A 113,418-nucleotide genomic window follows, 5' to 3' on the forward strand; every position below is an offset into this window, starting at 1 on the left:
ACACCGCGCGGTGACCCGTGTTTTCTGTGCGCTCGCTCATCCATTCAGATGATGTCCTGCGAGGACAGCGATTGGCTCTTGTCTCAGACCTTCCCCGAGGTGATTGGACGAGTGACGAGCACTCAGTATGTAACCTCTACAGTGAGCTTCCTTCCGCTCTGAGTCATGACGTAGAATGCGAGACGCTTTATAAGCTCGCTACTGGACAATACTTTACATAGATGGTGAGTCATTTAGGTAATAGGAAGTAAAACATTTATGAAACGTAAAGTTATAAAACATTCCAGTTACTCATTTTCCCAGATAACTGTAATTTAGTTTGTTATAATATAGTACACGAAACTCGGTAGAACGTTCAAGGTGGTGTTTATGTAAATTGCTTCGCAGTGATTGGGTAGTTGAGGCATGACGTATCCTTAGACCTTTTTCATATATATTTTTGGAATGTAAAAAGTACTACATAATGTAATTGTGTATTTTATCAGGAAAATAACATTTACACAAACCAGATTTCTTACATTTTACATATTTAAGATTATTCATAAACCTTTTGGAACCATTACATTAAACATATGTAATGTAATTCATGTAATGTTTTAAAAGCATTAAAATAAACGCAACTGATTTTTTTTTTTTTTTTCAGGCTGCAATTGTAAATAATTTGACTGCTGTAATAGCTCTTGTTCTCGTGGCACTGAATAAAAACATTATTGGATAAGGGAAGTTGTATATTTAAAATTTCGCAATTTTTGCCTTTGCTAGTCTTTATTTTAAATTGCTGCATGCTTAATTTAAGAATGAAATGCTGTTTAAAATAGTTTTGCATGGAGTATACCAAGATACAACACTAGAAATGTCAACTTCTCAAAAATATTTAATGAGAATTTTCATATATGTGCAATTTTGGATAGTCAAGGTACCTAAACTTTCCACTATCAGTTCCACAAAGTTTTACTTTTGTGCTGTATCTCAACATAATTCATCTTGAGGTTAACAAGTTTTTATTATTACTATTGGTTGTATTTTTAGTTTTATAGGAAGCAGTAACATGATAAATTCCTTAGTGAACCTAAGATTAAAAAGCTGGTCTATGTGAATTGTGTCCATACACAGATTTTTTTGTTGATGCGCTTTTGTTCCAATGGTAGTTTTTGAAGAAAAATATGTAAATGTTCCATCTAGAGGACGACCTTATGGATCAGACAGATCAAATATAGCCACATAAAGTCATGAGAGACATAACATCTGCTATTATCATCTAATGATGGAATATACTCAGAGATACCACAGCTGGACTCAAAACATTTCATGTAGACATTTATTTACAAATGCAGTGCTCATTTTGTACACACAGACAAATTTAACTTGCTCTTACGAGGGACAGACAATCAAAAGAAAGTTAAACCATTGTTTCTCTCAGAGTATCTACATTAAATCAAATTATTTAAATGCATTTGTCATTTTTGTACAAGCAAGCTTTATTTTGTATATGCATAATTCAATTCAAAAAATGTATCTTATAACTGCACTAGTATGCATAAAAGAATCTCTTCATGTCTCTTCTCTGTTTCAACTGATCACTAAGATCCAACAATTTCTTTTATAGCAGAAGTAAGATCTGGGTATTGAAACTCAAAGCCTGATTCAAGAGTTCTCTTGGGCACTACTTTCTGGCCTTGTGTGAGGATAACAGCTCTTTCAGAACCGAGGACGACATCCAAGAAAAAGCCAGGCACAGGGAAGATGGTAGGTCTTTTTAGAGCACTGCCCAACTCTTTAGTGAATTCAGAATTTGTATTCAATGCAGGCGCAACTCCGTTAAATACATCTGGCTCTGTGGATGGTGGTCCTTCATGGGGCTCCAAGGTATGGGCAATGATGCCAGCCAGGTCTGAAACATGGATCCAAGGGAAGGGCTGACGTCCCGAGCCAAGAGTCCCACCAAGGCCAAGCCAAAAGGGAATCATCATCTGTTTCATGGCGCCACCGTCACGCCCTAACACTGCACCTGAAAGTGAGTGGAAGAAACAACATAATTACACTACCATTCAGAAGTTAAGATTCAGAAAGACTTGTTTTTGATGCTTGCCAAGGCTGCATTTATTTCAGCAAAAATACTGTCAAAACAGTAATATTGTAAAAAATATTACTATTAAAAACAACTGTGCTCTATTTTGACACATTTTCAAATGTATGATGGTGAAGCTGAATTTTACTCCAGTCTTCAGTGTCACATGACCCTTCAGAAATCATTCTAATATGCTGATTTGCTGAAAACAGTCGAGCTGCTTAATATTTTTGTGGAAACCATGATATATTCAGAATTATTTAATGGATAGAAACTTCAAAAGAACTGCATTTATTTTAAATAGAAAACTTTTTATGTTATGAATGTCTTTACATTCACTTTTAATAAATCTAATGCATCCTTGTTGCATAAAGGTATTTGTAATGAATGAGACATTTGTTTAGATTCACCTGGTCTGATGATCACTTGTCTTGTTTTCTTAGCACAGTTTTCAGGAAGTTGTCCTGCCCCCTCCCACTCTTTCACCAGGCGAGACAGGAAGTCAAATGGTGTCCAGTTGCTCTCTTCAGTGTACTGGGTTTGAAGACTAGGTTTATAACACGCTGAAGACAAAATCAGAGAAAAACTGCAAAAAAAGTCTACTTTATAAAATTACAATTCATTCACAATTAAAAATAACTATAGAAAACAACAACAACATTATTCTGACTTTTTATCCTTTAAATGATCAAATCAGTATAAGAATATAGATGAACAGAGAAGTGAATGAGATTATTCTGTATAATTTGATTAAAAAAAGTAATATTTTTGTCTAAAAAATCTATGTCTATTTTTGTCTTGCTAAAACACCACCACTTATTTACCTACTCCTGTAACAAGCACCCATGAATGTGGTGGAGTAGGTGATGCAGCAATAGCTTGGGCAAGAATTCTGGTTGTGTTTATTCGGCTGGAGAACAGATCCTTTTTGTAATGTTCATTCCACCTAGAGTGTAAAAACAAAATATTAAAAATAATATTAACAAAACCACATTAAAGGGAAGATGATTATTTATATACAGTGAGGGGGAAAAAAGTCCTCACCATCTCATAGGGTTCATAATATTCTCCCCTGCTAGATTCACAGCGCCCTCACATGGCGGGAGGCCCCCTGATTCTACATCAGCCTGTGATAAGTAAACATAGGTCAGGGACTCAGGGGTCCAAAACTCATTTCCTGGAGGGCCACAGACATGCAGTGTTTAGTTCCATCCCTGCTCCAACACACATACCTGAAGTTTTCAAATAATCCTGAAGGACTTGATTAGCTGGATCAGTTGCATTTAATTAGGGTTGAAGCTAAACTCTGCAGGGCTGTGGCCCTTCAGTAACTGAGTTTTGCACCCCTGACATAGGTAAAAGTGGCCTCATCATCAACATTTACATTTAAGAGGTATTTACGCATCACAAATTTAATGAAAAACTCTGAACTGAGCCAGGCCTTACAAGGAAATTCATTATTATTTCTATGATACTAAATAATATAGCATGTCTGGTATTACTTTGGCTTGTAAATATATATATATTCACCACTGACATATTTACAGATACCAAAAATCATAAGTAAAGGTGGACTTTGATGCATATCAATATAGTCTTTAATGTAAGTTACATCATACCCATGTTATTTTTCCTGGACCAGGCTGCCTGGATATGATTGTGATTTCATGGCCTTTGGTTTTAAGCAAACGTATCAGCTCACGACCCACAAACCCTGAGCCTCCGCCTGATGAGAGTGGAAAAAAGTGAGAAAACTAAAGCTTTATACATTTTACAATCAAATAGAGAATATAAGGTACAACCATTTATCCGTATGAAATAAGATTTTATATATATATATATATATATATATATATATATATATATATATATATATATATATATATATATATATATAGCATTTGACATTTGCAGCCCAATAATAATAATAGCCATCTCGCGCACGTGTACACGCGCATGCGCTGTTACAGCACTTACGAAACACATCACCTTACGAAAAATCAACTCTCATTTTATCCAGTGACTGATAAATGAACCTAGCCATATCATAATAACACAATCACATACAATCAAAGAAGGTTCCAGGATATTTTAATACATGAATAAGTTTTAATGTTTCTATCAAAAATAGCTCTCAGTGTTACAAATCAGCACACACAATGAGCTATTTTTGTTACGCTATCATGCACGGATAACGAAAAAAATGATAAATGTGATATACCTATTACAACTCTCATTATGCTTGTAAAGTAGGTCCGTTTATCCTGTCAACTTGCAGAAATCCACTTCTTTCACATCTTTCTGCCTGCTACTGCTGTGCCTAAATGCCTACGAAGGTCGTATGTACCACGTGATCCACACGAATTGGAGCGTAACTGCAGCCATGTTGATAAGGACGGATTACCTTCCTTTAACTGAAAACTGTCAACATTGTACTTAACTATGCAACAATGATATTCCATACCAATATGTAATATGATATTTAAAATATGTTATTATAAATAATAATAATAATAATAATAATAATAATTCCCTTTTAGTAAAACTAATCTTTGGAATTATCGTGCATTTTCAATGATGCCCACAACTTCTGTTTTAAATGCATCATACTATGTCTGCTGATAATTCCTATAACATAAAAATTAATCAACGCTTTTCAATACATAAGTCACATCATGTTGGGCCGCCTGAATTTAATGATATTACTCTGATATTAATATTAATCCAGTTTATAATTAATGGAGGTGGGGTGTCGACCGCAACCGGAAGCGCTTTTTTTTCTGTAAACACGTGGTTGGTTAGGAGATAAATTCGGCCTCATGCCATAGTAACATCCTTTCTGCTTGTAATTCTCAATGGTGTTGTAACGATTGTGTGCAGTCATCGAAATATTTGTTTTGAATTCCATTTTAGTTGTATTAATACCTTAGCACCAGTTTTGTTGCTGTTTATGTTGTTGTTTTTTTATATATGACATATATATTTTATTTATTTTTAGCTTTAGACGAAAAGTGGATAGTTCTCGGTCTACATGCTCTTACCGTTTTAGAAAATATACGTAACTACAGGTCAAAAGGATGCGTTTTCATAACCATACCGGTGTAATGGATCCATTGGAGCGTATTCTGTGAGTTTATCCTTTGATTCATATTTTAGAGCAATGCTGAAAGCCGATAAGTCACGTGTTTTCAATGACAAGTTTTGTTGGTTGCTGAATTAGCAGGTGCATCTGCTTTAACTACATACAGACGCCGCATGTTAAACCCGGCTGTAACGTTTTTTTTGCCTGAACCAAGTGCGCAGCTTCTCAACCTAGACATGATGATTTTGCAGTCCGTGTTTCACCTGAATCTAATGATTACAAACCTACTGCACTGACTGGTTAAAGCTGCGGAATAAAGCTATGAGATGTTATGGTTTCCCTCAGAATACAAATTCTAATGTGCGATCACTTGTTTATTTTACAGGGACCCTCCTTTATGGAAATGGTGAGTGCAAATCTCATGTTTCTCATGCTAATGTGTTGCACAAAGTTGATGAACTGCATGCGTCCGTGTTTATGAAATTCAGTGATTTTATTGACATGCTCTGAAAAAGTGCTCCTTGGTGAAAACGAATCTCACTTTAGTCTGAATGCTCTAACATCATACCTAATATTCTGCAGGAACCTCAACTTCTAAAAATGTAAGGAGGGAGGTGTTCAAAAAGGTAGGTTTTTCTTTCATTCTGACATTTGAGTAAATGCATCTTTAAAGATCATTCTGAGATGTCAATATAGTCTTCAATGTGAGTTGCATAATATTCATGCCATGTTTTTTTCTGGACCTGTGTCTGGATATGATTGTGATTTTCTTTGCCTTTGCTTTTCAGCGAACGTTTCAGCTCGCGACCCACAAACCCTGAGCCCCTGCCTGAGGAAAAAAGTGAGAAATTTTAAATTTTACAATCAAACAGAATAAGAAAAATCTACATAATTGGGGGTGGGGATATTTATCCGTATGAAAGTAGATATAGTATGACATTCACATGTTTGCAGCCAATTAATAACAATAGCCATCCTGCACACGTGTACGCTCATGCGCTGTTACGGCACTTACAAAACAATCACCAAGAAAAATCTAAATTTTTCCAGTGATTGGTAAATTAACCCAGCCGTGTCATAACACGGTCACATACAAAGGTTTCAAGATATTTTAGGACATGAGTTTAATGTAGCAGAGCCATGTTTCTATCCAAAGATGCTCTGTGTTGCAAACAAAATGTGCAATTTTTGTTTCGCTATCATGCAGTGATAATGCAAAAATTGATATAGGTGACTTCTCTATTACAACTCTCATGCTTGCGGAGCCAGTTTATTCTGACAACTTGCAGAAATCCACTTTCCTATCTTTCGCCTACGAAGGCTGTATGTCGTTTACCACGTGATCCACAAATTTGGTGCGTAACTGCAGCCATGTTAAGGGTGGCAAGTTACCTTTTAACTGAACTATCAGCATTGTGCAGTACTGAACCATGTAACAATATTTCATGCCAATTAGTAATGATATTATTAATAAGTAAAATACAATTATAGCACACCATAACAATTCCCTTTTATGCCTACAACTATGGTTTTAAATGCGTCATACTATGTCTGCTGGCAATTCATACAACATAAATTAATCAAAGGTATTTTATACAAGTCACATGTCGGACTGCCTGAATTTGAGTTTTCTCTGGGGAATTTACAGTCAAAGAACCAAGGATTAGATATAATGAATGAAGACCCGGAGTCAGAAGTGCAGTCAATTGAAGAATTTTACTGAAGAATAGTTTGCAGTGTTATCAGCAGAAGTCCGCTTCTACGCTCACAAGGACTTTGTAGGCCACTCTCCCATACATTCACATTTTCACAACAATAATACCTTATACAAGTCTCTAAACTACGTCATTACTGCAGGTTGAATGGTTCTGATTGGCTAAGAAATGGATAAACTTAGGAAATAGCCGTCTAATTGGAGATGTGCTTCTGCCTATCAGTCCATGTGTGGATGATACCAGGACCCTGGTTTTAGGTACTAGGTGACCTTCCTAGGTTTTCTAGGTGCCAGTTTGTCAAGAACCAGTCATATCTCCCCAGGGTGCCAGTTGTTCACCTCACCAATACTGATCTGTAACAAAGAATACCTACACGGATACATCGCTGAAATTGGTTGAGCCCTGGCTCTAACAGGATACTTACCCAAAACATACTAATGACATGTTCTTCTCACAGTTAGAGGTACAAACACTCTAGTGATTGAATATAGAAAAGGAAATGCTTTAAGAATTGGTCATGTAAGTGACGGGAAGAAGTTACCTCGGATGTTTTGGCCAGCTAGAAGATTAAATTGTTTAAAACGTATGCCTCTCTCCAAAATATGGAGAGGGCACAATCCAGTAAACAAACAGGTAATTATATGACTAAGTATAATCTCATAAGCTTGAAACCGACATATTAAAATCAGTTTATATGTAGAAGGATAAATATTGATTTAATACCTTACTTTTAAATCACTCATTCGATATACATTGTAGCGGCAGTGGCTTCGGAGTCCAATCCTTCAACTAGGAACAAGTTCATAATTTGTGGGGGTGCCACAACCAAAAGCTTTTTTTTTTTCTCTCTCTCTCTGTAGAAACTTGGTTGGAAACTCTCTCTCGCTCTAAAAAATGTTTGTTTTTTTGTTTTTTGCCTGAACCAAGTGCGCAGCTTCTCAAACTAGACATGATGATCTTGCAGTCCGTGTTTCACCTGAATCTAATGATTACAAACCTACTGCACTGACTGGTTAAAGCTGCGGAATAAAGCTGTGAGATGTCATGGTTTCCCTCAGAATACATTCTAATGTGCGATCATTTGTTTATTTTACAGGGACCCGCCTTTATGGAAACGGTGAGTCCAAATCTCATGTTTCTCATGCTAATGTGTTGCACAAAGTTGATGAACTGCATGCGTCCGTGTTTATGAAATTCAGTGATTTATTGACATGCTCTGAAAAAGTGCTCCTTGGAGAAAACAAATCTAAGTCTGAATGCTCTAACATCATACCTAATATTCTGCAGGAACCTCAACTTATAGTGTAAGCAGGGAGGTGTTCAATAAGGTAGGTTTTTCTTTCATTCTGACATTAAGTGCATCCTTAAAGAACAGTGAGATCTTTTTATTTTAAGTCTGTATTTTGTTTTTTCTTTGTTTAGGTATTTACTTCATGTGACCTGGCTTTCTACTATGGAGTTGATTGAGGTTTAATTTCTCTTTACATAGGCCTGCTAGAGACAAAAACAATTCTATGCTACCTAACATAAGAATATTTAATTGTGACTTGTAGATTTGTTCTTTTATTTGAGTTACATGCTGTCTTGTTATTTTTAAAGGTGACCGTAATATATAATGTCAGTGATGTAAAGACTTGAAACCGCTTCAATAAATTCTCATTTATATCTGGCTTAATTCATGGTGTGAATTTAATGCATGAAATTGGGTTTCAAACTATTTGTCTTAGATATTTGACCATTCAAAACAAGTCCTGAAGAGTTTGCTTTCTGCAGTTGAGTTCACTACCGACATGTGAAAGCACAAAGTATAATTCTAAAGTGCATGTTCTCATGCTCATGTTATTTCATAATCCCACTCCTGTAAACGTACACACTGGTGTGAGGTATAAGTACTCTTTATGCGACTTAATTATTTGCATGGGAATACAAGTTTTTTTTTTTTAACTTCTACAAAACCACTCCAGATTTACCAGGATTGTTCCCGTGTATAACAGCATTGCAACAATGTAAACTGCTTGCAAACTTGAAAGGTAATTTAATATGAAGGTGAATTAGCTCATTTATATCAATGGAAAAATATACATTTTAAAAGGCTGCTTTATGAATTTTGTCCTGGTGATTACTCCCTACAGTATCAATAAAATGTACTGTCCTAGAATCTTTTATATGGTTCTCCACTCCATGAGGTTTAAAGTCTGGTAACCTCTTTGGCCTGGCTTCTACGGGCACCATAGTCCAGGACTGTGCCCTCAAAGAGTCGGGCCATGAATGCCAGGCCATCAGCTTTGATGTAGGAGCGTCCAGCAAAGGCGTAGAGGATAGGATTGGCACAACTACTGATAAAAGCCAGAGCTGATGTAACCGCACGGCTGTCCTGCCAGATTTTATCCAATCTGGGGATAGACAGAGAAGGTGGTGGTTGACTTTTGATGAAATATCTGTACTTTAAAATCTTTAGTACACCACTTACGTTTTTTTGGTTCCTCCCTTTGGTATAAGTGCTGCCACCACCTGAGCAGAAGACAAATGATAATTCATTCATACACTTTTTACAATATAATTCCTAGGATTTGAGAAGATTAACAGATTTAAATAAAATACTTACTTGCACTATATTAATAATGTGGTAAGGAAGCCAAAAAATGCAGAATGTCACAATGATGGCTTGAATAAGATTTTCACATTGTATCCTTCTCTTGAACTTGGTCTGTCTGAGGCGGCGAAGGATACACACATAACTGCTGACTATGATCACATATGGTACCAGGAAGCCCACCACCGTCTCAAGTGTGTACTGGAATACCACCTGTTCATAATGACATTTATGGATTACATCTTGTAAGGATAATGCACAGTCTGCAGATCATTATCGAAAAATAAACATGGATCACCCGGAGTAGTTTATATTATATTAATTCTACCGTATATAGTACAGTAATATTAAATACTGAAGTTTTCTGAGGTAAGTTTCAATATGATTGATAACTTAAATAAAAGATTGCACCAGTTGTATTTATATCGGTGGATCTCAACCTTTTTGACTGGAAGGCCCCCAATTGTCCAACAAAATGTTCAAAGGCTCATCATAAATTACAATCATTTCTCTGGTATACATTTATGATAAACCAGCTTGTTTTCAAATATATGTAAATATATTCAGAAGTTTCTAGAACTGTATATTCTTTAATAAAACAAAAGTTCTTAACAATAATAATAAAATTTCACAATGAAATAAGAAATTTTATTATTATTTTAATTCAGTTTAATTTAACTTTATTTAAATATTATGAATTAATCCTAGAGCCCTGTTAGAAGTTAGAAGCCCTGGGCCCATTGGTTGAGAATCACTGGTTTATATGAAACGAGAGCGAGTCTGCAGCGTGATATGAAAGATATGAAATACAATACTAAGCAGTTTGATAGGCTATATACAGCATTGCAATGGACGATGGATAGACCAATCATAATCAAGTATTCAAGCATCAGTGGAGCAAAGAGAAACCACTCACATATTGTGTATTATTTTGGTGATGAGTTGCACATATTATGCGTTTCTTTCCATGGTCATTCTTTGTTGTTTCTTCTCTGAATATTAAAGCAGGAAGTGCCAAAAGAAATACAACAATCCACAGGCCCCCGAGCGCAAGTAATACCATCCGTCTACGAGAACAAGCAGACAAGTATTTGGGCCACACCACTGCCACTAGTCTGTGTAGACTCATCAGCGTAATGATCATAATAGAAGCGTACATGTTTGTATTGCACAAGTAGAAAAGCAGCTTGCACATGGCACCTCCAAATATCCACTTCTGCTTGGCTAGGTAAATTATAAAGAAAAGCGTCAGACACATCAGACAACCGTCTGCACACGCCAGGTTGAGGATGAACAGGGTAGTGACGGAGTGTTTGCGGGAACGTGCCAGGATGCTCCAGATAATGAAGAGGTTTCCAGGAACACCCAGGAGGAAGACGATGCTGAGGATGAGGGCCCCAAAGGTAACAGAAATATCGTTACCCACAATGCTCTCACCCTCAGGATCGTTTGTTGTTGTGTTATCCATGGAGGTGTTCCCATTTTCTGATCCCATGAGGAAGGCGTCAGAAGAACTGATGGAATCAGAAAGCAATGTTATAATTTGAAGCTGAAAATTGTTTCATAACCATATAACCCTGCTAAAATGTTTTTTAAAATTGTTTAAAATCCCTGTAAAACCAGTCAACGGACTATCCTGACAACAGGTAAGCAAACTATATCTATTATTTATTTATGTATGATTTGTCAGCTGTTATAATTTTTTATAATGGTGTAGGATTTACTTTCAAAATACTTTCAATTTGCTTGTAAATTTCACAAATAATTAATAAGAAATGACAAGCAACTCAAGCATGGCATTTTGATAGCCTATTGTAACGTACTTCACTTATCTCGAAAAATATTTGAAAAAAATACTAAACTTAACATTGTACATTTATTTTCTAGACTAACCTGAAATTATTATTAGCACGTGATCAGGTGGGGTTAAAAACAATTATATTTGACCATGTTATCTAATTCAGATTACGAATTATTGAGGATTCTTTTCTTTAATAATGTTTGCTTCAGCGGGCAAATAAAGTATGAGACAGCATCAAGGATGGGCTCTCAGCAACCATGTAATTATTGAAATTCAGCCAGTAATCTGCCAGCAATGAAAAAAACATGCATGGAAACAACGTGCTAAAACTTGCTGTGATCTCGCGCTCAACTAAAACCACTCATGCTGTATTATCTGATCAGAGGATCACGTCCTCACCCTCATCCCAGAAGTTCTCTTCTACTATCTAAAAGTACTAATTTCATTTTTTTTTTTTTTTTACAGCAATTGTCAAGAAAAGAATACCTCATTTAAAGTCAAGTTAAAAGAACACAGGTAAAGCAAGGCATTTAAAGAAATAGCATAGGGAGGATATTCACAAATTGAACTGTGGTGAACCTATTCAGTATTGTAATCCCTACAGTGTAAGAAGATACGATTGTCCAGTCGGCAATGTCATCAGTCGGTTCTGATTACGCACGTTGTTGACCTCAGAACGGCAAAGATGAGTGAAATTGAGAAATTGGACAGAGTTGCGTCAACAGAAAGTGGCCTGAAAGGACAAAGATGGAGATGGAAAAATACAGGCAGATTATGAGTAATAAGACTAATGTATTTCCACTTTGAAAATCAAATAGGGTTTCTTGTAACTCACCAATACACTTGATTAGATCCGAATGGCTGAAATGTATTTTCCCTGAAGTGACCAGATGGACCTGGTTAGGTTGTGTGGTCTCCGAGTTGGTCTCTCTATTTCTTTCCCCTGTCTCTCAGATAAACTTTCACATATTATTCTAAATTTCTTAGGTTTATATTGTTTTTCAGTGATCTCACTCTATCAAATTTTAAATAAGCTATTTAATAATCAAGCACACTTATACTTATTAATGCCCTACTGCTTCTTTCAGTTACTAAACTGCCAGTCTTCTGACATATCGTGTTCAAATTTACTCCTCCCCACCATCCCCTTTCTCCTCCCTATGTTTCAACACACCAATTTCCATGTCTTTTTTTTTTTTTTTTTTTTTTTTAAATGAAAGTACAAAGTTCTAACCTGCAGGCTACAGCATTCCAGAAGAATGTGGAAAGGAGTGAATGAGGTGTATCACACACTTACATGCATTGGCATGTTTCTTCTACCTGCTCTAACCTGCTTTGACTTTTCTAGTAATTTACCACTTTTTTCCTGACACATAAATATCTTGATTTAAAATCCACAACCCACCCAATATTCACCAAATATGAATATTGGCATCAAGTACTCACCGTCATGTTTCACACTGTCTTTCTTTCTTCTGTGGAACACAAAAGGAGACATTTTGAAGAATGGCCACTCATTCTAATGAAAATCACTAGAGAAAGGTGATGTTGAGCTCCGAAAAAAAGAAGACGAAGAAGCATAAAAGTATCATAAAAGTGGTTCATACAACTCATCTTCTATATTCAAATGTCTTTTGAAGCCATACTTATTAGCAAGGTATTATTACTCAGAAGAGTATTAAATAGAAGAGCAGAGAAGAACTCAAGAAAATGTGTGCCATAGCACTTTTAGCACTTGGTAAAAACTGGCAACTCTCTACACCCTTAAAAATAAAAGTTTTGGCATTATAGTTCAATGAAGAACATTCTTTACACTTTTAAAGTCAACATAAAACAGAAGTTACAACTTCAATATTGTGAAAAAAGTGAAACAGTTTCTCGAACAAGAATTTTTTTTGGCCAGGACTTGATTTTGTCCATCAGGAAATTGGATTGGATGGTTGGATGATTTGCTATCTTTGGGGAACCCAAAATGATTTTTTTTACGAGAAAAAGGATGTCAGTGAATAGGGAATTGGTTTTTCACACACACTCACTGCATGAGGTATTCAGTGACTGTTATTGAAAATATGGCACTGCATTCCCCAAACGGGAAACTACTAATACGTGTGAGAAATGTGTGTGTGTGTGTAAGAGAGAGAGAGAGAGAGAGAGAGAGAGAGAGAGAGAGAGAGAGAGAAGGGGGGAGGGGGGGGGCTTAGCGAGAAAATACACTTCCTTATTTCTGACCTCTGGGTTATTATTCAGTGACCTGTTTCCCATGAGTAACATAAGCTTCTCCAAACTCTCATGGGTTCAATGGAGCACCGAAGTGAGCAGCTTAATCATTGCTTTGCATGAAGTTTACAGTTACTCAAATTTGCATATATGTCATTGTGACGTGATTGGAGGCTGTGTGGGAACTAAACATAATAGCTATCTTTGTTGTCCACATGATGGCAACATTCTCCCATAAAAATGCTTTTGGTCTAGTGGTGGATGGTATATATAGTTGAAGCCAGCACAGATTGCTGCTGATGAGAAGCTCATGCATAACTCTGATATTTATATAACTAGATGAAATGGGGCACCTCACAATCAAGCCCTGTGCTTAAGACCATAGGATCCCATTTCAAAAAAGGCTTTATATGCTCTATTCTCTCCCAGAATTATGGTTGTTCCCATCACTAAATTAATGGGAATGTAATTCCAGTACTGATGAATCCCAGCCAGATGCCTCTGTACATCAACTTATCAAGCAACAGATGCCATGGAAAGCTCACTTCTAAGCATCAAACTTGAGACAAGATTTAAAATAAGACAAAAGATAATTATTGTGAGAATTGTCAGAAAGCAGAAAGAGAGAGAGAGAGAACATGTTTATTTAAGTTTTTCATCTCCCGTCTCAGACAGAGTGCAGACTACAGAGGATAATGAGAAACAGATCTTACAGGGGGAGGGAAAGGAGGGAGAACTGGGATAAAGAGTTGGGGAAAAGGAAGGGGAGGGACATTGAAGGGGGAAAGTATGATGGGGGAGAGAGAGAGAGAGAGAGAGAGAGAGAGAGAGAGAGAGAGAGAGAGAGAGAGAGAGAGAGAGAGAGAGAGAGAGAGAATGGCTGTAGTTATGGCGTCATAGATGGACAAACTTTCAGCATCAGGATCTTGTCTAAAACAAAAATAGCCACTATGTTTAAGCATGTGGAAAAGGAATATGAAATATGTTTCTCTCAGAACCTGTTTGCCAGAAGACTTTCGCTGGTGTCTGTCCAGGGAATTCTCTATTAGGCAGAAGAGAATGTGTTTCTGCTTTTAAAAATGTGTGTTGGAATAGATTCTTGTGAGTATCATAAAGTTATACTTCATAGTTCACCATAAAATATGTAGTTGTACTCACTGACCAATCAACACACTATGCAGCAAAAGCGGGCATGTAAAGTTAAGGTCTGTTGATTGACAGGTCAAATAGCCAATTGGGAGAGAGTAACGGTACCGAAGAACCCGCCCAATGGCAATTAAGGGTAAAGAACGAAAAAGAACTACATATAACTTTTTTGTTCTATGCTGGTGGAGGAGTGATGGTATGAATGTAAATTCTTCGAATATTTGTTATTGAACGTGAACGTATGTGGGACTTGAGGCTGTGAATATGGACTGTTCTGGACGATGGAAGTTCGTGAGATGAAGTTATAATAACCGACTGTCACGGAAATCGCAAGCGAATCTAACTTACAGGGAAGAAAAAGTTAGATAAAGAGATGTGCAACTGTTAAACAGCAAGAGCGATGCGGAAATAAGAAAATGGTCAATGCAAATGTGATACTTCAACTTGAGGATAACTTTTAATTCTTTAATGTAGCCTAATACAAGGAAGGCGCACGAAGGAGAAAGTGGATCGCGCGCAGTGACTTTCTGGAAAAGCTGTATGGCTCCCATTAGTTTTAGACGGAGCCGATATTGAGAAGTGAGAGAGGGTCAGTGATTTCTCTGTCGCCGGTCTCGGTCGTACTTTTCTCGGAGTCAGAGATGGGGGCCGCGCCGGGCTCGGGATGGGAGGAGGGAGAGTTCGAGTTCAAGCTCGTGTTCGAGGAGGATCCGCCGCGCCAGAGCCGCTGCGGCCCAGAGGACACCGAGAGCGGCCAGACGCATCATGAGCCAGCCGGTATGTGTGAAAGATGGAAGGGTGGCGAACCAATAGGTAGCCTATTGGGATGGTGCATATGAGTGGTTATAGATCTGGGCTGGTAACCGATGTTTTAGGTACAAAAACCATAAATCATAATCTATATTAAATGATAACTGTTGTCCCCTTGAGCAGTCAATACATTTACAATAGGTTGCTTTAAGTGGGGCGTATTTGGATAAATTATTACTGTTTCAGTCATTATATCAGAATCATACAAAATATATATATATATATTGTGCATATTCTGTAGGATATGTTCTGTACAATATTCTGTAGAATATGCACAATATATATTCTGTAGGATTCTGATAATGACTGAAACATACAGTATACACATTCATGGCCGGGCACAGACTTTTTCACTTGTGTCTGTGTGTGTAGGTCTAAATGAGTCGATGAGGTGACGCTATGTTACTCAAAGCACATACAAATTCAATTCAAACAAATACATACATTTTCTATTGGCCTAATGAACATATTTTCATTTTCTGAATTAAAAGTATTTCTGTTATAGTTGTCAAAAATGTCTAGGTGTTGTAACTGCCCGAACAACTCATAATAAATGAGTTCATAAAAAAACATCCACCCATAAAAAAAATTGGCACATGTAGTTTTACTCATTAATATTATTATTATTTAAATGTGCTGTGAAACAATTTTGCATTAACATATTCTGAACATTTTGAAGAAGAAAAAAAAGTTTATCTGACAATTCATTTTGTTGTCACATGACAAGAAAATCATAAACAGTGAAGACCTTCATGGTTGTGTCCAAACCAATTTTTCACCTTTTATGAAAGGGAACACTTTGTTCTGGTCATAATATAAAATCAAGGCTCAAACATTTATATGCATACAATATTTTTTTGCACTGACATGTTTAAAACGTTTTTAAAAATAACGAGAAGTTGTGGACACTAGTTAATTATAGGTGGAAGGAAAATATATATTTTTTTACATGATGATAGTTAGACCAGTTGACCTTTTTATATATAGTCATTACTTCAATATGTTTTGTGGAAAAATGTGTAATATTTTTTAAAACACATGAACTTGATTCTTATTTGTCATTGACCCATTGGCAGTACACTTTTTGTGCATATTTTAGGAGACTTTTTGAATGTCTTTACTTTAAAAAAAAGGCACAAAACATGGAAACATTTCTCTCAAGAATTCTTATATGTTCATGTAGTCTGACTCACTGCCCATGTAACTAAGTTTTATCCGCTGAAGTGTGCGTGTGTTTATGGGTAAGTGTGGAGCACAGCGCAATGTGTTTTTAATCAGCTGTGCGTGTGAGCAGAGTTAACAGCTGCCATCTGGACCCGAACCCTCAATCTCTGTTTACTGAGCATGCATTTAGATACCTCCCTCCAATATTCCCTCCTTTTCTCTGCCCTGTTTCCCCCTCCTGGCACACATTCTGTTGTACACCCATCCTCCGCCTTCATATTGGCATGAAGTCGTAGAAACATGCACCTCAGGTTTCCGTCCGCACACACCGCATCACTTTGCTGCCTTTTACCGCAAGTGCTTTCTTCAGATGTTTACTATGTTCTTAAGCGTTGCCATATATAATTATTTATTTACTTGTGCCCTACATCATATTAACAGCTTTAAGGATTAGAACTTGCTGAGTAGGTTCTAAATTTTGTACTTTAGAATTGCCCCTACAAACATTTAATTTGTTAAACATAGTTTACCACAACAATAGAGCAGTGACTGCAAATGAGGGCTTTTACCAGTGCGATAAGTTGATTTTAAAGTAGCTTTTATAATATCTGAAACATTCTATCAGACAAATGTGTTTTATTGTGTTAATTTGTTAATTTAAGCTAAATTAACCTAAATTATTAAGCTGAATTGTTGTGAAGCACAAGGGTGGGAACAAAACTGGCATTTTTGTGTAACCTGTCATTGCTATGCTAATGATTTGGTGTGGCAGATTGTAGTTTTGAGAGTTGAGAGATTTCAGAAATCACCCCATTTGGAAAACCTTAATGCATGTGTTCTGAGGTAAACAAGTCTGTGTGTACTTGTGGAAATAATAAATGACGTTTCCACAAAGGCTTCCCTGTGTTTGTTATGATTTTCTATTGAGTGGCCTTGTGTCTCATGTTTCAGCAATTGTTTATCCCATATGCACATACTTGCAGCTCAAAAAGCATGTGATTTGCTATGTACAATAATCTTTTTTTTGCCACCAGATACCCACTTGACTTCCACACAGGCTGGCCAGCCCATGGGTATCCCCTTGCCTCCACAGTCAGCCGGCCGCAGAGCTGGGATGCATTCGCCACCCCCCAGGAGGGCATTAGTCAGGGAGTTCAGTGGCACTTACGAGAGTCTACCAGCAAGATCAATACAGGTGGGAAGCACATTTGCCTGAATTGTAGATTTCTAGAACATCCTGATACTCGTATAATGTTACACATTGTGATTAATTATGGCAAAATAAATCCAGATGTCTGGTTTTAATTTCAGGAGTTCATTTTTGTTGCCCAGTAATGTTTATTGTGAACAGATTCGGTTGCCAGGACCTGACCTGCATTTTTTTTATTTTGGCACATAAGGTCTGTAGATAAATGTCAGAGTTCAAATAAAATTTGAGTGTCCTTTAGCATTTAAAATCAACACAAAACCAGAATCGACCCTATTTATTTAATACATGTTTCTGGCCATATTGTATGTCATTCATCTGCAAATTATTATCCAAAACAAAACATGTTTGTCTTTGTAATCTTGTTCTGATGGATAAAATCAAGACCTTTTTCATTGAAACTCAAAAACATGTAATAAACAGGGTTGCAAATAGGATGTAGAATCAAAGAAAATCTGGTTCCGCTTCTGATTTCTCATAACAATTCTGGTTCCTTAATAGTTCCATTAATAACTCTTTTAGTACTTTTTCTGGAAAAATGCAATTCCATTGTCAAGTTATGAGAAAAGTCATAAATGCAGTTCCATATTAGCCTTTTACTATACAACAATATTAAACAAACAATCAGGTAACGCATTTTATTCAATAATATTTCATTTAAAAATTATAAACTTCATAATGGCTGAAAATCTTATATAACACATTATCATATGAACATTGTTGTTATTGTTAACTAAAACTTTAACTAATTAAAATAAAGCTGAAAGAAAACAAAATATAAATATTAGATGAAAAGTTTAAACTTAAAAAAAAATGCGTTTTAGAGACTGTTTGGTTCACTGCAGTTTTAAGGAGAAAATACTCAGCAACGGTGTTGACTTATGAATTTACACATGGTTTGTCTTAAAACATTAAAAACACCACGTAGACATATAAACAATATTAAAAGCTCGATAAACGTTAATAGAATTTTTTTTTTTAATGAATAGAAAGGACAACACAGTTATTCAAATTTAAACTAAAAACTAAAAAAAAATAGTTCCAAATAATAATAAATGCTATAACAGTATATAAATAATACAAAATAACACTGCATAGTTATTAACTACACTGATTTAAAACTAGGTAGTTGTGAACTGTTTGATTTACTAAGAAGTAACATGCATAGGTCACATAGTTCGGGAATCCGAACACTGATTGTGCTGTATGTGTTTGATTCACTAAAAAGAACTGCATTCATTCATAAAAAGGACAACATTGCTGTCTGTTTTGGTCATGCTATAGATTCATCAGTTGTGTTGCAGCGCTGTTGTGGTAGTTCAATAATATCACACTTATTTTAGGTATCAGATTCTAGAGTGCTTGAGTGCCCTAGTATCCAGATCACCACTATCTCCCCTGAAGATGACTCAGGCCCAGCGGGGGGAAGTTACTGGGACAGTGGGGGTGGCTGGGACAGGGAGCGTCTATACCTGCCCCTGCTGGATTCCTACCGTGATGTCATGACAGGAGCAGGTTCCCTCAGCCCCAGCCCCAGCCCTGCTTCCAGTTCCTCATCTCGTGGATGGCTGAGTCCAGCTTCCAGCTGTGACTCTCTCCTGGTGGAGGAGGAGGAGCTGAGTGAAGCTGCTGCCCACTTCTGCCTATCGCCCTCCTCGCGCCCTACGTCTCCTGGGGGCAAAAAGCGCAGGAACTCCCCAATGGCCTCCCCCAGCACCTCCCGCAGAAGCAGCTACTCTGAGGATCTCTCTTCCTTCCCAGATGCGGGAGAAACCTCGGCTCAGTCTCAGGCTCCAGCGAGCTGTGAGCTCAACATCCCACAGAAGACCAGGAAAACCTCCCTGGAACAGGTGATCCTCTTGAAATCCTTAAACTCACTGATGGTCCATTCTTGGTAATCAAACAAAGAAATGAGTGTGTTATTTGAAGAATTATCTCTGTCACATGACCATCTTGGTGTGTTTCTGGTGTGCCAATCCAGGTGTCATCAAGAGATATCGAACCAGAGCTGACCCCCATTCAGAACTCTACCTGCCCCCTCCCAGAGGTCGCTCAGCTGAGAAGGGATGCCCCCACACTAGGGATGGACTACCTGTCTGTGCCTCCTGCTCTGGGCTGGGGCAGAACCAGGGCTTGCGCTCACAGTCCTCTCTTTAGGTTAGCACACATCTCTTATGTTTCATTTTCCACTTTTATGTTAAGGAGTTGTTTAGAATAGAATACTGCCTAATATTTAAAATAGTATTTGAAACAGTATGCAAACATTTCAACTGCATTGATATGATATCACATGACCTCATCAGGTTGTATTTTTAAATTAAAGTTTAAAGATAAGGCAGGGTAGGCAATTTTTGGTAACACTTTACAATAAGGTTTCATTTGTTTACATTAGTTAATGTATTAACTAACATGATCTAACCATGAGCAATAGATTTGTTACTGTATTTGTTCATCTTAGTTAATGTTAGTTAATAAAATTCCAGCTGTTCATTGTTTGTTCATGTTATTTCACAGTGCATTAACTGTTAACAAATACAACTTTTGATTTAATAATGATTAATACATTCTGTAGAAGTGCAGTTCATTATTAGTTCATGTTAACTAATGTAGTTAACTAATGAAACCTTATTGTAAAGTGTTAAACAATAATTTTTCTACAAACACTTTTTGTTATACTGGTTGAAACTCTCTTCACATCATGATAGCAATCAATAACATATTTATCTATCTATCTATCTATCTATCTATCTATCTATCTATCTATCTATCTATCTATCTATCTATCTATCTATCTATCTATCTATCATCTATCTATCATCTATAAATTGATTATAAAAAAAAATAAAAAAAATTAGGATTCCATGCAATAAGCTCTTTTGTATACTGAGCATTCTGCCAAATGTAGTAGGTCATTCGGGTATTCAGTGAATACAGAATTGTATGCACAGTATACATATTGTATACTGCAGAAATGCTAAAAGTAAAAAAAAAAAAGTACATTGGAATACTGTAGAATATTGTATCCTACAATGTAATGCACACAATTTGACATTTCATTTCCAGTGTGATGGATAAAATAGAAGCAATATCAATGATGTTATGATCAGTGAGTCATGATCCACTTTCTTAACTGATTATTTAATCAGTTATGAAATTTTTACACAAAATTGCCAAGATTATAAAGTTACACAATTTTCTGAATTAAACATGCAACATGATGAGGTTATGTGACAACATACTGAGGTCATGTGATAAAAATGTAGCATACTAAACCTACTGTTTTGGTCACTACTTTAGATTTACATTCTGATAGAAATCAGAATAATGTCTTAGATAATCAACTCTGCTTCCTTAATACTTCCACAGATCTAATGCACTGCCGCCACTTGACTGGCCACTGCCTTCACAGTTTGACCAGTATGAACTGCGCATAGAGGTACAACCCAGACCACACCATCGCGCTCATTATGAAACTGAAGGAAGTCGAGGAGCAGTAAAGGCATCACCTGGAGGCCATCCAGTGGTGAAGGTTAGTAACGCTCATAAGCTATAATTAATGTACAATCCTGTACAGTATGTACCGTTACTTCATAGGTGTGTGACTTGCTTTGTAAGTGTGTGGCATTTTACCATTTCAGAAAGAAAAACTATTGAATTTCAGTGTTATTACAGTTTTTATCAGTCGCTTTGGTGCATTTCTCACATCACTATTTACATTTGCACAACAGTTAGTTCAACCTCCACAACATTTAGTCATTTGTGCACATCATAGTAGCAGTTTCTCATTCCTTCCAACAAATTGCAAATGCTTTTGGACATGCATCAAATGCTTTCATACAACTCTCTGCTGTTTTATAACATTATCATTTGCTTATGTCATGTCAGTCAAAATTAACTATACTTGTGAATGCTGAATAGTCATTCCATATAAAACTAATAGTCCTCATTTCGTTGCTTGAGTCATTACATACAAAAATGTTGAACTAGTTGTCAAAATCTGTCAAGCAAATTTTACACATTTTTTAAAATCTTTTTTTTCCTGAAAATGTCTCCTAAATTTAACTATTTCTCTCAGGTGAATCTCAGCTTTCACTGATGAGGAACGTCTGGGTGTGTATGAATGATTACAGTACTATGTATGTTGTATGTTCAGTTCCAATATGTACTGCAATATTGTTCACAGTTGTGCACAGCTCTACCCAAAGGAAGTTTATGTTTGTTGTAAATAAGGGTGTATTTTTTCTTTTGCACAATGCTGTGAACAAATTAGAATTGCAAAGAGCATATGCAGTAAAAATGTGAAACATACATATTCAGTGTCTTGTACTCAGTTACCTCACTAAATACAGTAATGAGTAACTACTGTATTTTTCAAATGGCTGTGCAAATAGTATATAGTGCTGTCTTGAGCATTTTCAGGTAGTGTCACCAAGATCTGACTTTTTTGCATTGGAAAACATTTACAGAGTAAACTGTCATAATGAAAACATGACAAAGCCATTTGACTATCTTGTTCATAAACAATGGTGTCAGGACTCTTCATCTTGATGACACTGACACTTTCATTGACATGAATACTTGCTTTTGAGGAATGAGCTATCCATTTTGAGCAAGTGACACGCTTTTGCAGGTTATCAACTAGGTTTTGCAGTTTGTACTAATTGTTTTGAGAACTGCATTAACTGTTGTGCAAATGTAAATAGTGATGTGAGAAATGCACCAAAGCGACTGAGAAAAACTGTAACAAAGTGTTATTGTGTGTGTATATATATGTGTGTATTTTCTGTTGTATTACTGTATTTAGATAATAGATAATTAGATATAGACTATAGATAGTTTATTCGAAATAATTGAATTTATATACATTTTTTGCTCTTTTCTCTCTGGCATCCAGCTCGTAGGTTACACTGAGAGACAGCCGCTCTCCTTACAGGTGTTTGTAGGAACTGCCGATGACAGGTCAATACGTCCTCATCCTTTTTATCAAATACATAGGTAAAACTCTATGATATTTCACAGTATTGAACAAAAATGTTTTTGGTTGATCCATGGCTTGACACGTGATATACTTGTCTCTCACACAGAGTAACAGGGAAGATGGTAGGCACCGCTAGTCAGGAGAGCGTCCAGGCTGGCACCAAACTCCTGGACATCCCTCTCAACCCGGAGAACAACATGACTGCCCTGTGAGAAAGAGACATTTGACCTCTGATTAAATGTCATAAACACCTCAGTAAGTGCTCATACATGAATTCCTGTGATTGCCTCTCAGCATTGACTGTGCAGGTATTCTAAAGCTGAGGAACTCCGACATTGAACTCCGGAAAGGAGAGACGGATGTAGGAAGAAAGAACACTCGAGTGCGCTTGGTGTTCCGCACACACCTCCCGCTGTCTACGCCCATCGTCCCCCCAGGACGAGTCTTAGCCCTTCAGGTCGCCTCTTTACCCATTGAGTGCTGTGAGTGAAGCAAATCACAATTATGCATGTTTAACTGCGACTCCTATTGTGTAAGTTACCACTTTCACTTTTTAATTTCATCCTATACACTTTTTAAAAGTGCATTTTGATGAGCATACATAATACTGTTTCAAACATCAAGTCAATTAAATGCTTTTTATCTTTTTCTTTTTTTTTATTAAACGTATTTTTATAAATTAAGCACAATTTTCTCTAAATACCAGCATCATTTAGTCACTCTTTGTACACATTGAACAATCTTCATTTGATGTTCACTCAAATTTAAGCTTAAATGTATGCTTGTTCCTGCCTGCAGCACAGCGCTCTGCACAGGAGCTTCCTGTAGTGGAGTCTGTCAGTCTTACTTCCTGTTCAACAGAGGGAGGGGAGGAACTGCTTCTTGGTGGGACTAACTTTCTACCCACCTCCAGAGTCTTCTTTATGGAGAGAGGATCAGGTATTCGAGTAGGCCTACAATAATGTACATTTTCAAGCAGAAAAAAAATTAAAGCTGTTTTTCTTTACACCTACTACACCTTTTTAAACTAAAACTGGAATATTTTTCAATTACACGACAACAGCGTTTTGGGGGATGAAAACGCAAACTTTTGAAAACGAGTTTGAAAACAATACTGTTTTTGTCATCATGAGCCTCGTTTCCACCGCAGGTATTTCTCCCAGGAACTAGGAACTTTTGGGTGGTACTCGGTGTGTTTACACCGCAGGAACCAGGGTCTAAATGAATTTCTGGGTAAATATTTCCCCCTCCGAAAGTCCCTGCTCGCGAGGTAGTACTTTTTCAAAGTTCAGGAACTTTCAGGGGTGGGACTTGGGTGCTGAACATGCTGATTGGTTGAGTTCATGCCGCATTTTGATTGGTTGACTCCACGCAGCATTTTATTCAACCACCAGTCTGTTGCGGTGCGTGCAGTAACAGTCGTCTGCTATTCAAATCAACAATGGAGTTTAAAAACTACGACCGATGGACCGATGACGAGGTTCAGGTTTTTTTAAGCTTAAAATCAGAGGATGAAATCCAGTGGGAGCTGTTTGCCTAATCTTCACGGTACTTTAGACCGCGGTGGAAACACGGCTAGCAACAGGTCTACGGTTCTAAGTCTAGGAAAAAAGTTCCTGGTAAAAAAGTTCCTGGGACAAATTGTTCCGAGTAATTTCGGTGCAAACGCAGCTATGTAAACTACAAAAACGAGAATTTGTGAAATGGTGACGTCATGTGCATGCGTATTACGTGTTCAGTCAATGTGACATCGCCAACTACTGGCCTGGCATGCATAATACAGCGTTTGTGTTCGTTTTCGCGGATCCGTGTGAACGCGGATCATTTTGACAACTTTGTCTTCTGTAGTCTGTTTTTTTGTAATCCGGTTTTACTACATTGTCGTTTAAATGTACCCTAATACTTTTTTTAGCCAGGATGTATTAAATTTAAAAGTGACACTTAAGACTTTTACATTGTTACAAATTTTTTTATTTCAAATAGATGCTGTTCTTTTGAACTTTCCATTCTCAAAAGAAAAATCTTGAATACATATATTATGGTTTCCACAAAATTAAGCAGTGCAACTAAATAATAATACATTTTTTGAGCACCAAATCATCATATTAGAATGATTTCTGAAGGATCAAGTGACACTAAAGACTGGAGTAAATGTATATTTTTCATCACAGGAATAAATTACTTTACATTTTAAAATGTATTAAAATAGAAAAGAGAAAAAAAGAGAACATTAATTAGCATAAGAGACCCCAAACTTTTGAACGATAGTGTATATTATAGCTAACATGAGCACATAAGGAAGAAAACACCATAATATCACAAAATCAATGATGTTGTATTTATTTTTATTATTTATTTCTAGATGGCAAAGTCCAGTGGGAGGAGGAGGCACATGTGGACAGGGACAAAAGCAATGAGGTACATCGACCATATACTTAACTATGACTCTGTGAGTTAGACTCTGTGTAGAACTTGAAAGGAAATGGACTAATTCTGTCTATATTTACTTATGGTCCAGAATTTGCTGTGTGTACGAGTGCCAGCCTATAATGATCTTTCACTGAACCACCCAGTATCTGTCTGCCTGTACGTGTCCAATGGGAAGAGGAAGAGGAGCAGCACACACTGCTTTAAATATCTGCCCAGTGAGTGTTACACAGGCAGCAGTTAGCTGTGTTTTTACATGGTAGAATCCCTCTGCGCATGGTATTGATCGGTGCTGTTGACAAGAAATGCAAAATATGTCTTTTGCATGCCATGTGTAATAAAGAACCTGTTCTCTTTCATAATCTAAATGTGTGTTCAACTCAAGTGCTGCTTTGACCTCCAATAAAGTGTTCCAGATAGCATCACAGAAGAGCAATATTAATGTCTTTCTCTTATTTTTTTAAGAAATTAATATTTCAAATAATATTTTTTTTTCAGTAAGGATGCATTAAATTGATCAAAAGTGATAGTAAAACATTTCTAATGTTACAGAAGGTTTCAGATGTTCTAAAATACACTTTGTTCATTAAAGAATCCTGAAAAAATTGTATCACAAAAATCGACAAAAATATTAAGCAGCACAACTGTTTTTAGCATTGATAATAAGTGTTTCCTCAGCACCACATCAGCATATTAGAATGATTTCTGAAGGATCATGTGACACTAAAGACTGGAGTTATGATGGTGAAAACTCAGCTTTGCCATCACAGGAATAAATTACATTATTTAATATTACATATCAAATTTTCTGAATGTCATGGTACATCTTTAATGTTGTGTTATACAACTCTATGTAAATAGATAAACAAAATATATTTTCTAATGCACAACCAGCTGAACCAATGTTGTGAATTCGGGGGAGGGGAAATCTGTTTGACTGACCAATGGTAGATGGGGGAGTGCACAGGAAAGTCACTAAATGTCATAATATGTCCATCTTGACTTGTGTGTTTTCCTCATTTTCTAGTCATGTTTAAAGAGGAGGATCCACTCCTATCCCGTCCCTCCATCTTGCCCCTGGAAGGGGTGACGCTTTGCCCTATGGAGAGCGGCAGTTCTGTCGACATGAGGTCAGACCTATCCGTAGATGACAGAAGCATGTCTTTCCACCTCCCTCCATATCCCAGTGAGTACTCGTACTCCTTGCACGGCTATCAGGAGGACTACTGCCGGAAACCAGAGGTTATCGAGGATGGTGGAGGTCGCGGTGCCCTGACCGAAAGACATCCTAGCTTTGAGAGCCTGGAGCTGGGTTTCACAGAGCTTCTTCCTCCTATGTACCCAAGAGCCTCACAACCTCTTTCCCCCTCCCCGTCTCCGTGGCTCGACTCTCCCTATCTATCCTCTTCACCTTCTCCCTCACACTCTTGTTCTCTGAGCCCGTTCCCTGCCAGCAGTCCGATCTCCACCTCGCCTCTTCCTCCGCTCTCTCACTCCCCATATCCACACTGTCCTTGCCCCCAAGAGATGTGCTCCTCGCCTCCGTCAAATACTAGCCACTATCAGGACCTGTGTCCACCTCCATACGGCCAATACGAGAGCTGGGAGCACCAGATGCGCCCCGCTGAAAGAGACACCGCTTCTAGCCTGAAGTTGGAGGGACCCCCGGACTTTACGGGCCCTTCACCGATGCAACATATCACATTAGAGGAAGGTGGGTATGATTGATTTTATGTGTGATGCTAGGGATGCACTTATATTAAAATTCAGACTGATACCGATTAGCCAATAATTATTTTCATGTTATGGTCAATAACCAGTAAATGGCTCATATTAAAATTCTATACTAGATTTTTTCTCAGTCGCTTTGGTGCATTTCTCACATCACTATTACATTTGCACAACAGTTAATGCAGTTTTCAAAACAATTAAAACCTAGTTGATAACCTTAAAGTGTGTCACTTGCTCAAAATGGATAGCTCATTCCTCAAAAGCAAGTATTCATGTCAATAAAAGTGTCAGTGTCCTCAAGATGAAAAGTCCTGACACCATTTTTTATGAACAAGATAGTCAAATGGCTTTGTCATGTTTTCATTATGACAGTTTACTCTGTAAATGTTTTCCAATGCAAAAAAGTCAGATCTTGGTGACACTACCTGAAAATGCTCAAGACAGCACTATATACTATTTGCACAGCCATTTGAAAAATACAGTAAAGTTACACATTACTGTATTTAGTGAGGTAACTGAGTACAAGACACTGAATATGTATGTTTCACATTTTTACTGCATATGCTCTTTGCAATTCTAATTTGTTCACAGCATTGTGCAAAAGAAAAAATACACCCTTATTTACAACAAACATAAACTTCCTTTGGGTAGAGCTGTGCACAACTGTGAACAATATTGCAGTACATATTGGAACTGAACATACAACATACATAGTACTGTAATCATTCATACACACCCAGACGTTCCTCATCATCAGTGAAAGCTGAGATTCACCTGAGAGAAATAGTTAAATTTAGGAGACATTTTCAGAAAAAAAAAAAAAGATTTAAAAAAATGTGTAAAATTTACTTGACAGATTTTGACAACTAGTTCAACATTTTTGTATGTAATGACTCAAGCAACGAAATGAGGACTATTAGTTTTATATGGAATGACTATTCAGCATTCACAAGTATAGTTAATTTGGACTGACATGACATAAGCAAATGATAATGTCATAAAACAGCAGAGAGTTGTATGAAAGCATTTGATGCATGTCCAAAAGCATTTGCAATTTGTTGGAAGGAATGAGAAACTGCTACTATGATGTGCACAAATGACTAAATGTTGTGGAGATTGAACTAACTGTTGTGCAAATGTAAATGGTGAAGTGAGAAATGCACCAAAGCGACTGAGAAAAACTGTAATATTTTTGTCTAAAAAATTAAAAGATGCTTCTTCGCAAACATCATTTGCTGCTCTGACCTCTAATAAAGTGTTGCAGATAGTATCACAGAAGAGTTTTTTCTCTTATTTCTTTAAAGAAATATTTTTTTTATTCTGCAAGAACGCATACATTCAAATAAATGCTGTTCTTTTGAACTTTTTAAACAAATCTTGATTACCTCTTTCAAATCTAAATGACCCCAAACTTTTGAATGCTAGTGTAATCATATAAAATAATAATTTATTATTATATAATTATGTAGATAATGGTAAATTACAATGTATTAAATATTATTGAATGTAAAACATTATATTATTATAATATTTAATGATACTGAATGTCATGATATAGATACCTATAAGCTAATATTTTTATTTCATGTTATGACCAATAATTAATAAAAGGCTTATACTAAAATTCTATGCTATTTTGTCAGTTTTTTAAATAAAGCACTAAAAACTAAATTCAGTCATTTTAAATGCTACAAGTGAATTTAGGCATCACAACATTATTATTTACAGTTTGAAAATGGATAATCATAATGAGATTTGCTAAGTAGAACCAGAGTCTCATGATAGATCTGTATCAATCAATTAAATGATTTCTACCATAATTTCTCATCCCTGCAGTGACTGAATTCATCGGAGAGGATATCAGATCCTTTCAGATGGAGTCACACATGGACAGTCGACCTGGATGACAACATCCTCTCAGCTGTAGTTCAGTGATAATCAGTGTATAGATAATATCATATCAACATTTTCTGTATAATTTTTTTTATGGTATATTGCTAAAATACGGCAATAATAATAAAGACTGCGTTACTTCAGTGGGGAATCTGTGGTAAAACAGAAGGCAGGCATACAGTTGTAAGTATGTAACTTACTGCTTCCTGACTGCATATTTGAATGGAACTAATGTTTTTAATCTGTATGCAAAATAAATTATCATTATATTATTATGTTTTGATCCTCTAAAAGGTCCATTTATGGGGGTAATTAATTTAATGATGAGGTAATGTAAAATAAAACCTTAATATGTTCCCCATTCCTTTTTTATCTGGGAAACTGCCTTCATTTTTGCTGTCTATTTGTGGGATCACTGAACATGTCCTTTGTACACAGTGTCTTGATAGTTTAAATGTGACTTCTTCACCCCTGCCCCCACACAGGAAATATTACAACCCTCAAACATCTAAATATTTGTAAAGGGAGTATAATCATTGAATTCAAAGTCACTGAATTGTAAGAAGACAATGTGGATTTGTGACTAGTTTCTGTCATGGTTGACAGTGTAAATGAAGTGGAATATTTGGACGACAAGAGGGACTCTGCCCCCTAGTGGAAGTCAATGTCTATGTTTTCGCATAACATTTTTAAATTAATATTTTTGATTCATAAATGACAACAACAATACTTATTAGATGGTGCCTGTTCCATTTCAACTATTCAAAAAAAGTATCCTACCGTGGAAGCACAGTGAACATGATTTCTCGTGCAACATCTTCCTGATTCCTTACCACCAGGGTTAGGTTAGGGCTTAATCTATTTGCCTGATTTTAGGGATAACTTATGGGTAGGGTTAGGTTTACGGGTAGGGATTGGGTTAGGACTACATTTTCGGACAGGAACGTTGTTCCAGGATCAAAAAAATGTGTTGATCCAGGTCAGGAACATGTCTTACTTGGCAAGATCACGGTGACCGTGGAAGCACCATGATACAATGACTGAGGGGGTAAGTACAAGAATGTTCTCGAAATTTAACATATGATTGGCATATTGAGGCCCAGGACATCTTATTACGCAATTTAGATGTTAAACAGTGTCCCATTTTAGTTTGAATGTTTCAGTAATAGATGGCAATGGGTGAAAGGATAAAGCAGGAACACTAGAAATTTCTGTAGTTCTGAAGACCATGGCGTTCATTCAGCTTCAGAGCTTCAGTAATACGAGCTTCGTACAGTCCAGATGACAGAGATAAACAAAGGATTTAGCAAAAATAAGGCATTTAATGCAATATGACCTTTAACAATTGTGGATTTAATATAACCTCAGGTTGTAGAGCTGATAAGCAAATAGTTTAATCTCAGTTGTAAATCAGTATAATTAATCTGAATCACCTCAGTAAATATGTGAAAATCTGTCTTGTGGGAATGTTGTGTTGTTCCAAAATAAGCAGGGCTGCATCTTGGTGGACTGCCAAATAGCAGCATATTTTCAGCCCGAAACTGGCGCTGGTAAACTATCATGGTCTGAAACCACATTGAGGTTGTGAATGGACCCTGATCTGTTCCTCAGTCCCTGTATATTCCAAACATCATTCAGTCAGTCTGTCAGTGCACTCACATGAGCTGAGATAAACTAGTAGGTTACATGTTCATTGTAAATAATTTATTACCAAAGCACGTATTATCATTATCAACCCGCAACTTTTGATTTCCAAAGTAGACTTAACCCTCATCCAGACTTCTATCAAGTCTATCTCTGAGAAATGTTGCCTTCATGTTCTTGGCACTCTAACGCAAAATGATAGTGAATGTATTATAGTCATTTTAAAACAGTTTATAGGTCACAAATTATTTTTTGAATCATCTGATACTAAAATATGTTTTTCTCCAGTAGTTTTTCAGGTGCTTTTCCTCTGAAGGCCTGGTTTTAACCCATTTGGCCACCAGATGTCGTTGTTTCTGTTGTTTTGTCTATAAAGCTTTGGTTGCTGTTCAAGTGTGCTCCAATGGCAAGCCGTTTTTACATTTAATCCTTAAAGGGTTAGTTCACCCAAAAATGAAAATTCTGTCAGTAATTACTCACCCTCATGTTGTTCCAACCATGTAAGTCTTTCGTTCATCTTCGGAACACAAATTAAGATATTTTTGATGAAATCTGACAGAATTCTGACTCTTCCATAGGCTTCCAGTGTGACCGAAACTCACCGGCCCAGAATAGTTATTAAAAACATCGTTAAAATAGTCCAAGTGACTCCAGTGGCTCAATCTTAAGTATATCAAGCGACGAGAATACTTTTTGTGCGCAAAAACAAACAAAAATACCGACTTTATTCCACTATTCAATTCCTTCTCTCTGGGCCTCGTAGTGTTTATGCGTAGCGCGTCTGTGTTGCACGTCACCACGTAGGCTCACAATTGGCCAAAGAAGGTCATGTGTGTGATGCGTGATGACGTGCAACACAGACGCGCTACGCAAAAACACTACGAGGCCCAGAGAGAAGGAATTGAATAGTGGAATAAAGTCGGTATTTTTGTTTGTTTTTGCGCACAAAAAGTATTCTCGTCGCTTGATATACTTAAGATTGAGCCACTGGAGTCACTTGGACTATTTTAACAATGTTTTTAATAACTATTCTGGGCCGGTGAGTTTCGGTCACACTGGAAGCCTATGGAAGAGTCAGAATTCTGTCAGATTTCATCAAAAATATCTTAATTTGTGTTCCGAAGATGAACGAAAGACTTACATGGTTGGAACAACATGAGGGTGAGTAATTACTGACAGAATTTTCATTTTTGGGTGAACTAACCCTTTAATACGTACCAGTATCTATTTTCATGCTACTTATTTTTTAGCTACTAGTATCTATTTCATTAAGTAAGTACTTATTCATTAGCCACTAGTGCTTATTCTTATTCATTAGATACTAGCCTGTTACATTGGTACTAGTAGCATACTTATTTATTAGATACTAGTAGCCTACTTATTCCAATAGCGACTAGTAACTATTCTATTGTTACTAGAAACACATTTTACATTTTTGCCATTGACTTCTATTGGAATCTGTCATTCAGATATCAACTATTCAGTTTTGACTACAGTATGTATTCTAATTGTAGTACATATTTTTTATATACTAGTAGTTGTTCATTAGGTAGTATTTTTTAGATACTAGTATTATTAGATACTAGTCATTAGATACTATTTATTACATATTAGTATTTATTCATTAGATCATTAGATATGGGCCTAGTTCTTATTTATTAGATAGCCTACTACATCTTATTCATTAGATACTCGTATATTAAATATAGTACTTATTCATTAGATACTTATTCATTAGCTAATATTACTTATTCAATAGATACAAGCACATTTATTAGATACTATTATTTATTCCAAATGTTACTACTAAGATTTTTTTTTATTTCACTATTAAGATTTTTAATTGAACTCTACAGTGGCCATTCTGACTAGTCCTATAACATAAGATGAGTAAAACAGCAATTGTGACTAGTGGGGCGCAAATGGAAGAAAACAAAACTAGAGTTTTTTCCGTATTTCATGGAAAGAGAGCACGATTGCGTACAGAGAGGCCTTAAAAGCAGCTAGATCTGCTTATTTTTCAACCCTATTAGAAGAAAATAAACAAAACCTTAGGTATTTATTTGAAACAGTGGCTAAATTAACGAAAAATAAAGCTTCAACCCTAGACGTTTCCAAGCAGCACAGCAGTAATGACTTTAAGAACTTCTTTACTTACAAGATTGATAATTTCAGGAAAAAAATTATAACTATGCCAGTATCACATCAGGCAGTACATTGTAGTCTCCTTGAGGAAAAAATTATTAATTCATTGCTATAGGAGAGGAAGAATTTTCTAAAGTCGTTAAATCATCTAAATCGACAACCTGTATGTTAGACCCTATACTGACCAAGCTACTGAAAGAGATGCTTCCAGAGGATACGTACCAAAAACTTTTAAACTGGCTATTATTAAACTGCTTGTTAAAAAAACAACTTGGTCCTAGAATTAGTCAATTACAGGCTGATCTCGAATCTACCTTTTCTGTCAAACTATGTTCCTTTTTTAGAAAGAAATGATATCTGTGAGGATTTTCAGTCTGGATTTAGACTACCATATTACTGAGACAGCTCTCATTATGAGTCACAAATGATTTGCACTTATCATCCAATCGTGGTTGTATCTCTCTATTAGCTTTACTCGATCTTAGTGCTGTTTTTGATACTATTGACCACAACATTCTTTTAAATTATGTTGGCATTAGTGGAATTACATTAACATGGTTTAAATCATACTTATCTGACCGTTATCAGTTTGTAGCAGTAAATAAAGAGATGTCTTATCGATCACAAGTTCAGTATGGCGTACCACAAGGCTCAGTGCTAGGACTTTTACTGTTCACTCTGTACATGCTACCATTAGGAGATATCATTAGGAAGCATGGCATTAGTTTTCACTGTTATGCTGATGATAGTCAGCTCTCTTCGCGCTCTGACGAAGCGCACAAATTCACAAAATTAACGGAATGCATAACTGATATAAAAAAACTGGATGACTAGTAATTTCTTACTACTTAAATCTGAAAAAAACAAAGATTCTATTTATTGGACAAAAAACTTCCTCACGTAATAACCTAGAATACTGGCTGCTCTGTCAAGTCTTCACCGTCGGTTAGGAACCTGGGTGTGCTCTTTTATACCAATCTTTCATTTGAAAGTCACATGTCTAGTATCTGTAAAACTGCATTTTTCATTTTCGTCATATGCTCAGTCTCAATGACAAATGCGGAACAATTAGTTCATGCATTCATGACATCAAGGCTAGATTATTGTAATGATATTATGGGTGGTTACCCTGCACGCTTAATAAACAAACTACAGCTGGTCCAAAACGAAGCAGCTCGAGTTCTTACAAGAACCAGGAAGTATGACCATATCAGCCCGGTTCTGTCAACACTGCATTGGCTCCCTATTAAACATTGTATACATTTTTAAATATTGCTGATTACTTACAAAGCACTAAATGTTTTAGCTCCCCAGTACTAGTCCCTATTAAGTTAAAAAAAAAGTACTAGTTCTAATTTTTCTAAGCAAGTATAATGAAGTATAATTAAATACTAGACACTGTTGGAATAAGTACTTGTCTAATAAATAAGAACTTGAACCTAAAGAATAAGCACTAGTATCTGAAGAATAGGCACTAGTACCTAAAGAATAAGCACCAGTAGCTAATGGATAAGTACTAGTAGCATAAAAATAGAGACGGGTACTTATTAAGGATTAAATGTTTAAATGGCTTGCCATATAGTACACCATTTATTTGAGTGCTTGTACTGTTAAAACATACTAAATGCCATAAAATATCAAAGGAAAAAGACTCTGTGATGTGAAAAATGAGGTTGACTCTGAAAGGCAAAGCAAATATAATGATTAACATAATGTATTTTATTTGGATTGTTACAGACGTTTTTAATCAGAACTGACAGAGAATGAAAGCGTAAAGGCATTCAGACAATATTAACCTCAAGGGACATTCCATGGACAGAAATAACAGCAATTCACTGTGTGTATAGTTTAAATGGAAAGACATTATCATAGACATAAATGTGTCACAAGTGTTTGGCTGGAAAAAAAATATTTTGCATAATTTGTGATTAGGAGTATAGAATATATAAGTAGCCTATATATATATATATATATATATATATATATATATATATATATATATATATATATATATATATATATATATATACGTTTCTAATTATATTACCATTGACATCATTTAATGCTCACTTAAAGTTAATCTTTAAAAATGTAATTACTGTTAAAAGTAATCATACTGAATCCATTTTTGATGCCTAAATTCAAGTACAATAATATAATTTATATAATATTTATACAAAATATTACATTATTTTAATGTTAGCCGTTAGCTATCAGTTATTTACCATAACATGAAAATAATTATCGGCTTATGAGTCTCGGTCAAAAATATTGTGCATACTTAGTAATAATTTGTGTTGATATTTAATGTAAATCTATTTTATCTTTAATATTTTACCCATTCTTTCATTCAATGCCAAATTTGCCCTCACTCCAACTGACACAGCTTGATCGAGGCTCCACAGCTCATAAACTCAAAGCCAGGGTAGAGAGGTTGTGTGAATGTGGTCTGAACTCTGTGAAGGAGGGTCATTGAGTCATCAATGCTGTAAAAAGCTAGTGTCCCGGCCCTATGATCTAGATAAACACCTATCTTTGATGAGCCAGACCCTGAGATCTTACTGACAATCCTGTTGTGCCGGAAAGCATAACCTCTCCTGCAGCAGAACAAACTCCAGGATTTGTCATTGTGACCGAAGTGAGCTTCATTGCTTTCCCCTTTCCTGGCAATGTTTTTGTATGCGACGGCAATGTTTACTCCCATCCCACTCCATTCCACCTCCCAGTAGCTGCAGCCTGTCAGGCCCTCAGTGCCCAGCACCTGGCACCAGTAATCAAAGCGCTCCGGGTGGTCGGGACAGGATTGCTCTTGGCTCCGAACAGCCGCTTCTCTGTTCCCATTGGACAAACTGAGGTCCTTGTGGGCTGTCAAAGAATTTAGTTGCAGCGGGCAGGAATCTGAGAAATGGATAGAGCATAAGAGATCAAAAATGTTTATTCATGGTGTATTATATTCAAATCATCTATAAATACATATCAGATGAGAAGTTGAAGAACACTAACATCTACACTACCGTTTAAAAGTTTGGGGTCAGTGAGATGTTGTTCTTTTAAAGAAATGAATACTTTTATTCAGCAGGGATATATAAAATTAGACAGTAAAGCCTGTCTGCATTGTTACAAAACAATGTACAATATTCTATTTCTAATCATCAAGCATCCTGACAAAATATATAAGCAGCACATATATTTTCAGCATTGGTAATAATCAGAAATATTTCTTGAGCACCAAATCAGAATATCAGAATGATTTCTGAAGGATCATGTGACACTGAAGACTGGACTAATGATGCTGCTTTAAATTGTAATCATTTTACAATAGGCTATTACAGTGTTTTGAGCAAATAAATGCAGCCTTGGTGAGCATAAGACTGTCTTACGGTGCAGGAACTCTGATCTAATTCTGGGAACTGTGCAGTGAAGGATCTTCATTGATCTAGCTGGAGAGAAAATGGAAAGCATATGCACATCACAAGGAAACGAATTAACCAAAAGGGCTGAATTACATAACAATTTGCAAATCAGTTAAACAGGAACTGCTTAGGCAGAAACTTAGGGTGTTTCCCCCTCACCTGCTTGATAAATCCTGAGCCATTCCTTTTTAAAGACAACTTCAAGCTTCTTCTTTAGAGCAGATATTGCATAGTTCACCTTGCTAAAATCTGAGAGTGAAGCAACTGTGAAGGGTGGGTTAGGAAGGCCAGAAGAGAAGGAATGACAGTTCTGTAAAGTGACAGAGAGAGAGAAGTATTTGTCAGATTGTTTCTGAGCAATTTTGTTGTATATTTTTCAGTCAGCACTGGGTTCAAGGTTGCCTGAAGAACATGAACGTGATCTTCAGACTTCAGAAGCATCTCAAGCTCATGATCTCTCTGTTTGAGCTCAGTGATTTCTTGCTCCAGTGTTTGCAGCATGCTCTCCGCAGCTCTCTCTTGATCTCGGATCAGATCTCTGAATTTACACCTCTTCCTTTCAATGGACTGCAGCAACTCATTGAAGATCTGTTCACCGTTTTCCATAGCAGCTTGTGCAGAGCTCTTTTAGGGCACAAAAACATTTATCCAGTGATTTTTATTATTTTTTTAAAAAAATAATAATAATATATATTATTATATAGTATATATATTTATTTTAAAATAAACTATGATTATTATTATTATTATTAATAATACAAAGTAAATACTTAATTGATATGATGTGAGATTAATTCATTTTCAGATTAATTGTTTTTAATCTATTTTAATAAAGCAGTTCTGGAAATGTCTTACTTTCAGGGCATCCACAGCTTGTTTAAGCTCCAGCAGGTCCTTTTCTTTAGTGTGGATTTTGAGCTTGTATTTCTGTCGTGTCGTGCCCAATTCTTTCTGTGAAGAAACAAGTGTTTTTATTGTAATATTCATGCTTTTTAACTATAATCATGACTATAATTAGAATGGAGGAGTGATGTTACAGAATAGACAAACTGCATTATTTGGGAATTTGTTAACGTCACTTAAGTATAACTTTATATTATATTTGATCTTTTAATATGTGTTACTCTTATACTCATTTGTCACAAACAAAATAATATGTAAGGACATATATCTAGAACATTCAAAGTAGTTGACCAAGCCAACAGATCATAATCTCTGATTTGGTAACAGGAAGCTCTGCTAGGGATATGTTTGCATAGACGGTTGACATTTAAATGTGAAGCAGGAAGTTATTTTTGTTATATTATATAACCTTATAAAATTACACTTATTTGCAGGTACTTTATTGTTTTGGGCTGGAAACCTGAACTCAAGGGACAGCCTCAAAAACATCAGTTCTATGCCTCCTTTCTCTCACATTTTGTCCCTGTTACTCTGTTGCATGAACTTTTCTGTACAATGAAAGCTGTTCATATTGAGCTGGAGTGCACTTTGGAAAATGTGCATTGCCTCAGTGGAAAATGATTTTGGCTTCTAAAGACTTCTGAGTATACAGTAATTTACTGTGTCTAGAGTTAAGAACCATGAAAAAGTATCTTGTTAAATACTTACACACTCAAAGAAAAACAAGAAAGATGATTGTTTTTTTTGTTGTTTTTTTACCTGTTTCTTTGTGCTTTCCACAGCTGCTAGTACTGTATCATGACCTTTGTGGTCCTCCATCACACACAAAGGACATATGCACTGTTGATCAGTTCGACAGTATATCTCCAAATATTTGCCGTGATGAGGACAGATCTCCTGCTGGCTGAGGTTCACAGAGGCTTCAATCAGCTTGTGTTGCTTCAAGGCAGGAGATTTGTTGTGTGCTTCAAGGTGACTTTGGCAGTAAGATGCCAAACATACCAAACAAGACTTCACAGCCTTTTGTTTGAAACTTGTACAGAAATCACAGGTTACATCACCTTGCATGTAATTGCTACAAATCTCAGAGTTGCCTGGAAGTTCCAGTTTCTTCGGCTTGTCCACCATATCTGCCAGTATGGTATCGTTCAGAATAGGCCTGGGGCTAAATGTCTGTGCGCACTGGGGACAGCTGAAGACCCCCAAATTATCATTTTTGTTCCAAAAATCATTAATGCATTCTGTGCAGTACCTGTGCCCACATGGTATAGCCACTGGATCTTTCAGAACATCCAGGCATATCGAACAGCGAAACTCTTCTGTATCCCGGAGCTCTTCCATTTTGTTGTCTACTGCAGGGAAATGTTTGAAATGAAAAAGGGTCCGTCACTGAGAAGCAGTTTGCAGTTTTGCACGGATGTTCCTGGGCCACACCCATTAGTTCTTCCTATTTAGATGACAGATAGGTAAATGTGTGTGCCTATTGCACTGTAATTGTAATAAAAATGCTGCACGGTGTAAACTTTAAAGAAAAAATATAAAATAAAATAAAATAAAGATACTTGAAGCACCATTTACTGTAGGGTTCCTTAGATTGCCACACCTGAACAAAGTGTTTCTCCACCAGGGGGCCTCAAGAGGACTTAAAATGATTCAAAATATGACAAAACAAGCTTTCAAATAAGATAAGCCAAACGTCAAAATATCAAGATATTTCTTCTTTTAATTCACCCCCTTAACATTTTTCTTCTTTGCAAAACCAGGATTCATATGGCCTTGGAAAACTGGGATGTCTAGACCTGGAGAAGTAAATGAATAAAATATTTAAATGTTTTTTTTTTGTTTTTTTTTTCTAGTTATTCCAAGCTTTCAAATACCTACTGGGTATATATACAGATTCACATATATTTAAAAAAAAGTATTCAAGTAAAAAAAGTGTAATGGGTGAAGTGGCTGCAAAAAGCGCATGACAAAGGATTAGAGGAGAGTGGGGTGAGTTGTGCCAGTTTTTACTCAAAGTGACTTTAAAGTGAGGCCATGGCAGTAATGCCTTCAACTTAAGGATGTACATATATTTCAGGATGTGGTGCATCCCTGAGAACAATAACTTTGGATCTGAAATAAATTGTTTCAGAAATATAGCTCTTGGAAAAAAAGTGGTCTCATGGCACAACTTGCCCCTGGTGTGGGGGAAGTTGTGCCTTTGGGGGAATATATTGGGGGTAAATTGTGCCAGTGATTTCTTAAGTAAAACAGAACATTTTAATGTTATGAACCGTAATGCTATATGAAAGCAAGATAAATTCAATACAAAATTACTCATTTAAGGTTTATTTAGATATTGTCACCCTGGAATACCATAGCATGCGTTTTTCCTACTATGGTCAATTGCATATGGATTTTGTATTGAACATAACTCTGGATCACAGTGTCATAGAGACAAGGGGGCGGGCTCATTTTACTCAGACGACCAATCAGTCTCTCAGGATCATTGTGAAGCTATCAAGTTACGCCCTAGCAACCATTTAGAGCACCAAAGCAACACAATATATGATATTTGTGATTCATTTCAGGCAAAAAGGCTTTGGCAATAGATGCCTGTTGACATAGTGCTGTCTGTCAATTATGTAACATATAAGAATAAAGTGACTAGGCTAATTTCTAAGCATCCTATTGTGACATAGGCCACTTAAAAAATGGAATAAAACTTATCTTTAATAACATAGTGCAAACTCAAAACTGAAATCAGTGTTAGCTAAATTAAACAAATAACAGGCAGGCCCAAGTAAAACAATGATGAGGCATGCCCATCTCCTCACTTCTCAAGATTATCCCCTGCGAGAATGTAGGTCTAGGTGGTCTGGATCTGGCACAACTTAACCCAGGCCCTTTGGCACAAATCACCCCGGACCCACAAGTTTGAAAAACTAGCATGATCCAGCAGTTAAGAGCTAACATCATGCTAACTGTATAGACTCATTGTGTAGCCTACTAAAGCACTAAAACATGTGTGAAATGTTTTCAGACTTGTCTATAATTGTTCAGACACTACAATCAAAAAACCTTAATCATAGAAATTTTACTTTGAAAGGGAAAAAACAGTTTTTTGCACTAAAATATGCTTAACTCTCATGCCATGTGTCTCTCTTCTTTGGAGGACGAGTAAAAGTGATTGCTTTTCAAAATTATGTGGTCACATGACCAATTTCTTCTATGGTTTTCCAGAAACAAGGATGGAACTACTTCCCCCCCTGGCACAAATCACCCCACTCTCCCCTAAACAACAAAAACAGTCTTCAATAATAATCCAACTAGAACAAGCAGGAGATTTCAAGAGTAATAGTTTAACAACCACATGAAGACGTAAACGAGACCGAACAAAGAACTGAATGAAATGAAGGCTTAAAAACACAGACTGAGGAATCAATGGAAAACAGAACAGGTGCGTAAATTAGGAACTATGGAAACTAATCTACATTCACACTGTCAGTCCAAATCCGATTATTTGCGTATCGGTTTGGAATCTGATCTAAAATTATTGACGTCCACATTGTGTATAGCAACTGTTCAGATCCGATTTGTGTGTCTATGCCACTTTTTCGTTTTCTGAAATATTTGCATTGGTTTCTATGGCAACAATGTTGCGTTGGTAGGCATAAGCCAAACAACAACCACAACATGGAGGGTTTGCAATACAGATGTTTCTTATTTACAACATGATAATGTGTAGCCGCCTTTTGAGTCAGCGGCAGAAACATAGGAGGCTGGCATGAACGACTTTATTCTGTGCTGTCGTCTCCGCCAGTTTCAAAACATGTCTCCGTTATATTGTAATTTTCTGCTTTACAACAATACATCCTTGTTTCTGCAGAGACTTTCAGCATGTTTCCTAACAACGTCTGACGTTTATGTTTTATGTGGCGTGAGAAAGTCACATAAACCATGCAAAATCCGATCAGAGCAGACAGACTGAAATTGATTTCCAGAAATGTGATTTGAATAAGATTTCAAACCACATATGAATGTAGCTCGAAATGAGAAATGTGTGCATTTCATGTGATTTTTTGTTAAATTTCAATCAGATATGATTATGAACAAAAATCAGATTTGGACTGACAGTCTGAACGTAGCCTAATAAGCACAGGGAACTCAGGCAAACCATAACAGGGAAAACAGAACCAGAACACAATAAAACAAAACAGACATAGAACTACACGTTACAAAAATGTTGAGAAAACTAGATCTTTATTGCAGTGACTATGGTGCCAAGTGACTCATTGTAAGAGAGTCATTGAATCATTCATTGATTTGATTCATTCAGAATAGCTCATTTATTAACGAACAAAATAAGTCTTTATGAGTAAGTCAATGAATCATTTAGTCAACCGATTTGGTCCAAAAATTCACTGGAGACAGTTCATGTGTGTCTGTTTGTATTATCAAAATTCTCCCTTTCATGTTTTTACAGAGACCTATGAAATTGAATTCAGATCTAATACAGCAAATGAGATTCTTCAATCGAATATACTCTTTCTGTATATCAACAATTGTTTGATTTTTATTTCTCCTAATCTTAATTTTAGGAGAAACACATCTGGCAATGGTGATTCATACATTCAGCATAACTGAACAATCCAATCCAAGTCTCCTGAGCTGAGAAAAAGCGACCTCTGAGCAATTAAATGTTCCTCTGGGTGAATGCACTGTACGTGAATGTTCTAGAATGTGACTCATTAGCTCAGGGATGGTGAGTCAACAGATGTTCTGTATCTTTTCACACATGCATAACTTTAAACAAAGAATGAGTAAATGGTTGGTAAGTCTAAATCACTGTATACAATAGTAAATGAGGCAAGAGCGCAGATGCACAGAGATTACACTTGTTTCTTTATCATGGTTTTTATTCAGAGCTTGATTACACATTCACACAATGCTGCGGTGTGTGCTGTTCTCTCAGCACAGAGAGAGACACAGTGCTGCATGTGCTCTCTCACTTTTTTATAATACAATGAAAACATTCTCATTCAAGCATCGAGGACTGTGTAACAGTCTGTGACAGGCACATGCAGATCCCAGAGACTTACAGCACAGCAAACATTTCATTTTCCTTCATTATCGTGAGGTGTCTGTGTAACTGATACTGTCTGCTGGTGTACAAAAAAAAAAACAGCAATGGTTTCTATAGAGATTTGACAAGAAAAATATTTGTAGCATTTGCATACTTCGCAAATCCATATGCACATATATAGCAATAATATCCCGTAAATATGAATCCAGTACAACATGTATATAAGAATAACAATATATTCAAGATGTCTTCAAAGTTTAATGATATGTCCAAATATACATTTATATTTCCCTTCATCGTCAATGTGTCGAAGTTACATTTTAGGAATTCATTATGTACGGTTCATTACACCATATGGACTTGACACATATACAACAAAGAGCAGTGTAATGTACTGAAACATATCAAGTATTACATAACAGACATTAAGTGCAAACACAGTTTTTAACTGATGCTGATTAACCTGAACGAGCTGAAGGCTGTTATATTGTGGTGATTGGCGATTTGACATTCACTCATACAAACTCACAAAGCTATAGTAGCTAATAAAAGAATCCTTCATGCAAAGCAACTTAAAGCACAAAGAAACAAAAATAATAATAATAAAAATTAATGTAACATATATATATATATATATATATGTTACATTAAATTGTTTTATTAATTTATTTTTGTCAATGATTTATAATCATTCATTTATCCATTTCGTGAGCTTAGAATTATAAGGTTCTATCTCCACTTTTGGTCGAAATTGAGTTTTGGACAATCTGATCTGTTTATTAATGCCTGTGTGGTGTTATTTTTGTAAAAAAATATTTTGTTAGTAGTTATTAATAAAATAAAAAGGTTCCATCTCAGTTTTGCCAGCTGGGATGTAAAAACTTTGATGCTCAATATCTCAGAACTACCCGGAGATAGAACCTTACAATTCTAAGCTCACGATTTGTTACATTTTAAAAAATAATTTTAAAAAGTCCAACTTTTTTTGCCTACTGTACACATGATTGCTAAACAGGCATGACAAAGAATTTAGCTAACAGTGAATATAGTTTGACCTTTCATTTCAACATCATTACTCTCCAACCCACTTCCCTCTTTTTGCCTTTTAACTCTTTGCCGTCTTCTTGTATTATTTCTTGCTAAACCCCTTAAACATTAACAAAAACCAGCCTGGCTGAGTAGATGAGGTCAGCCAGATAAAGAATAAAGTTGAGAGCGCTGAGCACCGAGATGGCCAGCAGCTTGTCCCACGAGCACAGGCCGCTGCTGGAGCCACAGCTGCTGGGTCTGTGGCTTTGGCCTCCATGCTTATTGTCAAATTTATATATGGGCCAGATGATGGTGGCGGACAGATACAAGCCCACAGCCAGGAGGGCATATGAAGACAGGAAGCGGGCGAAGGAGAAGGGCAGGCAACCTGTGCACTCTCCTACGCACATCACGATGATGGCTGCCGAAAAGATGAAGCAGATGCAGTACACAGCCAGGCACCACTTGGTCGCCGCATTCTGGTCATACGATATCGGCTCGCTGATGAAGACGAATATAATGCAGGCGACGAAGGTCTCGCAGACCTTTAGCAGCCCTGGTGCTGTGGCCATGTAGCCAGCCACCTCTCCCGGACGAGCCTTACTGAGACTCACCTCGCTTAAGTACGCGATGGTGGCGAGGCAAGAGAATACGGTGGATGCAATGCGGCAGTTGGTCATCTCACTGCGACCGGCGAAGCCTTTCAGGAAGTAAAGGGGGAATATAATCGAAGCGGAGAGGCAGAGGAGGGAGGCGTAGCAGGCGAACGTGATCGGAAAGTTCTTCCATGAGACAGGGGCGCGGGTCTGGAGGCCAAACATTTCCACTAAGATTATCAGAAGAGTTCCAACGAAACTGAAACTCCAGCAGAACACGCACCAGTCACCCGTGCCGTGGGTTACACCCGCTCCATAAAGAGCTACACTGAATGCTACACAGGCGAAAACCATGGCAGCCACACGGGCCCACAGGAGAGGTGAGGAACGCAACACCACCGGCATGATGGGCTCACAAAAAGACGATTTACAGGCCAATTAATGTCAACTGTGAGTAACAGGAAACAGGATTCTGTCTCTTCTTGGTTGTCTAGGAGAAATGAAGAAAAAGTAATCAGTCAGTCGTAAGAAAAAAACACAATATGAACAAAACATCTAATAGATTTCTCACAGATTAAAGGGAACTCATGTTGTTGCAAACCTGCTCTTTCTTCTTTGGAACAGAAAAAATCGAAGATATTTTGACTAATTCTATCCAGTCGGAAGATATCAAACATATTTGATATGTTGAGCTGGTTCTTGAACATTAAGCATTTAGCAAAAATATTCCAAAACAAGCTCAAAATCGAAATATCAAATGTTTATTTTGAGACAATTTTAGAAAGCATATGAAGAGTTCAGATGCAAAAGCCTCTATGTGCCATCTGAAATTTTCTTCTAGAATGATCATTTTTATAAAGCTTTAAGTTAAGTAATTTCACTTAAATGAAAATTAATAGGTAATTTGCATTGCCATTTAAGTGAAGTCATTGAACTTAAATATACAAGCTTGATAAAAATGATCATTCTAGAAGAACATTTCAGATGGCACTTAGAGGCTTTTGCAACTGAACTCTTCATATTGTTTTTGTTTGTCATGCGTCTCCAATAGCAACCAAGCTCATATGTCTGTGTGGTTTTGTGTATGATGCCAAGTTTGATGCCAAGTGTTTTAAAATCGGTTCAGATTATAAAAATCATGTGTTGTGTTCCTTATTCGGGTTTGCAACAATATGAGTTGGAGTAAATGATGACTTGAATTTTTGGATAACTTGTTATTTTAATATCAAGGCTGAGTGAGGTTGTTTACTGAGGATATTCAGAAGTTAATCTGTGATTACAATCATTTCGTTTTGGTCACATGTTAAAATTCCCCACAATGTGAAACTTGTAAGCCATGTATTCATGCAAATTAAATGGTCACATACTGAATAAATTTGGTGCTCTACAACAAAACGTCTCTGAGACTCTTTCGGGATTCCAGACTGGGAGTCAGTGAAATTATCTCAGTAATGTATTCAAGCTATTTAGACAAACTCGGCACAAGCGAGACCTTTACTCAACCCTACAGTCCATCTGTCATCAACCTTGTGGGAGGAGCCAGATAGGCTAACAATCGGAGCATTGAGGCCCCTTCCCAGCCCTCCTACACAGTTCTGTAACAGCCAGGAATACCTCCTTCATCTTGTCGGAGAGGTTCAAGTAAACAATAGAGGCATGCGTGTTTACATTTTCAGGGTTAAGTGGACAGAGGAGAACATAGTTAGGAAATAAGGGACAAAAAGTGATAAAGATGTCGTAAAAAAAAGCATAAAGCCATGCAGATGCATTCAGAGCCACATATGGACAGACAGCCGATGGGTTTGAAAAAGCATGCCCTTTCACCTGACAACGACTTATATTTTAAACACAGGCGGGAATAGCTTAGCTGTGAGTCATTTATCCCTTGCTCCCTCCTTTTTTTCCCTCTCTGCCTCTCTTACACTCTTTCTCTGCCTAGTGTCAAATTTTCCAACTTGCTGATCAATTCCAGATCCTCTGCATCCCATCAAACGGCAAAATGCGAGGGAAGTGCCTAGTGTTTTCCACTCAATTCCCCCAACCTTCCAAACACACCCACCCTTCAGACCTTTTTTTATACTCCTTTCGTTCCCTTTCAGAATTGGTTACTACAGAAATAGAATAGTGAAAGGAGAGTTTCTCCTTGCTTTAAAACTTCTCCTTCTCCTCAAAACCCTCTCCTTTGTCATCCACTCATGGCTATTTAACATGATGAGATGGAATATGCTGCTGAATTCAACGCAATACATAATTATTCATGTTCTCCATCAGAAATTGCCTATAGATGTCAAGGAAAAAAAAATCTGTAAACAGATCCAAGGAAACACATATGAGAAAACAGGACATGACATGGCTTGGAGAGCTTGACACTAAATCAGTTTTCTCTCTTAATCTTACAGTGCTGTTATTTGTCTGTACAGAAAAAAAAAGCAAGCTCTCTACAGCCGTATTTTCCTACCTGCTGCAGAAAGAAGGAAAAAAAATTAGGCCTATGTGCCAGCTGTATTGACTGCCAAAATGTTTTTCAGTGGAAAAATTTACTTTTTTGTATTAGAAAACCGTTTGGTCTAATGTAAAAGACCAGAAGGACAAGTGTTAGACTAAGCTCAAATGGAAAACATAAAATTAAATGAATTTTATGTTGGCTACTATGAAAGCAGTAAATCAAAACAAATTGTATCAAATGAACGGATCGATTTAAAATGGCAAAAAGCGACAGGACGTGAAAATGACATTTAGCTAGAAATTAGATCACCATCCTGCCAGACACGACAAGTGGGCGCGCCTCCCCACGTGCCGCACCCATTCATACAGGATACATGAATTTTACTTTAAACTTTTAAACGTCAGAATGTCAAGTAAGCAAATATAGAAAAGTACATTTCTGTCTCCGTCATCACGATTTCCACATGCGAGCGCAACAAGTGACGGGTGCTCGAGGGAATATCCTAATGGATTTTACATTTTATTTAATTTTATCTGACCAATTGATCGCTACGGATGCACACTACACCACAATCAAAGTATGAAGGAATAAAATAATGTAGGCTATAATATAAAGCATTTTTATCGCCATCATCAGAATCCAGAACGCAAGTAAAACACTTTCTAATTATGTCAATAGCCAACACATAGCCTAAGTAAACATAACGGTGCTGGCTGCTCGAAACGTCTGCTTTTAAAAAGATGAAAGTAAACTATCCTCTGCCTCTTTCTTACCCTTGTCCCGTTATCGTTCTCTCGAAGTGCTCAGTCTGAAACAAGTAGGCGCGGTCTTGGATCTGACTTTTCAATCAGTGAGGACACTTTCAAACGTGTTTATGAGGGATACCCCTCCACCCACCCCCAATCCGCCCATTACATGCCTAATTAGGTAATATGTGCTCTCTTTCTCGCTCTCTATCACTCTCTTCTGCTCTTTCTTCAACCCTCAAATAAACTGCTAATGCTCCTCAAAAAATTTCTGAGCATCAGCAGATGATTTACTTTCTCATTCATGCAGTAACTCAACTGAATTCAGCCAAAGAAAAATACCGTATTCAGTATTTCCAGAGTATAGTCTTTTCTTGTTTTATTGACTAAACTTTACTGAACTAAACTTCACCACCATCTTTCATATTCTATCCCAGCAGCCTGGAGGATAACAAGAAATCTGACCTGTCTGCTTACAGTCATCTTGTCAGGAAAAACATGTAGGCTACTAACTCTATTACAGAGGTCTTCAACCCTGCTCCTGGAGACGCATTGTCCTTCAATGTTAATTTCCAACCAGCTTCCACACATCTATGACTTTTAAGCAAGCCTGAAGACCATGATTAGCTGGTTCAGGTCAGGTCTGGCCAGGTCTGCAGCATAGTGGGTCTCCAGCAGCTGGGATACAATGAATGTTGCCAATGCCATGCATACCTATCAGGATCTGCTGCCTCCGTGACTAGTATGCATGTAAGATCGGACTAACCCGCACCACAGAACATTAAAACCTAACATTAAAAGAATGTGTGTATATAGAGTGGATAAGGTGAATAAGAGTTAGGTCATTAAAGCATATTTACCTCACATAAATTAAACTGCAGTGCAAACTGACATAAAAAGCCAGTGAATAAACTCTAAATGGCCATATCCGGCCTCTTGGTTGCACTATTGTTATTCTACATCATCAAGCACTATACAAGTATCTTAAGTGGATGCTGGTCAGGAATGTTAGCTTTTTTTTTTTTTTTAGGTCCATACAAGCTGGATGTCAGTGTTGCAATGTCACTTTAAGGGGTAGTTCACCCAAAAATTAAAAGTCTTCCATTATTTACTCACCCTCAAGTTTTTTTAAACCTGAACCATGATGTTCTTTCTTGTGTTGAACACAAAAAAAGATATCTTGAAAAAAGTTGGCAACCAAACAGTTGCTGACATCTAAAGAATAGAAGGAGAAAAAAATACTATGGAGGTCAATGGGGACCAAAAACTGTTCGCTGATCAACATTCTTCAGAATATCTTCTTTTGTGTTCAGCACAAGAAAGAAACGAATATAGCTTTGGAACAACCAAACTCTTGAGAGTGAGTAAATGGTGACAGAATTTTCATATTTGGGTGAACTATTCCTTTATCTGCAAGTTATAGCCCCTGTATTTTATATTGTCTTTAATGCATGTCATTTGTCACCCATGTTAAAGAAAGATTTGTCAAGACAAATGTAATTTAGTGGGTTTATCCATGCATATTGAGGATAAATATCACATTCCAACAAATGCCATACAGCGATCTGTCACGACACATTAAAGAGCCACAAAATGGTATTTATTGTTTATATTTCTTTTAAAAAATGACCAAATTTGAAAGGTGAGACTTTGTTTAATGTTTAATATCAAACGTAACCGAAAAGTAACCTGGTCTGTCCTGTCTGTCAGCGTGTTGCAGGTCTCCTCTCTGCTCCGCGATGTATTTTTCACTGCGTGAGAACATGGTGTGGCGTGAGAACGGCGTATATGTATCATGTGGTGCATGTTTCCCGTTAATGATAATAGTTTTTAACCCTTTTTCAGTGTATAGCTTTACAAATTGCGTTTCAACTGTATTTTGACATTTCTTTTCAGATAAATGCTGAATTTAAGCGTATTACCACCATGTCCCTATAGTCCAGATTTTTGTCACAGATCGATTTGCTGTCTGACAAACTTCTAAAAGTCTTTCAAAAGCGAGGAGGGGAGATGGGAAGAAGACTGCAGACCATCATGGAACCCATGGTTCAAGTATGTCAGGATTTAGTTTGTGTATACACATTTTATTGGGGAAAACACTGATATATAATAGAGAACTGTTGCACCATCTGGATGCACACCCTGTTGTAAGACTAGGTTGGACGTAAAAAGCATATTAAAGGTTGTATCAGCGATTTCAGGCCCAAAAAAGGCCCAAACATAAATGATCACATCCCAGACAGGGATGCAGACCAATCCCAGACAGGGGGTGGGTGTTGTGAGGTTTTGCGCTCGTGTTCTCCGACTTCGCTTGCAGCCATGCACGAGCGCAAACCCTCACAACACCCTCCCCCTGTCTGGGATTGGTTAGAACACTATTTATTTTGGTTTTGAGTGGTTGGTGAAACCAACTGTTTTTGTGTGCAGATCTCAGAGCCTAGGCTGCCTACAGAGACGCGTTTTTTGTGACGGCCTGCTTATGGGGCGGGCAGCTAGCGGATCGTTAGGAAAGATTAGATGAATGTGATCAAATCATTTATATTTGGGCCTGAAATCACTGATACAACCTTTAAGTCAGTTAGGAATAGCAATATGGCCACTCGAACACTTCTGGTGGCTTAACCTCGTGCTGGGAGTTTAGGATTCCATGAGCAATCCAGTCATTTATAGGTCAGTGGGGGTAAAAATGTATTAAAAAAAACTCTGCTCTGCTTGTCACCCATGGCCAGGATGATGATGTCGATGTAGGCCGAGAGTGTATTATCAAGGGGCTCTGCGTTAACCTCAACGAGGACCCAAATTGTGACAACAATTTATCTTTTGTAAAAAATTTTTTTTTTTTTAAACTCATTAACCAACCTGCTAGTTAGATAATTGATCAGTTCCTTTTACAGGATTTTTTTCACAGTTTAAAATGACCGAATTTGCAGTGAAAATATACTACAGATAACACATTGTTATTACTTATCTGATCTCAAGAACTATTGCAAGTAGGGATGTTCCGATCAGGATTAATAAGTAATACTTAAGTGCTCTGTTGAATGTCAGTGTTTTTTTTTTTACCACGTTATTTACAGTAATGCTATAGATTGTGGTTTTAATCGAGAATCAAATAAATAAGCACTACAAATATTAATTTTACAATTTAATAGGCCTTTAAAAACAGGGCTTATGGAAAACACTATCCATATTAGGATACTCTCTGGCTTATTAAAGAGCCTACACGATTTATTGTCAAGCTGAACATAGTCACATATTGGACAATGTTTATTTACACCTTATTGGTTGTAATTGAGGACAAAAACAAATAGGAACACTGCAACTTCTAAGGCTGCTTTTACACTTGAAGGGGTTTGCATGGCATGCATGCTAAGGAGGGATAATCACTGGCATGTGATAATAGCTGAAGTGGTGTATGTATTTAATTTAAATAAAGTCCCTTGAACTTACATATTAGGGGTGTGAACTTACACTGGTCTCACAGTTCGGTTAGATTATGATTATCATGTCATCGATTCAGTTCAATTCGATATCCTGATGCACTGCATCCTCAATTTTCAATTTTACTTCACAAGTGATGTGTGTGTGTGCGTGTGTTCGCCTGTTCGGGAAGTCGCAGTGACAAACAGTTACATTCCAGTTTAAGTTTCAAGGGAGTAAAGCCTGTTTATGCCATTAAGAAATTAAATTTGGTCAAAAGAAATGTTCATTCAAAAGCAGTGCTCATTCATCAGTGTATTATGTTACCATTAGAGATGCGCACAAAGCTTGAATTTCCAGGTATGGCTCTTTGGCTAATGTATTTTCAAGATGGAGGCTCAACATGGCTTCCGCCATTCGAACGACTCACAATTGGATATCTTGGATCTAAACTTGTAGGACTACCATCCACAATCCTAGAACTGAGGTCTAACAGTAATCTCATTTTGTCTGTGCATTCTGCAGGATGGGGACGAAGCCTTCATTCAAAAATCCACAGAGGAGACCACAGTGGGAATCTACATTCTAAATTCCGTGACAGATCAGATGACATCGGGATTATCCTGGAAGGCCAGAACATCTTGCAAGGCTTAGACAACTTTGCATTAGCTACGGCAAAGCTTTTTGGTCTTATGTATGCCTTATATCTCAACTACCCACCTGAAATGAAAAGTACATTTGAGGTACTGCAGAAGATAGTCATGGAGCTGGAAGGCTCCACTCTATCCAAGAAAGCACAGGTTCTCAGAAACAGACTCTATGAGTGAGCTGTTTACATGGTACGGCTGTTTACATGGTACGACCATTTCCTTTTCATTACGTTGGTACGGCAGGATGGACACAAGGTAGTTTCCCACCTCTTGCAATAAGGACCATTTCCTTTTCATTTCACACACTTACAAAGAACTTGCTTTGTTAAAAAGTTGAATCTGTTTGATATGAGTAGGTTGGCCACTGTTTTTATTTTATTTTTATGGTTGTTTTAACATGTGCATAGTTTTTTGGTTAAACCTATTGGTTAAAAGGACACTGTGGTAAGAGTAAAGTGGTAAGAGAGTAAAGTGGTAAGAGAGTAAAGTGATAAGAGAGTAAAGTGACATGCTGTCATTGTTCATTGACATTTGTTCATGGATTTTAAGCTATTTTAACACACAGAGAACTACTTATATACTTCTGTAGCCCATACTCTGAAAAATTAGTTGTACTGTTAAAAGAAATACATCAATTTGACTTCGCTTATGCTTTGAAAATTGAAAACAAAAATGTCAAGGTATGCTTTGGAGTACTTGATACTCATACTGTTCACCTTTTCCTCTACACCTGTTTGACGGTGTCTTTGTCTTTTACTTAATGTTTGTTTTGTTGCAGTTTACTGTATCAGAATGGTCATTACTGTTCACCTTTTCCACAACATGCTTGGCTGTGCCTTGTCTTTTTCTTAAAGTGATATGAGTACAAATATGCTGTCATTGTTCATTGACATTTGTTCATGGAATCTAAGCTATTTTTAACTTCAAAAATCCACTCAGAAAGCTTACTTCTAATAGCACTTACTGTGTAAAAAATGTATTACTTTAAAAAAGAATACAGCAATTTGATTCAAGAAATGTGTTTGCTTGTCTTACTGCTTTTAAACTGTACAGTAATGTTGTGAATGTACTTAAAACTAGTGGATGTAAAAAATACATTTATTGATTAAAGTCAGCTTATAGTATTCTAAAACTTAATCAGGTTAGTTTTATTTATTGAAACCACAGCATATATGAATGGAAAAACATAAAAATCATGTTAGTTTAACAAGCACAAATGATGTATCTTGAACATATATAAATCATGTTTATTTAACAAACATCTCTAACATATACAAATCATGTTCGTTTAACAAGCACAAATTATGGATCTTGGACATATATAAATCATGTTTATTTAACAAAATTTAACAAACAAATTATGTATCTTTAACATATAAAAATCATTTTTGTTTAATAAGCACAAATTATGTAGCTTTAACATGTATAAATCATGTTGCGTAAACCTAACTTTATTATGTGCAACCGATGTACATGTTTTTTTTATGTTAATCCAACAGGTTTTTTTTTTTTTTTTTTTTTAGTGTATAAGGAGGGTGACAATAGTGAAAAGAAGTGGTGTATATCCATTTCTGCATATATTTCTACAAAACGACTGTACTGTACATTATAAGATTGGGATGGTATGTGGTAACTTTAACTCAAAATCCAAACCATCATCCACGACCTTTAAAACCACTAGAAATATGTGCTCTGGTAAAAAGTTCACACTAGAAGTTATCGTGCTATAGGCCCAACATCTACCTCTTGGTATTTATTTCTGTTGCTAGGACGCAGAGAGCTTGTTACTATGGAAACCAGATGTTTGTTTATGCTGTAATGTGGTTAGAGTGATGTGTGATTCGGAGCACATGTCCGCTCGCTGAGAACTGCTGCAAAAAGCGGAAACAGTGATTCCCCTCTCTCTTCTAACCACTCCCTTCCTCACAAGATGCTGTTCACACAGAAATAGAGATCGAGAAAATCTATACAGAGAGAGGACAAAAGATTATGAGAAAGGAAGAGTGCAGCTGAGTAATACGATAAAAATAAAATGCCCATTTCGCACTCTCTTCCGATTCAATAATCATATTTACTAATTAAAAACACTACATAAATGTATCAGCATGGGTTGTGATAAAGCACACAAAGATGAAGACAATCTTTAATAAACTCCAAAGTGAAATCCAAGAAAAGGTCATCAAAGAAAACAGAACCTTAACACAAAATGAGACATGAGAACTGAAAAGACTGCAACTTAAATACATGGTAAATAATGGTAAAATAACAAACACATATGCAGATCAAATTAATCACCATGACAACCGATAAGTGGCGGGAAAACTAGACAAAGAAACTCAGGAAATGAATGAAGACAAACTAAAAGTCCGTGAAAATGAAACTCAGACCAAAATAACTGAATGTCTGTGACAATATATTTTATTATATATTATTTTGTGTTTTTTAATTAAGAATTTTCTATAATAATTAAACATATAAAGTGGTTAAACAATATAAACATATATTGTGTTTTCAGAAATGTTCAGGATTAGAGTGTTTAATCAGAGTGAAAGATTTGTAATTTTCGAACAGACAAAAAATGAAACACAACTAGCATATGTGAAATAAAATAATTTATTGACGGGATAATTTTTTTGAGAAGTTATCAAAAAGTAATGAATTCATTCTTAATTATTTGAATTATTAATTAATTATTGCAAATAAATTAAACTGTAATGCCATTGTTGTTTACCAAATAAAATACAAAGTATAGTGTCATAAATATACATAATATATGTGTATATTAATAAATATATAATATATATATGAAGAGTTGAGGTGCCATCTGAAATTTTCTTCTAGAATGATAATTTTTAACAAGCTTGTATATTTAAGTTCAGTAATTTCACTTAAATGGCAATGCAAATTACTTATTAATTGTCATTTAAGTGAAATTACTGAACTTAAATATACAAGCTTGATAAAAAAATGATCATTCTAGAAGAAAATTTCAGATGGCACAGAGGCTTTTGCATCTCAACTCTTCATATATATATATATATATATATATATATATATATATATATATATATATATATATATATATATATATATATATATATATAAACGTTGCAGGATTTACGATGCTGGTGACTGTTAATATGTTAATACGCGTCATCACAGTCTGTGAAGAGGATCCATTGGCTAAAGGGAAGGGAATGGTGTTGTATGCTACCATCTACTGGTGAGAACCAAACACGCATGGTGAAGTACGGTAACTGACCCACCCATGCCGTTTTAAACACACACACACACACACACACACACACACACACACACACACACACACACACACACACACACACACACACACACACACACACACATAAAAGCTATATATTTTATTTTATTTTTCTTCTTGTTTTTTTTTTTTTCTTTACAGACATTTTTGAGAAGGGTACTGGATCTTGAATGGGAATGTGTTCAATTTGCAGGTGTACCTCAGGTCAGGTGTGTTCGCCTGCGTCCGCGCGTGACAGCTGCAATAGCAGTTTGAATGCAGGCGAGGGCGGCGTGTCATCATCACACACATCAACTGCAATTAAATCACACTGCGATGTCAGGAAGTAACAAGCCGCCAGTGTTGTTTCAGATTCTGGAGGCGAGATACCAGTCTTCCTTGTTTGTCGTTGAAGATTTCTCCGTGCCAGTCACGGTTGGTGTTAACAGACTCTTAATTGTTTTACCTGTGCCCTGTATGTCGGTTTATCGTGTCCGGTTACGCAGTAATGCAGATGGACGGCTTTTACCAGTAACTCAGTTTTGTCTGGAAAGCACGACAGGATTTTTTCCATGTTGGAAAGGACTCCGCTGTGGAACTAAACGAGTGTGTTTTGAAACAGGTACATTTATTGTTGTTATTTTGATATAGGCTACTTTCAAGTTTTTAATTGCCATTCTCTTAAAAGACAACTATAGTCAGATTGTCTTAGCTGTAAGTAGATAAAGGTTAAGATAGTTTACCTTTCTAGAGACGTTTGTCGATTATTGGATGCGTTTTTATTGCGCTGTTTAAAATATATTGAAATACCTTTGCTATGCCAGGATGGATTTTGTACATTTGTATTTTTCTTTAAAAATCAAAATAATAATAATTATAATAATGATAGGCCTATTACACAAAAATTATAATAACAAAACCTGTGCCTTTCTATGTTCCGAACATTTAGAAAATAATCAACCTAATAGACAGAGAAAAATAGTAAAGCATAGATATAAATATAAACAGCAGTACTCAAACTTTGAAAATATGAAAATTGAAAATATTTTGTTTATTATTAAATTAAAACTGTTTCATTTTGTTTGTGTCACAGTTTATGCTTATTTATAAACTGCTAACAGTTCCCACATTAGGCAAGTTTGTACACGTATGCTCTCTGGTGGTCTGACTGCTGTTTCTCGCTCAAACTTACATTCTTACTTCACCAGATCCTTATCATGCTGTACTGTGCACTGCGGTATGCTGATGCATGTTTGTGCGTTTAAACAATGAATGTCACCAACTGCAAGGGTACAAGCTGCCAGGATGAAACGGTCCACACTCTGCAAATTTACCCCAGGTTATCCATCAAACCTGGGCAAGGATGCATCCTCAGGGTCCCAAAAGAGGCAACAGTTGCCACTGTCATCAAGATGGCTCTCACCACACTTGGCTTGGACACATCCAAGCCTTACATCCTCGTGGAGGTCCAAGAGTACGGTGGAGAAGAGTGGGTCCTTCAAGCAAGCGATCTGCCTGTTCATAGAGTCCTGCTCTGGCCTAGAAAGGCCCAAGATAAGCACCCTCTAAGGGATGGATACTATTTCGCCCTTCAAGAGGGATGCAAGGATGGATCCATCCAGTATGACGTTATGACGTCTGTACGGCAAGAAAAAGTAGCTCAGGGACTTGTGACTCGGGGTTTCGTTGCACAGCAGCCTCAGGAATATGACGATTTATGTAACCTCCCCGAGCTGACAGAGGAGAGCATCTTGGGAACCCTACGACATCGCTTCCACAATCAGAAGATCTACACATTTGCGAGCAACATTCTTATCGCCGTCAACCCCTTCAAGTTTCTCACCATCTACAATCCCAGATATGTCAAGATGTATGAGAACCACACGCTGGGCAAGCTAGAACCTCACATCTTTGCTATTGCGGATGCAGCCTTCCACACAATGCTGAACAAACAAGTTAACCAATGCATCGTCATCTCTGGAGAGAGTGGTTCTGGTAAAACCCAAAGCACCAACTTCCTTATTCACTGCCTGACTGCCCTCAGTCAGAAGGGCTATACTAGTGGAGTGGAACGAACTATCCTGGGGGCAGGCCCTGTGCTTGAGGTGAGTTCTGTAGGTTTGAGGTTTATCACTGTTCATTTCCTACTTTGAAGTTAGCAATAGGAAACCAAGAAAGGATGTGAGATGGTAAGTTATTTTGAGACTCTGATGTAATTGCTGTTTTACGAGGATTATGTGCTTTGGATGAATGGTAGCCTTGTTCAGGGTTCAGCAATAAATGGTGTTTCTTCAACTATGGGCTATTTTACACTTCAAGAGACATTTCCACCACATTTCAAATGATGCACTGGGTTTTGCACAACTTTTTGGGCAATGTTGCCATAAACGGGCAAATAGGTGAGACACAGGGCCTACGACCGATCTAAAGTATCCAGATAGAAATTTGTTGGCTATTCTCAATTTGAAGTGCCCAAGCATCATTGCTCAAAAAAGTTCCCCCGTGTACAATAATAGAAGGTTGAGTCAAAATCTAGACAGAGTCTGAGTCCATGACAAGAACAGGAAATATCGTCTTGAACTCAGATTTGAGACGCTCCCCTTTGTCTCGCTAATGCTCATTTCACAGCTAGCATTTTTTGTCTCCTTTATACGCAATATTAAATAACATTTTCAGTGTCCAGGTTAGTTTTATTTTCAGTATTATTTATATACTTTTATAGTAGTATTATTAATATTTAGCCTTTATTTTTTAAATGTTCTGTTTACATTTGATTTTATTTACATTTTCTTTTTGTCATTTTATTCTTTATTTTTCTTTCATATTTTATTTTAAAAATATTTCTATATAGCTTTAATTTTTTTTTTTAAGCTTTAGTTATTAGTAATCAAACTTATTTATTTCAGGTATTTGCCAAGGCAATATTTCTAATTTCTAATACAATTTTTAATAAAAATCTACCCCAGGACAAAAAAGTGCCTGAAGTTGAAGAAACACCCGAACAAATGGGATAAGATCAACTACTTTAGTTTTTTTTTCTTTCTTTTTTTTTTTTCTTGTACACTCTGTATCTTGTCTGTAACTGTGATCTCATGATTTATTATTGGGTTGCTCGACTCATCTCTATATCTTGATACTGACAAAGAGTGTCTTTTGGGCGGAAATTATGACCTCTGTGCAGGAAATGGCTTGCCCTCTCGTATTTTGCACGATTTTAGATGTTCATGTTGATGACTGAAAGTTTGATACTCTCCTTAAATCAAATGCAACAAATTGTGAAAGAATGGTTTCCCCTTTCCTCCCTTAAGCATGGTCAAATAAGGATCTAGAAACCATTCGGCCACGCCACACGCAAGGGGACTTTCACATCACTTCCTCTGCATCTCCCAGGGAAAAGGGGACACCGAACAGACCTCTGTCTCCTTGAGCACTTTAAATAGACACTGTAGATCACGAAACACACTGAGTCGCAGTTTAAGGGTTTCAACACACTGATATTTTTAGGTGTTACCATTGTTAATACATAAACAATGAAGTAAATTCACAACACTCTCAGGAGTTTACGTTTTTCCACTGTTTATACAATGTGTTCATTACAAGTTTGGTATATTTCCGAACAGTCCACTTCCTACTTTTCCTGTTCAGAATTTAGTATGAAGTGTGCTGGTGCTAATGTGATAGTGAAGTTCTACTGAGTAAATAGCTCATAATTCATGGGTTTTCTTTACTGTGGCCTGAAGTCCCGCCCCCTTAAACTGAGCTGTCAGTCACCGTTTGTCATGCACTGACCAACTGGGATTCTCAATCTGATCTGAAACAGGTCAAACAAGTTCTCTGTTTTTTTCTTAAAAGCTTTCTTTTATCAACAAGTCCACGCCCCTCTCAGTTCTGCAGTTTTTGCTTACAAAGAAAGTAAATGGCTAAGAGGAACAAGCGACTTGTGTTATGCCTTGGAGGTTTAAAATAGATTTTCTTATGAAGAGATGTTTTTGTGTTTAGCTAAAGAAAGCAGGTTGAGACTGTTAAAAACGTATGGTAATATGTTGAAGTTGTGACCATTAATATTTGATGAGAATGATTATTTAAACAAATAGATTAGATGATAATTGGATCTCATAAATTATAAATAAAAGATCCACTTGAAATGAGTCATTGAAGTCCTGTTGTTCCCAGATTATGTACCTTTATACACAACCGTTCAAAAGATTGATACTTTTATTCAGCAAGGATGCATTAAACTGATCAAAAGTTACAGTAAAGACATTTGCAATGTTACAAAAATGTCCATTTTTAAATAAATGCTGTTCTTTTGAATTCTCTATTCATCAAAGAATCCTGAAAAAATGTATCACACTATCTACAAAAATATTAAGAAATACCATGATATTGAGCATAATGCTAGCAAAGCAAGTTACAGTTTCTGGGAATGCACATACTGTTATTAAAGGTATAGCCTAGTATAGTGAAAAGTCATGGTTTACTCACCCAAGTTGTTCCAAACCTGTGTGAGTTTCTCTCAAAATATCTTCTTTTGTGTTCAATACAAGAAAGCAACTCATACAGGTTTGGAACAACTTGAGGGTGAGCAAATGATGACAAAATTTTCATTTTTTGGTAAAATATCCCTTTAAGTCCATTTATTGTATATAAAAGGTCCTCCAGCTGAATAATCTATTATAAAGGTAAACATAAAATAAAAACTGTGGTAGTGCTATGATACTTTTTGGTACTTTTAAATATGGGTTGCTCGCTTCATGATGGGTTCTATGGTCTCTGCTTTTGGTTTTGTTGAGTCAAAAACACCTAACCTGTGCCTGTATTCCACTTAACTAATTCATAGAGACCTTTGTGTATTGCCTTCACGTGGTGTACCCCTCTGACAATATGCACATTGTTTGGCTGGCAGTGCTATTTACACTTGTACTACTGTTTAACTATTATGCATCAACGCTATAGACTCCACCTCCTTGGTAATTGTGTTTTATGTTTTGATTCAGACAGGTTAGCACTTAGTACAGATAATGGAATTGGATAGCTCAACTCCACTGTAGAGAGTTCATCATTAAAAATCCATTACCAGCGCATTTGTTCCATTTAGGCATTCATACTTATTCTAAAACTCTAAATGCTATGAAATTGACTTGGTAGTCCTGTTCTATCAGCCTGTTTGTAAGAAAATAAGAAGAGATATGTCTGAAATAGAGCCAGATATAGGCAATGTGGGTGGCATATATGTGGTGGCAAGGCAAGCCAATTTACCAAGCCAAAGCCAATTAATTTTTTTTTAAATATATATATATATATATATATATATATATATATATATATATATAGTTATTAGCATTAGAATGTATTCCCAATTATGTTTTAAACTTACTGCTGCAAGTTTGATGTACAGACATGAATTATGTCTCAAATCACGAGACTTATTGAGGAGAGATTTTTTTCAGACTCGAGTAAAGTATTAACCATGTAGAACACTCTAGCAACAACATTCTAAAAAAGACTTACCAACTGCATAGCAATGTGCTAGAAACCATGTGCAACTCTTTTGTGGGGACAAACTCCTATTACTTTTACTTAAAATGTAAAAAAAAAATTATATAGTGTTGGAAACGTACTGAACAGATGTTTGAGAAACAAAAATGGGTCACAAAAAACTGGGTCATCATATCTTGAGAGTAAAATTTGTTGCATTTGCACTGAACTTTTACTCTCACTTTCACTGAACTTTGACTGAGAGTCCTTTTTTTCAGTTTTCAGTTTCATTTGATAGTTGTAAGAGGTGCCAATGCTCTGTTATGACATCTGAGGAGTGCGGTTGTGACCTTTGTCCGTTTACTTCTCCAGTGTGAAAGGAATAAGAGAGAGCTCTGGGGGAAGAGAACACATAACAGCTGTTAAATATGTACAGCAGTGAATCTAGGCCTTGTTGTTGAGCTCTTAAAGAGATAGTTAAACAGTTGTCATCATTTACTCACTCTCATGTAATTCCAAACCCAGACTTTCGTTCATCTTTGAAACATTAAGGCATTTTTTATTGAAATCTGAGAGAGTTATGTCCCTCCATTGAAAGTCTATTCACCCAAAACTCTGACAAACGTTCATAACGAGATAAATAAATCCATCTGAATCGAGCTGTTTAATCCAAGTCTTTCAAAGAGACATGATCACTTTATAAACATTTTGAATCGTCAGAGTTTTAGTTGAATGGACTTTCAATTGAAAAACAGAAATCTCTCAGATTTCATTAAAAATATCTTCATTTGTTTTTCAAATATTAACGAAAGTTTTATGGGTTGTGAACAACATGAGGGTGAGAAATGATTACAGAGTTTTCATTTTTGGGTGACCAAACTTTTCTGTTTCATGTGTAGAAGCCCTGGGTGTTGGCTTTGTCAGAATACCAGAACGAGTCGGCGTACGTCAGCATGTCAAGACAGGCTCTGTCAGGCCATTGTATAAAAACGTATCATTTGAAGTAACATCTTTTTCTATTCTCTCTATTCTGGTGTTTTATGACCTTCTTTCCTCAGTATTTGAACATGGAAGTGGGACAAGGAAACTATTTGAATAAAAACATGTTTACTACAGGATAAAGTCCTGAATGATGGTAATGTCACAGATCGTGTTGAAAGTATGCACATATTGAGAATCAATAGAGAGCAGTGTGAAAACCTGTTGATACATGTTCACATGTCAAAGTCCTTCTAAAGAATGTTTAGTTTAAAAAACTGCAGTGTGTAATGTATTCCACCGTTAGCTGCACAAATAACATTATTAAATATGATTTCTCAAAAACTGCAACTTTCTGCAACAGTTCTGGAAAAAAGAGAGAAACCAAGATGTTCACTGAATAATGATTTTTCGTCTGTTATTCACACACAGCTATCATATAATTTCACAATAAGGAATTTTTATAAGTAATCTTGAGTGCTTTTAAGTTTTTGTTTTGGGGGGGTCGATTTTCAGAGGTTGGCAGCCCCTGGTCACAACATGTTTTCATTGTATCGAAAAGAGTGGTTAAGAGAGTCTTCAAACCATTTTATTTTGTGTTCCACTCATACATGTTTGTGGTTCCTGTGGGTGATATAAAAAAGAGTTCTGTGCTACCCACTAAATTTTTTTAGACAGATTATCTATGACAACGTACTTTGCAGTTGAGCAACTAATAATAATGATAATCTATTGTCAGTAATGGGTCAAAAGTTGTCTGTCAGCATTCATGAAGACCAGACATCAGTGGGGTTTTTTTTTTGTCTGAAATATTTGTCTGTTTCCTCTAAAACAATTTGCCTATCTGATGCCTTTATCTTTGGTCTCCTCAGGCCTTTGGCAATGCTAAAACAGCATACAACAACAACTCGAGCCGCTTTGGAAAGTTCATTCAAGTGAATTATCTGGAAAGTGGCATTGTGAGAGGGTGAGTCATCTGTGTACTTCTGCCTATCTTCTTCACACACCAGAACACCCACAGCTGAACATAATGACAAATGCATTTTACCTAATGAGGAAATGTTTATTTATTAATGTAAAATAAATGTTGAGCTGTGATGCTCATTCTGTTAATTCAGGTTAAGATCCACCATATTACATTTTATGATATCATTCCCCCTTTTCTCTACTCTCTTCAAAAAATTGACAAAGTCAATGCCAGAATTGAACTGAAATTTCTAATACTGTTTGCTCTATGTTTCAGAGCTGTGGTTGAGAAGTATTTACTAGAGAAATGCCGTCTAGTATCCAGAGGAAAAACTGAAAGGTAAAAAAAAAAAAGGAAAATCGTTATCTATATCCATTTTACATTTGAATTAAAAGTGTCGGAGATGTGAAAATCTATTGCAACAACATGAATTCCATGCCTGTTTGTTATCTAACCTGCAGGAATTACCATGTTTTTTACTATCTTTTGATTGGGGCCTCAGAAGAGGAGAGAGATGAGTTCAAGCTCCTGCGGCCTGAAGACTACCACTACCTCGAACAAGTAACTCAGAACAGCCATCACAAAGAATCAGTGTTTCTTAAAGGGGTCCTATTATGCCCTTTTACGAAGACTTGATTTTGTTTTTGGGGTGTACTAGAATATGTTTTCATGCTTGATTGTTCAAAAAATGAAGCCCCTCCTTCTGAAATACAAAATGTGCTGTGATTGGTTAGCTGGCCCAGTGTGTTGTGATTGGCACTGTGTAGTGCATGTTTGGGAAATGTCCCGCACTTCGACAACTGCGAGTTCTGCTCTAGTTTAAATATTAAGGATATGGTGTGAATTTCAAACCAATTCGAGCCTGATTTAGTTGTTTACGACAATGTTAACGAACAAGAGGATCGTGCAGAACGGATTTCCTTCACGTTAACAGGACGTTTCAGAGTGTTATGTTTTTTGTAATTTTCTTATACATTATAGATACACCATTTAATCGTGATATTTGTCGCAAAACTAAGGTAATACAAAGTGTAATCGGTAACAAAAAAAACATGGTTAATCTTCCTGATGGGGCGGTAAACCATCTTAAAAATGCAAGAGCATACAAAAGCTACAGAAAACAAGCTGTTCTCCATAAAATGTGCGGCGGCTAGATAAATGTTGGGGTTACAATGTTTAGGAGCACTGTTAAAAATACATTTTAGCCACTGTAATTTGTCTGTTTTAAGATGGCCAAAAGAGTGGGAAAATAAGCGTCTCTTCGACATAGCAGCAACACTGTTTATCTTCTCTAGCGCTGCTCAACCGGTCTGGCCCCCTTTTTTTGTGTATTCCGTGGGCGCGGATTATTTAAATGAGTAACATTGTGACTTCATAAGATCCGGAAAAATCGCGTTGTTGTCCAAACGAGCCGTTCATTGTAGTTCTTGAAAAGTGGATTCTTGCAGATATTTTTTATGCTCTAACAAGTTGAAAAAGTGGAAAAGCATAATAGGACCCCTTTAATGAAGCTGTTTCAGTTTTAATTTGCATTCACGATGCTCTCAATGGAGAGGAAATGGAGACCTCTTCTTGAGCGTGTCAGATTTTGTCCTGAGAAAAGGACCATTTCTTTTCCTGAGAATGATCATTCTTCCAGGACTAAATTTTCTGGGCTTTCCTGTCCATGTTAATTGTATTGCCGTTTATGCACAAACTGTATGTCAACAATTGTCTTATGTGGTTTTTTTTTTTTTTTTTTTTATTATTTGTTCACTCTTCTATGTTTACACCTCACAGGAAATACCGATTTTGGAGGGTCAAGCAGAAATGAAACATGAATTCAGGAGACTTCATCAGGCCATGGAGATGGTCGGTTTTCTGCCTCCGACCAAAAAACAGTAAGTGAAAAATGTTTTCAAGTACATAATAATGTTTATTAACACACATTTTATTTTTGGATTATATGTAATCTATAATGTTTATTTAGCCCTGCTAAAACCATTACATTTACAATGAGCTGTACTCCAATGATTATCTATAAATACAGAATACTTCCATGTGAATAAGATTTATGGTGTTTAATTAGGTTTGTCCTGGATGGATTGTCACACTGCTGAAAAATTACCATCTGTATGCATGACTAGCAAATGAAGAATTCTGCTCTGGAACAAGTCTGTGCTTGTCATGGAGAGGGAAAACACATCAAGACTTTCTGACTGATATGCACTCTGCTCTTTTGGCCATGACGTAGAGTGCAATCATGTCAGACCTGACACATTTAGATCATTATGACCTGTCTTCCAAGGTGTTGTTCTGGCAGATGTTCTGGCAACTAATAATTATTTACACAATGTTAGAAATGTAATTATTTGAACAAAATACTAACTTATTCAATTATATTTAAGATGCATTCCCACGTGCCATATGATTCACAATTACCTACAATTACCAAAACGTACCATGGTTATTTCATGTAGCTTAGAAATGTTTTATTTGATGTACCTTCCGAAGAAAATAAATATATTTTGGATTTAATGTGGTTCAACGGTTGATGCTCTTTTTCAGGATATTCTCTGTGCTCTCTGCCATTCTGTACCTGGGAAATGTGACGTATGAGCGAAAAGATGTTGGCGAGTGTCTTAAAGTTGGGCCAGATCATGTCCTTTCAGCTGTCTCTGACCTTCTCAAGGTACCACTGGCTACTTTAATGTTCAGTTTAAACTCTTCAAAGGAGGCTGAAATTCTGTCCCTCCTACTGGTTATTGTGGTAAACCACACAGAATTAGAAATACTTTAAATAGTTTAATGCTCTCCTCCCAATTCTTTGGAAATGTTGTGCAGTGACATCTGTTGATTTACTTGAACACCATCACTGCATGGTGAACAAATACATCATCATTCAACCAGTTGTATCATTACTTTTAGATGACTCTTAGTGGATCGGTCCATTTGGATTCTTTTGGATTATTACCATAATGTTTGTTTGGTTACACTTTATTTCGATGGTCCACTTTAGACACTCTACTAAGTAACTGCAACTACGACTTCTAGTAAGAGTTAGTTGACTTGTAGTTGCAAAGTTACTTATAGTTAGTAGATTGTCTAAAGTGGACCGTTGATATAAAGTTATCTTTTGATTTTATATAATTGCTCTTAAATTACAGGTTAAAGTGGAGCTGCTTGTGGAAGCATTGACTACAAGGAAAGCAATGACTGCTAATGACACACTAATTCTGCCTTACAGCCTCAGTGAGGTAACCTCATCTATAATGTGTTGGGTGGTGCAAATGATGACATTTTCTACTCTGTACCATTCATTCATTGACTAGTCATGTGTTAAGTGCATATCTATCATACCTTATGTGTGAAGTCAGCTGTTTGAAGAGGTCCCTTGTAGCTCCATCTTCTCCATTTGTCTTTCTTCATTTCTGTACTTTAAGAATCTGCTGACCTCATGTTCAAACATTGTCATGTCTTTAGGCCATCACTGCCAGAGACTCTATGGCCAAGTCTCTGTACAGTGCCCTGTTTGACTGGATTGTCCTGCGAATCAACCATTCTCTACTCAACAAGAGAGATTTGGAGGAGTCTGTCCCGGTATGAATTCTGTCAAAATAATTTATGTATTTGAATTTATAAAATTTATATTTGTTTCAAACACACACACACACACACACACACACACACACACACACACACACACACACACACACACACACACACACACACACACACACACACACACACACACACACACACACACACACACACACACACACACACACACACACACACACACACACACACACACACACAAAATTCAATATTATTCTTACTATTATTACTATACAAGATCAATGTTTGAATTAAAATTAATCTAATCTTTAAATTTATATTGTGATTATTCTATATAATATATAATTTTTTGGTGGAAATAAATAAAAGAAATCAATACTTTTATTCATCAAGGATGAATTAAATTGATCAAAAGTTACAGTAAAGACGTTTCTGATGTTACAAAAGATTCTATTTCAATAAATGATGTTCTTTTGAACTTTCTATTCATTAAAGAATCCTGAAAAAAAATTGTACATTGTTTTCAACATTGATGATGATAATAATTTTTTTGAGCATCAAATCTGTATATTAGAATGATTTCTGAAGGGTCATGTGACACTGAAGACTGTAGTAATGATGCTGAAAATGCAGCTTTGTTTAAATTGTCATAATATTTAACAATATTACTGTTTTTGTATTTTTAATCAAATAAATGCAGCTTTGGTGAGCAGAAGAGACTTCTTTTAAAAACTTAAAAATAGAATACAATTTACATATTTTGCTTTTTAATATATGTATTCAATATTATTAGCATTATTATAATAAAGTCTAATCAAAATACAAGTCTAAGTATCTGATTTAAATTGATCCAATCTTTCCTTTTTTATGTTTTTTGTGTTTTAGAAATACTTGACTTGATTCATGCAGCTAAAGTGGCAAACTGAAAGCATCTACTTTGACATTGTATTTTATTACTTTTATCATTATTTTCATTTTATTCTATTCCTCACAGTGCTTATCCATTGGTGTACTGGACATATTTGGGTTTGAGGATTTCAAGATAAACAGCTTTGAACAGTTCTGCATTAATTATGCTAATGAGCAACTACAGTATTACTGCAATCAGCGCATATTTACCCTCGAACAAGTGAGTTATGACATCTGAGTTGTACTTTGATGTCTCCTGTAATCTTGGTGGACAGGAATGTCTGTAGCTCAGTGTGCATCTGCTCATGCTTGCATTGTGTTTTAGGAGGAGTACATGGCAGAGGGAATCACATGGCACACTGTTGACTACCCTGACAACATTGGCTGCATCAGTCTCTTCAGCAAGAAGCCCACCGGGCTATTTTACCTGCTTGACGAGGAGAGCAAGTGAGTTCCATCCAATAAAGCAGTGTTTCTCAACTCTAGTCCTGGGGACCCACCTATGAGAATGTTTAGATGTCTCATCAATGCAAACTGATTCAACTCAGCAGCTTCTTGGGGCCAGATTTACTAAACAGGGCAAATTAGCATGAGAGCGAAATCTCATTAAAAACACAGACGCAGCCGGATCATTTCCATCATGACCAACGCAATCTATCAAGAGCAGCGCAAATTAGCGTCTGGCTTAAGACTTTTTTTTTGGACTGTAAATAATGGCGCAAATACCAGTAAACTGACTAGCGCAAACCTTAGTAAATCACCTTAAGTGATTCTTTTAAAACTCTCCTCCCATAAAGTTTGTGTCTGAAAGGGAAACCCTTACAAATGCAAATGATCAATAAGGTCAGCCACAAAAATAACCCTGTCCACGCCTGTTTTTTCACTGCATGTCTTTAGTAAGCAGGCTGGCGCAAACTGTTAGTAAATCTGGCCCTTAGTGTGTTAAATACAGAAGAATCTGACTCATTCTGGGAGGTGTGTCCCGAGGACTTGAATTGAGAAACACTGCCATAAAGCAATGCATATGCACTGTAATACTTATACATAAAATGTCATTTTCTTTAGTGGAAAGACAGTAGATTTTACTTTTTTTACTACTTATATTAAACATTTTCAATCTACTTTTCAGCAATGGCTTTGTTTAAAATCATGATTCCTCTTAATGGATAGAGATACATAAATATTGTATATTGTTAAAAGCATAGGCACACTGTTAAAATCCACCGGAAAAAAATAAATCATCTGCTGATCCACTACTTGAATTGGATCTAGCAAGCTATTTAGAATGTATAATACAGTATGTGAATTAGTATGCATCTAATCTCTAATGTGGTTTTTAGTAGTCCATTAGTTAATATTCAGTGTTATGGCCTCTCTAGTTTTCCTCAAGCCACAGATAGCACTCTTCTAGAGAAGTTTAAGCAGCAGCACCAGGACAACGCGTTCTTTGTGCAGACCCCAGTGCGGGAACCAGCCTTTGTCATTCGGCATTTTGCTGGCAAGGTCAAATACCAGATAAAGGTAAAGGAACAGACCCTGAAACTAAACTTTCCCTTTGCACAAACATTTGGAGTGTAGTTGTGTTACAAATGATGTGTCTATGGTGGGAAAACAATACTGAGAGGCATTTGTGATGTTTCTGCCCTATAGGACTTCAGAGAGAAGAACACAGACCACATGAGGCCAGATATTGTTGCGTTGCTTCGTAGTAGTGAGTGCAGTTACCTGCGCCAGCTGATCGGGGCTAATCCAGTGGCTGTGTTCAGATGGGGCATCCTCAGGGCCACGATACGCACACTGGCCGTGTTTAACGAGGCAGGACGCAGCTGGGCGGAAAAACATCCAGGTTACGATCTACTAATACCTTTTACTTACAGCTTCCAGAAGTAGATTATCATTGATTTAACATGTTGGTTTCCCTATCAGATCAGATCAAGCGCTATTCCAGACGTTCTCTTGGGGAAATGAGGAGACCCAGCACTCTGATAGGGAATCTACAGAGGTAAATGGACTGGATCGGTTCCTGTAGACTTATGACTAGTGTTGTTTTTGGCAGCCTGTTTTAATTTTAGTTTTAGTCTAGTCTTTGTGTCAGGCTTTCATTTTAGTAGGGCTGTTTTCGACTAAGGATTTTCATAGTCGAATCTGATTCGTTAGATTTTGCCGTAGTCGACTGATAGTCGAACCTTTTTTTTTCTTTTTCTTTTTTTTAGATAGCAGCTAGATTTTTTCCATTTCAAACAAAAGAGCTAAAAAACATATATATAACACATATATCATAACATTTCATAAACATGAGGAGCAATATGAGAGAGAAATTTGGTGATGGTTGTTTAGGTACATTAAACCACATAAAGCTTTTTCACGCCCATGAGAACCGCGTGGAGTCAACTCACAGCCGCTCCGCTGCCCTGCTGAAAATGTGAAGCAGAAACGCTTAGTATATCAGATAACGTCGATAATAATTGGACTCTGGGTTCGATTTTTTGACCATTTTCAGTGGTTATGAGGAGCAATATGAGAGGGAAATTTGGTAATCGTTGTTTAGGTACATTAAACAACGTAAAGCTTTTTAACGCACATGAGAACCGTGTGGAGTCAGCTTTTTAACGCACATGAGAACCGTGTGGAGTCAACTCACAGCCGCTCCGCAGCCCTGCTGAAAATGTGAAGCAGAAACGCTTAATATCAGATAACGTCCATAATAATTGGACTCTGGGTTCGATTTTTTTTTATCATTTTAAGTGGTTATGTGGAGCAACATGAGAGGGGAATTTGGTGATCATTGTTTAGGTACATTAAACCATGTAAAGCAGGGGTCGGCAAGTAACTTTGGCCGCGGGCCAATATTTTTTTTAGCCAGTAGATGGCGGGCCAGCTACACAGAGTAGGCCTATGGATACAAATTAAATACTCTTATATAGGCCTATAATTGCGGAATATGATGGGTCCGTCACCGTCCGTGGATCATTCATTCAATCGTTTTTTTTTTTTTTTCAAATTAAAACCAAAAATAAAAAGATGAAAAACGACTTGTTTTTCCATTATTTATTTCCTAAACTGAAATGAAAAAAAAAAATAAGGACGGGTTTTCTGATTTTCTGATTGTGCTCAGATCAAAAATAGAAAAAATGAATTACTGGATTAGACAAATTTAAATTTTGATTTTTAAGTTTTAATTTAACACCTTATGCATATATCAAGGAAACCATTTTAAACAGATCAAGTAGGCTACTATTGTGGTAACATATTACAGCCATTTTAATAAAGGTGTGAATAGCAATCATGCCTCATTCCGTACAGTCCGACTTTTGAACTTTATTCCTTTTTTATTATTATTATTTATTCGGGGACACACACATACACACCTAAGGTTTAAGGAGGTCTGCGTGGGACTGTTTTTTTTTCGTCCCGCTCCCACAAGGTTCTATTCAGCAACCGCTTAAAATACACTCGGTGTTCACCCGCTTTATTTCCCGACCTGACGGGTCCACAAAATTTAGATCTCGTTTCCATAATCTCACATTCAAATGTCTCTAATGGAAAGAAGGAGATTGGAGTAGCCTATAATAATTATAAATGCTATACAAAAATTGTGTTCGTGTCAGTATAAATATTAGGCTATTTTAACATTGTACTGTCAGCAGAGAAAAAAAATGTCACAGAAAAAAAATATGAAATATAAATAACATGAATTAAATAGGACAAAGCCTATCACTCAAGTTTCTAAGCAACATAAACGAAAAACATATTGCCCTACTGACGAAATGAAGTAGGCTATTTTCTGTCGAACTATTTCAAACATCCTTGCAAAAAAAGAATGTTGTTGACTGACAATGGTTTCAGTACCAAACAGCTCCTCAGAGATAGGTGTACAGGCGGTCAGAATTAAGTGCGGATACGCTGTCAAAAGATGTCGGGAGTTGGCTATTGTCAGTCAGACCGCACGCTCCGTCCAAAGTACACCAGAGTTCTGACCGCTACCGTCTTTTGACGCGCGAATGGACACAAAGTGGTCAAGCGTATAACTAGACGCGGCAGGCGCAAATTTGACGCGCTATTCGCGTCCGTTGTGAACGCACAGTTATACTTTAAAATGTAATCCTGCACCGCATGATTCCCTATGGGCGTTTCACACAGTATGCGGCGGTGAAATCGCCGCGCGACTACGGCTTTTCTCAAGTAGTGGAAGAGTTTTGTACAGCATTTAGGACTGCCAAAATAATCCGGCGGGCCAGAAAATATTGCTGACGGGCCAGTTTTGGCCCGCGGGCCGCCAGTTGCCGTTCCCTGATGTAAAGCTTTTTAACGCACATGAGAACCGTGTGGAGTCAACTCACAGCCGCTCCGCAGCCCTGCTGAAAATGTGAAGCAGATTTTTGAATACATTTTTATTTATTTACATTAGTAAGCTACAGGACATTGTCTTTCAAAACATGACCTGAAAAAATAAAATAAAAATGGTACCCAGCCCTTCTGAAAATGCGAATGCGTCTCTGTCCCCAGCACATTTCAAACCAAACTGACGCCCATGTATTCGACTATGAGGTTCATAGTCGAATCAGACCTCTCCGAATCGAATCGTCGAATCCTCGACTATTAGAAGTCAGCCCTACATTTTAGTTTTTATTAGTTTTAGTCACATTCATACTCTTTTTAGTCTAGTCTAGTTTTAGTCGACGAAAACTGATGACATTTTAGTCTAGTTTTAGTCAACGAAAACTGATGACATTTTAGTCTAGTTTTAGTCGACGAAAACTGATGTCATTTTAGTCTAGTTTTAGTCAATGAAAATTGTATTTTAGTCTCTTTTTAGTAATGTGATTCTATTTAACCCAGTCAATATAGAATTTCAAACAAGGCTATCTTATTATAGGCTATTTAGTAGGCCTATATTTAGGGCTGTGACGGTGGCAGGTTTTTTTTTTTTACCACCGCGGTAATGGACCAACTACCGGCGGTGGTTGGGGCCGCAGGAAAACACGAAGATATCGATCTCCATCGATCTCTTTATGATATCTTTGTGTTTTCTACTTGATGTAAATTGGTTTGAAGAGCGAATTTTATCCTCCACAAGGGCGAAATATTTAGGCTATGTTTGAGATTGCGCTGCCAGAGAAAGTGAAACTAAAAATCACCCGCGCGTGTGAAACGCGCTTTACAACACAACCTTCTCGCGCCCTATGTCTATATAACAAGCACAAACTGTGTTAAAAAGAATTTGACATGCAAGTACAAATGTAGGCCATCTGTCCTACAGCGTTTTTCTACTTTACCACAGTAAAGAATACGAATATAATAGGCCTAATTAAAAGCGAACCAAGAAACGTTTATAATACCTTTAGAAAATGGGTGAGACGTGAGTGAAGATTTGGGAAAAGAAACAAGAGATTCCATACAGGGATGAGTCACGATTTTTGGATATTCGATTAGTTTATTTAATTATAGAATATCGAATAGGTTGTGCGATTATTCTCTAAAATAAAATCTCCATGTTCTGGCGCTGATGCGGTGACGTGTTCATGTAACCAGAGACGCTGCCAATAACATGCAGCTGTCACAAAGAACCGGCAAAAGTAATGATTATGAATGTGTCAAATACATCAATGGGACATTTTAATAGAATAACTAATGGAGTAATATATTGTTAAATTCGCTGATAATCGGGTGACCAGATCGCAATCCAGAATTTAAAGCCGACAAAGCTATGGGTTCACGCACAACTCTCTCATTCGTCGTGACGTTATAACATTTCGTCTCGTCTCGTTTTGGTCAACGAAAATGAAGCGACATTTTAGCATAGTTTTTATTTTTTTAAACCACATTTAGTCTCGTTTTTATTCGTCAACGATATTGCATTATACATGTATTTTAGTCATCGTCACATGACCATGCATTTACGTCTAGTCTCGTCTCGTTTTCGTCAGGTGATAACGGTTCGTTGACGACAATATTTCGTCATAATTTTCGTTGACGAAAGCAACACTACTTATGACCTCTTGATGGAACAATGGATTTATGCCAAATGAACGTGTTTGTTTTAAGTTTGCTCCATACAAATGACAGTTCAACTGCTTATAATTGCACCTCAATCTCTACAGCCAGAAGTCTTTGATTGACTTTTCCTTTGATCGTTCTGAAGAGGGTCCACTTGAAGCATTTGAGGACATTTTTGCAACATTTGAAAATAAGAAGTAAGTTCACCATCACTCGAGGAACTTACTGAGCTTGGGTTCTTCTCTATTTGATGATGATTTCCTTCTGTGGATTAAGAATCTAACTGATGTTACTGCATGCATTTTCTGTGAAATGGGTGATTGAACTAACTAATTCAGCTGTTTACTCCCTATTGTTTTTATTTTATTGTGTTTTTAGTATTTATCTCCTTTCTAAACTTTTTCTGATTTGGGGTTGGGTTGAATCAGGGAATTGCATGCCAAAGTTCTCCACTCCCTAAAGCAGTTTGGTGGTGAAGTTCCTCACAAGCTGCGTCTGTCCACAATTTCTGTGAGGAAGTCTCGTCTCTTCTTTCAGTGAGTGGGACACATGTTCTGTGACCATCTGTCTGTGGCGGCACCACTGCTCTCTGTCTCAGCTTGTGCTTATTATGTGCAATTTAATTGGGACAAAATCAGATGGGATATTCTGCTCTGTTTTTTCCCCAAATCTTAATTGTAATCAAATCTTAATTAAATGTTACTACTTTCTAGGAGGAACAGGCCAAACAGACACAAGCAGCTAATTCCTAAGGTAAATTCATGAATCAGTCCTTGTTGTTGTGGTTTTTGCTAAGGCTGTTTTATAGTGTTTAATACTTGAATTCAGCAGAAATGCTTTTAAAGGCATAGTTCACGCAAATATGAAAATTCTGTCATCATTTACTCACCCTCAAGTTGTTCCAAAACTGTATGAATATCTGTCTTCTTCTGAACACAAAATATATTTTGAAGATTAGAAGATATTTTGGTAACCAAACAGTTGACGGTAGCCATTGACTTCCATAGTATTTTTTTTTTATACTATGGGAGTCAATGGGGCATTGTGCCTGTTTGGTTGCCCATATACTTCAAAATAACTACTTTTGTGTTCAACAGAAGAAAGAAACTCATACAGTGTTGGAACAACTTGGTGGTGAGTAAATGATGACAGAATTTTCATTTTTGGGTGATGTATCCCTTTAAATTTGATCAAAAGTGACTGTATACATTGTTACTAAACTTTCTATGTCAAATAAATGTAACTTGTGTATCATGGTTTCCACAAAAACTTTTCAATAATTGATCATGTTGTTAACGTAATAAGCATTGAAAATGTAATAATAAATGTTTCTTGAGCACCAAATCAGTATATTAGAATTATTACTGAAGGATTATGTGACACTGAAGACTGGAGGGATGGCTGCTGAAACTTCAGCTTTGTCATCACGGAAATAAATTACACTTTTAAAGTGTATTAAAATAGAAAACATTTGATCACAAGTTTTGTAGAATCGTAAGAAACAAATTAAATCAGGTATATCCAAAATTCGACTGGTAGTATTCATTACAAAGGCACCCAAAATGTGTTTAGTGAGAAGAATATCAAAGACTTGGTCCAATGAGTAACCAGCAAGCAATGCCCTAGCAACCACACAGCAACATGCTGGCAAACTAGGCAACTGCATAGCAACGCCCTGGCAACTACCCAGAAAACCCTAGCATCAAGGTGCCGAGTTGTACATGGTAAATGGAAAATGAAAAGAAATTAAAAATAAATTATTGTTCATTATATCTGTATTAGTTTACTTTATTATATTTTAAAATGTGAGTGATTGCATCAAATGTTATTCTTTTGTTTTACTATACAGAATCTCATAGATTCACAATCTCTGAAATTCATCATGGCCCTCACGCAGCACAACCGAGCAACCAGGTCCCTGCTCCATCTGCACACCAAGAAGAAACCTCCGAGCATCAGCGCTCAGTTCCAGGTTCAGTATTATTATTATCTAAGTGTGGAAAGCATACGCTCCTTCATCATAGGGCCCAGGATTGGTTTGTTCCATCTCTGTGTGAAAGCCTCTTTTGTTGTAGTTGTAAATTAGATAAAAGGTTCAGACCCCGAAGCCGTGGGGAGGTTTTGATATGATTTGCAGGGGTTTAATGGATGCTGATGGACAAATCAATGAGTCACATGATTTAATGTATTATACTGTCCAGGCATCTCTAAACAAGCTGTTGGAAACCCTGAGGAAAGCAGAACCGTTCTTTGTCCGCTGTATCAGATCAAATGGTGATAAGGTATGGTGGAGAGCTATTGTATGTTTAGTGATTAATCTGTTATATGTATTAATTAGGTGATGGATCATCCTTCTTTTATATGTTGTTGAATGTGTTTACAGAGGGAAATGCACTTTGATGATGCTCTAGTCCTTCAGCAGCTGAGGTACACAGGCATGCTACAAACGGTTCGGATTAGGAGATCTGGCTATGGAGCCAAATTCACCTTCAAGGTAGTGTAACATGACTTTTTTTAGTTAATATTTATTAATTAGGACTGCCAATTTAATGCAGATGCCCATGGGTAAATAATGAGGTAAATAACCCATTTAATCATACCCCCTGACCCATACATACATTTCCTAATAAGGAATTACATTTGATTAAATAACTATATTAAATAAATATATCAAATAAATAAATAAGAAAACATAGAGGAATCCAGGTAAGATTAACAGACTCTTACAAAATGGATTGCTGTGGACTGTTATACGCAGATATTGATTTTTTAAAATGTCTATATAATGCTTTACTGGTCTGCAAAAACAAGGCTCTTAATGTCATTCTCATTTGAAGACTTCTCAGCAGATGTTGATATTTTTAGAGATTAATTTGAATACTTAAGTAAATCATACTTAATTTGATGTTTTATTTGATTGATACCCTAGTGGAAAAAAAAACTATACCAAAATGTATTTAAAATACTTTTATTTCATACTAAGTATACTACAAATCCATTAATATATTTACTGACATATCGCTTGAGACTTACTGATATAATTATAATTAAACTTTATTTGGAGTACTTCTTTATTGCACATTTATTGATATTAGGCCTTAAGGATAAGGATAGTATGATCTCTGTATAATATCAGTCTTTAAATGCAAGATATTTAAAGTGTACCTAAAGAATACTTGTAATAGTTCCACTTTAGCACAATCAAATATACTTAAGTATATCTTTAGTTGGACCTCAGCACTATTTCTGGATAACTAAAGTGCATTAAGTACAAAATTAGTTGTTCCAGTTTAGCAGACTTTTAAGTATACCAATTTAGTATACCAAAAGTTCAATTGCAGGGTATTTGTAGTAAGTACATACAATTGTAAATGTATTTGTAGCATACTTGGCAGAAAATAAATGTATTTCAAATACATTTATTTTTCACTAGGATAGCCCTGCTATTAATATTAGGTAATATGAAAAAATACATTTGGTGGAAAATGAGTGCAAATGGATTTTATTATTTGCTTTATACAGACATGTCTAAAGGTTTCATCTTAAATTTTCACCGCAGGAGTTTACAGATCAGTTCAGAGTACTGCTGCCAAAAGAAATATCAACACCTCAGGAAGATATCACCAACCTGCTGATGAAAATGGGACTTCCCAGCTCCAGTTTTCAGATTGGCCGAACCAAGGTTTATTTCAGTTTCACTCTTCACTGAAGAAATATCCAAAACCTGCATTTTGTCATTCAGATAAGTTTCCAACTTTCCATAATTGTCCGCTCATCTGTGTGCACAGGTGTTTTTGAAAGAATCAGAGAGACAAATACTTCAGGAAACCCTTCATAAAGAAGTGATGCGGCGCATCATCATCCTGCAGAGATGGTTCCGTGCCTGTTTGATGAGGAAACAATACCTGCGTGAGAGGAAAGGAATTATAAAAATACAGGTACCATTCTTTTGGTTGGCTAGGGACTTTACATAACCTTGTCTGAAAACGATCAGATCAACAATGCGTCTCAACAATTTGACATATGCCTTTTTTTGTCAGCTGAAACCCTGTGACCTAGATATATTTACTTGCTTCCTTTCACAAGTTTCAATTAATGTTCAGATGTTTTTTTGTTGTTGTTTTTTAGATAAATGAATACTTTATTCAGGAAGGATGTTTAAATTAGTCAAAAATCTTACAAAATATCTCTTTCAAATAAATGCTGTTCTGTTGAACTTTCTATTAATGCAATTATTATATATTCTATTAATTCTATAAATGCCTCATGGTTTCCACAAAACTATTAAGGAGTTTTCAACATTGATAATAATAGTAAATGTTTTTTGAGCACAAAATCGGCATATTTAGGGCCTGAGCACCGATGGTGTGAGGACGCTCTTGGAATTGCTCCGTTTATTTCTATTGACTTCTGAAGGATCATGTGACATTAAAGACTAAAGTAATGGCTGCTGATTTATGGAGTAATCAGATTTGCCATCACCGGATTAAATTAAATTTTAAAATATATTGGAATCTAAACAGTATATTTTAAATTGTAATCTTATTTCACAATAATCCAGTTTTTAGTGTATTTTATTGGTGAGCATATGTCACTTTTTTCAAAACGTTTTTTAAATCTTACCCCGAGCCCGATCATTTTAACAGTAGTGTACGCATCTATTATGTATTAAATAGCAAGATGTAGTAATGTAGTTTTTTTCTTTTTTTTCCTTTTTCTTTCTCCCTTTCTTATTGGTTTGTGTGTGCATATGTTGTATGTATATGTTGTGTATTAATGCAGCTTTGAGTCCAAGACAAATTTCCTGAAAAAGGACAATAAAGTATACTAACTAATTTACTATACTTTACTATCCTTGTAAACAGACCAAAAATATTTAAGATGTATCCTGCACTATTACACAGATGTTCTAACAACATATTCTCATTTTATGTAATGCTATTATACATTGTGGCTTAATTTATTGTTATTGTGAACCATCCTGACCCACAAAGGGTTTGTGAACTTGGCTGTGAAACCCTGCAAAAAATGATAATGTACCTGAGTAGAGTTTTCCTTTTTCATCCCACAGCGATCGTGGCGTTTTTTGCGTGAGACATACAGAGGCAGAGCAGCTACTGTGATCCAGGCTACATGGCGAATGTCCAAGCAGAGAGCAGAGTTTTTGAAGCAGAGAGAAAAACTCAAAGCACAGACGTAAGTCCAAGCTACTTTTGGGTGTTTTTTACTTTAAGGTAAAACAATGTTAGTCATTTTGGATTGTTTTTTCAGATCTCAAACAGCACTGGGCGATTTGAACAAGCCAAGTCAGCCAAAGCCACAGCCTCCACTGCCTGACGAATCTCGCACCCCTGAACGAAGGAAAGCGGAGGATTCGAGCCTGCAGTTAAACATCGAGACCAAGTCTAAGGTTACAATTGAACCTACTCCTAGAATCACAAAACAACTCAGCATCAAGGAGGATCGACCTGCTCGAGGTGATAAAGGCAAGATTGGTAATAAAGAAAGACAACCATCTCCTTCAGGCCTCCCTCGGCCTGTGTCGCTTCAACTGAACATGAGCGAAAGTGGTTCTGATGAGACTCAAAATGCTGTACACCTACAACGCTGCAACAAGACATCCAGGTTGAAGGAGAAGCCTGATAAATGGAAGGAGAGGAGCAGTGAAGTAGCACATTTGGAGAACATCAGTGCTGAGATAGTACGACTTCAAACCCAGAGGAAAATGCGTTTATGGTAAGAGTTATATTTGGTCTTTTTTTTTTTTTTAAGTAAAGACTCATTTTATGTTGTTTTTCTTTATTACTCAACTCTCTGGAGTACTTAATTCTGATTGGTCAGTCTGTCTGTGGTCAAATCATTTTGTATAATGATCACTATATTGTATGTCTGACTGTTGTACCTGAAAAATCATAAATTTTTATGTCTGTTTATCTATTTTTAAAGCAGCCATGTTATACTTTTCAGGCAGTTAGTAAATTTTTTACCCTGCCTGAGTTTATTTTGCGTAATGCCTGGCTGGTAGTACATTATCCCTTATTTATTTGTTACTGTTTCTTAGGAAATCTGGCATTTCTATGTCCCTGGATAATGTGTCCAGAATGAGTTCTTCAGAGTCAGACAGCTCCTCCTCGCCATCCAAAAATGAGGTACTGTTTAAAACCTAGTAATGGTCTTTCTGTTAAATGTAAAATGATGCAAAAAAAAATCATATTTTTGCCCACCAAAACTGACATATAATATATACTGTATATGTGTGTGTGTGTGTGTGTGTGTGTGTGTGTGTGTGTGTGTGTGTATATGTATGGATATGGATATACTACCTTTCAAACGTTTGGGGTCAGTAAGATTTTTTTTTACTTAGAAATGGATACTTTTATTTAGTGAGGACACATTAAATTGATTAAAAGTGACAGTAAAGACATTCTATTCATCAAAGAATCCAGAAAAAAGTATAATGTTTTCCACATTAATAATAAGCAGCACAAAGTTTCCAACATTGATAATAATAAGAAATCTTTATTGAGCAGCAAATCAGCATATTAGAATGATTTCTGAAGGATCATCTGACACTAGAGTAATGATGCTGAAAATTCAGCTTCGCCATCATCGGAATAAATGAAAATATATTAAAATGGAAAACAGTTATTTAAAATTAATATAAAATTTCACAATATTACTATTTTTACCGTATTTTTAATTAAATAAATGCAGCCTTGGTGAGTTTAAGAGACGTTGAACATTTAAAATATCTTACAGATCCCAAACGTTTAAATCAAGAGAATTATCATAGATAATCAGAGATTATTTTACAGTGTTTATGGATAACTGGATTCCCACCTAAACCGGTTCACGTTGCATAGGTTATGGTTCAAAGCCGTAAGCACCTCAAACACAAGCGCCGACTAGCACGTCCCCGCAGTGGACTGAAGTTGGATGTTTCGGATCTAAGCGACATGGAGTACTGGAGTTTTCCCCTTCCTCCCATAAGCCCCTCCACTCCCAACCAGTCTGGTATCCGCATGGTACAAGAGACTGTGGTAAAGGTCTGACCCAGTTACAAAGGGACCATAAGAGCTGCTGTGGGCCTTGCTTTTGCACGCAACAGCTAACATAAGAATCAACATTAGATACTGTATATGGGAAGCGTTTCAGAGACTGATCCTACACTTGGATGTTTCTGACTGGAAGCTGGTTTCTGACCTTTTTTGTATCATTTGACACCGTTAACAAACACTGAGGCCATCGCTAGTTGTGCTTATAAGTGAATGTAGTAAATAGATAGAATTAAGAATTAAAGAATTAAGTTGTGGTTGTTAGGTTGCAGATATGTTTTAAATGTATCATTATATAAGGGATTTATATTTGGGTTTTCTATAATATTATATGCTAGAATGTACTTGTCATCATCACAATTTATTTTTGTTAACTTTTTTTGTAACATTTACTTCCTCAAAATTGTCTAACAGCCCCAGTATCCGGTTTTGTGAGGTTTTAGTTTCTTATTTACTTTTTTTATCACAGAGCATGATCTCACAATAGTGGATAATGTGGCTCTGAAGAGCTTTGCTAACTAATTTAACAATAATTGTCAGGTTTTATGCAGGTTATACTAGACATTTTTTGTTCAGCAATCTGAAATATATCTAAAATTCTATAATGCGTAGCAAAAAAGGTCAACATGGATTTTGGAATGCAGTGTGGGAGATTGAATGCTGGTGGTGGCCCAAATAGAAGGAAATAACCCCAATCAATCTGCATTATTAGTGAACATTATGATTACAAAACATTCTTCGCTAAATGGTTGTCAGCTAAACTTGTTTTGCATCCGCTTGAATGTGGTCTTGCTTTCTCATGTCTGTGGTTGTTTTGCTGAAAAGAATGCATGGTGGGACTATGGGTTACAAAGTGACATGCTGTAAAATCCCATCATTAGTATGTGTAGGTTTGATTAGAGTGATTATCAGAAGTTCAGGATTTGGCTGACTGAACTACCTCATTTTTTTTCTGCAGTTTCATGATAATCATTTTCAATCTCTAACATGTTTTGGTGTTTCAGATCCAGTCGCCTGTAGAAGCCGATGGGTGCTTGAGTCTCTCAAGGAGATCACCAAGTGAGGAAGCAATTGTAACGTCCAGCACACCAGAAAGGTGATTGGTCCTTTCCCATCAGCATGTTATCTTGCTGAACTGTACCGTTCTAGATTTTACCTGAAATATCATTAATGTGATTTGAGTTTTTATCAGTTTTTAAAATTTTATCATGCATAAAAGTGCTTTCATGTCAATTTAATGAAAATTTTCTGTTTATATCCTGTAGGCGGGGATTCCTAAAATATTTTAGGAAGCGTCTGACACCCCAGGATGGGAATACTACAATGGCAAAGACATTGGCAGAAAAAGAGGAGCTAGGTTGTATTATTCACCCAGTCCTACTTATTCTTTCATTCATTTATTGATTTATCTATTATTTATTTATGTTAATAAATTAATAAATAAAGCACAGATTGTTTAGATAAATATTTCAATTGTTTAAATAAATATATAAAATAAAAACAAGAAATGTTGAAAAAAGAAATGAGTACGTAGTAGACCAATTTTGAGTAAATGTTTCAGTTGCAGTAACTCGCCTCTTTTTCTCATTTACCTCTGGTCCGCCTACCTTTCTTCGGTCCAAAAGCCAGTGGCTCTCACTTGCATTCTTCACGTGTCAAGAACTCAGCCACTTATCCTGGACCCCGTCGCAACCCCACCATTAAAATTAGCCGAGCTACTCGTGTCCAGGAGCAGTGGAATGCTTCGCTGGACAGAGAAATCACTGATACTAATGAACTTCGCCACCTGGATGAGTTCTTGGGAAATCAGGTTTGTGTTGATGTTTATATTCATCCGCTTTTGTAAAGGCATTTTTTTTTTAAATCCTACATTTGGATTTTTTAGAAGTGCTTCCAGAAGTTCCTTTTTGTTTATAGTCATATCTTATCAACGTTGTGCTTTTAAATGCGTAATCTGTTGGTGTTATGTTGAATTCAGATGAACGATCTAAGCACCCGCACAAAGGAACTCTCAGAGACAGAAAAAATCTTCTTCTTAGCCACCACACAGTTCAGAGACACCATCAAAAGCATGTACTCCATCTCAGTAAGTTTATCTGTGTTCATATTTTACCTTCCCCTCATCATAGTTTCACAGATGCAGTAGATAATAAGCACTGAAAGTTTTTTTTTTTTAAAGCAATTGTTTGAAATGATCTGTTTCCTATTCCCAAAAGAATCCCAATATTGGCTATAAGGCCCTGATGTCAGGTTACCAAGCAAAGGTAGCCAATCTCGCAGGGCTGAAGAAAGTGTCTGAGGTGCCGCTGGTAATAAATCTTTTCCAATCGGTTCTGGATGGATTTATCAGGGGGGAGGTCAAACGACTGGAGGCAGAGCCTTGTAAGGTAACTTAAAAAGCTGTAAAGATTTCCACAGATGCTTAACTGTGCTCAAATATTTAAATATAAGGCAAGTCACCAGACCCTCGAGGAATCTGGGCCTGCAGAATTTCTAAGAAGACTGATTCCCATTGTTTGCAAAATATACCCAATTGCATTTAAAAGCGTTTACCCTATTAAAACCCATTTCACATAATTCTGCTAAGTTTCTAATGTTAAGGTTTCTAATGCTCACCAAGGCTACAATTATTGGATCTAAAATAGAATAAAAATGTATTTTATGTATCTATTTTAAAATGTTATTCCTCTGATAGCAAAGTTGAATTTTCAGTGGCTATTACTCCAGTCTTCAATAGTTGAACGGTAGTGTTATAAAATGTGGACCAAGCTGGCAGATTCCCAGTGGACCTAGTTATCAGTTATCCTTGAATTTATCCTAAATACATGCCCCTCTTTCTATTTTTCAGGTTAAGGAAAGGAACAGAAGAAAATCTAAAAGAGATGCACATGTAAGTTATTTTCATGATATAGAGACATTATATAGTTATATGGCTATACTTATAATGCATGATGTGAAAATACAAAACAACATTAATATTTTACTCTCTCTGTAAGCCTGACAGCCCACTGGGTCACTTATTTAGCACATACCAGGTGACCATTATGCAATCATGTGACCAGTGCAGCTCATACATATGGGGAATGGAAAAAGCCTTCATGTGCAGCTGTAAGTATCCACCATCCTTTTCCCTGACCAATGCAAATTGACAAGGATTTAGAGGTACTTTATGCTGCACTTTCTGTTTCAGCTTGTAAAATGGTGTGTCACAAGAAGTGTGTGAGCAAGATAACAATAAATTGCACAGGTCAATGTGTCAGGAAGGTGAGCAGTATTACTGTATCACATACTATATATTCACAGGGAAAATTCTGCCATCATCTACACAACCTCACTAACATATGTAATGATAGACATGTTGGATCAAATAATTACAGTTCTTTTTTCTTTTTTTCTTCAGAAAGAGGGTGAGCATACCCTCCACTTTGGTGCACCTATCTGCGCCTTGGCCCGCACAGCTGACTCTGTGCCCTTCGTCATGGAGAAGATGCTGGTACATGTTGAAATGAATGGACTGTACACAGAGGGCATCTACCGCAAGTCCGGCTCAGCCTGCCGGGCCAAAGAGCTTCACCACATACTAGAGAAAGGTAATAGTGTGATTTGATTGGTCTTTCTCCATTATCAGAGATTAGAGTGTGCTTTTTCAAAGTAAAAGTTTTGTGTACTTTACTGTTGACAAAACTATTTTCATTTAATATAACTGCTTGACTTTTTTGCGTTGAAGTTTTTTGTTTTTTCCCCTCAGATCCGCAGTCTGTCTGTCTTGACAATTACCCCATCCACACCATCACCGGCCTGGTCAAACAGTGGTTACGGGAACTACCCGACCCACTTATGACATACAGACTCTACAATGACTTCCTGTATGCTGCGGGTAGGTTTTTGACCACATGCAAGTTTGGGTGTAAAGGCTAAATATTTATGCCACATATGTTTAAAAAAAAAACGCTTGCTTTTTCACCCCTCCAGATTTGCCAGAATCATCCGAGCGGTTGCGTGCCATCTACCGAAAGTTAGATGAACTACCTCCCTCAAATTTCTCTACTCTCGAAAGGCTTATTTTTCATCTCGTGAAGTAAGGAATGATTGCATATGACTGGGATGAATAAAAGACATCCTGTGCATTGCTTCACCTCTTGCCGAATTTCTTTTTGTATTCAGAGTGGCAAAAGAGGAAGCTCACAATCGAATGTCAGCTAATTCTCTATCGATTGTGTTTGCGCCCTGCATTCTACGCTGCCCAGATTCTTCTGACCCTCTCCTGAGTATGAAGGATATAAACAAGACCACTCTGTGAGAATCATTTTGGTTTATTTGCCTTCCTTGTTTATGGTAAGCTTGCTTGTTTGACTTGATACTGGTGGCTGATGGTCAAGATAGAAGAAGGTATACTAAAAATACATAAATAATGTGATTTATCTAAGCATCTAAATCGTTAATTCTAGGCAAAAAAATTTCTTTGACTATATTCATCATATATGAACCCTATGGTTAACATTTATGTGCAGTTGTGTGGAGATTCTGATTAATGAGCAAACAAGGTGCTATAATCAGAAAATGGAAGAAATTCAGCAGTTGGAAAATGCAGAAGCTATCGCCATTAAACAGCTCAAGCTCAGGAGACAGAACACGGTAAGAGAAGCTTCACATGCTTTTGCAATATATTAAAAATGAATTAGTACTTTAATTAGCATGGACACATTAAATTGGACAAAACTGACCGTAAATGTTGTTACAAAAGATTTATTTTACAAATAAGTGCTGTTCTTTTCAACTTTCTATTCATCAAAGAATCCTGAAAACTGCATCATGGTTTCCACAAAATTATTTGTCAACATTGACAATAATAAGAAATGTTTCTTGAGCAACAAATCAGCATATTAGAATGATTTCTGAAGGATCATGTGACACTGAAGACTGGAGTAATGATGCTGAAAATTCAGCTTTGCCATCACAGGAATAAATTACATGTTAAGATATATTCAAATAGAAAACCTTTTTGTTTTTAAATAGTAATACGATTTCACAATACTTCTGTCTTTACTGTATTTTTGATCAAATAATTGCAGCCTTGGTGAGCATAAACATTTAAAAATCTTGCCGAATGGTAATGTACGTAAGATTTCACACTTTAAGAACAGCTGTGAAATAAGCATTATGGCATTAGCTTCATGACATAAACAACACTAATAAATCCTTATGGGTTTTCCAATTATTCTGAAATATGCAATTTAGCAACACATTACACCTGTTCACCTACATACTGTACATGCTGCACCCCTACCATTAACCTTTAACTGTAGTGTAGATGCCAGGGAATGTATTTGGAAAGATGATACTTAATGTTCTGATTAATTAAATAATCTTTTCATGAAATATTGTGCAATTAATATTTTCAGTATGTGGTAACAATTTATAAAAGCAATAAACCACTCAAGGCTCTGTTATTCTGAATATTGTCTTAGCCGTGGGTGTTTCAGACACCCCATCACACATCCTGCCTAACTGTACTCATAATGGAGCAAAGCCTCTCGTACTTTATTGCTTAAATAAATGTGCCATTTCTAGTCTAATATTTAGCCCCTTTGGTATAGCAGTTTGCAAAGTGCTTCTCATGATCTCACTTTCCGTTTAGATATATGAGCGGCCAAAATTAGATTCAGATGCCTCCTCAATGGACAGAGCTGAGCTTGAAATCGAAAAGAACCTGCTGGAGAAGATCAAGTCCATTAAGAAAGAAAAGTGAGTTGAAAATGCATGTTTAACTTCCTATTTTTTCATTCATTGTTAAGTCAACACATTTTTACTGTCTTATAGCACAGTTTTAAATGTGCTTCGATCACAGTGAAGTTGTATCATTTCACTTTTGCAATTTGATTTTATGCTTTCAAACTTTGTAACTTTCATCCAGGGGTAGAGAATTTTTTTTTATATAAGTCTCTCTAATTGTACAGTTCAAAACTCATTCTGTTTGTGGTTTAGGAACAATTTGGCCTTCAGACTGCCTGAGTTTGACCAGGATAGCTCTGATACGGAGAACATGGACTCCGAATCATTGGTCAGCTCTGAGAGTCTACTAGAAGATCATTTTGTGAGTTTGGACTTGGGAGGTCAGTACTGAGGTACAGAAAATTTTAAAATACATTATGCTTGAATGCCCCGCACGTTCTACGTCCAAGAGGGCTTGGATTCGCTGTTCTTGTGGTGAGCTGGTTATTGTGCTTCTTGTTATTTAACCTGCTGTTTCTCTAACCACGGGTTTGCTCTGCTGCTTTTATATTAAATATTAGAATGTTTGTATATTTGGTTATTACATGATATTTGCATATATTTAGTCCCTAGTGGCTAATCCAAGGCATCTATTTCAGCGAACACTGCTTTGAAGAGCTCCAAGCCAGAGAATTCTGCTAAACCTCCTGATCCAACACATGATCCCAAACCAGGGAGCAAACAGCCTGCTGAGGACCGCAACCAAAACCATTCCTCCTCACGCCGAGATGTCCAGTCCATGTGTGTCATCCAGAGCCAAGATGTCTCAGAATCCCTCACCACCTCCTTTCCTGCAAGTAATCAGGGCAAGAGACGATTTTCAGACCTTGACATTCCTTTTATAGATGAGGACGTTTGACATTAATTAACAGCAAAAAATCTATGCAAATATTTGTCTTTCCTGCAACTGTTCAAGCAACAATCATCTTCTCATTTCTGATCATAAATAAAATGCTGGATTCATGCATGCTGTCCTAGAACACCTGTTGTGTTCATAGAATACATTTGTTTAACATTTTTTTTAAAAGTAACTTTAAAGCCATTATTACTTTGTATCATGTTTTGCTAGGGTTATTTAAACATTCCTTATAATCTTGGCAACATTTGTAGTAGGTTTATAATATTTTTTAATAGCTTTTTTCTTTTTTGTCTAATGCAAGTTTTTCTATGGACCACATTGGAGTGGAATGGGCCTTATATTATTGTTTTTATAGCCACAAGTCATAGTTCTTTATTTTTATCGCAAACAAGGAACTGTAGAGAACTCTAATATTCTTTATTGGATTGTTCCATTAATTGTTTTCTGTGAAATATCTGTATGTGGTGTAAATAGTTCTAAATAACAGTGCTTTCCCAATTAAATCAAATCTGATGAGTCCCCTAATATGTGAATATTTTTTTATTGTTAAAACATTTTTTCTTTTTTTTTCTTTTTTTGAGGAGATTTGAAGATGTTGGAAATCATACCATTTTTACATGCCAATGTGAAAGGCTGGTGCAAGATATGACCATTTTTGTTGACAAAAATGCAGTTAAGGCATCTATAAAAACTGATCACCCATCAGCTGTAAATATAATCAAATTGTCATCTCGAATCAAATAATTTTAATATTATGTCTTGCTGTAGTGTGTACCTGGCCACTCAGGAATCTCTGTTAATGAGCAGGCAGACAGTGCTGCCAAAGCATTATCTACAGAACCAGTAAAATGCTCTATACCTTTCACAGATCTGAGACCAGCATTGAATGGCATACACCAAAAATAAATGGCAATCGGAATGGGATCAGTGCTTAAAGTCCCTGTAAATAAATCTTGATGTTGAGACAAAACATATATTCCCTTTTAATAATCGCTGGGATCAAGTCATTTACACCCTATGCCGGATAGTACACTCAAGATTCACACATAAGAAAGTTCACCAAAGTGTTCATCTTGTCAGAATCCACTGTCCATTTAAACATTTTGTTGGACTGTAATACTTCAACCACTTTGAGGAACTTGTTTTACTCTGTTGATACTTTTGAAAAGAATTCCAAGAAATCCAAATGTAGTCTTAAGGTTTTTTGAACAAATTAATCTTGAACATCTGTTTAGTTTTATTTTTGAATAACTAAACCTGGCTCTCACTATGAACACAGCCAAAGAAGCTGATGTGGCATTAAAACAAAAGGAGAAAAATGCAGTTATCAATGTCAGATTTAAAGAGGCTATACAACCATATATGACCAGGAGTCAATTTTTTTTTTTTTTTTTAAGAAGTCTGTAAGAAAAGGGTAGTATCATAAATGCAGCTGTTTTATACTGTTAGGACTGTATGGATATATTCTGCTCTAGTGAGGAGAAATGGTTACAACAGGTGTGTTAAAGTAAGTGAATATTGCATATTGTAAACTAGAATTAAATGTTGTTCAAGAAGTCTGTAAATCTTGACAGTAATCGGTTTTATTATATTATGGAAATTTAAAACAAATTGTTTTGCCGTTGTCATTTTATAAATCCAATATAAAGTTCCAGCAAAAAAATATTCCCAGGGTTTTTTGCCTGACAAAACCGCTTCTGCTCATGAGGTAACACAATACAAACAACACAACAGTCAGCAGTTTACAAGGTATTCCTCATTGTTTTGGGTTCACTCGCACGGACGATGTACTCGGCCAATGAAATCGCGAAGAAAACCGCTGCCGTGTAAAATTGACCAATCAGAAACCTGCGTTGAAAAATATGGGTGGAACCTCCCAAGAGCGAGAGCTGAGGACAGGAAGTCGCGTATCTTAGCGTGGATGCTAACGGTAAACTGTAATATTTAGCCACACCTCGCAGGTCCATCTCCCACAAACAAGAATGGATATAAGTTAACGATGACTGGAGAGAAAAAAAAGAAAAAGCGGCTGAACCGCAGCATTCTTCTAGCTAAGAAAATCATCATTAAAGATGGAGGCACTGTGAGTAAAACATTTCTTTGTGGCAGTTAGCCATATGCTACTAGTCAGGGCTAGCAAGCTAAACCAGTGTTTTTACAGTATGAGCTGTAACAACTCTACACTGAGTGTCATTTCGATTGGCAACCTGGCAGACACTTTCTGGTGATTTCATCTGTTTCGTGATGCAAACTAGTAACTGTTATATCTGTACTATAAGGAGAAATGAACAGTGATATTTGAGAGACAATAGTTTCATTAGACAGCCAACAGTGAAAACAACAAGCCAGCTGGCGAGAAAGCTGGCGTTTTGACATCGAGTGAGTTATCTTATGTTCAAAACCTGTATATGAAACCGAAAGCTTGAAAATAGGACAATGAAGTAAGATAGATAAATAGTCTTAATGGTGAGCGTCATTGACAGAATTGAGTGTCCCGTCAGGATAGAAATTAATATCCTTTTTATGACATGTTCTGTCCGGCAGTGCACCTGACGTGTTCTTTATACGAATGACGTGTTTTTGGTTTACCATGTCGTTTTGGTTGTGAACTTTAAAAAAATAGTCGATTCGCCCTTAAATGTCAAAACAGCACCTAATGGGCTGTAAAGTTTTGACTTCATGAATCAAGTAGTAGCCTAGGCTATGTATTCACCCATGGTATCATTTATCTTGTCTATGCCATCATTGTCCTTTTAGGAAACACCTGTCAAGACGATTTCTTCAAAGTACTTATACTCAAAAATTGATTAAAAAAGACAATAAGGCCAATGAGTAAGTTAGTTGACATCAGTGTGTTGTAAACTTCTGTCCACAAACATGAATGTAAATAAAACGAAACTCCTGACATTACGTTCCCAAATGCAACAAACTATACTTCTTTAAACCACAGCCTTTGATTTTATAATCACAATTTGATAAGAGATATCACTATTTAGTAAGTATGTTAATTATGCAGCCCCATTTGTTTATTTTAATGTTACGTTTAATTAATGATTAGCATTTAATCATCTCATGTTTGGGAAACTCTGGTCTAATATTTAAGTGCAAATGAATGGTCCATTTGTACCAGGTTAAATTATATGCTTGCTCTGAAAGTAAATATTTTTACTTTGACCTTTCCTCTGTAATTTAAAAACACGTTGTGTTTTCATGTAGTGTAAGAGGGTTTTACACATTACATTACCAGAGGTTTCTAATAATTGACTTATTGTACAAGTGATTAGCTTGGGACATCGATTGAAAAAGGTTGAACACTATAGCTTTATGAATCAACAGCAGCTCCTCAATATCACTATTTATATCTTGCTCGTCTCAAATTTAATAAGAGCTTTTATGAATACATTACAGACTGTACAAAGAGAGATGTGTATGTTGACATTGTGTCAAATGTCTATTAACCTGTAGTCCTTTCAGGCTTTGTTTGCACTGTTAACTGCTTGGGGCACAGGCCACGACTCTTTCTCCCCCCCCCCCTTTCTAATGATCCGTACTCCGTAGCATTGTGTTCAATCTGCAGGCTGTTAAACTTATTTAGTGCGGGCTTTCTTACGGACCATTAAGTGACTTCCTATTTTCATTTGTACAATTTCAATAAGGGTTTGGCGAGATAGTTTTGGCTGTTTAGGGGTTGACTTAGGGCCAGACATCCATCTAATATTTGTTAAAGTGAAAGCTTTCGCAGTACACCAGATAAAGAGCAAATAAATGTGAAGTAATAATTCTGTCATTGTATGCCCGTTGGACCCTGATATTGCACACTATGATGTTGTTTATTTAATGGTAATAAAGCATATGTTCTGGAAAAAAAATGCTTATGGTCTGTAATGTGTTTCATGTTTTCTCTCATTGTCCAACCTTTCTCCTTATTGCTTCTTTATCCATGTTCTTCTACATTACTTGCTGTATTTTGTTTGTTTGTAGTAACACTAACTCCTCCTTGTTTAGCCACAGGGGTTTGGAGAGCCCAGTGTCTACCATGCAGTGGTGGTTATTTTCCTGGAGTTCTTCGCCTGGGGACTGCTCACCACTCCCATGCTTACGGTAAACCAGTTTTGCTTCATCGCCCTCATTCACAGTTTCAGATCAGAGCGAATTACGAGCCATGAATGTTTGCATTCATTCTCCCTTCCTTTTGTATCCATAACAAGGAGTGACATTTCCCATCGCCCAGATCCGAGAAGCCTCGTACAGATTTATGAATAAATGAATCCTGATCAAATGAAGAGGGCAGAATGATGCTCTTTTAGTTGATGAGGGATGCATTGTGTTGGCTGAGTATAATTGACCAAGCGATATTAAAACAACATCAAACAGTGTCATGCTAAAAATGACCTTTTTATTCTGAAGGCTAACTGGAGGGTTTGTCAGGCCACAGTGGTTATAAATGAAGCCGAACCTGTGATTTACTTTGTAACGTAGTGCCAGTTGTTTTTAAGCCGACCAGCATGATACTGTTGTTGACACTGTATCCAGTATAGTCACAGCATGCTACATGATCCATGGCTCTCACTGTAACTGTTTCCTTAAATTTACACTGCATGCAAAGTGGAATTGCTGTTTCCTTTTGATGAATAATGCATGAGTTGAAAGCAGTTTTGCAGGTCAGAGCCCCTTAGAGTGAAATATGGTCCACTTAGGCCAAGCTCAGTACATTTGAATATATGTATATTTGGTCATATATGTGACCATGGACCACAAAACCAGTCTTAAAGGTAATTTTTTTTTTTATTAAGATTTATACATCATATGAAAGCTGAATACATAATCTTTCCATTGATGTGTGGTTTGTTAGGACAGGACAATATTTGGCCGAGATACAATTATTTGAAAATCTGGAATCTGAGGGTACAGAAAAATCGAAATATTGAGAAAATCGCCTTTAAAGTTGTCCATTTCTATTGGCGATAGTGCTGCATCCATTCACAAAAATAAATGTTTTATATATTTAAGGTGGGAAATGTACAAAATATCTTCATGGAACATGATCTTTACTTAATATCCTAATGATTTTTGGCATAAAAGAAAAATCTATCATTTTGACCCATACAATGTTTTGTTGGCTATTGCCACAAATATACCCGTGCAACATAAGACTGGTCTTGTGATCCACGGTCATATATACACGTCTGTTCAAAAGTTTGGGGTCGAAGATTTTTTTTTTTTTTTTTATGTTTATGAAAGAAACATTATGCTTTTATGAAAATCTCTTATGCTTACCAAAGCCACTTTTATTTGACTAAAATGCAGTAAAACAGCATTTATTTGAAATGCAAATCTTTTGTAACATAATAAATGTTTTTACTCACTTTTGATCAATGCAGTGCAGTCTTGCTGAATAAAAGTATTTAATCTTACTGACCCCAAAATTTTGAACGGTACTTTGACCCATTCAGCTTACTGCTATTAAATTCAGGTATCAGATATTTCCAGCTTTGTTTACTTTGTGTCTAGGGATGTACTGTACAGTATATCTGTTACCATGTCAGTATCTGCAAATATTGGCATTGGCATCTGTCTGTTCTGCGTTTGTTTAGCAGAATGAATTTAAACATGGTCGAACAGAAAACAGAGCTGTGAAAACAACTGTACTCTTTATTGATCAATGAAAGAATAATAATTACCTAAAATATTGACTTAACTAAAAATTTTTTTAAATGTTATCCGTAACTTCTATGGCACATTACAAAAGTACTAAACAGTTATGCATAATTTCTAATTCTTTGATGTCTGATTTCACACTGTTGATCTTGTCAACACAATATATGGTAACACTTAGTTTATGGTCTGTATGCTTATATGCATATATATTACTAGGATATTGGCTGTTTATTAGTAATTATAAAGCACATATTAATGCCTTATTCTGCATGGCCATATTCTACATCCCTTAATCCTACCCAATACCTTACTATTGATAAGCAGTAATTAGGAGTTTGAGGCAAAAGTTGTAGTTAGTAGTTAGTAGTTAGTTAATAGTGAGAATTGGACCCTAATCTAAAGTGTGACCCAATATAGATTTATTGTATGGGTCTTGATATCGATCATCGGCCACAGCTTAAAAAGACCAAATTGAAACCTAGATTTTTTTTTGTGTTTAATTAAACTTGGAAATAATGTTTTAGGATTTTGAAATATGTAAAACAAAATTTTGTGCCTATTAAAATGTATTATTATATGTAAATGTGGACATTTCCACTCAAACGGTTATTCTTATTGTTTGTAATAATGTAAAAGCAGTATTTTCTCTAGTGGTCAGTTTTTGAGGCTTTATTGTTGACTTTTGGTAGTGGCTGAAATTTAAATAGTCCCGGATAAATTGCTTATTCATTTTCTTATTTCCAAATGTGGGAGGAGGATTTGCATTTAGTTGGTGCTGTTGAGCCAGAGAGTCGGCTCAGTGCTCTTTGCTCTGGGCTTTTATTTGATTAGCAGCCGCTGATACTGAAGCACTAATGAGCCTAACAAACCCTTCCAGATGAACGCTGCACTGACAAGACTTATCGTCTCAGCTAGTGGCACAGTTTTGCTCTTTCAGATCGAGCTCTGCTTCAGTGCGTCCTAAAATCTGAGTGCTCAGCTGAGTGTTCAAATTAACACAGCAGGTGAAATGTGTTCACATGCTTTGTTTTCATCTCTCAACAGAGCGTAGGAACATTCTGTTCACAACATTCACTCTAATGTTTAGAGTGGGGCATAGTCTGAATTTAGTGATTAGAGGACTAGCTGTGCAGTTATAGAAAATTAATAGATGTTTCGAAATCAGATTTCGAACATGCCACTGTATAAGTAAGGCATATGCCCTCTTGGACTTCAGTCCTATATCTAATGTTGACCTCTTGGAACTGAAGACTTTATTTGAATTTGTATACAGGTTAATTGATTTGTTTCCCAGTCATAAGAGAACAGATCTCTTTTGTATACTTATGTAAAACATTGACACTTGGATACAGTGTGTTTAATGATTAATCAAGCTGTGGGAATCATTGCTCGAGTTAGAGGTATGCACCTGCCTTCAACGGCAATGACTGATCTTATGCTCAGCCTTAAATAGAAAGCAGATCAAATCTCAGAATGCTCAAGTAACATTTGTGTTTGCATACAGCCTTGCCTTGTACTTGCCTTGTTATGGCTTGGTCAGTTCTTTGCACGTTCAAAACAACATGTTTTGTACCATGGTGGTTAAGCAAAACCAAATGACACTAGTTAATGTGGGAATGGATTGTATAATGGATTATATATATATATATATATATATATATATATATATATATATATATATATATATATATATATATAATATGAAGACTTCAGATGCAAAAGCCTCCAAGTCTATCTAAAGTTTTTGTTTAATATTAATATTTTTATCAGGCTCCTATGTATAGGTTTCTACCCAAGTACTGGCATTTCTGAATGGGCTGAGGCTGGGATTTAGTGAGTTTGAAGTGAAAGTATTTGATGAACGTATACTATGTGTGGAGAGCATTCACTCAATATTATCATCTCATTTTTGACAGAGGTGGTTTTGCTTCGGAGATCTTCATATATGTTTTTTATTGATTAATTGAAATCTGAAGTTTAAATAAGAGACTATTAACGCATCTCTGTCTGCTATACTCACAAGAGATGGAAAAATCTTGAAATTAGTCTAAAAGTGCATTAAAAAAATTGTGATGTTCATTTAATGTTGCTTGCTTTTAGAATGCGATGAAATCAGTGCAGATATATTTGATGTATCACCCAATCCTTATTGCCAAGTGTCGGCCAGTAGAAGTACTTCTTTGATGAGCTCTGCCATGGAGTAAATCTAGTGAATCATTAACCTAGTTATTCTGTACCCAACAGATTATCTGTATATATTTACAGCATACATTTTATGGTCAATCTGTTTTTTTGTTTCAGGTGTTACATCAGACATTCCCTCAGCACACATTCCTGATGAATGGACTTATTCATGGTGTCAAGGTAGGACATTGATTCCAGCCATTCACGTTTACTCATGCTTTTCCACTTCTCCCTTTCTGATGTGACGAGATAAGAGTCATGATTAGAGCTAGCTACTCTTACATTGCCATGTTTATTTATGATAAACCCTGGTCATACAGTGATGCCCTTGAATGTGGTGAAGTGGGTACAGAATTTTCCATTTTCAACCTCACCGATAAACAAGATTCTGCAATCCAACCGGACCCGGATGTTACTGTGAAATTTTAAGATCCAAACAGTTTGTCAGATCCGGTCAGGCTCTGGTTGCAGTTGTTTTTTTAAACTTTCAGATTAAATGTGCCATTTAAGGAAGTCATGTGCTTTTGTATTCACTCAGGGCCTGCTGTCTTTCCTGAGTGCTCCATTAATCGGTGCTCTGTCAGATGTGTGGGGCCGGAAATCCTTCCTGCTGCTCACTGTGTTCTTCACCTGTGCTCCCATCCCTCTCATGAAGATCAGCCCATGGTAAGCCTATTGCATGAAACAGTTGCCTACTAAGACAAACAAAACAATGTTTGTTTGTGTGTGTGTGTGTGTGTGTGTGTATATATTTATTGGAACATTTTGAGAAGTAAACTTGTTCGTCATGATTCCACTGAATAAAATTTTTGCCCTTTTTTGTTTCTAGGCAGGATCTGACTATTTTTATGCAATATTTAGTTTCTTTTTTTTAATATATATATATTTATTTAAGAAAGTATTCTATTTTTTATTTTAGTAATTTTAGTACTTCAGCTTATTTCAGTTAGTTTCTAAGGCAACATTTCTAATTTTCATTTAAGTTTTTCATCTAATCTTTATATTTTATTTTATTTCAGGTTTATTTAAATTAATGGAACTGATTTTTAATAATTTCAGTTTTCGTTAACAAGAACACTGTTGTTGGCTTAACCCTACAGTGTCACAGTCATTGATTTATTGATTGATTGACAAACAATATGATTTGTTCATATTATCATCCTAATTTAATTTTTTATTTTAAACATTTCAAACTGTCTAAATGTTTTATTTTAGAATTAATCAGATATTTTTTTTCTGGTATTCTTCTCATTCTCGTTGTCTGATCTTACAGGTGGTACTTTGCGGTGATCTCCATGTCTGGTGTGTTTGCGGTCACTTTTTCTGTGATCTTTGCATATGTGGCTGATATCACCCAGGAGCATGAAAGGAGCACAGCATACGGCCTGGTGAGCAGACGAACATGACTTATGATTTTTTTTTTTTTTTGTGCTGTAACCAACTTCACAGCAACTGTATGTGCAAAAGCAACGCCGGATATTGGTTTCCTGTTATTTTGACAGCCGTCTGTGGTTTCCTTTTTGGCCCTGCAATTAAATTAAGGTGTTAATAGCGTCAATGCAACATTTTTCTTGTGGTCAACACAGCTGATTGATTTTAATATTTATTTTTCCCACAGGTGTCGGCCACTTTTGCAGCCAGTCTGGTGACAAGCCCAGCGATCGGTGCGTACCTGTCAGTGGCGTATGGAGATACATTGGTGGTGATCCTTGCCACGGCCATTGCCCTGCTAGACATCTGTTTTATCCTGGTAGCGGTTCCCGAGTCCCTGCCTGAGAAGATGAGACCAGCCTCCTGGGGAGCCCCCATCTCCTGGGAGCAGGCAGACCCCTTTGCAGTGAGTCAGTGATGTCTATGCAAGTACAGTCATGGGGATGCAATGACCCTTGTCTGTCACATGATAAGGTTGTTGGTACCTGATTGATGGTCTAGTTTTAGGGTTGGTCAGATAACTGACTTATCAATTAGTTTTAATTTTAGTTGTTTAATTTTTTGACGTGTTGCTTTAATACATTATTTAATACATATACACTGCCATTCAAAAGTTTGTGGTCAGTAATATTTACATTTTTTTGAAAACTTTTCAAAAACTATGCATTAAATGTATCAAAAAAGTGACAGTCATTTCTAATGTTACAAAATATTTCCATTTCAAATAAATGCTGTTCTTTTGAACATTTTATTCATCAAAGAATCCTAAAAAAACTATCATGGTTTCCACAAATATAGTAAGCAGTACCACTGTTTTCTACTGTGATGATAATGAGAAATGTTTCTTGAGCACCAAATCATCATATTAAAATGATTTCTGAAGGATCATGTGACACTGAAGACAAGTAAGCTGGCAAGTAATGATGCTGAAAATTCAGCTTTACCATCACAGGAATAAAATGTTTAAAATATATTAAAAATAGAAAACTGTTATTTTAAAATTTTAACAATATTACTGTTTTACTGTATTTTCGATCAAATAAATGGAGCCTTGGTGAGCATAAGACTTATTTTAAAAACATTTAAAAAAATCTTTAAAAAAACGACCACAAACGTTTAAATTATAGTGTATATATATATATTACATTTATATTACTTTTATTATTATTGTTACTATTATAACATATTTTATATTTTCCAATCTAAAACGTTTTTCGAAAATGTCGTTTTGCACGTTCCTACTCTGTTTGCCTTGTTGCCTCAAATCAGTACCATTGTGATTTACATTTTGGAAAAAAAACTAAAACATGAGCAGGCATTTGAAGAAGAATGGCGAAGATGTCGTCTGTCACTTATTAAATGAATCATGCTGCTGTGCTCCTGCCCACTCATTCTCTCTCAGTGTCTTCCTCCCTCTTTCTCATGCTCTCTCTGGGACTCTTTTGTTCACAGTCCTTGCGTAAGGTGGGCCAGGACTCCACGGTTCTCCTGATCTGCATCACAGTCTTCCTGTCCTACCTGCCTGAGGCTGGACAGTATTCCAGTTTCTTCCTGTATCTCAGACAGGTACCATGCACACCTTTATATCTATGACACAAAAACACACAACTGAAACTCCTTTTTAGTTAATGGCATGGTGGATCTCTGAGGTTGCTACTACTGCATGAATATGCTTTGGCAATTATGTAAACACTCAAACCTTGTTGTTGCTTAAGCAAATACCCAAAAAATGAGTCACATGTCTGAGTCATACCTCACCTAGGCTCCCTCACCCTCCAAGTAAACAGTTAGAAATAACTTGAGATAGTCATGTGATGTTGAACTCACTCAGCTTCTGCAGTAGTTAAAGGGCATCCGTTTTGCGGAAGGCATTTTTCCCATTTCAAAACAGAGATTTGTTTGGTTTTGTGGATGCATGTACACAATGCTTAGAAACATCATTATGTAACACTTTCTTTTCTTCTACTGTCAGTTTGACAATTACTGGAAATAAGGAAACAGCATGAACGACACTGTATGCTGTTGATGTTAATGGGTTTATATGAATAAAATCAAAAGGTTATTTCACACCAGTGTTGCTATCGTAACTAATCTTATTAAAAACATTTTTGTTGATTGAAATAAAGATAAAATAAAATGTAAATATTAGATGAAAAAATGTAAACAAAAATAGAAATGCTAAATTTTCAACTAACTGAAATGTATTAGTTGAAGTACTAAAATTACTAACTTAATAAAATAAAACCAAAAGCACAACAAAATTAAAACTGTTGTTAAAAATATGAGAATGAAAGCTATTTCAAATTATTAATAACTATAACAGTATCTAAATAATACTGAAATAACGCTGTTTGAGGAGATTAGATTCACTGGTCTGTCGGCCGCTAACTAAAAACGCTCTGGAATTGAATGATTAAAATCTTAATTGAAATATGTTCTTAAACTGCCAATTTTGAATTCCCAGGTCATTGGATTTACATCAGAAACAGTTGCTGCCTTTATTGCTGTGGTGGGAATCCTGTCCATCTTGGCTCAGGTTGGTTTTTCAGGATTTTTTTCCACCCCTTCCATTGTGAGTTTGTAGCGCCTGACTCTGAGCAGCACAGCGTGTGTTCATTCATACTAATCGGCTCACTGTGCGAGTGCATCAGGCTAGGGGTGTGCGATACGACCACAGTCCAAATCATTGAGGAAAATTACTCAAAAATATTACACAAAATATACATCGCTTAAAAAGTTGTTTTTGCTTTACATAAGGTTTTATATCATCAAAATTTGAGACCATTGAAATTAATTCTTGTCACCAATTTCAACATCACAAAAAAATACTAGCCTACATAAATTGTATAAAGTAATCAAATGTATAAAAAACACTGCATATCTTCAGTGTGTAAATTAAATATACATTTATACCTGTTAACGTGTGACAAAAGTGATTCAGTCAAGAGCTTTGAGAGATTTTCTCTTTTGTTGTTTGATTAACATTAATGACACAGACGGCAGCATGTTTATTAGGCTGCTGTCACTTTAAGACCGAATGCTCGGCTCCAATATAATGATATACTCATGCGTTTTCTTTCTCAACTGTTCACTTAAAGGTCCCATGACATGCTATTTTTTGTAGGCTTTAATATAGGCCTTAGTGGTCCCTAGTACTGTATCTGAAATCTCTTTTCAAAAATTCAGTCTCAGTGCAGAATTATAGCCACTATAAGCCAGTCCCAGAATGAGCTTCCTTCAGACAGGCCGTTTCGGTGTCTGTAGCTTTATATTAAATGTTAATGAGGAGGAGAAAGGCGGCGTAAGGTGGAGGGTGGGTGTGGCCTTGACCATCTGCGGCAACGGTAGACCATGCATGTTTACATTGGATATATTGCAATGGCACGGAGACACGCAGTCGTTCAAGCATTTCAGTTTGACCCAGAATCTGATCCGGATGGAGAAGCAACGGATGAAGAAGTTGCAACTCAGCGGCTCCAGCAGGACATTTCCGAATGGTTAGTTTAAAATATTATGTCTGGATACGGTACTTTATTCGGATGGTTTACAGTTATTATCATGTAGCTAACGCTAACCTACTGTTGCCTTTTCATGAGAGATCTGTAACATCTGTAATTTATCTTATTACAATTACATCATCAAGCTCTGCGATCTTGAAATGCGGATATCGCGCGCGCCGTATAACCAACAGGAAAACGGTTATCCAAATAACAAAGAAGTGTAAAACACTCGCGTTACAGTGTGTGTATTCACACACATAAACTGCATAGCTGCATAGCTAATGTGACAGCCACATTCTACTTGTAACAGTCTAGGCAAACATAAACAGTAAAGCAACACACTTATATATCATTAGTTGACTTACTGTTCCGAGGTGTGTAGCTGAGCCAAAGAGAGTGATCCAGACTTTAGTTTCAGACGTTCAGCAAGCCCAGCTCTGTATTGACCCTTTCGTGTTCATTTGTACATCCAATTATTGAGCAATTGTTATGCTTAGCTCGCTCAAAAGCCATGATATCTCTCGTGGACAAACTAAAATCGCGCGCGCGCGTTCCTACTTCCTTCCTAGCTCATTTTCTCATGGGCGAGAAATATTCTCTGGGCGGGCAAAGCAGAGACAGGGGAGGTAACATTCCTCCTTATAACGTCACAAGGAGGAGATTCAAGATCAGCGCGATTGAGCTTCCATTTTCTCAAAGGCAGAGAAAGATAGCAAAAGCTCGATTTACACCGATTGAAATTTCTAGAAACTTGGGGACCATATACTAGGGTGACCATACGTCCTCTTTTTCCAGGTCATGTCCGGCCGGGATTTCGAGATCGCCCAAAATATCCGGGATTCGGCTTTTGCTTTCTACAGTCACCATTCATTATGTTTACATTATTACATTATTTGACACTGACACGTACATGCCAGCTTTGCAGGTCATGCATTCTGCTTCACACGGATCCCGATCGAGACGAAAACACAGGAATTTTCTTAGCAACCGATCACTTGTTTAGCGTTCATGTAAACACTACATTCAGATTCACCAATCGGAATTAATTCAGTCCTATTGAATCAAAAGGTGTGCATGTAAACAAAATGAATGGCGACGAGAAAGCAAAAGCCGAATCCCGGATATTTTGGGCGATCTCGAAATCCCGGCCGGACATGACCTGGAAAAAGAGGACGTATGGTCACCCTACCATATACAGGCTAGGGGAACTCATATTAATGTTAAAAAACCTCAGAAAGTGAAAATTTCATGGGACCTTTAAGACATAAATGAATGTTTACGAGGATACTTGCACGGGCATTTTGACTCATAAGTATGCTCACACGCGTTATAAGCAGCGGCTTCATGTGCGTGTCTCTCTCAGATAGCATGCACATATAGTGAAATGAGTTCCCTTTTGCTGCTTATTGCGTTTCAACGGTTTAAAATCACTTTTTTTTAAACCGCAATGCTTAATGCATGGAAGCTATAAGCTTTCGTCACCATGCAGCACAGCAACGTCACGTGAGCGTAACCGCAATAGGGGCGATAGTCCAAAATCTCTACAGGTTGACAAATTTCTACCAGTTAATCATGTCTACTGTTAAGTAACCCACCCCTACATTAGGGTGCTAGATTGTAAAGGGAAGCCAGTGAAGATTTGCAAAGTAATGATTTATGTCTCTGTGCAGACGGTTGTCCTGGGAATCCTGATGCGTTCCATAGGGAATAAGAACACTATCTTGTTAGGCCTTGGCTTTCAGATCCTACAGCTAGCCTGGTATGGCTTTGGCTCCCAGCCCTGGTGAGTTGATCATCTAGAAAGTAACCCACTAGAGGGCAGCAAACTCTTAGGCAGACATGGTACATTTCAAGTCACAGTTTGTAATTGGACTTTTTACTTGAAATCCATTATTATAGTTTTTCATAACCTATATTTAAAGCACTTTACCAAGATATTTTACAGATAGTTACTGTTATGAAACATTTTTTGTTGTTGTTGATAAATTAAGAAAATCAATGGATTTCATTCAAGATGGCATGTCCTGTGACATTTTATCATGCCATTACAAGTGTCTTTTGGCTAGAACTCAAACAAACATGACCTCTGCAGTGTGTGTTTTGGATCAGTGCATGTTCCCGAATCTAGTTCCACATGCACGTGAACTGAAACCGATTGAGAGTCTGTGTGTGTGAGAGTCTGATGGTTTATTTTTCCCTTAAGGATGATGTGGGCTGCTGGAGCTGTTGCTGCCATGTCCAGCATCACCTTCCCGGCGATCAGTGCCATAGTGTCCCGCAACGCAGACCCTGACCAACAAGGTGAGACACGTGCAGCCATACACAGAACATTTAGTTTAGCCACAGAATAATTATAAGTCACTGTTTATTGTTATTTCATGGAATATTTAATTCTGATGAATTAATCATTCACTGCATTCTCCAGTCAAAAACAAAGATGTGCTAGATTCATGTTTCTGTATCACTATTTAGTCTCTTCTTCCAAAATAAATAAATCATATTAACTGGTTGATATTTCATGCCTATTCATGTATTTGGTAGCATGTAAAAAACAGGATAATATACAATCAGACAGTGCAGAACAAACCCCTTCAATTTATTTTAACCCGATAATTACTGTCTGACCGTATTACATTTTTGATTTAGGGATGAACTGAATTTTGGTCGATACTAATAAGCTCATTAATTATTTTCATGTTTGGCCGATAGGGAAAAATTATTGTATATTAAATTATTATATTATGTTATATTGTATTACATATTATTTTGTTTAAATAAATGTCAAATAATACACTACTAAAAATAATACAAAATATTTTAAATACATAAACAACTGTTCAAATGCTTGGGGTCGGTAAGATTTATTTAATATTTATGAAAGAAGTCTCTTATGCTCAAGACTGCATTTATTTGATCAAAACTACAGTAAAAACAGTATTGTGAAATTATTTTTGTTTTATGTTTTCTATTTTAATATAAAGTGTAATTTATTCCTGTGATGCAAAGCTGAATATTCAGCATCATTTCTACAGTCTTCAGTGTCACATGATCCTTCAGAAATCATTCTAATATGCTGATTTGGTGCTCAAGAAACATTTCTTATTATTGTAAATGTTGAAAACAGTTGTGCTGCATAATCATTTTGTGGGAACAGTGATGCATTTTTTCTTTCAGGATTGTTTGATGAATAAATTTTTTTTTTTTGTCTTTACTCTCAGTTTTGATCATTTTAACGTGTCCTCGCTGAATAAAAGTATTCATTTCTTTTTAAAAACAATCTTTTGAATGGTAGTGTTGTATTACAATATAATATAGTAACCTGTTTTTTTTTGTTTGTTTGTTTTTCTCACCATGTGATTGGGAAAATACAGTCTCATTCAGTATGTCTCTGTGTCTCTGTCAGGTGTGGTGCAGGGGATGATCACAGGAATTCGAGGACTATGTAACGGTCTGGGTCCTGCGCTCTACGGCTTTGTCTTTTACCTGTTTCACGTGGAGCTCAGTGAAATGGACCCTGCAGAGAGCCCAGAGAAGGGTGCCAAACCCAACATGGCCAACCCCACAGATGAGGTGAGTGGTGATAAGACATAAGAAATCTCTCTCTATTACATAACATGCATGGACCCACAAATCTCTGTGTATCATGCCCCTTCAGAGTGCCATCATCCCAGGCCCTCCTTTCCTGTTCGGAGCATGCTCGGTTTTGCTGTCCCTTCTGGTTGCTCTCTTCATCCCAGAGCACAATGGCCCCAACATGCGGCCCAGCAGCTACAAGAAGCACAACAATGGCTCGCAGAGCCACTTACACAGCTCACAGGGCGGACCCTGCGAGGGCAAGGAGCCTCTACTGGAGGACAGCAGTGTATAACCCCACTGACGAGGGGGGAGGGCACGGACCCCAAACCCCCTCACAATCACCACCCCAACCTGCCCAGGCGCACATGAGCAGTGCACCTTTTTACAGAAGATCACCGCCGTCTCTTGTTCCCGTGCAGCTCGGAGGCAGAAGGAGCTGTGGGAACTGGCGCACATATTACAAGTGCGTAACTGGGCCAACTGGGAGCTGACCTTGGCCTTGAGGAACAGGAAGTGGAGCAAAGGACATTTTGGCTGGAGGGAAATGCAAGCTGCCAGTTGTGTGCTGATATGGACTTGGTGAAGGTTTTCCTCATTTTTATTGTTACTTATTTTTTGTGTTTTTTTTCCCTCTCTTTCAGAGTTTCAATTGTATAAATGTTCCTCGTCCAAAGACCTGGTAACCGTAACAATAGGGAACGTGTCTATCGTGACGTTACAGGCTAACTTTTGATGTGCTGCTTTCTACTGGTTCTTCTTGGTTTTGTACTTAACAGATTAAAAGACGCTTCTAGGGAAGAGTGTGTCGTCTTTCCGAACCCTCAAGGAAATGTAACCAAGAAATGTCAGAAAGAAGGTCATCGGCGTCATTTCACACAGTCATTGCTGTTGTATCATGCTCCTTCAAACTGTACACTCTGTTCTTGTACATCAGATGAAATAGTTTGTACTTCCTCTCCCTTCCTCACAAGAGGCGTGTCAGAATTCCTGCAGAGGGAGTAAAAGTTGCCTTTAAGTGACTTTTCATCACAATTACCAAACCCAGATGAAGACTACTCTCTGAGAAGGGTCAAATGTATCGCTCCTGTCGGAGCCTGCGCATATTTGATTTTGGTTTATCGTCTGCTTCGCCACCAGAACCCCCTGTGAACGTCAGCACTGCCATGTTACAACAGGCTAGCAGGGTTACAAGCTTACTGACCGCATACCTAGTTTTCATATTATCGCAAGCACTGATGTGGGTGGAATAGCTTAAATGTGATTGGATGAGCATCGCTAGATCCAGTGAATCTAATATCACACATGCTGCTACTGTAGGGTGTACAAGGTTACAAAGTTCTGTGGTATAATACTATACTCTTAACGTGGTGTTTCTATTAGAGCTAAGCTTTTCTGGGCACGCCATTGTAATTTTAGACCCCAAATTTTGTGGCAGATTTCCATTTGCGGTGCTTTTTTTTTCTTTTTTTCTGGTGAGAAACTCTGAATACTTTTATCAGATCTCAACATTAACGTTTGATTTTCCAGAGAAAACCTCAAGTGCATTCAGATCACTTTTTTAAAACCGATCTCTGGGTTTTGTTTGGTTTTAGGTGCCACTTTTTTCTGTCTTTGTGCATTTTTATTCATTTTCTGGTATTTCTATGGTTTTCTTATTTTTATGTTACTATAAAAAAATTCTTTTCAAGACAAATCCACGTATGTTCCACAGGCTTAGTCATTGTAACTTGTTTTTAGCTAACTTTTGGACCATTTGTGTTCTCTTACAGCATTGAAAACCATGTAAATGTTATTTAAAGGAGTTTTCCATCATTTTTGCATTGAGCTGTATGACCAAACTTGAATGGTATTCTTTGTCATATTCTCACCTTTTTTCTGTTCCTGCATAATAACTCCTTTCCACTAGCCACTAACATGCAAAGAAATCTGGTGTTTGCCTCAGAAAAAAAGCCAATTAATTTGTGCCTAAAATGTGCTCTAAAAGAATAGAAACAGTATATGTGAATGGTGAACCGGCTGTAAATATTAGGAACTAATGAGAAACTATTTATTAAAAGTTTATTGATATTGAAGTCTTTGTTTTCTTCTTCTTCTTCAAAAAATTATGTATCGTATTATTACGGATTATTGTTGATTTTCTTGTAATGTTGTCGGCAAAAATTAAAAAATATTTCTTATATATTCTCAAGTCTCAGGACAAGCATTGTTCAGGGTTTAGCAAAATGGTGCAATTTGTAGGTAGGCTATGCTCTCTGAATTGATTTTCCAGAGAAAACCTCAAGTGCATTCAGATCACTGTTTTTAAAACGATCTCTGGGTTTGACTAAACTAGATTACTAAATTAGCATACTCTGAAAACTTAGGTCCTAATGAATTAAGTCATACGAGCTATGACATATTTCATTAGGACCTTAGTTTTCAGAGTATGCTAATTTAGTAATCTAGTAGAATAAAAGCTAGCGTTTGCACTCGTTTGACACTGACTCGTCTATGGATGTTTTAAAGTTATGACAAAAGTCCATTATATGTCCATTTTAAAAGTTTTTTGTTATCATTAGAGAAGAGGTTTTTTTTTTATCTGACTACTGTCTTCTTTTGATAACTCGTATTTCTCTGAAGACATGCCTTTATTGCTTTGAAACAAACAATGCAATGCTAATCCACTAGAGGGTAGCAGTGGACAACATCGTATCCAACACTTACAGCATCTTTTTTGTAAACTGGACGCGAGGCAGGAGTTTATAGTCACTACACGACAACCACAATATTATCATAAGGCAGGGCTGCCAACTTTGGGACTTGGGGATTTGGGAGGGATGTAAAAAAATTGTTTGCATCACAATAAGTGTATTGTGATTGTCAAAACATTTGGTAGCCTAACTATACAGAATTTTATTAAGTTCCATGTCAGTGACAACATGTTTCAACATGGTACAATGACTGGTAGGCCACTGTTTTTTATTATTGCTTGATTTCAAATTTACAAATTTCACGATTTCAATTCAATGTACGTTTATTTGTATAGCGCTTTTCGCAATACACATCATTTCAAAGCAGCTTTACAGAAAATGCATGAGTCCTTACAATTTAGAGTGATCTGTTATTAGAGGTAATTGTTAAGTATTTCAGAAATGTACATATACAAAGTCACAATTAGATAAAAATGTATTAATTTAAACAATGTAATAATTTAATACAGAAACAAAGAGCTCATTGAAGTAATGAATAGGCTAGCCTACTTAATTGTTTTGTTAATAAATGATTATGACATTTAGAAAATATAGCATTGGTGCAAAATTTTGCAAAATACTCCTCTCTATAGAACATTTTCTAGTCAACTAACGTGCTATGGTCATGGCTTTCCTGGTGTACATGTAACGTTTTGTGACTTCTCCAGCTGTTTTATTGACCATTTCCACGGGTGAAAAACACTGATTTATCGATAATATGTATGAGGCATTTACATTTCTGTAAGTTGTACTGTATCTTTCAGCATACCTATTGTTCATGCGTGTTTATTTACTATTAGTAGTAAGAGTAGCTAAGAGATGATCGGTTCACGTGCCGCTTGCACTGAGGCGCCAGCGATCTGTCAGTGTCACGTCACATTTACAAGCGCCAAAACGGTGAATTTCGTAATAAAATTGACAGAATTTGAGAGGTTCATATTTATTTCATATGTAAAGTAACCTGCTCTGTCTTGTCTGTCGGTGTCAGTGTCCTCTTCGCGATTTTTCTCTGCGTGAGAGAATGGATGTTTGGCGTGAGAGCGTGTGAAAAGTGTCATTGCGTGAAGAGTTGGCAGCCCGTAAGGTTTATTACAATTTAAGACATTTTATTCACAGCAAAGTATTAAATTGTCTTTCAGATTCAGGTGTGATTTGCAGTAGGCTACTGAGGACATTTGTGGGTTTACTCGCTGGAAAAAGTTCTTTCGCTCTTCGTGATGCTGATTGGTATTTGGTGACTGGTTTAAATGTCATAGCCTAGTTTTTGGAAAGGCAGTAGTTGGTGTAATGCTGACACTAACTGCAGCATGTGTTAGAAATGTTTATAACAAGGAGGTGGAATCACACATGAGGAGTGGGTTTCCTAACACCAGAGCCATATTAGACTCTTCTTGCAATATTTAGCGCTCAAGTCAAAAGTGTTATTTAATTTGACTTAAACCTCAGTAAATGAATTTGCACTAACAAAAGTCAATTTAAGAGAGATTAGAAAGAAAAATCTACGTATCAGATTCAGGGCTATTAGTTTAACTTTAACATTTTCGTTAATTAAAGTCCCCCTGTAATAATTTCCCCCCTTAAAACTCATCTTTGATCACCAAAATGACATATTTGCATATATTTTCCTTGAAAAAAAATTCTTCATGCCTAAAATAACTTGAATGTTACTACACCCTTGACTCATTTAAATTATCCCTGCCTCCACTCACTCACACCAGGGCTGCGTTCCAGTCCACTTTTAGACACACTTGCGAACTTCCCTAAGCACTTCCTCTCGGGGGAATCCCTGCCGCCATTTTGAAGTGCGTTCCATTTCCTGAAGTGGACGAGGGGAGTTTATATTCACAGACCCTCGCTCCCTCGATATTGACCAAGTCTAGGCCTACTTCATATGTACACTTCAGGCAGCTCCATACACCACAATGCAACACGATTGTGAAGTTAACGCATATTGCGTTTAATTCACCCCACCACAAACAACTCTATGATATATATATATATTATTTTTTTTTTCATTTAAATTCAAACACACCTATATATAATGTTGCATTAAATAATTTCGTAAGGGAAAAAAATATATAATAAATCAACCCCACAGTGGATTCTAAGTGATCAAGGGCTTAACCATATTGCAAAGGTTCCACCAGTAGTGGGCACTCATCCAACGTAAGCAATGACGTACATCCAAGTGAACGAGACAGAGGGAAGTTAGCGAGTGTAGGGCATGAAAATTTTGGACTGGAACGCAGCCCAGCTCAGAGATCCACTGGTTGGCGATCACACCTTGATGTGATTGGTTACAAGGAAGTTTGTGATGTCAGAAACACCAGCGATTTCAAACAATGATTTTGAGACTGTCTTTGGTTCACTGCAGATTTAAGGAGAAAATACTCAGCAATGATGTTGGCTTATGAATTTGCTCGTGGTTTGTCTTAAACTAAGCATATTAAAAACACCACATAGACATATAAACAACATTAAAAGCTTGATTTTCACCACAGGGGGACTTTAAAATAAACATTAAATGATGTTAGGTTCTATTTAATTTTGCCAAGGCAACATGTTATTTTCGTTTAGTTTACTTGATGTAGCATACTAAAATAAAATAAAAATTAAACTGAAATAAACATTAAAAACTAAGACATTTAAAAACTGTAACTCAGTGATACTAAAACAACACTTTTTCTACGATGCATACTCATAATTTATTATATCTGAGCTTAATGCATTGTCTCTGCATTCACTGTCACAGTACAGAAACGACATGGTGTCTAAGGGTTGTACAGTACACAGATGATATAGTTGCTCAGGACTGTTTTTCATAGCAGCCCTGGCACATGTAATCCTATTAGCCCTATTAGAGTGCTGAAGGGTCAGTGAAACAGGGACGGGGTCAGAAACAGGACACAGTCTGTTTTCAGAAGGAGGCTACTGTCAACTGGAGTGGCTCCGAATGAGAAACATAGGAAGGGTAAAGACGTAGAACTGATAATATATCAGGCCCAGCATATTTACATCAGATAGCAATGCATAGTGGAACCTTTGGGGTGAATCTTTATTGAAATTCATTCCTGACAGGCATGGGAGCCTGCCTGACCGCCTTCACCTCCTGTGCTGTTTCCTTTCCAGTTCTATAAGCAGATATGTATAGATTTCTGTCTTTTCCCCTTTGGTATAACCAAGCGCAGAAGTAAGCATTAACCCTCAGCGGGTGTGTGTTCTGCTTAACAAAAAAAGTCAGAGTGCACGGGACCGTGCTGTCAGGTCATATTTGTGTTGTGAATGTCAGCGTGATGTGTTGGGATATGTGCATGCAAGTGGATTGAACTGCATTGAATGATTTCATTTTATCAGTTAGCCTGCTATTCACAAAGAAATGATTAAATTCACCTGAATGGCTACATCTCTGGAACAGCAAACATTTTTACATGGGTGCTGCTGATATTTATGTGTTGTTTCCTCCTGAGGTTTCTCTGTAATGATGGAAGGTGTAGAGTTAACATGGGATGTCAACACAGTTTCTCAGCATTGAGTGCTTCCTGGAGATAGCAGCAATACATTTAGTTTAAAAAGGTTAAAGGTTAGAGGTTCGTAAAGGGCAAAGCAAAATGTTTCACACATTATATGAAATGACTAAGCACGGCATGTATGTAGATATAGTGGTATACAAATGTAGATGAACACGTGTTTATTTATAATGTATAAATGTATATTTAAAATTTATTAGACTTAAAAAAAACTATACAAAACCATTATTTAAAACAAAAATATTCCATATATAATAATATTGTTGAAAACTTATTTTTAAATGTTTTTGAATGAAGCCAAAATTGCATTTACTGGATCAAAAAATACAGTAAAAACTGTAATTTATGAAATATTGGTACAATTTTAAATAACTGTTTTAATATATTTTAAAATGTAATTTATTCTTATTATTCGGTGTCATATGATCCTTCAGAAATCATTTCGAAATTCTGCTGATTTGGTGCTCACTTGGCTTCTTATTATTATCATCAATGTTGAAATTTATTATATTTAAAATAGGCTGTATATTTTTGTGGATATATTAATACAGTTATTTCCCCAGGATTTTTTGATTAATAGAAAAGATAAGAACATCATTCATTTTAAAAAATCTTTTAAAGTCACTGGCATCCTTGCTGAATAAAAATATATTAATTTCTTTAAAAAAAAAAAAATACTGACCCGAAACATTTCCACGATAGTGTATCTGAACACAACCAATATCGATCCCTGCTAAAGAAAATGATTTATTCATTTGGATGTTTAAATTACCTGCAACTACTTCACCGTGCGACAATTTCTGCTAAAGAAAAGCTTATTTTGGACAAGAGACTTGAGACCCAGAATGATCTGATGTCAGACATGAGAAGTTCCCAAAAACATTTCAGTAAGTAAAAAAAGAAAAGAAAAATCATTCTCTTGGGTCTTGATAATGCTTCATGTTCTTCTTTTTATCCAAAACAACATGGAAGGGCAGCTAATTTAATAAAGCAATTAATAGGACATATCCTGTGTTCTAATATGTGACCAGAGCAAAAAACATCCTGTCCTATTTAGTGTTTATTTTTAGCCCATCTTCAAAAGTGTCATGTTTTGTAAAAGAGTTATTTTCACTGGCCAATCCACCAACCCCTGCGTAAGAACACAAAACACAATCTTGAAATTTAAAAGCATGTTGTCATGGAGACCTTTATACAGAAGCGATTAGTGAGCTGTAGCAATTTACTCCTTCCCATTCATGCTTATTTGTTCCTAATATGAATGTTTGTAAAAACCGAAAAAGGAAATTAAGGTATTAAATGAACTCAGGCTATTCTGATAGCAAGACCTGCCAACAACCGACAGTCCTTGTTGGACCACGGCAATCACCTCCATATTGGCTCTGGTGCATTATTTATTTATTTATTTTTACCACAGAATTCAGACGTCTCCTGCAAATAATCTGAGATAATGAAAATCTTATTATGAGTGGTCAGCATGTTGATCCCATTTAAGTTGTTCCAGCATTGTAGAAACTCTACTAGCCTACTATACATCAGATTCTACATACAGCATCAGGGATGCTATAATAGAGCGCAACAGTCGGGTTCCAGAAGTAAAAACTCCATTCATTTTCTCCATAGGGAAATTGATTTTTAACAATAACACATAAACCTTTAAAGACAGACCTACTGTGAGCTACGATAAAATTAGCTTCTGTTGAAGCGATCAGCCTGCATTATTTCAACATAGTTTTAAAATAATCGTGTTTAGCAGCGGAATTCGTGTTGGAAAAACTACATTAATGTTGTACAGACAAAAGTACAGTCGAAACCATATATATATATATATATATATATATACACATACATAGATGCCTCATTAGCAGCTATACGTAAGCTGTCCGCCATATTGAAACAGTCCGTGAACATTCAAGAGGAAGTTGGCTGAGCATCTGCAACTAGTTAGATGCATGTATGTATATGAAATAGGGTCGACTTCAGCAGATGATTTTGCTAAACTAACACAATACAACAAGACAAATCAGACAGCTGACACGACATTAAAAAGTTAACATAGTAAAAGTAAGAATATTAAAAGTACCATAGTAAAAACATGTAATATTGAGTTAATACATGTAAAAATACAAACCGACAATTTCTCACCTGTGAAAGGTTAACCCACTTCTTAGGGAATTTAAATCTCGGCAGTTTCACAACCAGAAGCTGCAATGTTGTGGCATCATTGATTCTTACTGTGAGTGACGACACGCTGACCGTTGCAAGATGGCGTGCGTGCGAATGAGGCATCTACATATACATAGCCTATGGTCGAAACAAGCAAAATGCACCAAAAGATCTCTTTCGCCCACTCCCATGAAGCACTGCGAATGACGTAATCGAGTTGGTCTCCCAATGGCAAAATATTTTAATATATATGCATATTTGAAATAAACTTCAAATATACATTTTTACATAGGCCTATGTATTTAATCAGTATTTTTAAATGCATGCTTTTATATTTCTTCATTTTGTTCGCAATGCTTCATGGGATTGTTCTTTACCTCACTTAATCCGTTAAGTACAGAGTCTTGTGCCTTCGGTTTTTTTTTGTCAGATTTTCTAATACTTTTTTGCTTCAAATCAGAGTTAGTAATGTTATGATTCACCTAGCAGGTTGGCTTGGTTCATGTCTTATAATGCTTTAACAAAGACTTTTTTTAAAATATGTTGGCCGCATCAGATGAATCATTTGGATTTCTGTCCATTATGTTTCCCTCTTAAAATAAAAGTTCAAATGCTGCCATAAACAAACCATTTTGGGTTCCTCAAAGAACCTTTCAGTAAACAGTTCTTAAAAGAACCATGTTTTTCTTTGAACATTTTTAATAATCTAAAGAACCTTTTTCTACTATAAAGAACCTAACGATTCCATTAATGTCAAAGGTTCTAACCATCGATGCCAATATAGAACCTTTATTTTTAAGATTGCATTACAAACTTCTAAAAGCTGTTATGCATTTTACATTGCAAAGGCATTGGTGTCTTTTTTTCACTTCGAGTGCTTACGGAGACAGTTGTTTTCTCTCGGTGTACCTGACATTTGGAAGGGTTTAACGTGGTGTTCCCACACATAATGGTGTCTGTTCTTAGAACAGAGGATGTAAACAGGTTGTAGGGCAAGAGGGATTGGGGATGTTATTGTGCCTCCTCCTCTCTCGCATGTTCGTCAGGAAGGGAAGACATCAGTCAGAATACGCATTGTGCAATTTGTTTTAGGACATGGCCTTTGGCTGTGTACTCACAGAGATGGAAACAAGTCACCCTTCAATGGCAGAACGTGATTAAATTAGTGAAATAGCAGATTCAAATGTAATATGAATTCACATGGCCCCAAGGATTATTGATTGATTTTCTGTATTTTTCTACAGGGAAATGGATGTGTTAAATTTAGTTTAAGTTAAGCTCAACTGACAGCATTTGTGCCTCGTTTTCTCTTAAAAAAGCAAAAATAAGGTTACGGCGAGTCATTTACAATGGAAGTAAATGGGGCCACTTTTTTGAGGACTTAAAAGCAAAGTTTATAATTTTATAAAAGCATTTACAATAATTCTTATGCTAAAATTAGTGTATTATTAGCTGTAAAACTGTTCTCGTCATTATACAGGAATTTATGGCATAATGTTGTAATGGCAACAAAGTTGTAAAATTGCATTTAACTCGGAAAGGTTAGCTATTTTTCACACTAAAATGATGGTAAAGTGACGATTGTTTATGTCTTGTGGCTATATGTTTGAAACTGAGCATTTTATTGTTTACAGACTGGCCCCATTCACTTCCACTGTAAGTACCTCACTGGTTTTTTTAAAAGTCGGCATGAAATGGAAGTTGCAATAAACTTTTCTTCTCTATTGTGACGTATATCTGAGTGAAACGGCTTCTTGAACAAGAAAAACACAAAAAAATGTACCAAAAAACACGTCATTGGAGAAGAGAAGAGATGTCGCTGCAAGAGGGAGGGGAAGTTATTATGATTAAAGTATATGAGGGCACGTGAATAAAAAAAAAAGATGTGCACAAATAAATCATTTATAATAAATACTGCAATATTCCATAAAAAAAACAAGAATTCTGAATTTTGATTTCATGGTGACTTTAAAGAAAAGGGGAGACTTTAATTGAAATGCCACAAATAGGTTAACTACTCACCTGGAATATTCCTAAACTTATGTGAGCAGAATGTGCGGCAGCAAATAACATTTTGTACATCTTGTACAACACAGTCCTGTTTCTTACCAACACAGTTCTTACTGATGGCCAGGATGTGCATGTTTATTGACATAGTGTACACTGTTTTTCTACGGTGATCTCCTTCCATCTTAGAGGCTCACAAGTTCAACTGAACTACACCCAAACCTAGATTTTCCCTTTTTTCTCCCAAATATTTTTCCTAGGTCTTGGACAACATAGTTAAGCCAATACAGTTGTACTGCTGCCTCCTCAATGAGCGTCAAATAATGTTTTATTTCCAGTAAGCTCAAATAACACAAAACTAACAATTTTCCGAAGCCATTTGACTTTGCGTAAGAAAGATGATACCATGGGTCACAAACTGAGTGGCTGGCAAATGTCAGCATCTTTACACCATCATCTTTTTTTCACCATCCCCTATTCAACAAAATCCGGCATTATTAGCCTAATGCATAATGATATGAGTATTCTCTTAGTATTCAAGTTTTCCTAAAATAGCCGTTGTCAATGCATAATTAGAGATAGCAATGCGGAAAGTGTGAGGCTGAAAGTGCAAGCCAGTCTTTACAGTATACGGTCTAAAACACTTAAAGGGACAGTTCACCCAAAAATTAAAATTTTGTCATCATTTACTCTCATGTTGTTCAAAACCTGTATGAGTTTCTTTCTTCTGTGGAACACAAAAGAAGATATTTTAAAGAATTTTGGTATTCAGACAGTTGACGGCACCCATTGACTTCCATAGTGTCCTGCTATGGAAGTCAATGGGTGCCGTGAACTGTTTGATTACCAACATTCTCTAAAATATCTTCTTTTGTGCTAAACAGAAGAAATAAACTTATACAGGTCTGAAACAACA

The 113,418-nt window shown here is 36.5% G+C and overlaps 7 protein-coding genes and 1 long non-coding RNA gene across 19 annotated transcripts; 4 read left to right on the top strand and 4 right to left on the bottom strand.

Moving 5' to 3' along the window:
• Positions 1–1,292: 1,292 nt before the first annotated feature.
• On the bottom strand, positions 1,293–4,453 carry sdr39u1 (short chain dehydrogenase/reductase family 39U, member 1). The gene is made up of 6 exons (XM_081373724.1): positions 4,290–4,453; positions 3,688–3,794; positions 3,113–3,195; positions 2,893–3,014; positions 2,479–2,631; positions 1,293–2,008 (listed from the first exon to the last, which is right to left on the bottom strand). Exons 1-6 carry the CDS (start codon positions 4,303–4,305, stop codon positions 1,581–1,583), a joined length of 909 nt encoding a protein of 302 aa, XP_081229850.1. The 5' UTR covers positions 4,306–4,453; the 3' UTR covers positions 1,293–1,580.
• Positions 4,454–4,826: 373 nt separating this feature from the next.
• On the top strand, positions 4,827–8,535 carry LOC308695549. Its single transcript, XR_014030718.1, has 7 exons — positions 4,827–5,195; positions 5,536–5,556; positions 5,733–5,776; positions 5,939–5,991; positions 7,962–7,982; positions 8,153–8,193; positions 8,288–8,535. It is a non-coding gene; the product is annotated as an uncharacterized lncRNA (long non-coding RNA).
• A 210-nt stretch (positions 8,536–8,745) lies between these two features.
• On the bottom strand, positions 8,746–12,382 carry ltb4r2b (leukotriene B4 receptor 2b). Of its 3 annotated transcripts, XM_081373726.1 has the most exons (6): positions 12,095–12,382; positions 11,862–11,992; positions 10,375–10,972; positions 9,471–9,671; positions 9,336–9,376; positions 8,746–9,258 (listed from the first exon to the last, which is right to left on the bottom strand). In XM_081373726.1, the coding sequence occupies exons 2-6, from the start codon at positions 11,897–11,899 to the stop codon at positions 9,054–9,056; spliced, it is 1,083 nt and encodes a 360-aa protein (XP_081229852.1). In that variant the 5' UTR covers positions 11,900–11,992; positions 12,095–12,382; the 3' UTR covers positions 8,746–9,053. The 3 variants fall into 3 exon arrangements, with proteins under 3 accessions (XP_081229852.1, XP_081229853.1, XP_081229854.1); XM_081373727.1 differs by lacking the exon at positions 11,862–11,992 and having other exon boundaries at positions 8,883–9,258; positions 12,095–12,365; XM_081373728.1 differs by lacking the exon at positions 12,095–12,382 and having other exon boundaries at positions 8,883–9,258; positions 11,921–11,982.
• Positions 12,383–14,778: 2,396 nt separating this feature from the next.
• Positions 14,779–29,210, top strand: nfatc4 (nuclear factor of activated T cells 4). The gene is made up of 13 exons (XM_081373725.1): positions 14,779–15,399; positions 17,631–17,791; positions 19,147–19,653; positions 19,785–19,960; positions 21,170–21,332; positions 22,698–22,798; positions 22,888–22,989; positions 23,076–23,263; positions 23,580–23,720; positions 25,144–25,199; positions 25,300–25,426; positions 26,236–26,922; positions 28,776–29,210. Exons 1-13 carry the CDS (start codon positions 15,264–15,266, stop codon positions 28,844–28,846), a joined length of 2,616 nt encoding a protein of 871 aa, XP_081229851.1. The 5' UTR covers positions 14,779–15,263; the 3' UTR covers positions 28,847–29,210.
• Positions 29,211–34,878: 5,668 nt separating this feature from the next.
• On the bottom strand, positions 34,879–38,278 carry ftr66 (finTRIM family, member 66; the record flags this gene model as incomplete). The annotated part of the gene is made up of 6 exons (XM_081373701.1): positions 34,879–35,519; positions 36,002–36,061; positions 36,194–36,344; positions 36,437–36,658; positions 36,890–36,985; positions 37,697–38,278. The coding sequence occupies 6 exons, from the start codon at positions 38,276–38,278 to the stop codon at positions 34,990–34,992; spliced, it is 1,641 nt and encodes a 546-aa protein (XP_081229827.1). The 3' UTR covers positions 34,879–34,989.
• Positions 38,279–41,826: 3,548 nt separating this feature from the next.
• On the bottom strand, positions 41,827–46,955 carry myadmb (myeloid associated differentiation marker b). Its single transcript, XM_081373862.1, has 2 exons — positions 46,850–46,955; positions 41,827–44,120 (listed from the first exon to the last, which is right to left on the bottom strand). The coding sequence occupies exon 2, from the start codon at positions 44,033–44,035 to the stop codon at positions 43,154–43,156; it is 882 nt and encodes a 293-aa protein (XP_081229988.1). The 5' UTR covers positions 44,036–44,120; positions 46,850–46,955; the 3' UTR covers positions 41,827–43,153.
• A 7,497-nt stretch (positions 46,956–54,452) lies between these two features.
• Positions 54,453–86,690, top strand: LOC308696374 (myosin IXb). Of its 7 annotated transcripts, none has more exons than XM_081375049.1 (42): positions 54,453–54,773; positions 55,360–56,256; positions 61,480–61,574; positions 61,851–61,913; positions 62,036–62,135; positions 63,354–63,454; positions 64,122–64,245; positions 64,721–64,810; positions 65,037–65,153; positions 66,127–66,261; positions 66,367–66,488; positions 67,421–67,562; positions 67,692–67,887; positions 67,968–68,043; positions 72,143–72,235; positions 72,467–72,574; positions 72,752–72,791; positions 73,888–74,010; positions 74,240–74,320; positions 74,422–74,532; positions 75,598–75,720; positions 75,827–75,976; positions 77,110–77,234; positions 77,310–77,774; positions 78,100–78,187; positions 78,902–79,084; positions 80,098–80,189; positions 80,359–80,450; positions 80,719–80,903; positions 81,072–81,179; positions 81,310–81,480; positions 81,942–81,983; positions 82,090–82,201; positions 82,284–82,357; positions 82,494–82,683; positions 82,842–82,970; positions 83,066–83,171; positions 83,258–83,389; positions 83,605–83,728; positions 84,732–84,838; positions 85,079–85,206; positions 85,465–86,690. In XM_081375049.1, exons 2-42 carry the CDS (start codon positions 55,420–55,422, stop codon positions 85,722–85,724), a joined length of 5,940 nt encoding a protein of 1,979 aa, XP_081231175.1. In that variant the 5' UTR covers positions 54,453–54,773; positions 55,360–55,419; the 3' UTR covers positions 85,725–86,690. The 7 variants fall into 7 exon arrangements, with proteins under 7 accessions (XP_081231175.1, XP_081231176.1, XP_081231177.1 ...); XM_081375050.1 differs by having other exon boundaries at positions 78,902–79,078; XM_081375051.1 differs by having other exon boundaries at positions 78,902–79,063.
• On the top strand, positions 86,096–104,145 carry mfsd14a2 (major facilitator superfamily domain containing 14A2). 4 transcript variants are annotated; one of them, XM_081375058.1, is made up of 13 exons: positions 86,096–87,807; positions 89,730–89,825; positions 93,684–93,746; positions 94,105–94,232; positions 94,840–94,954; positions 95,185–95,230; positions 95,321–95,403; positions 96,450–96,563; positions 97,462–97,533; positions 100,168–100,280; positions 100,701–100,798; positions 101,901–102,067; positions 102,153–104,145. In XM_081375058.1, the coding sequence occupies exons 1-13, from the start codon at positions 87,724–87,726 to the stop codon at positions 102,363–102,365; spliced, it is 1,392 nt and encodes a 463-aa protein (XP_081231184.1). In that variant the 5' UTR covers positions 86,096–87,723; the 3' UTR covers positions 102,366–104,145. The 4 variants fall into 4 exon arrangements, with proteins under 4 accessions (XP_081231184.1, XP_081231185.1, XP_081231182.1 ...); XM_081375059.1 differs by having other exon boundaries at positions 89,736–89,825; XM_081375056.1 differs by having other exon boundaries at positions 95,185–95,403.
• Positions 104,146–113,418: the final 9,273 nt, after the last annotated feature.

The sequence above is a fragment of the Scardinius erythrophthalmus genome (genome assembly GCF_964197995.2).
Source record: "Scardinius erythrophthalmus genome assembly, chromosome: 9".
Classification (NCBI taxonomy): Eukaryota; Metazoa; Chordata; class Actinopteri; order Cypriniformes; family Leuciscidae; genus Scardinius; species Scardinius erythrophthalmus.

Coding starts and splice junctions, on each gene's coding strand:
- myadmb (XM_081373862.1), bottom strand. CDS start 44,035: ATGCCGGTGGTGTTGCGTTCCTCACCTCTCCTGTGGGCCCGTGTGGCT.
- mfsd14a2 (XM_081375056.1), top strand. CDS start 87,724: ATGACTGGAGAGAAAAAAAAGAAAAAGCGGCTGAACCGCAGCATTCTT. Junction 95,404..96,449: donor AGCAGGCAGACCCCTTTGCA/GTGAGTCAGTGA, acceptor TTTTGTTCACAG/TCCTTGCGTAAGGTGGGCCA. Junction 96,564..97,461: donor TCTTCCTGTATCTCAGACAG/GTACCATGCACA, acceptor TTGAATTCCCAG/GTCATTGGATTTACATCAGA.
- LOC308696374 (XM_081375049.1), top strand. CDS start 55,420: ATGAATGTCACCAACTGCAAGGGTACAAGCTGCCAGGATGAAACGGTC. Junction 68,044..72,142: donor CTGATAGGGAATCTACAGAG/GTAAATGGACTG, acceptor CAATCTCTACAG/CCAGAAGTCTTTGATTGACT. Junction 74,011..74,239: donor GCATCAGCGCTCAGTTCCAG/GTTCAGTATTAT, acceptor TATACTGTCCAG/GCATCTCTAAACAAGCTGTT.
- sdr39u1 (XM_081373724.1), bottom strand. Junction 3,196..3,687: donor GTCCAGGAAAAATAACATGG/GTATGATGTAAC, acceptor TACTTATCACAG/GCTGATGTAGAATCAGGGGG. Junction 2,009..2,478: donor ACAAGTGATCATCAGACCAG/GTGAATCTAAAC, acceptor ACTCACTTTCAG/GTGCAGTGTTAGGGCGTGAC.
- ltb4r2b (XM_081373726.1), bottom strand. CDS start 11,899: ATGACATTGCCGACTGGACAATCGTATCTTCTTACACT. Junction 9,377..9,470: donor ACATTATTAATATAGTGCAA/GTAAGTATTTTA, acceptor TCTTCTGCTCAG/GTGGTGGCAGCACTTATACC. Junction 9,259..9,335: donor AAGGGAGGAACCAAAAAAAC/GTAAGTGGTGTA, acceptor GTCTATCCCCAG/ATTGGATAAAATCTGGCAGG.
- nfatc4 (XM_081373725.1), top strand. CDS start 15,264: ATGGGGGCCGCGCCGGGCTCGGGATGGGAGGAGGGAGAGTTCGAGTTC. Junction 22,799..22,887: donor CCTTTTTATCAAATACATAG/GTAAAACTCTAT, acceptor TCTCTCACACAG/AGTAACAGGGAAGATGGTAG. Junction 22,990..23,075: donor GAGAACAACATGACTGCCCT/GTGAGAAAGAGA, acceptor ATTGCCTCTCAG/CATTGACTGTGCAGGTATTC.